This window comes from Mya arenaria, chromosome 7, assembly GCF_026914265.1.
Source record: "Mya arenaria isolate MELC-2E11 chromosome 7, ASM2691426v1".
Taxonomy (NCBI): Eukaryota; Metazoa; Mollusca; class Bivalvia; order Myida; family Myidae; genus Mya; species Mya arenaria.
In genome coordinates, this window is record NC_069128.1 from 44,269,212 (window position 1) to 44,413,390 (window position 144,179).

General features: G+C 33.6%; 3 protein-coding genes across 3 annotated transcripts; all 3 read right to left on the reverse strand.

The window, feature by feature from the left end:
• Nucleotides 1-2,819: 2,819 nt before the first annotated feature.
• On the reverse strand, nt 2,820-3,698 carry LOC128241168 (uncharacterized). The gene has a single exon (XM_052958133.1). It carries the CDS (start codon nt 3,696-3,698, stop codon nt 2,820-2,822), a length of 879 nt encoding a protein of 292 aa, XP_052814093.1.
• An 8,667-nt stretch (nt 3,699-12,365) lies between these two features.
• LOC128240549 (uncharacterized) lies at nt 12,366-92,158 on the reverse strand. Its single transcript, XM_052957221.1, has 7 exons — nt 92,149-92,158; nt 35,508-35,543; nt 24,619-24,675; nt 19,935-19,970; nt 18,734-19,416; nt 18,407-18,561; nt 12,366-15,525 (listed from the first exon to the last, which is right to left on the reverse strand). Exons 5-7 carry the CDS (start codon nt 19,407-19,409, stop codon nt 14,527-14,529), a joined length of 1,830 nt encoding a protein of 609 aa, XP_052813181.1. The 5' UTR covers nt 19,410-19,416; nt 19,935-19,970; nt 24,619-24,675; nt 35,508-35,543; nt 92,149-92,158; the 3' UTR covers nt 12,366-14,526.
• Nucleotides 44,508-46,409, reverse strand: LOC128241169 (uncharacterized protein K02A2.6-like). Its single transcript, XM_052958134.1, has one exon. The coding sequence runs from the start codon at nt 46,407-46,409 to the stop codon at nt 44,508-44,510; it is 1,902 nt and encodes a 633-aa protein (XP_052814094.1).
• Nucleotides 92,159-144,179: the final 52,021 nt, after the last annotated feature.

A 144,179-nucleotide genomic window follows, 5' to 3' on the forward strand; every position in this document is an offset into this window, starting at 1 on the left:
CCCATCGCGTTACTCAATATTGTTTCCTTTGCCGGTACAATGTATATCCCATATCGGGTCACCTACTAACCCCGTAGCTTATAATGTTTTAAGATACTAAATGAATGATTGTTCTGTTCTTGTTTGTTTCACAATTGTTTTAGCAAAAGTATGCGCTGTCAATAAAAGTTTGAATAATTGTCGTGTATTAATTTTTTATAATTCCATGTTAACAAGGCAGTAATGCTGGGAAATTAGTGAATGGTCAGATCTGCATCAGTCATCAACTCGCTGATAAAATAAAAATACGATATTTTGGAAAAAGAAAACTATTTTCAAAGTATGAAAGACTATATTGCCAGTAATGATACTTCCAATGCCCTCTTCACCACCTTAAGCAGTACTGTGCAGAGCAAGAAAAGACAATAAGTAACTACACTATGAACGAAGTACACCGCGACATGTCATGGCCATCACATAGCATGACATTAGCTGTAGATCACTGATCAGAAAAAGAACAACATACATACACCATAAGTTTATTGCAGTCTCGGTTTTATTGAGACATTATTGGAAGTTATGATATAATATACAACGCTACCAATGCAATATAGAATCTGATGAAGAAGTGCTCTATTTTCAGAGCAAAAGCCATATTCTATAATCCAGAAAAATACCTTGATTCGAAGATCACTATTAAAGGGACTTGTTCATGGTTTTGCACCAAATATAATTTTGCCCTGAAAATCTGAACCCGAAAACACCTATATATAACTCTTTGATACCGAAATTGCAGAAAACCAGCAACACAGTATTAAAAAAAAAACCCAGTTTAGTTGGTATTGAACCCACGCCGGTACAGTTAAGAACAAATAGAAATCCGAGGCATTAACAAGGAACTCGTGCTAAACTCAAGGAAATCAAAACCCTTTAAAATGTATTGAAAACAGTGCTAGTATCACGTGATTATGTCAAACAACCAAGCACGCTACAGCATAATGTTGAATAGCGTTAGTCACGCATTTCTAAATTGTGGACTTCAAAGCCAATACTTGAGCATATATCAACATTTGTTGAGGGGTTCCAGCCGTCAGTATTTGTTACATTTTATTTTATTTCGAAATAAAAAAATCCGTAAAAGTGCATTTAACAAACCATGAACGAGTCCCTTTTAAGTGTGCAAGTTTGAACTTGTGGATGCTCTGACAACACAGAACATGTGTGCCCTTCTAAATAGAAGGGCAATCACTAGCGGATTAAGGGGTGGGGCACACCCATCGCGCTTCCCCCCCCCCCTCAAATCGTCCAAATTTACTTTTTATGTTCATATCGGAGTATAAAAAGTAATTAAATACGCCCAAAATACACCATTTCGGACTAGAATTGATAATATGTTCTTTGGGGGAGGGGGGGGGGGCATTTAAACCATTTACATTTTTGGTCTCAGCTGAGGAAAGTGCGGATCACAAAATATTGTTACCATAAGTTACGCCCCTCTAACATCAATTCCCGGATCCGCCCTGGCGATGATATTGATTAAACATGTTGATTCAAATACTGATGAAACACGACACCGACTTACAACAGGAAAATGGGTTGCCGGTATGATCACTCTCATCCTACTTTTGAAAGGAATATTCCAAATTTTTCTCGGAATTTAAAGTTTCAAAAATAAGGATTGCGGAAGAAAGAGCATTCAACACCAAGTGGTTCCTGTCGTCAACATGTCGGTTTTAAAGAACCACTTTTGTAAAAGTAACACAGTAAAATGATATTAGAATCCCTTCATAATGTATCCTTTGTTCTGTATTGTTACAAAATAAATAGCTTTTAAACAACATTTTTCTTTCGGAATAAGTCTAACAATGTCCTCATATATGTGCTGGCATTTGAATGTACAAGACACGATTTTGAAAAGAAATCTATCAATTGAAAGCACAGCAGTCGTGCGTTTTAGATAAACTGTTCGCAGTAGCTGTACGGAATTCACAGAGAACAATAAATACATGAAATTTACAATAAAGAAAAACATAATTCTAGCAATCTAACGGTTGAATTTATATACCCCCAGTAGTGGAATTAATAAAATACTAAGCAATAAATAACTATATAGTTGTGCGTACTGTCCACAGTTGTTGGTGTGCAAGGTCCCCAGTGTTCCTGTGCGTGGAGTTTTCAATCCCCAAAGACTGGTAGGGCGCTCAGTGCGAATGTGTGTGTAAACTGTAGCTATCTCCAGATGAAAGTTCACGGTTCGAGATGAGTTCAACAAACATAAGTATAAGGACATTGCCATAGAAAATCTACTTCATAGCTCTAGCAAAATTGTCAGTGCAACCAGGCCGGAAAGTGATATTAATAATACTTTCAGTAAGAACGTCCCAAGGTCAAAATGTCCTATGGTCAAAAGTCCCATTTAGTTCAAAACGTCCCCAAGAACGTCCCCACAATTTAATGTTGCATTTAGTACTAATTTTAATAAATAATTGTATATGGAATGGATTATGCATTGAATAACACAGCCTCTAACAACGAGGAGCATTTTATATTTATATCTTAAATTTATCACATAAATATGTTGGGGACGTGTTGACTATGTATATATGTTGATTTTTTTTAAAAAGGAGTAATAATATCCTTACATTTATTTTATAGCATGCATAATAAAAGCAATAAGGAGAAGAGTGTGAGTAAAAGTGACAATAAATGTAATAATGATAATGACACTACTAGAACGTACAAACAGTTCACTATTTCTCCTCCTGCTCCTCACTTCTAAGTATTCTGTCGCCATATTACCGAATCCTTCCACGTGATGATGTTTGCGGCCGTTTAGGCGTCTAACGCACTGAATAACCGTGGTGGTCTTGGTGGATTGAACGGTTGGGATGGTGGCGCTTCCAGTGAAGTGGAAGGCGGTGTCGATGGCACCCAAAGTGAAGTGGAAGGCAGTGTCGGTGGCGCCTCCAGTGGAGTGGAAGGCAGTGTCGGTGGCGTCTCCAGTGGAGTGGAAGGCAGTGTCGGTGGCGTAACTTCAGTGGAGTGGAAGGCAGTGTTGGTAGCGCCTCCAGTGGAGTGGAAGGCAGTGTTGGTGGCGCTTTCAGTGGAGTGGGAGGCAGTGTTGGTGGCGCATCCGGAAGAGTGGAAGGCAGTGTCGGTGGCGCCTCCAGTGGAGTGGAAGGCAGTGTCGGTAGCACCTCCAGTGGAGTGGAAGGCAGTGTTGGTAGCGCCTCCAGTGAAATGGAAGGCAGTGTTGGTAGGGCCTCCATTGAAGTGGAAGGCGGTGTCGGTGGTACCCCCAGTGGAGTCGAAGGCAGTGTTGGTAGCGCCTTCAGTGGAGTGGAAGGCAGTGTCGGTGGCACCTCCAGTGGAGTGGAAGGCAGTGTCGGTGGCGCCTCTAGTGGAGTGGAAGGCAGTGTTGGTAGCGCCTCCAGTGGAGTGGAAGGCAGTGTTGGTAGCGCCTCCAGCGAAGTGGAAGGCAGTGTTGGTAGGGCCTCCATTGAAGTGGAAGGCGGTTTCGGTGGCACCCCACTGGAGTGGAAGGCAGTGTTGGTAGCGCCTCCAGTGGAGTGGAAGGCAGTGTCGGTGGCGCCTCTAGTGGAGTGAAAGGCAGTGATGGTGGCGCTAGTGGAATGGAAGGCAATGATGATGGCGCCTCCAGTGGAGTGGAAGGCGGTGATGTTGGCTCCTCCTTCCGGGGTAGCATTGTAACGAGGCATAACAGCAGCGCCGCATAAACGAAATCGACCACGTTTATGCGGTGATTTTCAACGCATAACAGGACTTTCTTATGTCGCAAAAAGGCACACTTTCGCCGCATAAATATACATTGGCCAAGTATATTGTATATAATAAAATATATGAATATTGCCAGTAATGATACTTCCAATGCCCTCTTCACCAACTTAAGCAGTGCTGTGCAGAGCAAGAAAAGACAATAAGTAACTACACTATGAACGAAGTACACCACGACATGTCATGGCCATCACATAACATTACATTAGCTGTAGATCAGAAAACAACAACAACATACTTGTACATGTATGCCCTTATAAATAGAAGGGACAATGATATTTTTGTGGAAGACAATCAGGTACGGACTATTTTGTAAAAAAGTACTGTTCTTTAAAGAATATTCAATACACCAGAACCCAGTTAGCAGTTCACGATCTTAAAACATCTGTAATAATCGATCTGCGGTATTTCTTTCTGACTGTTTTTATGAGCTGTACTAGCCAAAGGCCTGAAGAGCTGATGCGACGGCGCGGTGTACGCCCGTCCGTCCATCCGCTTGTCCGTAAACAATTGCTAGTGAACGCAGTAAAGTCTTTAGGACAGCAAGTATGCTACCTCAAACATTGAGCCGCTTCTTCGTAAAAAAACAGTAGAAATGATATAGACAGAGCGAGTATATTGACCCTTACTAAACATTGTTTACAGGCACACATTTTTTTGAATGACACTGTGGATGCTATGAAGAGCCTTTGTTGCATCTCGAGCATAACATATCACTCCTTAAGGTTTTGATGCTTTTTACTCTTTGAAAATACCATTTTTGACAATCTAGTGTAGTCCTGGATATGGACCTACCATGTACAATGCCTATTCCAAGCTTGTAATGCATGTATTTAAATATATTAAATACTAGTGCGTAATGTCCTCAGTTGTAGGTGTGCGTCGTCCCCAATGTGCGTGTGTGTGTGGAGTCCCCAGTTGAAGTCCTCAATGACTGGTTGGGTCCTCAGTGCGAAATAGTGTGTGGATTGTACCCATTGTCAGGTGAAATGTCAAGTTCCGAAATAAGCGGAATTTCAACTAAAAAAGTATCAATACATACTAATGTAACCACAAAGATACTCCAGAAGAAGTTTCACGCTTGTAGAACAACGGTAAAGTCATGTCCTCAGTTGGAGGTCTACATCATGCGTCCTCAATGTACGCCTCTTGCAAGTATGGGTGTGTGTGTGCGCGCGTGTGTGTGAGTGTGTGTTTACGTGCGTGCGTGTGCATGTGCGTGCGTGCGTTCGTACGTGCGTGCGTGCGTGTGAGTTAGAAATTATTTTTCATTACAACATAGAGATGTTTTAACATATATATATGTTTTGATATATTATGTAAATATGATTTATGTTGAAAATAAATGAGAAAAAAAAAAAAATCTTGATAAACATACCTATTTTTATATATATATATATAGTATGTATTCACTATGCTGTTTGTGGAGTTTGTGGAGTTTTGTGCTGTTCTTTGTTTGTGATTTTGTGTTCTATGACTTTGGCGTTTGCCCAGTGCCACTAAACCGGGTTTATGTTTAAACTTTTTTCTACTGAGCTTGTTTCTGTAGCTTTTTCCATAAATATATTTAAAGAAACTTAACGTGATAGGCATGTGTCAGGTAGTCTATACCTCAACTATGACCTTGTTCATAGACACAATAATTAAGGCCTAACGGATACTCAGGTACACGTCATGTTTTTTTATAGGGAGGGCTCAGCAAGAACGAGGCTTCATCACACATGGTAAGTGAATGCAAGTGTTCGTTAACCAATGGAACTCGATTTTCATTTACATGTTTCTGCGACACAGCACAATTCAATGACGTACGAAGTACATTTAGGCAAACAGTTCAAAAGCGGTTGATATAATACTCGATAGTTTAATCAGTTACTGGATTACTTTTCACAAGGGAGAGGACTAAACTCACTCCGATTTGTTTTCAATTTAATTGAATATATAAACTTTTATAAAATTACAACTTATTCGGTCAATTCGTTCTATAGAATATAACCAAGACCAATAGTTGTATGGATACTATGCATCTTAAAATAGTCCTATAATGGTACTTATTCATATCATGTAATCCGATCAGCGACAACAATCATATTAAAATCAAAATTTAATACCACTCCTGAACAATATGATTTAATCTAATTGATATTTTAATTTCACCCTTTCTGCAAGAATATGTACAATCAAACACATGAAATGGTATCCTAATGTTGCTAATGTCAAGACAAAAACATATTTTCCATGTTCAGCATAACTGCGCATTGTCAGTGCTTAGAGGAGTGGCATGGGAATAACTGAAGATGTGTTCAGATACGGCCGGATATGTAGGTTTAGCTTGTCACAGAAGCTATGCTAATACCTATGAAAACAATATAATGGCCAGACTTGAGTACGATGAGTAACATGTGGATTTATTTTACCTTGTTCAGTTACGACAATATATATGCATTTTGAGTTGCTTGTAAATTTCTTATGCAATTTTTAGTTATGGCCATATAGGCAGTATAATGAGTTGCATGTGAATTTCTTATGCAGTTTTCAGTTATGGTCATATAAGCGGTATGATGAGTTGCATGTGGCATTTCAAGTTATGCCATGCAGTAAAATGGATTTCGTGGGAATGTCAGATATTTAAGTTCTGCCAATGACAAAGATGTTATCGCAGAAGCTATGATAATAAAATTCTTGATATAATTGCCAGATATCACTATTATAACTATTAAATTGTTTTGAGTAGTGGTCGGATATGTGTATGTACATACCGACAGCAACTCTAGTACGATATTAGCTATGACAGTAATTCGAAATATAAACGTAATCCTAACAGCTTAAATTTGAGCAACGCTTTATTATTCTTGCAAAAATCAACGACAAAGGCTATATCTATTAACACTATTAGCTATAAAAGTATGGATATGTTTTGATATCATATTACCAATTGAGAACCTTGAGCGTTCCTACACGTCAGAGCGGTTTTGTGAGGTCCAATACATTAAATTGATAATGAGGCTGACATGTTTACACTGCTGATATTGTACTGTTTTTGCGAGGTTTTTCTTTATTTTGTGTTAGCGTTAATTATCGTATTAGAATGGTAACCATTGGTGTTTCCACACGACCTTTACTGGGTTCTTAGTACCGTGTGGATAAAACACGAGCGTATGCAAACAGCCATTGAATAAATTATGCGCGACGTAGACACAACAGTTAAACAGATCTGATTCAAATCTATTGACATATGCATCTTCATAAGAAGTATGAGTTACAGAGCAAGACCAATCTTGATTTCAACGACTTTTAATATACTTGGTAGTTGTTGGTAACATTTGCGTCCTCATCTGAAATTTCAGTCACTTGGCAGGGCTAATATTGAGTTCAATAGTTTATTATAGGACCTTAAGTTGTTGATACATATTAGATGGTTATTGATCAAAGGAAATGTCAGGTATGAGATTAAATGCCATGATAAAACCCCCAAAGTACATATGACATCATACTGTTTAATTACACAGTAAACCCAAAAATCATATGATATTTAACTGTTTACTTACATATTACCTAACGGTATTGATCTGCTTGCATAGATAATACCTTCCGAAGGCATATTAAATTGAACCTATTGCTAAAATGATAACTCCCACGTCAATTAGGTATTGAACAGCTTTATAATATAGTACCTGGCTAATATAGTACCTCACATGTGTACTTGCTATTGAAGTGCTTGAAAATATATTCCTCCGAAATTCACTGTTAGGCTACACTAGCCCCCAAGTTCATGAATAACACAACTAGGAGAGTTCCTCCTTTAAATCATTTGATTATGAAATTCTTGCTTGAACTGTATATTCCATATCAAATGATATTAATTTGAATTTGAACTGCTTTCTAAATCCTTAAAAGTTGCACAGCTTACCGCACAATTAGTGGCGATTCTCCAAAACGGATAAGTGAGTTTTGTCCGAGTATTTCGATTTCCTCCGCAACACACGACTCACACAATTGCGCAATTTAGGTTAAAACAAAAACATATTATCTATGAAACATATTTATTAATTTGCTATGTTCTGCACAAATAGTTATTGTTCTTGATATATCGGGTTTTGTTACATAAGCCAAATTCATATGTTTTCTGATGATATGCTCGTTATTGAAAGTGTATTCGACATCCATATTCATACACATTGTAATGACTACCAGTATTTTAATGTCAGATTGGCTACATCGACACTATTTTTTTTGTTCTGGCAAATATATGTGTTCAATGGCCCAGCAAAATTAATTGCTTGAATCCGTATTGGCTAATTTACTTTTGTGATTGTTGAAACTTGACTTCTAGTTCAACACTGTTATTATGTCAATTATCGTTATTAAAGTTAAGTTATAAGATTATTACCTTCAATTCACATTTTATTTATATTGTTCCCTTTTCATTCAGGCCTATGTAAAACAAACGAGGAAAACTGTATGAAACAATTCGTATATGAACTCAATGTCACACCCGGCGAATATAAAACTCCTTGGCTGATTATATTCAATAGCAATATTTATTCTCTGTAAAAGTGAAATTTATGATTATTTGAGTCAAAATATTGAACAATCCAAATGTATTAATCTGCAATGTTTTGTCTGACAGATATACCTTTATTTGTAATATAAGCATTAAAGGTATCGCCAAAGGCTTTGGTGCACGTTGCTGAACCTGTTTTAATCGTGTATAAGACATGTGATGAACTAGTTGATGTTGAATAATAGTATTGCCTATTCTGATTCACATTGGAATATTTCCACACGTACACACATGAAATACGATTATGTCTATTTATTGTTGGCTTTTGAATACTTTACTTACGAACAATATTTAGATTGTATGACAAAGGTAAACGCAGGAAGGAGTTATCCAACTTAAATTATCTTTTTACAGTAGTGTTATGTGCGTGATTAATTCACGGTGATCCAACTGCGCTCTTTTTACAACGCCGAGCGACGGCGTTTATTTTGGGCATGCTGAAAGTGCACGCCGTCGCTTGGCGTTCAATGCGATCCACCGTGTTCACTGGCGATTCCACTGCGTTACCAAGGTGATGCTTGCGATTTCACTGCGCGCAAATTGGCATTCCGGATGTTTTGAATGGGAATGTGTGACTGGTTTTTAACAGATTGACAATCATATATGTCTTGACAGTAAAATGTGACCAGTATTTAATGGTCGTATACTTACATTCTGCATCACTTATATTAATAAATGTTGACAGAACATTGCTCGGCTATTCTGTCTTTCTTCCAATGACATTGGAACGTGTTTATGTGAGGTGAAAATAAATGTATGGATACAGCTTCCAGTTCTTATTGAATTGTTTTAAATTGAACACCTGGAGATGTAACAAATCATCGTTCAAGTACCCATCTTGATGAACAAATTGTATGCTTACTGTGACCAAAAGAAAGCATGCCATATAGGTTAGATTTCGCTTTTGATTAACTAAATATCTTTTTTGAAATATGTTGTAATTGAACTTGTGGTAGGAAATAAGGTTGACAAAAATGTAAAAGAACGGTACACTCTGACACTGCCAGCAGCGTTTTATCATAATTGGTCATTATCATTTGGTATATTCTGTGTGTGCGTATGAATAAGTATCCGAATACGCGAAATAAATACTAATTTCGTGTAGGTTAGTCCAACGATCAGGAGATAAAAATCGGGAAAACAATCTTAAACAATTGACAAACGGTAAACGCAATATTCACGAAAATATATGTTTCCGTTGACTATACAGTGTCATCGGCTTTATTAAAAATGTCACTATACATGATGCATGTCAAATTCAGCAAATATTTGTCTAGTAAAGCGAAATCCATTAATTAAAACGCGAAATAAGCTGAAATAATATGGATAGGTTAGGTATAAGAATGTTATTTATTCCAAATGTCATAACAGACGTAAATATTATTTGATATTCTACTCGTTAATTAGGTGATTTCATATTGGCCGAATCGTTTGTCCTCGGTCAGCTGTATTGGTCCTGACTCCGGCCAATACAACTAATCTCGGACAAATAACTGGGCCAATATGAAAACACCTAGTCAATACCATTACATTCTTATTTGTACTGTCAATTCTTTCATCAACGTATTATAATAATTTTGGTAGACTTTTTAGCTCAAATTAGCCGTAGGCTGAGGGTGAGCTATTAGGATCGATGTATATCCGGCGTCAGTCGTCTGTCGTCCGTCGTCCGTCCACACCTAGTTTGTTAACACTCTAGTGGTCACATCTTTGCCTCAATTGTCACGAAACTTTATCATGATGTTTGTCCTATTAATTACTCAGACGAGTAAGAATATGGGTCATCTGGGGTAAAAAACTAGGTCATATGACCCCAAAAAAAAAAAATATCTTGTTAAAGTGACACCCTTATTCGAAATCAATACATACACATGTAAATCAAACATAGATTTTGAGTGATTCACCCTCAACTTCTTACTAAACAATGAAAAATATTAATTACTTTTAACAATAGTATACCTGTGTATTGAATAGCTGAAAACGCAAAAATATTAAATTATTGGTGAATGCTAAAAGATTTACTGCGATTTACAGTGGTCTCATAACGTAGCAATACCGTGTTTTCTGCACATTTCTTTTAAATGAAACCCTGTATCCTTCACTGTCTTTCACCTCTTTACATCATTTTTCGTATATTAAACCAATTGTATTAAATGTGTTAAATCTTATTTGGGAGTAATAGTGCATCTTTAACACTCTAGAGGTAACATTTTCAGCCCTAATATCCTGGAAATTTGTCAGAAAGGTCGTTTCGATGATTTCTAGCTCAAGTTCGAGTATGGGTCATCTGGGGTCAAAAACAAGGTCACAGAGCTTAAATATGGAGACCAAATGTTAACACTCTAGACGTAACATTTTCAGGCCAAATATTCTGAAAATTTGTCAGAAAGATTGATTAGTTGATTTCTAGCTCAAGCTCGAATATGGGTCATCTGGGGTCAAAAACTAGGCCACAGAGCCCAAATATGGAAAAAAACTTGTTAACACTCTAGAGGTAACATTTTCAGCCAAACTATCTTGGAAATGTGTCAAAAAAGGTTGTAACGCTCATTTTTATCTCAAGTTAGAATACGGGTTGTATGGGGTCAAAAACTAGGTCACAGAGCCCAGATGTGGAAAAACCTTGTTAACACTGTAGAGGTATCATTCTCAGCCTAAATATCCTGGAAAATTGTCAGAAAGGTTAATTTGCTGATTTCTATCTCAAGTTCGAATATGAGTCAAATGGGGTCAAAAACCTAGGTCACAGATCCCATATATGGAAAAACCTTGTTTTCACTATAGAGGTAACAATTTTAGCCCAAATATCCTGGAAATTTGTCAGAAAGGATATTTCTAGCTCAAGTTCGAATATGGATCATCTGGGGTCAAGAACTAGGTCTCAGAGCCTAAATAAAGAAAAACCTTTTTAACACTCTAGATGTCACATTTTCAGCCCAAATATCTTGGATATTAGTCAGAAATGTTGTTTTGATATTTTTTAAGTCAGGTTCGAAATGGTCATATTTTTTTTATTCTTGTTATTATATGATTTTAAAATCATTGAAGGAAACAACTTCAAACTTATACACAGTAAATTGTGATGTTTTGTGATGAGTGATATAAATCCAACCTAAAATATTGCGAGAGTTATTGCTCTTTTTATCTTTTTAAACAAATACATATCTTTCATGTTTTACACGCTTGATTAAAATAAACTGGACATATAATAGTTGAAAAACCTTGTTAACACTCTAGACGTCACATTTTCAGTCCAAATATCATGGATATTTGACAGAAAGGTTGTTTTGATATTTTTTAAGTCAGGTTCGAAATGGTCATATTTTTTTTATACTTGTTATTATATAATTTTAAAATCATTGAAGGAACCAACTTCAAACGTATACACAGTAAACTGTGATGATTTGTGATGAGTGATATAAATCCAACCTAAAATATTGCGAGAGTTATTGCTCTTTTCATCTTTTTAAACAAATAAATATCTTTCATGTTTTTACACGCTTGTATAAAATAAACTGGACATATAGTAGTTCCATATGGTGTATGGAAGGGCAGACAGACACCATCCAGTATGTAGTCCAATCAGCTACTTTTGGACCCTTGTCCAAACATGACCAAACTTGGTCCGATTTTGTATATACGTGTTTAATAATTAGCAAAATTGCTGTAGTTACGCGAGAGTTATTGCGCTTTGATTATAGAAATTACCTAAAATTGTTTTTGTCCTTTCGATAACTTTTAAAGATTTGTCCAATCATCACAAAATTTGGTGTGAATATGAATGTGCAAACAAATCAGAGAAGCCAAATCCCTGTTATTGCCTTTTAGTTATCAACAAGTCTATAACACAAAGTTTCACTCAGGTGAGCGATATAGGGCCATTTTTTCCCTCTTGTTAAAATCAATTTCAAAACACCGAAATTTTAGGCCAATAAACAAACATGAAAGAATTGCGTGTACTAATTTTATTGAAAACCTTTAAATTCTACACTCTAACAAGATACAAAACAATAGTTTCAAAGTGCTATAAAATAGAAGTAAACACTACTACATCATAAGTTCGTCTTATCTTATAAATCTTAAAATAATTTAGCCTTTTGAATGGAAATCACTAACGATAGTTGGTTTACATAACATAACATAACATAAAACACAAGGATATATGATATATTTAAATACGGGCTCAATAAGCCAAATGGCCCGTGCGAAAAACAAAATACAATTATAAACATTAACACGTAACATAGCAAGTAGAACATGTGAGAAATATTTTGATACGAGCATTTGGATATTTTAAAGGTAAGACAACGTAAAAGTTGAAAGGTGAAAGGTCACGTCATAGACGCTTCATAGACGGGATGGGGTTTAATATACCTACACATACTAAAAGTGCCAACATACCGCAACCTAGCAATCTGAATTAATAGAACATTTACACATTATACATTTCACAGTTAAAAGACAACATATCAGCATTCAATACATACAAAATAATGACGATTGTTTCAAATACGTAAAATGTGAAGGTAAAGCAATATAATGTCACAACAAAGCAAACGAATAAAAGGGTTTTCTTTCATGCTTTTCGATTGAATATAAAGTTTTATCAGTAAATTAACAACAGTGAAAATATCACGCCTCATAAATTGTCGACAACCTAGCTTGGTTTTTACTCATTACTTGGACAACGAACTTCCTTCAAGCGGCACAGTGAGATGACTGAATATCCATGATTAATAAAATACACTCTTATATTTTGAAAAAAAAATGTTTTAAATCCAACTATCATACGCAATTCTCCACAATTGTTTTGCTCCTTTTAAATGTTCATTGAATACAGCTGCGTAGTAATTAGGTTATGTATTCATGTCCAGTTTAATATAACAGTGCCTTTTTAAAATTAATTTACTGATAAAATTGTATTTAAGTATGTTCAAAAAAATATTGCACTAAAAAAACGAGCGAATAATAAACTATTAAAAAGAATATCAGAGAATTCTTTCTCGGCAAACCGGAATTAAAACATTGACAGCTACGACATCAGCTATAATTTTAAGTCCTCCGGGTAGCGGCGTAAGTAACACCATTTCAAAATAGATTATTAGAGAAAATAAATGAAAATAGTAAGAAGACTCAGAAAATAAGCATAAAGGAAACAGAAAATATGTTTATTTTTGAGTGAGATCCAATTATTCAATTTCACTCCTGATCATAGAAAAACTAGTGGTGAAAATATGTGTTTCTATGACACTCGTGGAATAAAATGCGATTTTTCACTGAAAAATATAGTATTTTATTTTATACTGTATTTATCATTGTAAATTAGATCTTTATATACATATGTACTTATGTTTTGAGTTCATAAATATAAGTACTTTCAATGAGTTGTTTCAGTTTATACATACTTGAAGTGGATCACAGCTATATATAAAAATGTATCTTTTACGGTATACCTCGCAATTAAATTGAAGACACGCAATCAATGACAATCAGTTTTGGGCAGAGCAAAACACTGGAATATAATGAAATAAACTTAATTTAAGCCATAATGTACTATTGCATGAGGTATATGGACCGGTTACGAGCCTCTTATAACTGTAAGGATTTTATAGCAAAAACACAAACAAACTTACAGGCGTACGTTGACCTTGACGTTAAGGTAATGGATCCGGAGTTATATTTACAAATGTTCTAACTAAACCTTTCACACACTGAGGAAAAATAAACCGAAAATAAGGCATCCAGTCTATACCGGCGCTGCATTGATTAAACAATTTCAGATCGCAAGTGTGTTTCTTGCATTATATCCGTCAGCAATAGAATGAAACAACAGACACTAAAAGCAAATACAGAGTGAAAGTACATTCAAATCAGGTATTGATTCTATGGAAAACGACAAAGAGGGTATATTGTAAAACAATCGGTTAATAGTAAAAGTGAATGGCAATAACCTAATTTTAAAATTCGGATGCGAAAAACAAACTTTTCACTAATTTACACATTTAAAACCGATCAATATATCAACGTCAATGCAACGATTGCATAATAATTAAATAGTAATTCCTTTACACGTGTAGATTACTCATTGCTTTGTATATGATCATTTCGAATAAAATGTTCTTATTTTTTATATTTTGTTTCAAACATTCTAATTTTAAAGGCAATATTTACATTTGTGCTGTGAGAACATGTCAATTGACAACAGCAAAAGCTCCGTCACATGTGTTACTTCCCTCGCAAGAATACGTGTTATTGTTTTCGCCCAATAAGCGGAACCGTTTGCCATGAATCTTGCTCAGTTCATTCAAGCCATCCTTCAGATAGAACGCTGAATATGTTTCATCTGCAGCGTATGTTGCCCTATGCTTCTTTCTGTTTGATGGAAATGGATTTGCAAACGCATCCGTCTCATCGTCATTGTTGTTTTGGAAAGAACCAATCAACATCCCAATAGCTACAAGTTTGTCATCATCTGGTAAATAAGACAGGATCATAGCGCCGCTGTCACCGGGTTCACAAAATACATGTGTATTGCTTACCCTATTTTCTATCAAAAATGTGTTCATTCCCTGTGTCTGCTCTGAGAAATACTTTGTAACAGTTATCTTGCCAAGTCCTATTTCTTCAGATGCAGCGCCAACAAGATGAACTAAAGTTCCCGGTAAAGAGTTGTCTTTTGCGTACGGATCAAAAGTAACACTTGTCTTCTCTGTGTTTTCTTCAGTTACAAACTTATTGCCACATGATTTCACAAGGTGAGAGTAAATCTTAGCGGCTGCGATATCAATACAACCACCATCAGATGGCAATACCTCACCGACTGTCTTATCTTGAACCTTCAGCTTCGAGTTTGTGCAGCATACTGCTACATGTCGAGAAAACAGGGCAAATACGTTGCCTTGTCCGTTCGAACCATCTTCGTCTTGAATTGCAAAGCCAGCAAGGGTTCCATAGGATTTGTCATTGTTAACAAAAATAGTTTCACCTGATTTGAGAAAATACCTTAGTCCTTTTGGCACGTATTTAAATTCGAAGTCACCTTTTCCTAATTCGAAGACCCTCAATTCAGTTATCATTTGTTCTTCAATTGTTTCTCTGTTTTGTAATTCTTCGTCGATCAATATCAGAAGTGTTCCGAATCTGTCGCCACATCCAATGACACAATCAGATTTCGAAATTTGTTTGAGCAGCTGTAAAAACATTTATAATGTCTTTTTATTGCAATATTATGATCAGTATTCGTTCACATGTCTATGAAGTAACGATTAAAACATGCAGTTAAAAAGAACGCGTTGTAACGGCTTTTTTATCATGAACACTAATACTAATTTCGTTAATAACAAGGGTAATAGAGGGGCAATAAAACTTCAATTTTGCACAATTTGTTTAAAAAAAATACAATTTTGCATCGTATTCCGCTGGAAGCCTAGCGATTGGATGTCTATACGTAACTTTAAATAGCAGGACAAATATTAGCTCCTTCTTAATTCAATGTAACTTTGAGTGACCAACAAAACCCTAAAAAGGACCAAATGTTGAAATACAACATCAATTAAAACAAAACTAGCATCTTAAAGGGAACTATTTTCGTAACGTATATGAAAGGAAGTACGTTGATATGTTGGTGGACTAATTCGGTAAAAATTTTAACCGATATGTTTCCTATATAAATATATAGACACTTTTGATACACTAGATTACTTTAAAATTGTCAATGTGAAGTTATTTGCTTGAAATATCACTACTTATTTACAATATCATAATATTACAACCAAACTGTGATGTGCATAGGGTAATACAATGGTTTATTACTTGTCATATAGATATATATATATATACAAATATCATAACAAGAGCTGTCACAGAGACAGCGCGCTCGACTATTCCGCCGCTTTTCAATGTAAGGATTGAAATGTTTTGGCGAAACATGCATGGATCACTGTTAGATTAGATTTCAATGCAATACATGGTGTGCTGAGACATAAACATAAATGTGGTTCCATGCAAAATATCAACGAGAATTTCTAAGTCTAATAATAAAGGGCCATTATTTGCAAATTACAATTATCTAACTTGGTTATTCAATTAAGTTGGGTTGTTGAATACCAATGTATAAAGTCTCATTGCAATACATCAAATAGTTGCAGAGATATTATCCTATGTGTGCTAACATGCAAGACCTTAACCAGAATTTCTAAGTCGTATAATAAAGGGCAAAAATTATATATTTTAAAAGATAAAGTTATCTTACTTGATGAAATAAGAAGGTTAAATAGATGGGAGCCTGTGTGTAAATTTTCAATGCAATACATGACGTATTCGCTGATGTATTGACTTAAAAGTGGTTACATGCAAAACCTTAAACAGAATTTCTATGTCGAATAAAAAAGGGGCCATTATCTTAATTTATTGCAATCTGGAGTTATCTTACTTGGTTATTTAAGTAGATGGTTTAGTACCATTGTATAAAGTATCAATGTAATCCATCAAGTAATTGCTGAGATATTAACCTATGTGTGCTTACATGCAAAACCTTAACCAGAATTTCGAAGTCAAATAATAAAGGCCCATAATTTGCATTATATTCAAAAAAGTGTTATCTGGGAATACATATCTAATGTTTCAATGCAATACATGATATATTTGCTGAGATATTGACTTAAATGTGGTAACATGCAAAACCGTAACCAGAATTTCTAAGTCGAATAATAAAGGGCAATTATTTTGCATTAAATGCAAACTAGAGTTATCTTACTTGGGTAATTAAGTAGGTTGGATGGTTGACTACCATTGTATAAAGTCTCAATGCAATACCTCAAGTTGTTGCTGAGATATTAACCTATGTGTGCTTACACGCAAAACCTTAACCAGAATTTCTAAGTCGAATAATAAAGGGCAATTATTTGCATTAAATGCAGACCAGAGTTATCTATCTTGGTTAATTTAGTAGGTTGGATGGTTGACTACCATTGTATCAAGTCTCAATGCAATACCCCTAGTAGTTGCTGAGATATTAACCTATGTGTGCTTACACGCAAAACCTTAACCAGAATTTCTAAGTCGAATAAAATAGGGCAATTTTTGCATTAAATGCAAACTAGAGTTATCTTACTTGGTTAATTTAGTAGGTTGGATGGTTGAGTACCATTGTTTCAAGTATCAATGCAATACCTCAAGTAGTTGCTGAGATATTAACCTATGTGTGCTTGCACGCAAAACCTTAACCAGAATTTCTAAGTCGAATAATAAAGGGCAATTATTTGCATTAAAAGCAAACAAGAGTTATCTTGCTTGGTTCATTTAGTAGGTTGGATGGTTGAGTACCATTGTATCAAGTATCAATGCAATCCATCAAGTAGTTGCTGAGATATTAACCTATGTCTGCTTACACGCAAAACCTTAACCAAACTTTCTAAGTCAAATAACAAAGGCCTATTATTTGCATTATATTCAAATAATTGTTATCTTCATTAATTTAGTATGTAAGATAGTTGGGAATACATATCCAAAGTTTCAATGCAATAACTGATATATTTACTGAGATAATGACTTAAAGATGCTTACATGCAAAACCTTAACCAAGGTGTGACGCCAACGCCGACGCCGACGCAGACGACAGTGTGAGTAGTATAGCTCTCCTTATTCTTCGAATAGTCGAGCTAAAAATGCATTGTTTACCTTTGTTTTCAATAGCAACAGCAGAATTATATTTAAAAAAAATATCCAAAAATAGTACATATGTGATTTCAAATGATAAATGTTGTGACAATTAAACCATTATGTCCAGCAATGATATGTAAAAACGTAATAAACATTGTTTTATATATAAAGAAAAACGGCTGATCGTCCTGAGAACATTTTGAAATGTGTTTGTATTCACATTCACCTACAATGTCTAATTACAAAGTTTGCCCATATTTTACGATGTGTAATTATGGAAGCATTATATACACATAATTTAACCTTCTTTGCCTATCTGAATAAGCCTGAATTTGTGTCCTTCGAACCAGTTTTGTTGGTCTTAGGTCACTTAATCTTTAATGAATACGTATTCAAAGCCGAAGTGTTTACCTTTTCACTTGGTCTTCGCAAATTCGGAGCAAATTTTTGGAAATCCGTAGGAGGTACATGGTTTCTCGAATATAACGCTCGACTCTCTTCTAAGAGTTCCTTCAGTTTTCGTACAGAACATATTCGGTCATCGATGTGTTGCATAGCTCCATCTCCTAAAACATGACATACAACTGCCCAATTTAAATATGCTCCCACATAACATCTAATTAAGGTAATCGACGTGCTTAACGATGATTTTCACACGAACAAAAGTGTTTGTGTCAGTGTACTGTAAACTACGATGATAATTGATACAAATATGGTAAAAATGATCAAGAAATATACCCTTCTCAATTCCATGGACACATAATTGCTGAATACATTCAGGAGAAGGCAATTGACAATCGTTCATGGAATCTAAAAGTATCTTCATTGCATTTATTCTTTGAGCTAGTATCCGGTACGTCCATCGTTTTAGCAGTATCGAAATCTCCTTCTGTGTCATCGTCACATTCCACTCACAAGTATAAGCGATTAATCTGTTCAAATCGCTTTTGTTATGACTGCATTGCTTGTTTTCACAAACAACAACAACAACACAATCCCGTTCGGGTTTGCTTGCGTTTCTGTATTTTTCTGCATAAAGAAATGCAGATTTATCCGCATCAACATGGGATATGATAACCAGCGGTGCAATCTGATTTTGAGAGCAAATGTTCTTAAAATCTTCGGATCTGCTTTCAGCTTGGTAGAAAATTGGTGCAAGGTTTGCATCATTCGAAATCATTTTTGAAATCGACGAACTTTCACTTGGTGTCAATCCGAAAAATGCAAAATTGACAAATTCGTTGTTAAAATTTGACAGAAATTCCTTCTCGATGCGTAATGTATCCTCATTCAATCGAAGGCCAAACTGAGGTAAAAGTTGGTGATACTGAACCCAAATTTCCTTAGCTTGTGTACAATGATGTACAAAACTAGGCCATCTCCCTCTTATTTCTGCTCTAATGAAGGGCGTCATGTTTGCACTGCATAAATCAAGCGATGGACTTTCAAAACATTTCAAGAATAACGAAATATCTAATTCATAATGTTCATTTATTAGTAATAACATTTGTTTTGGTTTTAAGAAACGTTACTACAGCATTAAAAGCTGTGTTGATTTATTTCCACAGCAATTTGACACAAAGAGCCTTTTACTGATACGGTCACTATAAAACTATATAATAGACACGTTACTGAAAGTTATTATGTCATGTTCTCATCTGTGTAGTTCCTTTTCTGATTTGTGATGTTCAATATTATAATGGCATTTATTGTTTGTTTTTTAATTATTTGTAAAAATAAATTCAGACATTAATATTTGCGTGGTATGGTATAGTTATAGGCTGATTTTCATCAAAATGAAAATAATATAATTTGCTTCAAATGCAAACATACTACTAACTTTCAGCAATGGAAGGTCGGCCGGCCCTCTTAGTGAGTATCCTCTTTTCTTTCACAAACCGAAATCAAGTTTTTGCATCATTAAAATTTATTAACATACCTTAAATCTGAAATCTGTTCGTCACTCGAATCATAACTGCAATTAAGAAATGTATTATTAATTTACATCAGTACACACAGATAATTATTTTGAAACCCTATTTGATTTATGTTCAAAAGGGTATTTTTTTCAAGATTATTTTGTGGATAATGCTTACCATTTGGGCATGGTTTTTTAATGTGATAGTTGTTATGCTACTTCTTTTTTGTAACTAAGTGGATTTTATGTGAAAAACAATATAATTTGAAAACAACAAACAACATAATTGTTGTGCTATTTTAAGTTTATTAAACTAATTTAGATGTGCATTTGATTTCTGAAAAAAAATCCTATTCAACTAAAAAATCTTTGTTGTTCAGGGAAATATTTTAAATGCTGGTACAGGAAATTTAAAAAACCGTCTGCCTTCATAAATATCATGCTCATCGTTTCAGTATTTTAGAACGCTATTGTAAAATGAATAATTGGGTAGGTTTTTATGCAACAAATGTATGAAAATCTTCACTTCGTTGACATTTATAAAAAATCGGTTGAACAAGGTAGAAGTTTGTATAAAATGATGGTCAAATCACGTTTTAGTCATCTATCAGCATATTTTATAGATAATGTTTGGACAAAAAAGTATATCAAAACAATTGTTTCATGTGAAAAGAACGGGACACAATGAGATTCGTTTTTGATATATTTTAACAATATGAAATACCCTAGATGAAAAACATAAAATTTTCTATGTGTTACAGATGGAAAATAAATTATTTATTATTAAGTAAAATATATGCGTTTACGTCATACTTCAAATATAAACATATTCATGACGTTTTTATACCAGTTTTATGATGACTTAGGGAATTTTATCTTTATGTTTTTTGAATGTACACTGAAATGTATTTAGATTGTAACTTGATAGTCCAAAACAACACTGTGTTCTATACTTCACGTGCATGATACAGTCATCAACCTTTATGATACAACGGAAAAAAAGATAAGTAGAAGTATTTATGGACTGATGGTCATAGCATGTTTTTCTCACCCATCAATATATTTTGGTATGTAATATATTGCCTCCTAATAGTTACGCAAACTAGAAAGATGAATACGGTTAAAAAACTGGATTCACCTTGTCGCTTTCTTAAGCTGATATTAAATAGTTTTCATGGATTAGCTGATGACAAGTGGATAAACTTTCCTTAACATAAATAAAAGGTTAAAATGGATAATTATACATTATACAATTTTATCTAGTGTAGTAAAAACTTTCCATAGTTAGTTAATAGTTACATTAGAATAAGCTAAGGAACTGGCCATAAGACGACGAAATGATTTTAATTAGTATGATATGACTAGGAATATATGCAAAGTATTTTTTGCGATGGCTCCTGCGTACCGGCAAATTATTGGCAATAACAAATTAGTCGCGTAACTACGAGTTTTTCTCCATTTTAGAATACCACGTTTTGTGCAAGAGAAGGTAAATTTGCACGGTTATTTCTGGCAGCAGTAGCCAATTCGATAGATATGGTCGAACTTGTGATGTATTTTTTAAAGAAAACATATATTTCCGAAATGTTAAGATACACTTTGCATATATGACGTTTGTGTTGTGCTATATTCGCTTTAAAACTTACCGGAAACATTATCAAATTAAATATTTTTTCTAATATTTGAGAGAGAAAAACACTGGACACATTCTCTTTTTATCACAAATTTTTGGTAATATATATTTGGCAAAATAATTGCTTAATATAAATTTCTGTAGGTTTTATTGTGAATTTGTTTAAAAGAAAAATCGAGGCTTTTCGTTTTCTGTCAGTATAATAAACTTAAACAATTCAACAATGAATAATTAAATAAATGTTCATTGAAGGAAACAATTTCCTTTAATTAGGAATTCGCCATCATAGTTGCAAATGATCGTCTTATTAGAGTAAAGCAATGTTTTAGTATTAAGCGTTGTACATCATCAAATCATTTTTATCACTTTAAAATAATATTATATTATGGCCATTCAACAAATTATTTATTAAACGCGTTTTCTAAAATTTGTCAAACTCGCTATGGGACGTATTCGTTTTTAAAAAGCTTCGTTACATTCGACCCTGAATGAACACTTAATACGTATTAACCTGTAGGTCTATTTTATGGAATGAGCATTTAACAGTGAATAGAATTTTCAAGATAGCTTTTGAAAAATGTGTTGTGAATATGATGATAAACCAAATTTCAAATTATGGGTATAATGTTCAGTCTTTAAATTCTATCAATGTGCAGATATATAGAGGCATCAGATGCATTGGTGTATCTTTATATTTTAGTTAAAAAACGAATAACTGATGTTATTGTGCCAAAGCATGTTTTATATATTATGAAGTAAGTTAAACAAAAAAAACAATTGTGTTAACTACCATGGATCGTTATGTCAACGACTCAAAATAATGACAATTATTCTTAATTTTTCTTGGATAATATTCCAAATAAAAAAGGCTATATGTAGAGCCTACAAGCAGGTAACTGTTAATGGACGGAATACATTGGATAATAGCTAAATAACAGCTAAAACTTGCAGATGATATATTCAAAAGTACTTAAATGGAAGAGATTGGATAACATCTTATTTCCAACACGAAAGGCAACGTAGACATTATATACATTGGAGTCGTAGAGGAGCGTGTAATCCGGTCATTTTCCAATATATTCCGGCGAAGATAATGACCTAGAGGTTATTGGTGAGCGTGCGAAATATAGTCTAAGACAATATCCGTGTATTCATGAAGGGGTCATATGATATTGATATACATTTCAAAGACATAGTTGAAAAGACGCGTTATTTTACTACGCTCCCGTACAGCTGAACAGGTTGGTTTGTTGTAAAAATGTCAAGTGATTCGTTATTCGCTGGTTTAAAGGATACTATCAATTGTTCAGCCAATTTGAACAATCTCATTGTTCAGTTTCTTTGCAGCAGGAACGGATCGTACATGACTGTATAAGGCCGTGACATGTAAAGGAATCTAAAAGAGGCCTGGTTTTCTCACCAAAGATCGTAATTGCAAGGTGAAATGCAGGGGACCGAGCATAGACAGTACACCAGCAGATACTGAAACGCAGTCGTCGACATTTTATAAGTCACACATTTCGTATCATCGTTGCCAAGCAGACGAAAGGAATGACGCAAAGATACAGGCTAGTTTAAGGTGAGTTTGTTAGGATAAAACAAGGCTGAAATAAGGTTAGGATATCAGACGCATGTACCATTCGTTTCATTCCTTGCTTACAACGATCAATATAAAAATTGGCGGTAACTTCCAACATCCTGGAAATCAGATTTCTTGTTCATGGCTTACACATTAATCACTAGATTCCCGAACGTGGAGATAGAAACGTATTGACAAGTGGAGTTTCCGTATTTAAGACCTTAATAGAGTCAATAATATCATGACGAAAATTGCCAAAATCCTGGAGTGTCTTTTTCTGTAAATGAGGTATGAGGTTTTCTGACTGACAGAAAGTCTTGGGCTCATCGGGAGCTTATCTAAAATCGTTGCAAACGTAGAATAAACAATTTGCCGGAATTGAAATGAAAAACACAAACTGAAATCTTAGATATTATATTCTTACTAAAAGTTAAAATACCAAGAAATTAAAACGAAAAACCAGTAGATTTATTTAATGCAGTTTTACAGGTGCGAAACAGTGGCTATAGCATCTTTAGAAGCTGTGTACACAAAGAGCCAAATGCATTTCCGAGCAAAAGAGCAGACATCATTTTAAAAGGCAATGTTTACAAAAGAAAGCAAAGCATTTTCATTTGCAGCTTAATTTTACAAAAGAAGCTTACATTTAAAATTCTTATATTATCGAGTGTATTTATTTTGTCGGGAATGTAAAGCTTGTTAACCGGAATAAGCTTGTTTATATATTTTTAGTAGGTTGACCTCGAGCCAAAATTTAGGTAGCTTGAGCCAAAAATTGGTAGCTGAGCCAACAAGCTTGTACCATTAAAATAAAGAAGGGCCTTTTACATACTTGACACTGAAGTCATGTATTACTTGCATAAGATATTTAATATGGAGAACGTAGGTCAGAACTAAGTATTTAAGGGTATATTTGCCGATTATCTGTTTATTCGTAAATTAAGGTCATCAATAAATTACTTTAAGTTGCTGTTCTGTGTCAATCACTGGCTTTATTTTTTTACATTTTTTGTTCAATCATGATACGCAAAGTGTTGAAATGTCATACTATGTTATTACAAATAAAAAGGGCCTTAATAACACTTACTGGAATGTTGTTTCAATTAATTGAAAGTTTTTTTAGTTGCATAATATTTTCCCGATGGCGACATTGTGGCAGACATTGGTGAAAATATTACACATGTTTGTAATGTGCTCGCCCATTCATTTGCCGTCCAAATGTTGGGTTTCACTTCTGAGTTAAAATTTATGCATAGCATAATGATGATAAATGTGTAGCTAGGAAAAGGACTGAGCTTGTCGTAAACACTTTCAATAAGTGTTATTACTTGCTGTAAAAGTATGATTTTAAAGGGTAAAAAAACATATTAACGATAATATATATGAAATATGTGCACAAGTTCTGCATTGAAGTAGTTGTGTTATACATTCAATGACCTATTGAAACCCAAGCCTGATAATTTTAACATCAGTCGTAATACAAATCGGTTTACCTTGACAAAGGAGAAGATGCTCCGCGGTTGGCCGGACATTCAAGTTCTAGAATACTACTGAAAAAGGTACAAAACATTCGTAACTGTGTATAAGGGGATGGACAAAAGCAAGTTTTTGATAATGCAACTACATTTATCAATTAAAAACAGGAACTTATTTGTTTGAAATAAAGAAAGATTGGTTTCAATGTAAAGCAGTCATATACATTTTTGCACATAGATGCATTAACATTGATACCTTAACCTCAATATTATATCAAACAGCATAAGGCTATTTTGACATTTTTCGATGCTTTTTATTAAATTATACATGATTAACAAACAGAAACTTTCATGTGTTCCAAATACAAACGTTATATGTTTAACATTTCTTTTAATATCGAACTTTTTTTTGAACACATCGTTGAAATTCACAATACATTATATTCTCATGATTTGTTAATTAGTATGTTTCTCGGTAAAAGCCTGTTAGCAGAGTGTCCATGAGTTCTTTATCAATGGCCTACATATCCTAATTTTGCCGCCCCGATTCGTTCTATTATTCCTTTCTAAATGTAAGGTATTTGCACAACAGTTTCAGTGATTTTTAAAAATAGGAACTAGTTTTGTTGTTTTCCATAAACAAGTAGTCGTCATCTTTTGTTTGTAAACTACAAGGTAAAATAAACTTAAACTATTTTTACACAAATGTTTTATAGAATTCCAAATTTTAATCGCATACTTTTACTTTGCATTGCCAAATTTATTTGTATTGATATTTATTTGAAAGTATAGGCACATGTCTTTGATTGAAACATACAAAGAAAAGGACCTTGGTGCTTATCTGATGTATCAACATACCTATATTAAGTTTTAGTTTCACACGTTTGTCAGTAATGTTGTTCACACACTATTCATGGAGTAATTAGAAGGATTCCCCTATCAAAAACATGCACGTTTTCGAACGAAAGCAGAACAAGTTAATCAATCTTCATCTAAAATTCACTTAAAAAGCTTTTTACATTTAAAAAACCCAAGTCAGTGCTTTTATTTTGTCGGGAATGGATTAGATAGATTGTTTCCTCTATTGGTAGGTTTCGCTCGAGCCAAAATTTAGGGAGCTTGAGCCCAAAAGTTGAGACTGAGCCAAATAGTTTGTACCTTCAAAAATAAATAAGGGCCTCTTACATCCTTGTCACTTAGATTATGTATTATGTAGTATGTATTGCATAGAGTATTCCAGATAGAATACATGGTATGAATTCAAAACGGTATCTTAAATATGAAAGTACATATATATTAAATGTGTGCACAAGTTCTACAGCGAAGTTGTAGTGTTACACATTCAATAGCCTATTGTTTCACGGGCTTGATAATACACAAATCAGTCGTTATCAAAATCGATTTGACTTGACAGAGAACGTGGTGTTGTGGAATGGCCGACGTTTGTGGTTTTATACAACCACTGAAAAAACAAGATTTGTCACAGTATGTGACCAATGCCTTCGAATGTTACATTGTACTTTAAACAATGTCAGTTTATAAAAAGGGACGAAAATAGCAAAGAAATGTCCATTATGTCTAACCAATATGGCTGGTGCATTCTCAAGACCACAGTCATGGAATTATGTCTTAACAACACGGCTGGTGCATTTGCAAGACACATTGCATTATGTCTAACAAATATGGCTGGTGCATTTGAAAGACTACATGACATTATTTTCTAACCAATATTGAATGTACATTTGTAAGAACACAGTCATGTCGTTAAGTCTAACCAATATGGCTGGAACATTTGCTATACAATATGGCATTATGTCTTACCAATATGGCTTGTGGCCTTGCAAGACAACATGACATTCAGTTTAACCAATATAGCTTGTGCATTTGCAAGACCCAGTTGCAATTTGTCAAACCAACATGGTAGGGCAAATTTGCAAAACCCATTGAAATTATGTATGTGCCAAAGGATTGAACCTTTTCTATGCTTGACAACAATACAGCGTGGAACTTGCAAATGCGACGTTGCCTTTACCTGTCAAAAAACGATAAAGCAAAATATTTTGAATTGCTTCTGAACATAAAAGATACAACCCATTTTTGACAACCTACACTCTCGTGTCCTTATATACAGCATCCAATAGTAAACAAACTCTTATTGAGACATTGACCTTAGAGGTAGGGACACGGGTCTTGAATACGGCACGTCGTCTTGGTATGTGCAACACATTTGACAAGTTATTTTAAGATATGTCCATAAAAACAGCCCGTCTAAATATGTCAAACACAAGTGACAAGTTCTTTTTAAATTTGTTCATACATAAAAACGTTCAAGGCCGGACGCGACCACATAAACACTAAGTCACATTTGGAGCATTTGGAGCATTCCATAGTATTCAAACACTAAGTATGACCTAAATGTTAGAGGTATTGACACGGGTCTTGTACGTCGTCTTTGTATGACAATGAATGTGACATGTTAATTTGAAATATGTGCATACATTGACAGTTACAGCCCGGACACGACCACCTATACTCTATGTCCTTTTAAGCAGCATTCTATAGTCTGAAAACACTACATTTGACCTTGACCTTAAATGTCTTATAGGCGACACATCGTCTTTATATGCCGAACACATTTGTTAAGGTATTTAATCAAAACAAAATAAAGTTTATGCCCGTATGCGAGAAGTGGAGCCAGATTCACGGACTAACGGACGTACGTTATAAGCTTGTTTTTTTCAAACAGTTGAACTATTTTTGAACACGACTTCTTCTATGTTTCTTGTTTGTGATTTTATGTTCTATGTCTTTGGCGTTTACCCAGTGCCACTAAACCGGGTGTTTAATTGCTTTTTCTACTGAGCTTGTTTCTGTAGCTTTTTGCATAAATTTTCAAATGATAATGAACTGCTTAATGTTTATTTCAGTTAACAATTCAAGTATGCATACTTTTCATACCTTCAAAACTACCTTGATTAAACAAATCAGCCATGATTTTGTAAGCAAAACCATGTGTGTATGCTTTCACTGAATAATATAGGTAGTTTTACATACATACTTACATCTCAATGGTGTCCACCATCCACCATCACAATACTGCTAACAACATGTTAACTTAAGGGAGATAATTGTAACGCAATTTGGCAACGCAATACCATTTTCGACCTTTTTTAATGAGTGGGTTGTCTGTATATGGTGTTTAAATGGGTGTATTTGGTGTATTAGGTGTTTATACATGTGTGTCTCAAGTCAAATGCCGTTTGGTTCCTTGCGTTGTGCATCTTAACAGGGTTTTTATACCATTTAATGACTACTGGGCTTGTCTCCGTAGTTTGCGTAAAACATGTTTAGTCAACGTATGTAAGTCTCGCCGTTGGCAAATTAATAGCAATATTAATGTTTTATGTTAAAGAGGACAAGGCGTGGCCGTGCCGTTTCATTGCAATTTTCCCTTGTTTCTATAATTTTCTTTGAAAAATAAGTTAATTATATTCAAATTATCGAGGTCACTTATCATGCAACAAAGCGCTTCCGCAATATTTAATAATTAATATATATATAAATTGCACTGCATGTGAACACAAACATCAAATGATCATGACATTCTTAATGCTATTTGACAGAATAAATAAAGTATGCATAACTTTCAGACTTTCATTATAACAAACATAAAACGTATCAACCGTGATTTTTTTTGCGTTGTTAAATATTGTGTGTATGCTTATACCAAATAACTTCAATCATAGGTATAAATACTCGTATCGCCATGGTGTCTCAACCATCACCATCCTGCTGAAAACATGTATGCTTACTTTATCTATAAAACATTTAAAACACAATTCGATTACTTTTCTTAATAAAACTTATTTAAAAAAAATCAAACTATTAAAAATATGTTAAAATATATGTATTTAATGAGCTTTCTTTCAATATGTGCACAGTACTATGAGGAGCTTACGTGTATTTGATGATAGAACAATATACATCAAGTCCTATAGGAATATTAAATGAAGTATTGTATAAATGACGCACTTTCCTAAAATGACATTTCCGACTATGCGTTGCAACCAGTTAGTCGGATATATTGTCATAGTATACAAAAACGTACATGAATTTCAGTATGTAAGTACTGAATACAATTCCTCTGACTGTGTTATCATGACAATGTAAACATTGTTGAAATGCTTTGTGGTTTCAAAGTTAATATTTTTTGTGATATTATTAAACAAGCCAGTTAAATCATAATTGTGTTTTCGTAAAAAATATACTGTACTTTCATGGTTATATCATTGTTGAAAATAATAGGCGTTGATAAGTATTTAAGTTCAAGTTTCTTTATAGTAAGTTAGATGAAAGGCCTAGTTTTCGTCCTCTGTAAGTGACCCCCATACATCCGTGTTTAATTATGTGCATTGATCTTAATCTTAATTTGCCCTTTGTGCAGTACTGGATATTTTATAAGAATAATGATTAAAGCATATTTTATTATACTTCTATTTAGTTAAATTACTTCAAATGATAAAAACTAATACAACAATGTTTTAGAATAAGAAAAAGTGAAATAGGAGAGTCATATATATTAGCCAATTAGCATGATTCATAGTAAAACATATTAACGAAATGAAACACCCTTTACTCTTATTTCTTATTCATTGATTGCCTTCTGTCAAATTAATAAAAGTAAATTGAAAATGAGTTGGCCATAACAATTGTTTTTTTATACACTTATTAGATATATACTATTTGATCAATGAGCCAATCTACTGGAAAAGTCAACTCTCAATAGCCCTGAGCCAATTAACAAGTACATATAACTTTGACCCCTGCTATGACATCAGTGCAATAATCAAGCGATCTAAAGAAGGGAATTCACATTTTTTAAACTCTGCCTTTAAACATAGAATATAGTACAAATTCGCTTGTTGATTACGCTCTTACAGAGTTTGGGCACGGGGAGCAAATCACTACTCTTCATGTGGACAATTGAGGTGCAAATACACTTTATTTAGAGAGAATATGCATTCAATATAAATATGCGTATACGAAGTACGAAATTTAGGACAAAACAAAAACCACTACATGCCAGCATATGTCTGCTAAAGGACCATGATTTTCCTTACCAAGGAGATAGATTACCTGATGCAAGTTTCATGTCATTGCAGGTGAATCATTTGGCGCAATATTCATCATTTTCACATTTGATAAAGTTTTAAGGGGGGTGGGGGTTTATTGTGAAAAATATATAAACATATCGATTACCACTGTGTCAGATAGAGAGTTTCAATTCTCTTCAAAGTACACATTGGCAAAAAGACAAAAACACAACACCAACACAAACGCAAATATTTTTTTTTCTAATTTTGTACTCTGTACATCAATATCAGCAGTACGAGATATTAGATTATTTCGGAACAGAAAGCTTTTCGGCTTTCGACAGACTCATTTTTTAAAATCAAGACATTACTCGACATAGACTTGTTGATTATTTGCTCTTTCAGTAAAACTATGATTCCCCAGAGGGAGAATTGTTGGGCAATTTGGCAGCACAATGTTATTTTCCACCTTTTCTATTGGTGTGCGGTGTGTTTGTCGTGTTTTTATTTGTGTATGTGGTATTTAGGTCCTTACCTTGTGCCTCTAAACAGGGTTTATGTTTGAATTGTTGACTTCTGGGCTTGTCCCTGTAATTGTCATTGCATTATTGGCAAACTCCCTAAATCTTTTGTTAAAGTTTGGGTAAGTTTATCATTTGTATCATCATACTCTTCTTTCGTTTTATGAGAATGAAATGTTGATTTGGAAATAACATTTTGAAAAAAATAATGGTTAATCTACTGTCTCCAACTTTTAAATATCTCAGTAGTTCCATAATTGATATTTAACATGTTGCGATTCTAGCCAACCATATTTGTTTTCTTATTTTTTGTTTGTTTTACTTTAATTATCATAAAATTGTAATTCTTCTTCTATAGGATTTTTGTCATCAAAAACCTCTGATCTGTTTGCAGTTGTTGAATATATACACTTTAAAAAAGAGTATACAGCCAAGAAAAATATTAACAGTTTGCATTTCAAGAATGTACATACATGTACTTTGTAATGCTAAAATCAAATTAATTCATGTGGGTGTTCAACAAAAATGACTAAAACCATTTCAAAGATATTGGTGTCATATTGATTATTCATTGTGTTGAATTCCACGAGACGATTACATGCTCAAAAATAGTTAATACTTATATCCATATACATATTGAACTTGAACTTGACATGAGTTAAAATAGGGAACCAAATGTCAGATGAGTTAAGGAAAAGTTATTAAGCTAGCTATTGGCGAGCTTTAATATTTTTTTTTCCCAAATGAGCTTCAACGAATGTAGGATTCCTATTTATCATATGCGAAATATGTCCGCAAAATGAAGGTATATTCATTTTCGGTACAATTTGTGAGGCTAAAACATGTTAACTTTTTATAATCATGTTTATAATTGCTTTAACTACTCCATCTGACGGACAACATACATGTAATGTTTTATGCATTATTGAACAAAACAACCAACTGATATTTTTTGTATCACTTATTGTGGTTATTATATATTTCAAAAAGCAATGCAAGGTTTACGTATGCTGTTTTTAAGTAGTATTTGCTAAATACAAACATTGAGACCTTACATTCCAAACTGTGTAATACTAATCCCTACGTTACTAGTGTAATAAACACCATAAAACCTGAGTGCAATACAGATCCTAACGGTAATACACGAAAGGAAATTAAACACAGGAAATTAGTTGTATTTTGAAGGAACGAATCTGTTTTAACATGAAAGGCAGTCATATAAATTACATGCATAAAGATGCATTTTAGATAAAACCTTAAACTTTGCATTCAGGTAACCAACAAAGCGCCTGAAGGACCCTAGTCCAATGTTGTCAATAAAAAAATATCATGTATATCAAGTGTGTTTCCAAAAAGGTTTTATTTTTATAAAAAAAATGTTTATGTTGTAATGTAATGTTTAAACACAAGGTTGAACTTCACAAAGCCTTTTTGCATGTGTCTGTGTGATTTAGTACGTCTTTCGATCATAAAATGGTAGCTGATTATACGTGTGTTCTTTAGGAATGTCATTAACTTTACTTAAGGCTGCTGTTAGTTTTATCCAAAATTAATTGTAATGTTCTTTGCCTAACATTCAGTTATTTTTAACAGTAAATTGAATATCACTGTGCCTCAAAACCGGATCTTCTTGAAAATGTTGACTACTGGGATTGTCCTATATGTTTCTATTGTGCGAACATTTCTTATGAGTCATATGGATACCAAACTCAGATGCACCACTTTAAGTGCAGCTAAAAGCTTTCTTTTAAGCAGATACCCTAAATAAATTCAATTTGACTAGTATAACATTTTTGTAGAAATAATTAACTTTACAGTACAAAGTTGCATTTTGTCGACACGCGCCGTTTTTTGTTTATAATTTTACTGCCTGTCTGTAGAATGTTCTTACAGGGATTCGGTTTTTGGTTTGAAACGAAAATGTTCAGGTGAAGTCATGAACTCGATTATGTATTACATAATCTGTTTAATCATGATACCTTTTGAAATCTTTAAACGAGGTTATTAAAACAGAGTTTAGGAAAGTATGTTATTGATTGATAAACATCTTTTAAATTCACACAATTACAACGCAGCGTAAACTATTGTTATTTCCCTCTTTAGTGCAAAAACAAAACAAAACCAAAAACAAACATGTTTAAACAATATCTGAGACACCACATGTGCAAGTAATATAAGCCGTGCAGAAATATTGTGAAAATCTTCAAACCTTATCTAATATATGTTCGAAAATGTATTTTTCAATATCATTTCAATAATGCTTACCATTTGGGCTTGGTATTTAATGTCATAGTTGTTATACTATGCTTTTATAGAAGCTGAGGGGAGTTTTTGTAATGAATATTATATTTGAAAAAAACAACAACATAATTTGTGTTCTGTTAAATACGGATTAAAACTAATAAAAATGTTACTTGATTCTCCGAAACAACACTCTTGACTTGTTGCTCAAAGTTATCTTCATAATATTGCAGCAAACTTTGAACACGTCTGACTTTTGAAATATGTTGCATTTTTAGTAACAAAGGGTATTTTATGTGAATAACAGTGTACTTTGAAAACAAAAAGAACATAATTCTTGATTAACACTAATGTAGATGCTCATTTGATTCTCAAAAAACCTCTTCAACAAGATAATGTTTGTTGTTCACGGTAATATTTTACAACAAATCTTAAAATTGTCTGACTTCATAAATATCATGCTCATCGTTACAAAGAACGCATTTGGAAAATGAAATATTGGGAAGGTTTTATGCAACGACTGTATGGAAAGCTTCATTGACATTTATAAAAAAGCTGTTGAAATAGGTAGAAGTATGTATAGCTTTTTGTTCAATTAGGTTTTACTCACATGTCAACATATTTATGAATTATGTATTGACAAAAAAGGATATATCACATGTTTTATACGTACAAAAACGGACACAATGAGATTCGTTTTTTTTATTTTTTTTTCAACAATATGCAATTCTCAAGCTAAGATTTGGCAACCATAAATATTTTCCATGAAACAGATAGAAAAAGAGTATTACTTATTATACACTAAACGTTTTGCATTTACGTCACACTTCAAATGAAAAAAAAAACTCTTAAAGTTTTAATAGTATTTTTTTTATGATAACTAGGTGGATTTTATCTAAAAACAACGCAATTTATGTGATTTAAAATGTGCATTGAAATTTATTTAGATTGTAACTTGATAGTCCATAACAACGCCGTGTGCTATAATACTCGTACATGATACAATTATTAACATTCACAATAAAAGGAAAATAACAAAACAAGTAAAATATGTATCAAATGACGGTATAATCATGTTTACTCAACTGTCAATTTATGTTGGTATCTAATATAATGCATTTTAATAGTTACGCAAACTAGAAAAATGAGAACGGAATTAAACTAGATGTCACCATGTCAATTTTGTAAGCTGATATCAAATAGTTCTTCACTGATTGGCTAATGACCGTAGGTAAACTTTCAAACATAAATCAGGGATTAAAAAGGATAATTACACCTATGGTAATTTTATCTACTGAAGTAAAACCGTAGATTTGTTAAGAATAAGCTGATACACCAGCAGATACTGAAACGATGTCACCTAAATTTTATAAGTCAATCATTTCTTACCATCGTTGTCAAGGACACAGAAGGAATGCCAAAAAATACAGGATGGTTGAAGGTGAATTTGTTATGAAAAAACAAGGCTGAAATAAGGTTAGGATATTAGTCGCATGTACCATTCGTTTTATTCCTTGCGTACAACGATCAATATAAACATTTGTTGGTAACTTCCAACATCCTGGAAATCAGATTTCTAGTTCATGGCATAAACATTTAAGACCTTAATAAAATCGATAATATCATGACAAAAATTGCCACAATCCTGGAAGAGCACGAGAGTCTTTCTCTGTAAGATTAGATATGAGGCTTTCTGACTGAAAGAAATTTGGGCTCATCGGTAGCTTATTTAAAATCGTTGCAATCGTTACTAATTCAAACGAGATTGTGACAATAATTTGAGAGGCATATGTTGGACGAAATACCTGGAAATATGGTGACGTTCAAACGTTTACATTCATGATTTATTCGGGATTGGCGGGATAAGAGTGAGGTTGTGCACACAAACTGGTTTAAACCTCCAGTACATTTACATTTTATTGACCGTTCCAAGGCAGTACCTAACAATTCCTGATAAACATACCTAATTTTTTAGATATAGTATGTTTGCACTGTGCTGTTTGTGGAGTTTTGTGCTGTTATTCCATGTTTTTATTTGTGATTTTATGTTATATGTCTTTGGCGTGTACCTAGTGCAATAAAACCGGGTTTATGTTTAAATGTTTTGCTACTGAGCTTGTTTTTGTAGCTTTTCGCATAAATATTCATAGAGATAAAAAAGTGCATTTATTTATTTCCTATGTGAAATAACTTTCAAGGTTTTGGAGTATGCTTTAAATGACCGGGACCGACAATGTTAATTTTAAACCTGTTGAGCATTCGAATGTTCAAAACTCATCTTAAAATACATATATTGCCTAAAAGGTCGGGTCCGGAACGTTTTAAAGTCTACTAAATAAAGGATTTATATGTTTAAAAGTTTTTGTAAATCAACAGCAACTTTGTATTTCCTTACACCTTTCACGATATAGATATGTAAATGTGAATCAAATAATGTTGAACATTGAAACGTTTCACCGGCTCTTCGACTTTTGGATATTATCGTGTTGATGATAAATAATTGATGAAATTATGTTTATTTGTTCTAGTAAACGGTAACTAATTGTTTCTGCTTTTTTCAGAAAGATTTTAAATCAAACATGAGCAGCCTTTATAACATCAAATTAATATTCGTTTGCAAAATTAACTGGTTTAAAAGCAGGGTGTTAAGTTTTGGTCAAGGGGAAGTATCTATAACCAATTTAAAATTAGTTTTCAATAATTTCATTTCGATAATGCTTGCCATTTGGGGTTGTTATCCAATATTTGAGTTGTTACATTAGGCCATTATAGAAAATAAGGTGTGTGTTCATGTTATAACACTTTATGTGCTATTGAATTTAAATTGAAATATATTTATATTGTAATTTGATTCCTTGTAACGACACTTATAATAAAATTAATAATACTACATATACTTATATAATGTAGTAGATGAAAGAATTGGTATTTATCATACTCTGTGATATTTGCATGTTACAGGTTTAAATGCATACCTACTCATTACTTTAAGCAATGAAAGGTCTTTTAGACCTGAAGCGTATACTTGAATTATAAGCATACATTTGCTTACCTAGGCCTTTCAGCTGGCTGGGATGTTTTTTCAAGGCTGCAAATAAAGAAAATAATAATTATCATTTCGATAATCCTTACCATTTTGGCTTGATAATAAACATAGGAGTTGTTATACTATAATACTTTCAATATTATCATTTCGATAATCCTTACCATTTGGGCTTGCTATTAAACATAGGAGTCGTAATACTATAATACTTTCACTATTATCATTTCGATAATCCTTACCATTTGGGCTTGCTATTAAACAAAGGAGTCGTTAAACTAAAATACTTTTAATATTATCATATCGATAATCCTTACCTTTTGGGCTTTCTATTAAACAAAGAAGTCGTTATTTTATATAGGATTTTATGTGATAGCACTATATTTCGAAAAAAAACAAACAACTTGATGTTTTAGCTATTGAATGCAGATCAGTGTTCATTAATTTAATAGGGTGTTTCTTACTTCTGCGACAATACATTCTCGAACAAAAAGAGCTAATCCAGATTGGTAACACCTTTGACTTTTGAAATATTATGCTGACTGTTTGAATCTGTTAGAACGCTCTTTGAAAATGGCGGGGTGGGGGGTGTTATGCTGCAAAAGTATGGAAACACCTCATTGGCTTTTACAAAAAATATGGTGAAACATTATAGAAGTATGTACAAGATGATGATCCTATCATGTTTTAATCACCTATCAGTATATTGTGTATGTAATTTATAGCCTTTCACTAGCTAGGCTAACTAGGAATATAGATACAGAAATTAACCGGAACTCATTTTATGGCTTATCATAAAGGGCTTCTGCACGAATAAGTAGTGTCAATATTTGTATAAATAAATCTCGACTTGACTCAATAGGCAGACGAGACACATATATAGATAAGGATTTGGCAGACACGAAATTCTGGCAGACCAAATCGGGTCTGCCTTATGTTGGGCCTTATTTTATTCTGAACATGCTGAAAAGATAATTCATTTTCATAACTGATTCATATCTTTGATTGAGTTGCTTTGTAAACATAGTCATTGACATTTTCTTAAAACAAATGTACTTGCCTTTTGAAAACCAGTAAGTGTATATCGATGACATAATGGAACACAATTTTAAAAAAGTGTTATCTTCAAACATGACATTCCTTTTACATGCATAGCAAATATAATCGAATAATGTTTGTAGGCTACATATGCATGCGTATACGTTTAATAGAGAACAAGTTGAAGTTGCCTACAAATTTGCTAAACAGTTACACATTTGAGCGACAAACAGTTCCCGATGCAACTATTTGGCACTAAGAATATTTTCCTAGTATATCTTTTGTTTTGTTAAACATTGTGTCAAACAGCTAAGTCGCCTTATAAACCCAATGACGTCAAAGAACAAGAGCAAACAGTGTTTTTCATTAATTCTCGTGAAATGTACAACTCGTTTAAAGTATTATATTCCATAGCAATGCTGGAATTTACTCAAGTATAGGTACAAGTTCTTTTTCATAATACACAAAAAAAGGGCCTGGGTATTTTCTCAACGTATAATCCTATATGTCGTCAGATTTGTAATTATTCGGAAATAAATGCGCTTTGAGCTGTTTGAAGCTGCACATGTTTTACATAAATAGTGAGATAAATTTACTAATTTAATAATGAAACCGTGAATGCAAAAGGGGTACATACTACAGGTCAGAATATTAGCCAGTCTTTCTCAAATATTTGAAATATTGTAGTTGCGAAGATTATACATCCTTGCAGTTGTAGTCTAAAATAATGTATCTTCAGAAAAATCACTTTGCCCTTTAAAAGGGGTTTTATGCATATACATTTGAATCATACATTGCTGATAGATCACAAGTCAACATTGAAAAGACGCAAATTCACCAAACATTAAATATGTTTGCACTTTCTGCTATTAAATACACGGTTACAATCTTGTTATCAGTAAATAATATTTTCCATAAATGCATTTTTAAGAAAGAAGTCAAAGGTTTCTCAGTCAAAAATGATGCTTTTTATATATGGCTAGTATTGATTTGGAATAAGAGTGTCACTTTAAATGTTGATGCCTTATTCGATGTTCAACTGAAACTATCATTTTGATAATAACCATAAATTATTGATTATTTTGTGCTAGTTTGGTTCAGTTAGTAACTTGGCTAAATACTACAAGATAGTACAAGATACTTAAAAGTGAGACCTTAAACGTAATGGTAGGAACAAAGGTCATGCAAGCGACACGTCGTCTATATATGTCAAATACAAGTGGCAAGTTATTTTTTTTAATTTGTTAAAAAAAACGTTCAAGACCGGAAGCGACCACATAAACACTAAGTCACATTTTGAGCATTCCATAGTATTCAAACACTAAGTGTGACCTTGACGTTAGAGGTATTGACACGGGTCTTGTCGTCGTTGTATGTCAATTACATGTGACATTCTATTTCCAGACACGACCACCTATACTCTATGTCCTCATATGCAGCATTCGATAGTCTTAAAACTTTACATGAGACCTTGACCTTAAAGGTCTTATACGCGACACATCGTCTTTATATGCCGAAAACATTTGTTAAGGTATTTTAAAAAATCTAACAAAATAAAGTTAAAGCCTGGACGCGATAAGTGAAGCCAGACACACGGACTGACGGACTTACGTTATTAGCTTGTTTTTTTCAAACAGTTGAAATATTTTTGAACACGACTTCAAATGAAAATAAACTGCTTAATGTTTATTTCAGCCATGATTTTTTTGTGTAAGCAAAACAATGTGTGTATGCTTTCACTGAATAACAGGTAGTTTTACTTACATTCTTTTATCCCAATGGTGTCCACCATCCACCATCACAATCCTGCTAACAACATATCAACTCAAGGGAGATAATCGTTACGCAATTTGGCAACGCAATACCATTGTTCGACCTTTTTTAATGAGTGGGTTGTCTGTATATGGTGTTTAAATAGGTTTATTTGGTGTATTAGGTGTTTATGCGTGTGTGTCTCAAGTCAAATGCCGTTTGGTTCCTTGCGTTGTGCATCTTAACAGAGTTTTTATTTCATTTAATGACTACTGGGCTCGTCTCCGTAGTTTGCGCGAAACATAATTTGTCAACGTATGTAAGTCTAGCCGTTGGCAAATAAATAGCAATATTTCTGTTTTATGTTATAGAGGACAAGGCGGAACCGTGCCGTTTCATTGAAGTTTTCCCTTGTGTTTATATTTTTTTTTGAAAAATAATTTAATTATATTCAAATTATTGAGGTCACTTATCTTGCAACAGAGCGCTTCCTCAATATTTAATAATTAAAAAAATATATAAATTGCACTGCATGTGAACACAAACATCAACTAAATATGACATTCTTAATGCTATATGACAGAATACATAAAGTATGCATACCTTTCAGACATTCATAATAACAAACATAGAACGTATCAACCGTGATTTTTTGCGTTGTTAAATATTGTGTGTATGCTTATACCAAATAACTTTAATCATAGGTATAAATACTCGTATCGCAAAAGTGTCTCAACCATCACCATCCTGCTGAAAACATGTATACTTACTTTACCTTAAATACATTTAAAACACTTTTTAAAAAAAAAAATCAAATAATTAAAATTATGTTAAAATATATGTATTTAATGAGCTTTCTTTCAATATGTGCACAGTTCTACAACGAGCTTACGTGTATTTGATGATAGAACGTTATACATCGGATCCGGTAGGGATATTAAATGAAGTATTGTTTGAATGGCGCACTTTCCTGAAATGACATTTCCGACTATGCACTGCAACCAGTTAGTCAGATGTGTCATAGTATACAAAAACGTACATGAATTTCAGCATGTATGTACTGAAGACAATACCACTGATATAATGACAAAGAAAACATTGTTGAAATGCTTTATGGTTTCAAAGGTAATGTTTTTTTTGTGATATAATTAAACAAGCCAGGTATATCATAGTTGTGTTTTCATAAACAAATTACTGTACTTCCATGGTTATATCTTTGTTGAAAATAATGCGTTGATTATTACTTAAGTTCAAGTTTCTTTATAGTAAGTTAGAAGTTTAAGTCTTCTGTAAGTGACCCCCATACATCCGTGTTTACTTATGTGCATTGATCTTATTCTTCATTTGCCCTTTGTGCACTACTAAATATTTTATAAGAAGAATGAACAAAACTTATTATATTATGCTTCCATTTAATTTACTTCAAATAATATCAAAATTAGTACAACAATGTTTTAGAATAAGAATAAATGAAATATGAGAGTCATATATATTAGCCAATTAGCATGATTTATAGTAAAACATATTAACGAAATGAAACACCCTTTACTCTTATTTTTTTATTCCTTGATTACCTTCTGTCAAATTAATAATAGTAAATTGAAAATGAGTTGGCCATGAAAATTGGTTGTTTATACACTTATTAGATATATACTAGTAGATCAATGTGGATATCTACTGGAAAAGTCAACACTACACAGTACATAGAACTTTGACCCCTGCTATGACATCAGTGCAATAAACAAGCGATCTAAAGAAGGGAATTCACATTCTTTAAACTCTGCCTTTAAACGTACAAATTCGCTTGTGGATTACGCTCTTACAGAGTTTGGGCACGGGGAGCAAATCACTACTCTTAATGTGGACAATTGAGGAGCTAACACACTATATTTATATAGAATATGCATTCAATATAAATATGTGTATACGAAGTACGAAATTTAGGACAAAACAAAAATCACTGCATACCAGCATTCGTCTGCTAAAGGACCATGATTGGCCTGACCAAGGAGATAGGCAAAAAGACAAAAACACAACACCAACACAAACGCAAATATATTTTTTTTCTAATATTGTACTATGTACATCAACATCAGCAGTATGAGATATTAGAATATTTCGGAACATAGAGCTTTTCGGCTTTCGACAGATTCTTTTTTTTAAATCAAGACATTACTCGCCATAGACTTGTTGATTATTTGCTCTTTCAGTAAAACTGTGATTCCCCAGAGGAAGAATTGTTGGGCAATTTGGCAGCACAATGTTATTTTCCGCCTTTTTATTGTTGTGCGGTGTGTTTGTCGTGTTTTTATTTGTGTATGTGGTTCTTAGTTCATTGCCGTTTGGATCCCTGCCTTGTGCCTCTAAACAGGGTTTATGTTTATATTGTTGACTACTGGGTTGTCAAATGAGTTAAGGAAAAGTTATTAAGCTAGCTATTGGCGAGCTTTAATATTTTTTTCCCAAATGAGCTTCAACGAATGTGGGATTCCTATTTATCATATGCGAAATATGTCCATTCATTTTCGGTAAAAGTTGTAACGCTAAAACATGGTAACTTTTTATAATCATGTTTATAATTGCTTTTACTTCACCATTAGACGGACAACATACATGTTATGTTTTATGCATTATTGAACCAAACAACCAACTGATATTTTTTGTATCACTTATTGTGGTTATTATATATTTCGAAAAGCAATGCAAGTTTTACGTATGCTGCTTTTAAGTAGTATTTGCTAAATACAAACATTGAGACCTTACATTACAAACTGTTCTATACTAGTCCATACGTTACTAGTGTAATAAACACCATAAAACCTGAGTGCAATACAGATCCTAACGGTAATAAACGAAAGGAAATTAAACACAGGAAATTAGTTGTGTTTTGAAGGAACGAATCTGTTTTAACATGAAAGGCAGTGATATAAAAAACATGCATAAACATGCATTTTAGATAAAACCTTAAACTTTGCATTCAGGTGATTTAGTACGTCTTTCGATCATAAAATGGTAGCTGTTTATACGTGTGTTCTTTAAGAATGTCATTTACTTTACTTTAGGCTGTTGCTGTTAGTTTTAACATTATCCAAAATTAATTGTAATGTCCTTTGCCTAACATTCAGTTATTTTTAACAGTAAATTGAATATCAGTCATATGGATATCAAACTCAGATGCACCACTTTAAGTGCAGCTAAAAGCTTTCTTTTAAGCAGCTTCCCTAAATAAATTCAATTTGACTAGTATAACATTTTTGTATAAATAATTAACTTTACAGTACACAGTTGCATTTTTGTCGACCCGCGCCGATTTTTTGTTATAAATTTACTGCCTGTCTGTATAATGTTCTTACGGGGATTCGGTGTTTGGTTTGAAACCAAAATGTTACGTTGAAGTCATGAACTCGATTATGTATTACATAATCTGTTGAATCATGACACTTTTTTAAAATCTTTAAACAAGGCAATTAAAACACAGTTTAGGAAAGTATGTTATTGATTGAAATACGTCTTTTAAATTCACTTGATCATAATTTGGAATTATATGACAAAAATGTGTCTTTTAAATAGTTTTTTTACATCGTTGTTTATTAAAAAAGATGACGACCACTTATGTATGAAAATCAGCAAAGGTTGCTTTTTTTAAAAAACCCAAACACTATAGAGCAAAGGATGTAACATTTAGAATGGAATAAAACTAGAACGAAGAGGGGCGGCAAATCAAGGATATTTAGGGCCTTGATAAAGAACACATGATTTATTAGCTAACAGGCTTCTACCGAGAAACATACTAATTAACAATAATAAAATTATGAATTTTAACGTGGTGTTTAATACAAGTTTCGATAGTTCAAAAAAAATTGTTAAAAAGAAAACGTTTGATCTTATGTATTTGGAACACGTAATAATTTCTGTTTGTTAATCATATATAATTTAATAAAAAGCATCAACGAATGTCAAAATTGTGTTATGTTGTTTTAAATCATATTGAGGTTCATGTTTTGGTATTTATGCATTTATATGCATACAATTTATATGACTGCCTTACATTAAAATCAATCTAAAGTCACTCGACCCGCTATCGAACAATGTTTTTTTCACACAATTACAACGCAGCGTAAACCATTGTTATTTCCCTCCTTGGTGCAAAAAAACAAAACCAAAAACAAACATGTTTAAACAATATCTGGGACTCCACATGTGCAAGTAATATAAGCTGTGCAGAAATATTGTGAAAATCTGTGATACAGCTGCGTATTGCCTGTGGAACCTATATATCATTTGGGCTATATAAACTAAAATATCATATTTGATACATAATTAACTTACCATACAATAGATTTATAAGATCAAAACTAAAATGAAATAGTTTCAACGGTTCGTACAAAACGTAATCGCAAAATACTAGTGAATTGTCTATTTTCCATAAACTAATTGAATTACAGGCAGGAAAATTGTTACACAATTGAGCAAAACAATGCTGCTGTTCGACTTGTATTTTCATGATTGTGTGGTAGATTAATAATGTTTTATGTTCGTGTATGTGGTGTTTATTTGAGTGGGTCTCTAGATCATTGTTCACTGTAGATATTCAGTACACGTTAAAATGCAAAATTTAATGGCAATGTTTGAATGAATAACTGTGATATAAAATAAATCTCAAACCCAAAATATTCTTATTACAAAATTATGCTGACACACAAGCGTTTATCTAACTGAATAGCGGTTGAAAGAAAGATTGAACAATAATTAAAATTGGGTTCACCATGGAAAATGAATATTGCTAAGTATGTACATCGTCAAGGTTTCATTTAAGACAATGACTTATTTAGTAAAATATATTAACATCAACATAGTATTATACTAATAAAGAAGTATATTTTTCGAATTAACGATCAAAATAATTAAACGGTATGGATTTTAATTGATCAATTTAAATAATGTTACTTCAATCTACATTTAGTTACATCACTACGTCCGTTGTGTTGTGTTTACAACAAGAAATAACAACAGTTTAACGGTTTATTACTATTACTTGAGAACAGTCATTGAGAACTAAACTACTGTGATAGCATGCAGCATGTAGTAGTACAGAGGCGTGGCTTATCAGCAAGAGGTGTCGCTACTGGCTGAAGTTAAATACACAACAGTTCTCCCCTTTCAAATATGAAGTCATAACATCATATATATCAATAAAATATTCCCATAATATTTTAAACTGTTGATGTTTTTCATCTTAAAAATATTGTTTCAACAGTGCGATCATTGATAAACAATACACATATTGTAAAGATATTAAATTAATTGATCTTTATCTGATAAAATTAATCACAAATAGCAACTATTAATTAGCAACACTTCTCCAGCGTCATTTAATTAAGCACATTAATTTACAATGCCTCTTGACGGGTACTATCTAATTATACGCTAATATTTCCGGCGGGTGCCTATCGCGTTGTGGATAACGACGTTCTTCGACCTGGGGCGGTTCAATAGTATTACTAACATCTGGGGCTAATTGCTCTGAATGTTGTGAATCGGGTAGTGTATTGAAATACGCCTGACCGCGAGTTAATGGCATTGATCCTGTTAACTCTGGTATCTCAGTTTGAGCCTGATTTCGGTGGGCCGTAAGTGATCAATGTGTCGTTTCACTGTGGCATTTCCAACAAGTACTTTATACATCAAGGGGCCATCCCTTGATACCACAGTCCCTGTAACCCATTTCTCTTTCACGCTTGGCCTATAACCGCGCGCAAGTACGCTTTGACCTAACTCAAGCTCCCTAAATGTTTGTTTTCCTGTTAATGACAATTTCATTTGTTTGTCTTGAACACATTGCTTTGTGTCCGGCTTGAGCAAATCGAGCCTAGTCCTAATTTTTAGACTGAAAAATAGTTTTGACGGTGTTTCGTTGGTTGTGGAATGCACAGCTGTGCGGTATGATAATAGAAAATTACTGAGTTTCAAGCCGAAATCGTCAGTTTCGCCATTCATAGCTCGCATTGCAGATTTAAATGTAGCATTGAACCTTTCAGCGAGACCATTTGTTGATGGTTTTGCCGCGGCTGTTTTGATATGCATTATGCCATTACTTTGCATGAATTTTGCAAAACTATCAGAAATGAATTGAGGTCCATTGTCTGTAACGCATTGTTTCGGAAGACCGTATCTTGAGAATATAATTCGCAATTCATTTATCGTGCGTTCAACAGTAGTCGATTACATTTCTATAACTTCTGGCCATTTGCTATGTGCATCGACAATTACCATAAACATTCGTCCTAAAAATGGGCCAGCAAAATCGACGTGTATTCGTTCCCAGCTGGAACTCGGCCATTCCCACGGATGTGGGTAAACATGTGCTGGCTGTCTTTGTTCCATCTGACACCCATTACATCTTTTGACCAGAGATTCAATGTCACTATCAATACCGGGCCACCATATGTAACTTCTAGGATGCCCTGAATGAACTGTGTCTAATACCTTAGACCGTAATTTGATTGGAATTACTACCCGGTTTCCCCACATCAAACAACCATGATGAATTGCGAATTCATTCCTACGCGAGAAATAGCTTTTCAACAGAGGGTCATTAATCTTTTCGTCCCAGCCGTTTTCTACATAACTGAAAACACGCGATAACAAACGCTCGCGCTGAGCTTCTCTGCGAATCTGAGAACTTGTGACCGGTAACTGATCAATTTGAGAGGTGTAAAACACTTCTTCAATATCATTATCATAATTTTCGGCGGTGTGCGGCGCCGGCAATCTAGACAAGCCATCTACGTTCGTTTGTCGCTTAGTATTCTTGTACTCAACATCGTAATGAAATCCCGACAAGTATAACGCATATCTTTGAACACGTGCCGCGGTGGTAACCGGTATGCTTTTACCAGGGTTAAAAATCGAAGTGAGCGGCTGGCAATCTGTCACTAGAGTGAAATGTCTGCCATACAAATACGTGTAAAAACGTTTTACTGCCCAGTGAATCCCTAACGCTTCTTTGTCTATTTGCGCATACTTACGTTCCGTCTTTGTCAAGGAACGCGACGCGAATGCTATCGGCCTTTCGGAGCCGTCCGGCATAACATGTGACAATATACCGGAAATACCGACAGGGGATGCGTCCGTTGCGAGCCGTACCGGAAGTTCCGGATTGTAATGTGTTAGCACGGGCTCTGATGTGATCAAGCGCTTCGAATCATTAAACGCCCTGTCACATTCATCTGACCATTTATACTTTTGATTTTTCTGGAGAAGTGCGTTTAACGGACTTACAACGGTTGCAAGATTTGGCAGAAATTTGTGATAGTAGTTTAAAACCCCAAGATAAGCCCTCAATGAAGTTACATCATGTGGTACAGGTGTGTCGAGCACCAACTGAATCTTGTCATTACATTTCCACAATCCTATTTTATCAATGTCATGACCACAATATGTAACCTTGTCCTGAAAGAATTGACACTTATCTTTGTTAACTTTTAATCCATAATCACTCAAGCGTGATAACACTTTTTCAAGGTTTTCGTAGTGCGATTGATCACTGTCCCCTGTGACAATCATGTCATCCAGTATACACTGTACTCTCGGAATTCCCTGAAGTATTGTGTCCATTGTGCGCTGCCATATCGCTGGAAGTGAGGAAATTCCATACACAGACCGGTTATAGCGGTATAGTCCCCGATGTGTATTGATTGTCAGTAACTCCTTGCTGTCGTCGTCGAGCTCCAAGTGTAGGTACGCCTGGCGTAAATCCAGTTTCGTGAATTTTTGTCCCTGTGACAGATTAGCGAAAATGTCATCAACACGTGGAAGTGGATACTTGTCAACCTTCAGCGCCTGCTTGACCGTGCCCTTGAAATCTCCGCAAATCCTGACATCTCCCGTTGATTTCAAAACAGGTACGATTGGTGTAGCCCATTCGCTGGTATTTACTTTCGTTATTATCCTTTGTCTTTCAAGGTTGTCAAGTTCTTTCTCGATTTTTGGTTTCATTGAAAACGGAACCGACCTTGCCTTCATGAACTTGGGTGTGGCATCGTCTTTCAGCGTTAATTTCGCACTGAAGCCTTTAGCGTGACCAATACCGTCGCTGAATACAGACTCATATCTATTCATCATATTCGCTAAACGATTTTTTTTGTGATTCAATGTTATTGACGCGCATAACGCTAGTCCAGTCAACATTAATCTCACTCAACCAGTCTCTCCCAAATAAGGATGGTTTGTTGCCTTTCACTACACAAAGCCTTAAATCCTTCGTTTGGTTGTTGTAGTCAACACGCACTACTGCAGATCCTACTTGCTGTATTGTTTCCCCAGAATATGAGTGTAGCTTACAGTAGGATTTGTCCAGTTTGATATTTCCAAACAATTGTTTTATGTTTTGTTCTGAAATAATGGTAACTGCAGACACAGTGTCTAGTTCCATTTCAACCTGTTTTTCATTGATGACTGGATATAGAAAGGTTCTCGATGTTCTTTCGCTGGTCACTTTGTTTATGACATACACACAGTCATTTTTCGTTTCGTCAATTACGTTCACATTTCTGGGGTTTGGACAGACAGTCTTAATGTCTCCCTTTTCACTGCAACTATGGCAAATTGCATTCTTTAGTCTACACTTGCCAGACTGGTGGTTTGATTTACCACAATGTATGCACCGTGTATTGGAATATTTCCCTTTTTGTTGTGGCTTCAATGTCACGTCTTTACGGTATTGTCGTTTACTCGGTGGCTTCTTTCCTATTTCGTTTACATTTGAACTTCCTGATGCCGTATAATGTAATTCAGCTGCGTCTTTGCAAGCTGTTTCCATCGCAGTGGCGATTTCAATTGCTTTTTTCAAGCTTAAGTCAGCCGTTGACAATAGCTTACGTTGTGTCGCTTCATCCTTCAACCCACAAACAAACCTATCACGTAATGTGTTTTCGAGATTATCATTGAATTCACAATGTTCTGCTAATCTCCTTATAGCGGCTGTGAAATCACAAATAGATTCACCTGTCGCCTGATTACGTTTATGAAAACGGAACCGTTCCGCAATCACCAGAGGTTTGGGACATAACTGTGTCTTCAATAATTGACAAAGTTCCTACTACGTCTTTTTTGCTGGCTTTTGGGGTGACGTTAAGTTTCTCAACAATGCATACGTCTTCTCCCCCAACAGAGTTAATAAAGCGGCAACTTTTTTCTCGTCCCCAATACTATTTACTACAAAGTACATCTCTAAACGCTCCTCATATGAAATCCATGATTCACTGTCACTGTTGAATGCGTTTAAAGTTCCAATTAAACCTGAGTTCGCCATCTTAATTATTATCCAGAATTTCACGCACAAATGGATAAAATTCCCGAAATAATAGTACGTTTTAGTTAAACATCCTCGTCGCCAATATGTTGTGTTTACAACAAGAAATAACAACAGTTTTACGGTTTATTACTAGTACTTGAAAACAGTCATTGAGAACTAAACTACTGTGATAACATGCAGCATGTAGTAGTACAGAGGCGTGGCTTATCAGCAAGTGTCGCTATTGGCTGAATTTAAATACACAACACGTTGCATGAGAGGTATATCAATACACAGGAAAGTGTACAGTACTGACATGAGTCTAAGAAAGTTCTGATATTCAGGTAAACAGTATTCATGTTGTTTTTTTGCTTTGAAACAGATTAAACGCATAACATTCAAATTAAAATGCCGTGCTGACTATCACAATCTTAATATGAATTCCTTTTTTAAACGGTGTCAAAAATACAATGAAGCCAAGTTGAAAAAACTTCAAAAACAGACCCTGTTACGAGACAGAGGGTTATGGTCTAAGCGATGTGATAAAAAAACACGCATCATAATGCGGGAAATTGGAAAATACTTATTGAATGGTTTTATATATGAGCCAAAACAAGGGGATAATCGTTATTATGAAAACAATCAAATCTTTAAATTTGGAACGAAAAATGATATTTATATTAATGTTTTCAGCACCAGGCAATTAAAGATATTAAAAAAATCTATGATATATGTTAAACACACGAAAACTTGTGTGAGTTCAAAAAACTTAAGAACAAACAATAATAATTCGAAAAAGCACAACTCAGTTTGTGTGCTATTGAATGTAGATTAGCGTTCATTCACTTAATGGTTTGTACTCAATTATCCGACAAAACTGTCTCGAACAAAATATGTTTGTTGTAAAAGGAATCTCAAAAATAAAAACCAGCAGGGTAAAACCTTTGACTGTTGAAATATTATGCTGACCGTTTGAACCTATTTGGACTCTCTTTGACAATGATTCGGAAATACTTCATTGGCATTTACGAAAAACCGTGAAACTTTATAGAAGTACGTATAAGATGATTGTCCTATGCTGTTTTAAAACTAGATACTCAGAAACTGTATGGCATGTCAAATATTAAACAATGATTTGGATGTGATACTGAAATTCCAATTGTTAATATATTTCTTTTAAATATATATATCTTAAACTTGACGCAGTGAACATCTTTCAATGTTTTTATATTGCAGACAATCTTCCTTGGATCGTATTCCCAAACGTCCTAAGTCTGAATTTGAGTTTTCTGAGTCTAATACTCATACTCAAGACGTTAGTCAATATTGACCTTGCATATATTCTTTGCTCTATCTATTTAAGTTTCTGTTTATCTATGTCCATAATTTATTTTATATTACTAGTATGCCTATTCATAGCCATGATTTGTTAAGATATAAACTTCGAATCTATACCACATGTGCGAAAGTTTCTTGCCGTTTCGAAGTTAAAACGGCAACGAATGAATGGGGAGTTGCTTATCATCTCTCAGCTATGTAGCTGTCTGTTATACTCAGTTTTCTATAATTAGCATGCTGTGATAAAATGTAAGCAAACAGCTGATCAGAGCAGACGACGTATTTTTGTCATGGGCATGTATGTTTACTGGACAATCATTTTCGTCTAAGAAGTTGTAAATTCGTTTAACTCCTATCAACTAGTGACACTGAGAGCATACGTAATCATCCTTTGTAACTGTTTCAAATTGTAAGCATTTATTTGTCTATCGAGCTAAGCAAACAACATCACTATATTTGATATTTGTAAGCCGCAGCGTCATGCATCTGTTAAAATATTAATTCCTATTAGTGGTTCATCAACAAGCAAGGCTGCTATCATAGCAATTTCATCTTGAAGAGCTTTGCCTTTGGATTTCTTTGCTCCATTCTCCACAATGGGTTTAACACATAAGCTCTTTAGTGAAATCTACGCAAAAATATGCAATAGTTGACTTTTGGAATTGATTTTGAAGTATACCGCTTGAAAAATACCCCAAGCACAGCCTGACACTCGCTATTCAACATTCTTTATGTGGGGAGAGGATGTTCAGTTCATAACATGTGATTCCTAGCACTGTATGTCTAGTGATGTTACCCCATGAATGTTTTTGTGAGTTGATATTTACGTACAGATGACAAACAGCCGATGAACAGCTGCTCTGATTTTTCATCCTTCAATGTACAGTATTGATACGTAGGATGAAAGTCACTTTCATTTTCATTGGCTGCTTGCATGGTATCTCTGCTAGGCAAATTCAAATTTGTGAAAAACCACGTGAATTACTTCTATTGTCTTTATTAATTTGGTTTCTTTCCTTTTGTTTCTCGCCTAAATTTGATGGAAACTTTTTCCGACTTCCAATTGTATTCTTTTTACTCCATTATCACTTGATTATTACTATTTTCCATTTTGAGAACAGTAACTGATAAAACTAAATAGACAAGTTAAGGTTCACAAAACTATAAATTTACCAAATGTTGAACAGGTCCTGCCTAGGTTTGGTATGTTCTACCAACATATAATATAGATAGGCATGTCATATTTTATTGATAGTTAAACGTCACAGGATGGAATGGAATAGCTGGTCTGGTTTGTGTATTGATAACTGTATTGATAACTGGAAAACAATGCCACCCTAGTTGAGCAAACTCAAACTCAGGTAGACATGAACATCTGCAAATCATGGAACTAAATACGTACTATTTTAAGAAATTTAAATGGTACAACAGTAATAAGACAAAAAGAAATGTAAAGTTTACATTACTGAAGAACAGAATAATATTTTCCTAGTATTGCTTACAATTTAAATGATTTTGCTAATAAGTGTGTCAAACGTCGCCTTATAAACGCAATGACGTGAAAAAACACAATCAAACAGTTTTGTTAATTTATTCTTGCAGCATCTACATCACGTTTAAAGAATTAAATTTCATAGCAATGCTGGAATTTCCTGAAGTATGTGTACACGTTCTTGTTTCCATAATACACAGAAAAGGGCCTAGGTGCTTTCCCAAGGTATAACCCTACCCTTCGTCAGATTCGTAGTTATGCGGAAAGAAAATCGCTTTGAGCTCTTCGAAGCTGCACATAATTTAAAAAAAAAATAATAGTAAGTATTAAAATTACTTATTGATTAATTAAACCGCGAATGCTAAAACGAAATTAGTCGGCGCAAAATGACTTAAGAATTACTCCAACTTAGGGACCAGTTCATAACTTGCAGAACAATGCTTTTGATATTTTCCACGATGCATGATAAAATATGAAGTTTAGCGTGTTTTTATAAAACTTTAGACTTTAATTGATAATGAAACCTTAAATCATATTAGTGCTGCTTATTATATTGAAAATTTTGATTTTCAATCATAACAACTCAGTAATCTCCGGCAATCCTCGAGATAGATTCTGGCCGAATCTACGCAGTAATCTCCCTTGGCGTAGCAAAAAGGCTAGTTTTTTAAAAATTAACATTGAGCTTATTTGTTTGTTTTGAAAATGCCATTCGAAAGAATGAACTACAGATAATTCCCTCATACAAAATATATTTAGCCCCGGTATTCATATAACTGGGCTTTCCCATGCCGGTTCAAAAAGGTTGATTTCATGCTATTGAAATTCATGTATTAGGCCAATGCCTCTTATTTCTTTCGAAGTAGCGTGTGTATATTTTTGGTATAATTTAGTTTGTACCGTGGTATTAGCTTGGAAAAAAACAGAAAATCTATTATGTTTAATATTCTAAAACTACTATAACAATATTATCAACTATAATGTCCTTCGAACATATGTATAGCCAACATATTATCATAGCAAAAGTAACCATTTTTTGTTTATCTACATGAACGTTTTTCTTCTAATTTGATTGCGCCGACTTGATGCTATGCATCAATTCTTTTTCGTTTTTAAGGATTTCATTTTTGTCGCGAACGATAATTACATGATGCTCAAGAATAACAGTTGTGGTATAAGTGCACCGATTTCGCTAGTTGTACAAGTTGAGTAATCGTTTAATTTTGATGCCTTATTTGATAATCAACAGAAATTATCAATTTGATAATGATCATAAACTATTGCTTATTTTGTGCTACTTGGGATAAATTAGTAACGTGGCTAAATACTACCAGACAATACAAGATGCTGAAGCTTGCTGTTGATAAATTGAGTCCTGATTAACAACAAAAGGTAATTAAGGTTGTTCTCATAATTTTGTACCTCGAACTGTTTATACTCACATGAAAATAGTGTAATACGCGCATGTCATCCTCGTTTTCCCGGGTCACATATAACGCAGGACTATTAATTGAGAGAACAAAATTGATATAGAGCTGCTGTGTATTTTGCAGTCCCCAGTGGAACGGTATCAGGCGAATTTATAGTTTCAAATCGAAATTTATGATAATATTTGAGAAAGTTTTTAGGGGAACGAGCTGCAGCGAACACACTGTGAATAAATATATAAACATATCGATTAACACGCTATGAAATAGAGTGTTACACTTCTCTTCAAAGTTGACATTTACAGAAAGACCAACAAAACACAAACACAGACGCAAAGAAATTTACTTGTAAACTCTATACATCAACATCAGCAGTACGAGATATAAGATTATTTCGGAACAGAGAGCTTTTCGGCTTCCTACACAGTCCTAAAGTTCTTGTCTTATCAATTGAATTTAAACAAAATCAGGACATAAATTGCCATAGACTTGTTGACTACTGGCAGTACAGTGTCAGTTTTTTTCCGACATTTTTATTGGTGTGCGGACTGTTTGTCGTGTTTGAATTTAGTATTTACCCGTTTGTGTATTTAGTTCATTGCCGTTTAGGTCCTTGCCTTTCGCCTCTAAACAGGGTTTATGTTTGAATTGGTGACTACTGGGCTTGTCCCTGTAATTTCCTTTACATGATTGAAAAACTCCCAAATTACATTGTAAACGTTAGGGTAAGTTTATCTCATTTTTGCTAAGTCAATAACATATTCACTTTCAAGTGAGTAATGCTTTGTTGTGCAATGTTTCATGCTCTACTTTCGTTTTATGAGAATGAAGTGTCGATATGGAATACACATTTTAAAAGAAATAATGGCAAATCAACTCCCACCAACTCTTGAATATCTCAGTAGTTCGATAATTGATATGTTTTTTTGTTGCGATTTGAGCCAACCATATTTCTTTTCGTATTGTTTGTTTGTTTTAAAATGATGATTCTTCTTCTATATGATTGTTTTCATCAGAAATATATTCACTTTCAATAAGAGTATACAGCCAAGAAAAATATAAACAGTTTGCCTTTCAAGAATTGTACATACATGTATTACGTGATGCTAAAGTCAGTTTACGTCATTTTGGGTTTTCACCAATATATATGCAAAAAGCTACAGAAACATGCTCAGTAGCAAAAAGTTTAAACATAAACCCGGTTTAATGGCAATGGGCAAACGCCAAAGACATAGAACACAAAATCACAAACAAGAAACATAGAACAGCACAAAACTCTACAAACAGCACAGTGCATAAATACTATATATATATATATATATATATAATTGGTATGTTTATCAAGAATTGTTAGGTACCGCCTTGGAACGGTCAGTAAACTGTAAATTTACTGGGGGTTTAAACCAGTTTACGTGCACAAACCTCACTCTTATCCCAACAATTCTTAATAAAGATAAAACGCAAAAGGTAAACCTTATCAAAGTATGCATTAACTTGAGGAAACTTATCAATAAAACAAATAATAATAAAAAACGAAAAGGTAAACCCCAAGTACTTCAATGATTAGAGATCCCAACTCTATCTGCAGACGGAGGGAAACAATTCAGACCACCTAATGCAAATACTTTTCAAAGATACGATGCAGTCATCGTTAGAAACCAAAAACATCACACAGAGTCTGCCTTATAAAATAAAAGGTTTAAAAATGTTTGATCATAGAGTTTCATAATAAAAAGCATCATTGTACTAAAACTGGGAACAAATAAAGAAAAACATTATTAAAAAGAAAAGCGACTTGTTTATGCTATTCGCTCCTAACAAATGATTTGAAAACGTAAAATATTTGAAGAAAATTAAGTCACAGCCAAAACACTCTGAGTCAGTTAACACGTGTCCGCCAAAAATGTTTTAAAGATAACATGAATTAGCAAATTCTTCATAAAAATCTAAGCACTGAAAATTTAGTTATAAAAGGATGCTATATTCAACCCAATATTTTGTTTCAGGAATTCAGCCTTAAAAAACAAGAAGGCAAGTGCTCTTCAAAATATTTCCTTTATATCCACGGTTTAAATAAACTCCAAGTAATTCCTTAAGTCTATCTGCCCAATTATTTGCTGGAAACATTTTAATTCTACGATTTTTCTTTAAAACATCACCATAAAAATCTGGATGAGCAATACTATCAGCAATGAGCGATTTAAGAGTACTATTGTACTTTGATATGAGATTATAATGACCATTAACAAATTTTGAGCAAGTTTTCCTTAATTTAAAATATCGGAAACCCTGCTTTAGAAGTTGTTGCGTCTTAAGTTTACTGCGAGAGCTGAATTTTTTTACATCTGTACATTTTCCAGCAAATCGTATCAACTGTGCAATAAAAACACCATATGATGGTGAAATAGGAACATCACCATCTAAAGAAGGGTAATTAATTATTTTAAGATTTAAATCATCACGTTTATCATAAAGATTGATGCTCAATACATCTTCCCTTACTTCTAGTTTCAAATCTACATAGGATGCTTTTAAAACGGATGTATTAGATTTATTAAGTTGCAATTGTGAATGGTATATCGAATGAATGTTATCTGCAAACACAGGATTATCTAAACTTAGAATATCATCAATATATCTAAACGTGCTATTGAATTTATCAACAAGAGCTAGATCTCCAGACTTAAATAATTTTAACATATATTCACTTTCATAGCAGTATAAAAAGAGGTCTGCAAGTAAAGGTGCATAATTGGCAACCATTGGAATTCCAATAGTTTGCTTATATAAACATTTACCACATTTAAGAAAAGAATTATTGAGTACAAAATTTAAAACTTCAATGACATTTGTGCATGTCCAATAGATATCTGAGCGATAATTAGTAAAAAAAAAGCCTTTTTAACATTAACTGCCATGTAAGTAGTCTTCTCCCTCGCAAATAATTTTTCGATAAGAGGTGTCAATTTGTTTGTACATAAAGATTACGGAATAGATGTATAGAGCGTTGACAAGTCATAAGTATTAAGTACTGAGACTTTATACCGTCTATTTTCAAAATTCTAATTGAAACAATTTCAAAGATACTGGTGTCCTATTGATTATACATGCTCTTATAAAGTTATAACTAATATCCGTTATGTTGTATAGGTTATTACATGAGTAAGACATAGGAAACAAAATGTAAAAGGAAAATACATTAAGCGAGCTATTGGCAAGGTCGTTTTTTTCTAGTGACCTTCATTAAAACGAATGTAATACTCACATTTAAAAGTGCCTGAACGATTGCATAAGAAGGTCTGCATAAATAAAATGTGTTTTGCATTATTGAACAAAACATCCGACCGATATTTATTCTATCATTTATTGTGCTAATCTTATATTTCGATAAGCAATGCCTCAATATTATATATGTGGGTTTGAGGTTATATTTGCTAAAATGTTGACACCTATAATTTTATTCTGTTTTAATCTAGAACATACCTTTAAACAACACTCCAAGAGGATGTTTATTGAAACAAACACATAATTTTGGCATATCATACATAACGTCGACATCATGAATTAACGTCAATGTAATATAGCTTTCATATAAACCTGTGTATTAAACACAATAACCCCTGACTGGAATTCGTATCATAACGGTTATAAACTAAACGGAAATTGAAAGCAAGAAATTAATTGTTCTTTGAAGGATCGTGTCAGTTTTTAAATGAAAGGCAGTCATATAAATTACATGCATCAAAACGCATTTTAGCTAAGACCTTAATTTTTGCGTTCAGGTAAACAACATAGCGCCTTTATGACCCTATTCCAATCGTGTTAACAAAGATAGTCATCATGGATATCAAGTTTGTTTACATAAAGGTTGTATTTTTATAAATAATGTTTGTTTAAACGTTGAATTTTAAAGCACAGGATTGAATTTTACAAACCTGTTTGCATATGTCTGTGTGATTGAGTACCTCTCCCATTTAAATGCGTTTGTTCTTAAAGAACGTCATTTACTTTAATTTAGACATTTCTTAAGAGTCATTTTGATATCGAACTTTGATACGCCACTCTAATTGTAGCTAAACGATTTCTTTTAGCAGATACCCTAAATAAATTAATTTTGACTAGTATACAAATTGTGTATAAATAATTATCTTCACAGTACACAGATGCATTTTGTCGACCCGCGCCGTTTTTTGGTTATAATTTTCCTGCCTCTCTAAACAATGTTCTTACGTTGATTCGGTTTTTGGTTTGAAACCAAAATGCTACGGTGAAGTAATGAACTCGATTATCTATAACATTATCTGTTGAATCATGATACTTTTTAAAATATTTAAACGGGGGAAATACATACACAGTGTAGGAAAGTGTGTTGTTGATTGATAAACATCTTACGAGGCGGGGGTCAAAAAGAGCGGAGAGACGCATATGTACCTTAGCGATGGTATATACATCCGGAAAAAGGTGAATGGTGTTCCAGTTACGTTCACTGCAGACACCGGGGTGATGAGAACAATCATATCCAAACGGTTGTTTAGCCAGATCAATTACCAAGAACGACCGGTGTTGAGGGCGTCTACTCTTATTCGCGGAGACGGCTGGGCTCCTATTCGGGAGTGTGGTTAAGGTGTGTTTAGGATTACCTTGGGAACACTTGTTATGAAGATGCTCGATGTGGCAGAAATAGAAGATGAGGCGCTTCTTGGTTATAAGTTTTCGGTTGGTGGTGACGTCCTCCTGACCTTCTTTCAGCAAAGAACTCATTTTGCTTGTGTGCGATACCGTGTTAACAGAAAGCTTATCTACAAAAGGTGAGAAAAGTGGTAGTGGCAGAAGACATTTGCTGGCCGGCACAGTCAGAAGCCGTGGTTGATGTTTTTTGTTGAAAGAACAGAGTAGGATGACCTAGACGATGGGGCAAACTAAATTGTGGAAGCCACATACCCGTTCAAAGCGAGATACTCACTATAGATTGCATCAACCCTCGTTGACATCAACGACTCTACAACATGCAAGTATAGAATACTCAACCCGTTCCTTACTGCGACAACACTTAAACAAGATGCATAGATAGGGGTAGCTGAGCGGGTGGAGCGTGTTGTAAGCGTATTGACTCCTAAAGAAAATGCAGAAGATAAAATTAATGCGGACCGTGTTCGATGTGCAGCCAGCATGAGGGAATATGCGGGATGAAGTAGCAAAGGTTCCTGAGTACTTCAAATCTCTGTTTGAGCGGTCGGCGACAGGTAGGAGCCAGCGCGAACAAGATATATTGTCGGGTATTTTGGTGAAGGACGAGATCACGTTTTCCAGACAGGAATGAGTCCGGGGACTCGTTGATCTAGCAGACCACCAAATAAATACCGATGGGGCCCCGCCAGTAAAACAGTGGCTCAGACGGGTTCCATGCGCGCATGCGGAGAAAAGGGCTGTTGAGGACTTACTTCAGAAGGGTATAATACGAAGAGCCCTACCCCTTGGGCCACTCCAATAGTATTATCAAGATACCAGTAAAAAAAGAAGGACATCCCTTAAACAGTATTTTACTGTTAATACGGACACTATGAGATTGTCCGTATGCCAGTCGTACTTTACAATGCGATTGGGATTTCCAGCGTGTTATGGAGCTCACGCTCCAACGACTCCAGTGGTTCTTGTATACATAGATGCCATCATCGTCTTTGTCCGTAATTTTGTTAAAAATATGACCAGAGCAGGAGTGGTTAAGACCGTACTATAACAGCTTGTCGGAAAATAGCTTATTGAGCTAATGTTTCTTGTTAACACATATCCGACTTTAAATAAAGATACTTGCATCTTGTATCTTGAAGTTGATTTGAAGTTAAAGCCGGAGAAGTGCCAGCTATTGCAGACAGAATAAACGTGTCTCTGACATGTGGTCTCTACTGAGGGTTTGCATCCCAACCAGACCAATGTGGCCAAACTTATAGGTTGGCCGCGGCTAATCAACGCAAAACAAGTAAACAATTTGTAGTCACTGGGTCTTATTACCACCGTTTTGTGAAAGATCGCCCATCCATTGACCGTACTGACAAAAATCGACAAGCCATTTTAGAGTGATGAATGTTAAAAGGCTTTTGACAAATTGAAGCAGATTGAGCCTGACAAGTCCTAATATTATGAGTTACCCTCGAAATGATGCTGGGCAGTTTATAATAGATGTTGACACTTCTGGTATCGGCATAGATGGGGTCTTGGCTCAACTGGAAGATGGTCGAGAAGGAGTCCTAGCTTATGCAGGTCGTGGTTAAAACAGGGCTGAGCGCAATTGTTGTGTTATAGAGCGGGAATTATTAGCAGTCATCTTTTTCTTGCAGTATGTTTTCGCCAATACCTGTTAGGCTGGAAGTTCCTAGTTCGAACAGATCACCAGGCCTTCGTTGGGTTATTTAGGCTGTATTAGCCTAACGGTGAAGTGGCTAGATGGCTAGAAATCCTGGCCTCCTATCAATTCGAGATTGAGTACAGGTCTGGTCTTCTTCAAGGTCAGTGTGCGGTTTGTCAAGATTGCCGGTGCCCAGCGATTGCAAGTGCGACGCAGTCGACACCGACGAGTCACTTTAATGCGATCCATGCTCAATATGCAAAAGACGAACGGAGCTTATACGTTCAGAAGCACCGTCCCCAGTCAGAGGTGAAAAGGAAAACTTTAGACCGATGAAGATACAGGTCAGCAGAACAAAGTAAATGCTGCAGAAGCATCGCCTATATTAGGAAAGGTGTGAGACAATGTTGTACCCTGATCTTTGGTAACAACAGGAATTAATTTAAGTTAAAATTGTTCTTGTTATGTACATTAGCGTGTGATACATACTATAATATGATAAATGTAACATATAATATGAGAACTGATCTAGTTCAACACTTAAAGGATTCAATTGAAAACATGTTGGCATTTGGCGGTGTAAAACATCATGAAATGTCTCTGGATTTGCATATGTCAAAAGTGCACTTCAGATAAACTGTACCGTACCCGGTAATTGCAAACATTTAGTGAATTTTAGACATGCTTTTAGCCTTAAAACGTTCAATAGTAGCTTTCTTCTTTATGTGGGTGTTAAAATGCATTTGTTTTCCTTACCGCTGCAGCGACGTTGAATCCATATTTCTCGCATTATTGATCGTATTTTTTTACTGGCACAATGTCAGCCATTTTCTTATTCTGCGCTGTTTTAGGGCAAGAGCAGTAATGTATATAACGTGATTCATCATTTTGATTTGCTTATGTTTAATTTCCAAAACTCAGGGCTATGCTCAGAGCCTTTTTTATATCAGCTGAATATTTGTTCAAGATGGCTGCCAATAATTTCTTTAAACATTATGTTTTGTGGCGGTCACATGCCAGTCATTCAATTTGTAAAGTCTAGCCTTTGTTCCGAGAAGAACCACGTTACTATCGATAAAGTAAAAACGATAGTGACATGATATATAACTGCTTGATATAACTATTACTCAGTAAGAATAAAACGTATGTGGCCTGTTATATATAAGACATTTATAGGTACTTTACAAACGTTCAATTTTGATAAAATTGATAAAAGCGTACAGCATGAACAAAGCATACATGTATTGAAGATATCGAGGACAGACAACTGTATTGAACAAGTAGGGTGATGTTTGTGTGTTATCTCGCTAAGATTGTCATTACCAGAACAATATTAAAATCGAGTTGTTCTGCAGAAATAACATTGCTAGATTCATGGTTAATATAACAAATATATTATAATATATATATATATATACGTGAGGCTAGGGTAAGCCCCATATTATATTGAAAGACTTAAAGACTAAACTATCAAAATTACATTTGAATTACATTATTTGTCAAAAGGTACAAACAAGCTCCAAAGATGTAGCAAGGTATAGTAAAGTCATCCCCCCCTCCCCCCTGCTACGAGTAGCACATCTTTCATATTTTACAATATCTTGATATTTACAGAACAAAAAAATTGCCCTTTTGATTGCCAAAGAACATTTTTATCCAATTAAATGTGAGTTTGGTTCAATTAGATTCAATCTCAATTATTTTGCCATGTTTAATAGATCATAACACACTTATTTTTGTTTGCAATAGTTTTATAAAAAAAAAACTACCAAAAAAGTTCAGTAGTCGAAAGATTAAACATAAACCCTCTTTATTGGCACAGTGTGTACTAATGACATAGATCGTAAAACAAACAAAATCACAAACCAGGAACATGGAACAACAACAAATAGCTCCCAAAACAACACACTTCATCAAAAATATATACACTTAAGGCTTGATTCTATAATACGAAAACATATCCATTAATCCATTGCGTAAAAAGATGTGTCAATAAAATGAGTACAATTATTATTCCACAAACCTGAAACCTGATGACAAACTAATAATAGTTAAGTGTGTAGAAATTTATTACGAACAGAGGAACGATAATAGTTTGATGTTCTGGTTAAATCGGAGGTGCTCCTGCAAATATATAGAAAGTGTTGCGAAAAAAGCGGTGTAATTAAGCGGTGAATTCATTTGTGACCTTGTTATTTTATTTATTTAAAACACATGAGTAACTTGCGACAAGTCACTAGTTCATTCTCACGTTGTTTCGGAAACAAAATATATTGAATTCTGATATACGGAGAATCTAGAACATGCAATAATCGAATATTATGTTTCGAAAGAAATTCCAAATTGAAATAAGAAAACATGTCTGTTAGGTGCTCGCCCATTCAATAGATTATCAAATGAGTTAAAATTAATAAATATCACCATGATGTTATATTTTAAAATGGTGTAGCCGGTGTACTAACTGAACTTGTCAAAAACTCTTTCAACAAATGTTGTTTTTCTGCTGGAAGGGTAGGCATTCAAAACGGTATCATTCACATTAAATTTCTTATTTACGAAATATGTGCACAAGTTCTGCAGTGAAATAGAAGTGTTGTTCGTAACTTAACCTATGTTACACGGGCTTGATAATATCCACATCAGTCGTTCTAAAAAGCAGTTTACCTTGACAGAAATGACGTTTTACTATTTATTAAGGTTTATGGCATTGTTTAAAGCATGTTAATTCTCTACTTTACAACGCTTGTTTATTTGAAAAATACTAGTTGATCACTGAGCATATCTACTGGAAAAGTCAACTCTCAATTGCCATGAGCCAATTAACAGGTACATATAACTTTGATTCCTGCCATGACATCAGTGCAATAAACAAGCGATCTAAAGAAGGGAATTCACATTCTTTAAACTCTGCCTTTAAACATAGAAAATAGTACAAATTCGCTTGTGGATTACGTTCTTACAGAGTTTGGGCACGGGGGAGCAAATCACTACTCTTCATGTGGACAATTGGGGTGCTAACACACTATATCTAGAGAGAATATGCATTCAATATAAATATGTGTATACGAAGTACGAAAACAAAAACCACTACATGCCAGCATTCGTCTGCTAAAGGACCATGATTGGCCTTAACAAGGAGATAGATAACCTGATGCAAGTTTCAGGTCATTGCAGGTGAATCATTTGGCGCAATATTCATCATTTTCACATTTGATAAAGTTATAAGGGGGGTGGGGGTACACTGTGAAAAAATATATAAACATATCTATTACCACTGTGTCAGGTAGAGAGTGTCAATTCTCTTCAAAGTAGACATTGGCATAAAGACAAAAACACAACACCAACACAAACGCAAATATTTTTTTTTCTAATTTGTACTCTGAACATTAACATCAGCAGTACGAGATATTAGATTATTTCGGAACGTAGAGCTTTTCGGTTTTCGACAGATTCATTTTTTTAAATCAAGACCTTACTCGCCATAGACTTGTCGATTATTTGATTTTTCAGTGAAACTGTGATTCCCGAGAGGGAGAATTGTTGGGCAATTTGGCAGCACAATATTATTTTTCGCCTTTTTTATTGGTGTGCGGTGTGTTTGTCGTGTTTTATTTGTGTATGTGGTGTTTAGTTCATTGCCTTGTGCCTCTAAACAGGGTTTATGTTTGAATTGTTGACTTCTGGTCTTGTCCCTGTAATTGTCATTGCATTATTGGCAAACTCCCTAAATATTTTGTTAACGTAGGGGTAAGTTTATCATTTGTATCATCATACTCATCTTTCGTTTTATGAGAATGAAATGTTGATGTGGAAATAACATTTTGAAAAAAGTAATGGTTAATCTTCTGTCTCCAACTCTTGAATATCTCAGTAGTTCCATAATTGATATTTATTCATGTTGCGATTCTAGCCAACCATATTTCAACTATATTCTTATTTTTTGTTTGTTTTACTTTCATTGTCAAAAAATTGTAATTCTTCTTCTATAGGATTTTTGTCATCAAAAACCTCTGATCTGTTTGCAGTTGTTGAATATATACACTTTAAAAAAAAGTATACAGCCAAGAAAAATATTAACAGTTTGCATTTCAAGAATGTACATACATGTAATGCTAAAATCAAATTATTTCATGTACGTGTTCAACAAATATGACTTAAACCATTTCAAAGATATTGGTGTCCTATTGATTATTCATTGTGTTGAATTCCCCGAGACGAGATCATGCTTAAATAAAGTTACTACTTATATCCATATACATATTGAACCTGAACTTGACATTAGTTAAAATAGGAAACCAAATGTCAAATGAGTTACGGCAAAGTTATTAAGCTAGCTATTGGCGAGCTTTAATATGTTTACCCAAATGAGCTTCAACGAATGTAGGATTCCTATTTATCATACGCAGAATATGTCCGCAAAATGAAGGTATATTCAATTTCTGTAAAATTTGTAACGTTAAAACATGTTAACTTTTTATAATCATGTTTATAATTGCTTTAACTACTCCATCAGACGGAAAACATAAATGTAATGTTTTATGCATTATTGAACGAAAAATCCAACTGATATTTTTGTATCACTTATTTTGGTTATTATACATTTTGACGAAAAGCAATGCAAGTTTTACATATGCTGCTTTTAAGTAGTATTTGCTAAATACAAACATTGAGACCTAACATTCAAAACTGTTTAATACTAGTCAATACGTTACAAGTGTAATAAACACCATAAAACCTGCGTGCAATACAGATCCTAGCGGTAATAAACGAAAGAAATTAAACACAGGAAATAAGTTTGTTTTGAAGGAACGAATCTGTTTTAACATGAAAGGCAGTGATATAAAAAACATGCATAAACATGCATTTTAGATAAAACCTTAAACTTTGCATTCAGGTAAACAACAAAGCGCCTGTAGGACCCTAGTCCAATGTTGACAATAACGATAAAGATCATGTATATCAAGTATTTTTCCAAAAAGGTTGTATTTTTATAAATAATGTTTATGTTGTAAAGTAATGTTTAAACAAAAGGTTGAACTTCACAAAGCCTTTTTTGTATGTGTCTGTGTGATTTAGTACGTCTCTCGATCATAGAATGGTAGCTGATTATACGTGTGCTCTTTAAGAATGTCATTTACTTTACTTTAGGCTGCTGTTAGTTTTAACATTATCCAAAATTAATTGTAATGTTCTTTGCCTAGCATTCAGTTATTTTTAACAGTAAATTGAATATCACAGTGCCTCAAAACCGGATCTTCTTGAAAATGTTGACTACTGGGTTTGTCCTATATGTTTTTATTGTGCGAACATTTCTTATGAGTCATATGGATATCAAACTCAGATGCACCACTTTAAGTGCAGCTAAAAGCTTTCTTTTAAGCAGATACCCTAAATAAATTCAATTTGACTAGTATAACATTCTTGTATAATTAATTAACTTACACAGTTGCATTTTGTCGACCCGCGCCGAATGTTCTTACGGGGATTCGGTTTTTGGTTTGAAACGAAAATGTTAAGGTGAAGTCATGAACTCGATTATGTATTACATAATCTGTTGAATCATGATACTTTTTGAAACTAATTTTATGTGATAACACTATATTTCGAAAAAAACACAACTCATTTTGCTATTGAATGGAGATTAACGTTCATTTACTTATGCTTCTCAGTTCTCCGTCAAAACATTTTCGAACTAAATATGTTTGTTGTAAAAGGAATCTCCAAAATGCTATAACACTTGTTGCCTTTTTTAAATAGCCGGCCCTTTTAGTTTTTATCTTTTTTAAAAACAAAGCTGAATCAAGTACTTGCATCATTGGTATTTATAAACTTACTCAAATTCTTCTTGGTCCTGGTCGTATCCAAGTGATTCATAACTGCAAAAAAAGAAAATAATAATTATTTTCCATTTGTACACAGATATGATGTGGAATCGTAATTAATTATCGGTCCATTTTTTTTTCAATATTATCATTCCGATAATTCTTACCATTTTGGCGTGTTGTTAAACGTGGGAGTCTTGATACTATGCTCCTTAAGTAACTAAGATCATTTTATGTGATAACACTATATTTCGAAAAATCACAACTCGTTTTGCTATTGAATGGAGATTAACGTTCATTTACTTATGCTACTCAATTCTCCATCAAAACATTTTCGAACTAAATAAGTTTGTTGTAAAAGGAATCTCCAAAAAGCTATAACACTTGTTGCCTTTTTTAAATATTATGCTGACTGTTTGAACCTATTAGAACGCTCTTTTAAAATGTATAACGTGTGGATGATTTAATCTACAAATGTATAGAAACCTCATTCACATTTTCAAAAAAAACGGTGAAACTTAATGGAAGTATGAATTAGATGACGGTCCTATCATGATTTACTCACCTATCAATATTTTTTTTTATATAATGTACTTCATTTTACATGCAAGGTTAACTTGAAATATAGAAACAGAAATAAACCGAAAGACATCCTTCTGGGCTACTAGACGAAAAAATGGCATCATTATAATTTTTACACGTGAAGCAAACCGGAAACAACAATTTTTTCTTTTTAACAATAGGCAATACCCTAGTTTATAATTTGCAAGCATGGGTATGTACATACTATTTGCATTGACGTTCCACTTCAAATGCATAATCATAAATTAAAGAAGTCGTTGGTTGGCCGGCCCTTTTAGTTAATATATTTTTTTAATCAAAGCTGAATCAAGTACTTGCATCATTGTCATTCATAAACTTACGAAAGTCCACCTTGTTCCTCTTGGGTATGACGCTGCAGCAAACTGCATGGAAACACCTTATTGGCTTTTACAAAAAATATGTTGAAACATTATAGAATTATGTACAAGATGATGGTCCTATCATGTTTCAATCACCTATCAGTATATTGTGTATGTAATTTATAGCCTTTCACTAGTTAGGCTTACTAGGAATATAGATACATAAATAAACCGGAACTCATTTTATCGCTTATCATAAAGGGCTTCTGCACGAATAAGTATTGTCAATATTTGTATAAATAAATCTCGACTTGACTCAATAGGCAGACGAGACACATATATAGATAAGCATTTGGTAGGCACGAAATTCTGGCAGACCAAATCGGGTCTGCCTTATGATTGGCCTTATTTTATTCTGAACATGCGGAAATGATAACCCATTTGCATAACTGATTCATATCTTTGATTGAGTTGCTTTGTAAACATAATCATTGTATTGATATTTTCTTAAAACAAATGTACTTTTGCCTTTTGAAAACCAGGAAGTGTATATCGATGACATTATGGAACACAATTTTAAAAAAGTGTTATTTTCAAACATGATATTCCTTTTACATGCATAGCAAAGATAATCGAATAATGAATGTAGGCTACTTATACATGCGTATATGTTTAATAAAGAACGAGTTGAAGTTAATATGCCTAAACATTTGCTAAACAGTTACACATTTGAGCGACAAACAGTTCCCGATGCAACTATTTGGCACTAAGAATATTTTCCTAGTATATGTTTTGTTTTGTTAAACATTGTGTCAAACAGCTAAGTCGCCTTATGAACCCAATGACGTCAAAGAACACGAGCAAACAGTCTTGTTTATTAATTCTCGTTAAATGTACAACTCGTTTAAAGTATTATTATATAGCAATGCTGGAATTTACTCAAGTATAGGTACACGTTCTTGTTTACATAATACACAAAAAAGGGCCTGGGTGCTTTCTCAACGTATAACCCTATCCGTCGTCAGATTTGTAGTTATGCGGAAATAAATGCGCTTTGAGCTGTTCCAAGCTGCACATGGTTCACATAAATAGTAAGTATAACAATTACTAATTTAATAATAAAACCGCGAATGCGAAAGGGGTACATACTTCAGGTCGGAATATTAGCCAGTCTTTCTCAAATATTTTAAATATTGTAATTGCAAAGATTATACATCCTTGCAGTTGCAGTCTAAAATAATGTATCTTCAGAAAAATCACTTTGCCCTTTAAAAGGGGTTCTATGTATATAAATTTGAATCATACATTGCTGATAGATCACAAGTCAACATTAAAAAGACGCAAATTGTCAATTAAAACAAAATAAGAGATTAATAAACATAAATAAGTTATTCACGAAACAAATCGTCCATTGATTAAGGATTGCATTTTTGTCGCATGATTCCCGATAAAAACAGTTGCACTATTAGTCCCTCATAACAGGATCAATTTATGATCGCATGTTTTAATAAAGTACAATTGAGTTATCGTTAAAGATGCACTCTTACTTCCAGATAAGATTTACCACAATTCATAATATTTATTGAATATTTCAAGAATGGTGAATAAATGTCGAAACAATGGTTCTTTTGAAGGACACCGAGTTTAATTTGAAAGAAATGAGCATAAAGCACGGTAGCACAGTTGATATTTTAGCATTCACCAAACATTAAATATGTTTGCGCTTTCTGCTATTAAATACACGGTTACAATCTTGTTATCAGTAAATAATATTTTCCATAAATGCATTATTTAAAAAGTAGTCAAAGGTTTCTCAGTCAAAATTGATGCTTGTTATATATGGGTAGTATTGATTTTGAATAAGAGTGTCACTTTAAATTTTGATGCCTTATTCGACGTTCAACTGAAACTATCATTTTGATAATAACCATAAATTATTGATTATTTTGTGCTATTTTGGTTCAGTTAGTAACTTGGCTAAATACTACAAGATAGTACAAGATACTTAAATTGCTGTTGATAAATTGATGCCTGATTAACAACAAAAGGTCGCCTCATAATTGTGAACCAGGCACTGATTCTACACACATAAACATACTCTAATACGCGTATGTCATCCAGGTTTGCCCAGGTCACATCAAACGCAGGCCTATTCATTGAGAGCATATTTTTGATATAGATCTGCTGTGTATTTTGCGTGTCGCCAGTGGAACGTCAACAGGTGAATATATACTTCGTTTCAAACTGAAAATAACTACGTGGGAAATCATTTAGTGCAAAATTAACCATATAATCATATTTGGGAAAGTTTTCAGGGGAAGAGGAGCATACAAACTGTGAAAGATATATACATGTATAAACATATCGATTACCACACTGTCAGAAAAAGTGTTACAATTCTCCTCAAATTTGACATTGACAAAAAGACAAAATAACTACACCAAAACAGACGCAAAAGATATTTATTATTATGAACTCTGTACATCATCTTCAGCCGAACGAGATAGTATATTATTTCGGAACAGATAGCTTTACGGCTTCCTACACGTTTAAACAAGTCCATTGCTTAGAAAACAAAATCAGGACAAAAATCCCCAGCAGGGTCTTTTAATTGTTGAATACGTGGCTTATCACTGTAATTTCTATTGCTAACATTGGGGTAAGCCTTTCTCTTTGTTACCAAGTCAAAAACAATATTCGCTTTCAAGTGTCTTGACAATTATTCGGTTAAATGATTTTCATCAGGCTTATTTCTCATTTTTTTGTATTGTTTGAGGACCGCAGACCGCATTCCCTAATGATACAGGGAAGGGAAAGAAGACGTTTGCTTCAAACAGATAAGAAAAAAATGCATTCATCTATTTCTATTTAAAATAACAAACAGAGATTGTCCGGTATGTTTAGTTCTTCTTAATAAATGATTGATATTTTCAAATGTTTTATACTTCAAAAGCGACATCGTATCATCGATGCTTTTCTTATGTTTTAGGTATAGTTATTTTGATGTGAAACATATAATATGAACATCTAATATTGTATATTGAAAAAGTTTGTGGTGATAATATAAAATTGATATATTTAGTTTTATATGTTCTTGTAAATGGTTAATAATTGTTTTTGTTTTTAAATATTTTTATTCAAACGTAAGCAATCTTTGTAACATCAAATTAGTAGGTTTTTTTTGCAAAGTTAACTGGTTTATGAAGGGGAAGGAATTACAACCGATTTTAAATAAAGTTCTCAATATCCCTGCAGATCGCAAAAAAACTGTTGCACTACTGCACCATGATAATTTTTGTTATGGCATTTGACAACTGGGATGCCAATTGTAAAAATATTTAACCAATTAATTTCTACTTTTTTAGTTTTGTAGTTGTCAAAATTTTGCGGTTAACAGTGTTAATATAAAACTTGCTGAAGTATATTAAGTAAGAGGAAATACTTATTTTTAGGGGGAATGATCATTATCAGCGTTAAATTTTTGAAGCATGGGAACCTACCGTTGCAATAAATCGGTCGTGTAATTTGCTATATTTACATTTAGTTGCTTCGATTTAGGTTCTTGTAAGATGACTTTGTTTCTAAATAAGTTTACATCTCTATTATGAGTACTGTTGGGTATTTTGCAATGATTTGTTTAGAAATATCAATTAAGATGAAAACGCAGCGGACGTATTTTGTCGTTTTGAAGTTAAGCAGAAAACTGATATGGTATCTGCACAAAAACTTTGAAACACTCAGAATCGTTTGGAAAATATTGGCACCGTTAACATAATTTAATTCAAACAACAAAATTCTGGAATATGCCATATAGAACAAATTAAAATAAGCGCATTACATCTGCAACAAAAGGACACAATTATACACATTTGATTTTTTTCCGAAGGTTAAATGCAGGATTCAGTGTATGCTGCTTATGAAATATTTAAAGGAAGTTTATTAAAAATTAGTAAGTTTTATTTCCACATGTGTGCCAGTTATTTTGTTAACACACTATTTCTTGATTATTTAGAAGGATTCCCCTATAAAATAAATGCATGTTTACGAACGAAAGCAGAATTTAACATCAATTTGCAGCTAAACTTCACTGAAGATGCTTACATTTAACATACAATAAGTATTTCGATAGCTTTAATTCTGTCTGGAATGAATAAGAGAACTTGTTAACCTTCGTAAGCTTGTTCATTCTTTTTTTGTAGGTTGAGCTCGAGCCAAAATTTACGGAGATTAAGCCAAAAAGTGGAGGTTAAGCCAACGAGTGGAGACCAAGCCAATTAGTCTATAACATTGAAAATAAAGAAGGGCCTATCACATATTTGACACTTAGTTTATGTTTTACATAAATAAGTCATTCCAGTTGGCGAACGTAGGTCAGAACTAGGCTTTTAACGGTGTATTTGCCGATTATCTGGCTATTCGTAAAACAAGGTCCTTAATAAATTACATTAGGTTGCTGTTTTGTGACAAGCACTGGTTTTAATAGCCTTTGTTTCAATTTATGTTTTATCATGAAACGCAAATGTTGCTGAGTAGTATTGTTAAGTGTTAAAATGTCATTCTATGTTATCACAAGTAAAAACGGCCTCATTACCATTTACTGAAATGCTATTTCAACTGAATGAAATATTATTATTGGCATTATCCCGATAATGACATTATGGCAAACATTGGTGAAATTATTACACATGTTTGTAATATGCTCTCCCGTTGAATGGCCGTTCAAATGGTGAGTTTAACTTCTGAGTTAAAATTTATCCATAATAGCATAATTATATTTGTTAGAAATGTGTAGCTAGTAAACGGAATGAATTGGTCGTAAAATATTTCAACAAATGGTATTTTCCTGCTGAAAGGGTGTGCATTCAAAACAGTATGATACTTATGAAAATACATATATGGCATATGTGCAGAAGAGTAGTGGTGTTACACATTCAATAGCATACTGTTAAACGAACCTTACAATTCCCACATCAGTCGTTATACAAATCGGTTTACCTTGACAACGTAGAAGGTTGGCTGGATTTGATACACTTATCTGGGGTGTCAGGTAAACTACTAAAAAGGTACAACACATACTTCACTGTGTATGAGGACATGTACAAATGCAAGATGATGCAAGTATATTTATCAAGTACATACTGGAAATGATTTCTTCAAAAGAACTTTAGATTGATTTCTTATATAATGCAGTCATATGAATTATATGCACATAGATGTATAAACAGTAAAACCCTGACCTCAATATTATATAAAACAACATTACGCTTTTGTGACATTCTTCGATGCTTGTGATTAAATAATATATGATAATCAAATAGAAATTTGTATGAGTTCCGAATTCAAAAGAACAAAAGTTTGTTTCTTTTAAATGATTTTTTCAATAAGGCATAAATCGTTTAAACAGCACGTTGCAATTCACAAAACATCATTCTAATTATTTTGTGAAAGAGTATGTTTCTCGGTAAGAGTGAGATAGTTGAGTATCCATGTGTTCGTTATCAAGGCCCTACATATCCTTAGTGTGACGCCCCTTCCGTTCTATTGTGATTGAGACCTATGAGACTGTATTAGGCCACTGTTGATCTTTTAGCATTCACCAATCATTAAATATAATTGCGATTTCTGCTATTAAATACACGGTTACAATCTTGTTAATCAATGCCTAAGTGTGATGTATGCTGCTTTTAAGTTGTATTTGCTAAACACAAATATTGAATACTTTCATTCCAATCTATTTTATACTAGTCCATACGTTTAAGCAATAGACACACAATTGAAGCAAATACATATCGAATTTATGTAGAGCTTTTTTTGCCGATTATTCGTATTAATAGTACATTTACCGGAGTTGATTCCCTTGGAACTGATATGCAACAAATACGATAACCGAACCAAATTTGAAGTAAAAACACCGGTGCAAATCGATTGATCGGTATATCGAGCCATCATTAGAAATCATTAACATTTGGAAAAATACTAATAATATAAGTAGATAGTTAAGTAGAGGTAAAATGATGGTCCTACAATTTGATATCACATTTCAATACACTTGGTATGTAAGGCACTGCTTATTATAAGATATGCAAACTAGAAAAAATGAATACGGAAATAAACCGGATGTCAGCTATTCGATGTTCGAAAAATGAAGGTCCTGTTTACCGATTATCCGCAATTACCTAAAACAAGGCCATACACCAAACACTGATTTTGAACTTTTACACCCTATCGTCAAGCATGCTAAGTGGACTAATCGAAATACGATGACGTATCATTCGTGTGGATATATAAAGCATAAACAATATGATTTGAATACGTGTCGTGCTCAATTGTCTGATAAAACTTAACAAAATCGGTAATAGATACGAACTCTCTTGAAGTGCAAAACAAGACTGTCTTTAGAAATCATTGTTTCCATACTTTTGACTATGTCTTATGAAACACATACAAGGAAGAACAAATCCTGTTTGTTGGGTAAAGGTACTAAACTTCATCCTCGTGCTTAAACATTATAGATAACTGTTTTGAATTACCCTCAAACACGTCCGTCGAAAAGATCTTTGCACATAAAAACGGGGTAAAAATCTGTTGATGGCATAAACCAGTTGTAAGTCTGTACCGCGATAGAAACTTAACGGTATGTAATAACTGGGATGCCAATTGTATAAAACGACACAGACCGGTACAAGGTGAGTCTTCTAGGGTAAAACAAGGCTGAAACAAGGTAAGGAAATTAGTCGCAAGTACCATTCGTTCAATGTCTTGCTAAAACACTCAATGTAGAAATGGGGCGGTAACTAAAACGAACTCATAAATATCTAGTTTTCAAATACAAGATACCGTTTCTTATAAAACAGTATTGACAAGTGAAACAAATGTTGCTGAGTAGTATTATTAAGTGTTGAAATGTCTTACTTTGTTATCACAATTATAAACGGCCTCAATAGCATTTATTGAAATGTTGTTTCAACTATATAAACGGTTATTAGTGATATATCCAGATGATGACATTATTGCAAACATTGGTGAAATTATTACACAAATTTGTTATGTGCTCGCCCATTCAATGGCCGTTCAAATGGTGAGTTTAACTTCTGAGTTAAAATTTATCCATAATAGCATGATGGTATTTGTTAGAAATGTGTAGCTAGTAAACGGAATGCATTGGTCGTAAAATATTTCAACAAATGGTATTTTCCTGCTGAAAGGGTGTGCATTCAAAACAATATCATACATATGAAAATACAATATGGCATATGTGCACAAGTTCTGCAGTAGAGTAGTAGTGTTATACATCCAAAAGCCTTAATTAAACGAGACTAATAATTCCCACATCAGTCGTTATACAAATCGGTTTACCTTGACAAAGTAGAATGTCGGCTGCATTCGGTCGTCGTAAGGTCAAGTAAATTGAAAAGAGTACAAACATACTTCACTGTATATGAGGACATGTACAAATGCAAGATGATGCAATAACATATATAAATTAAAAACTGGAAATGATTTCTTCAAAAGAACTTTAGATTGCTTTCTTATGTAATGTAGTGATATACATAAACAGTAAAACCTTAACCTCAATATTATATAAAACAACATTGCGCTAGTTTGACATTCTTCGATGCTTCTGATAAAATGATATATGGTTAACAAAAAGAAATTTGTATGAGTTCCAAGTTCAAACGTTCTAATCTAATATCAGATCCTTTGCACAATAGTGTCGGTACATTTTGATAAATTGAAACAAATTTGACTTCACTTGAAATATTAAACAAATTAAAAATGAAGTACTGGTAGATTAACTTTTGGCATTTTCACAAGTGCTCATTAGTGGCTCTTACCATTTAAGGAGCAATGTATTAAAATAGCATATCATAAAAGGTAAGAATGACTCATTATTATCAACTGTCTCGATTATAGAACTCTGGAATACATTGGCATATACTATATGATGTTGATAAATTTATTTTTCACACGTATGTCGGTTATGGTTATTTTGTTAACATCCTCTTTATAAAGATTAGAAGGTTTCTCCTATCAAACACATGCATTGTATGTTTACGAACGAAAGCAGATCATTTTCATCAATTTGGAGCTTTATGTCACTAAAGAAGCTAACATTTAAGATAAACCAAGTAAACCGAGTGCTTTTATTTTGACGGAATGATAAAGATAGCTTGTTTAACGGAATACGTTTGTTAAAACTTTTTAGTGGGTTGAGATCGAGCCAAAATTAAGGGAGCCATTTACTTCACTTTAGGTGCTGTATTATTTAAGACTAATTGTAATGTCCTTTGCCTAACATTAAGTTTATTTTTGAAGTAAAATGAATATCCCTGTGCCATAAAACCGGATATTTTGAAAATTATGACTACAGGGATTGTCCGATATATTTCTATTTTGCGAACATTTCTTCAGTCATATTGATAGTAAGCTTTGATGCTCCACTTTTATTGTGGCTTAACACTTTCCTTTTAACAGATACCCTAAATAAATTAAATTGTCTTTCACTTTGCTGTTTATTATTCTCATAGTACACAGTTACATTTTATGGGCCCGCACCTATTTTTGTTATAATTTTATTGCCAATTTGTGAAATGTTGTTTCGGGAATTAGATTTTCGGTTTAAAACCAAAATGTGATGGTGAAGTCATACAATTGATTATTTATTTCATAATCTGTTAAAACATGATAATTTTTAAAATCTTTAAACGAGGCAAATAAAATCACCGTTTAGGAAAGTATGTTATTAATTAATAAACATATTTCAAATTCATACAATTACAACGCAGCGTAAACCATTTGTAATTCCCTAATTAACGCAAAAAACAACAACATGATTATAAAAGATATGGGACACAAACCTTGCAAAAAATATAAGCTATGCCGAAATAATGTGTAAATCTAGCTGACCAGCGCATTTCTGCACGGTTAATTATAACATTCGCAGCAAAAACGTGTGAAAACGAGAAGCTTGATAAAACAGTGTACTGTTATATGAGGCCAATCTATTGGCTTTAAATTTTCCAAAATATTTGGTAGTGTTTGTGGTAGAACTTGAGCCACTCAATTTTTTAAATGTGATCATTCACACTCTTGTTGTAAATATCTTGTCCAAATAATAGATATACGTTATACAAATCAAAGACAGATCTGCCTAACCCAGCAACTCTTGTGCGTCCTGGTCTTGACTATCATCCGATAAAATAAAAAAAAAATATCAATACAGAAATACTTAAAACAAAATGGCCTATTAGGAATGGTAGGAACCTATATCTGAGATCATTGGTTTTTTTGTCATGATTTGTTTAGAAATAAACTTTGAATTTATACGACACGGGCAAAAGTATCTTGCCGTTTCAAAGTTAAACAGGAAATCTGCGCATCTGTACACACACTTTTAAAAACTGTAAAACCGATTGCTAACCACGTTCCAGTTTTCAAATGTTTAAAAGAGGTTTTAGTATTTGGTGCAAATTAAATATTAAGGGTATTTTACTCGTTGATAATAATAAGCATTATTTAATCTTTATGAATCGGTTACTCTAGATACGTTGTCGATTGGATGATTTATCTACACAACATGTAATTTGGCAACATATTTACAAGTACTTACTAAAAGAAGTACGTTAATAACGCATTTTCAACTTAAGAACAGGTATATGTCGTTACTCATCAACTTAAAATGAACACAACCACCTGGGGTTGTTTTTTCACAGATAATATTTCCAATAAGAATATAACTATGCTATCGAAAAGATCATTCAAGAAGATAATGCTGATGGAATAAATAACTTGAAAATAGCTGAGACTTGCAGGCTACGTTTCTTGAGATTAATTATAGTTGTATCGCCCCCACAATAATCCTATTCCGTACAGAGACATAATGATACAGACAGAATACAATTTTCATAATTATAATATTTAAAAATATCTTCAAAAATTACAGTCCTTACCCATGCAAAGCAAAGATAATCAAATCTTGTTTGTAGGCTACTAATGAATTCTAAAATGTTCAATACAGAAAATATTTGAAGTTAACATGCCTCGAAGGTTGCTAAACCGTTACACTTTTGAGCGACAAACCGTTCTCGGTGCAATTATTTTACTCTAAGAATATTTTCCTATTCTTTCTTACAATTAAAATGATTTCGTAAAGAAGTGTCAAACAACGTCGCGTTATAAACGCAATGACGTCAAAGAACACAACCAAACAGTGCTGTTAATTGATTAACGTTAATTGTACAACACGTTTAAAGTATTATATTCCAAAGCAATCCTGGAATTAACAAATGGGCATGGGTACAAGTTCTTGTTTTCATAATACACAAAAAGGGCCTGGGTGCTTTCCCAACGTTTAACCATATCCGTCGTCAGTTTTGTAGTTATGCGGAAAAAAAATCGCTTTGAGCTCTTCGAAGCTGCACATAATCAAAAAAAGTAAATAATAAAATTACTTATTGAATAATTAAACTACGAATGCTAAAAAGAAAAGTTCAGATTGATATCTGAATATTTTATTTATATTAAGTATTTGTAATTTTTGGGGGTCTGGTAATACAGTCAAGACAGAGACATGACCACTCGTTGTCATAAAATAATAAAATTAGAATCAACCTTAAAAAGACGCAATTTGTCCGATGGAAACAAAACAAGAAGTAAGAAATTATTTAACATAAATTAGTCATTCACGAAATCAAACGTCCACTAACCAAGGATTGCATTTTTGTCACAAACGATAATTACATGATGCTCAAGAATAACAGTTGTGGCATGAGGGCACCGATTTCATTAACAATCGGAAGCCCCATATAACAGGATCAAGTTATACACCAATGTTTTAATATTGTACAAATTGAGAAATCGTTACATTTTGATACCTTATTTGATGTTCAACATAATTATTTGAATTATTATTTGATAATGACCATAAACTATTGCTTATTTTGTGCTACTTTGGTTCAGTTAGTAACGTGGCTAAATAATACAAGACAATACAATATACTTAAGCTTGCTGTTGATAAATTGAGTCCTTATAAACAAAAAGGTCATTAAGGGTCGTCTCGTAATTTTGTACCACACATTGATACGACACACATGAACATACCCGAGTACGCGTATGTCATCCAAGTGTTTCCTGGTCACTTTAAACGTAGGCCTATTCATTGAGAGCACAATACTTATCTAAATTGATATAAATAATATATTTTTGCAGGTCCCTAGTGGAACGTTATCAGGTGAAGATATATATATTGTTTCAATTCGAAAATAATGATAATATTCAGGTTTTCAGGGGGAGGGGGCTGGAGCGAAGGCACAGTGAAAAAATAAATAAACTTATCGATTACCACGCTGTCAAATAGAGTGTAACACTTCCCTTCAAAGTTGACACTGACAAAAAGACAAAATAACAACACCAACACAGACGCACATTATTTTACTAATGTTGTATACTCTGAACATCAACATCAGCAGTACGAGATAATAGATTATTTCGGAACAGAAAGCTTTTCGGCTTCTTACACGTTCCTACATGCTCATTTCTTATAATTTGAATTTAAACAAAAATCAGGACATAAATCCCCAGTGTTCGCTGTTTCTGAGACGCGGTGATTCCTTGGAGGGTGAATCGTTTGGCAATTTGGCAGCACAGGGTTATTTTCCGACATTTTTATTGATGTGCGGTCTGTTTGTCGTGTTTGTATTTGTGTATTTGGTATTAACCCGTTTGTGTATTTAGTTCACTGCCGTTTAGGTCCTCGCCTTGTGCAACTGAATATGGTTTATTTTTGAATTGTTGACTATAGGACTTGTCCCTGTAATTTTCTTTGCATTGAGCACTCCCAAAAAATATTGTTAACGTAGGGGTAAGTTTATTTCATTGTTGACAAGTCAATAATAATATTAGCTTTCAAGTGATTAATAAATGCTAGTTGTGATATGTATTTGATTCAATTGAAATATTGTATTCTGATTTCTATATGCAGGCATATTTCCACAGCTTTGTGAATCATCATATTGATGATATAATATATCATATTATGTCCATATTGGTTCTTAATTTTTTGTATTGGGCCGGTGGCCTTTAGCAAATAAATACTGAACTTAAACTTGACATGAGTTAACGGTTAAAGAAAATTCAAAAAACACGATTTTGTTTTACTTAAATAAAAATATCTGTGATCTATTTTCTAAACGTAGCAGTTTGTATCATAGTGGCAATTTATTAACTGTTATTAATTTCTTTATGTTGATATAAGTCTGACAAAAAGAGGAGGGCCGATTTCTAACGTTGTAATAACTTGTGGCCTAACACTTTTGTATATGTATTTGATTATATGTGCTGAAATATTTGCATTCACATGTGCTATGTAAACTTGTTTATATGCATTAAAATATGATTAAACCAAAATAAAACATTTATGGACATGCGGTTAAATGATTGTGCTGTATTTTCATAGTTAAGTCCATCGGGCCTTTGTCTTGTGTCTATAATCAGGGTTTCTGTCCAATGTTTTACAACTGCGTTTGTCTTTGAAGTTTTATTATATAACTTTTAATTTCCCCAAATAGTTTTTTTTTTAAATAAGTCTCATCATGACAAGAAGCTCGTAATAAATTTGATTTGTGTAACACAGGTTAACACATGGCTCGACTGTTGCGAAATATTTGATGCCTTGTGTCAATTATTTCACTTAAACTCGTCTCGGGCCATTTTCTAATGTTTAAAACGCCACTCGTGAAAATATTTTTATATGACCATTGGTGAAGAAAAATACAATCTTACATTGAATTCGACAAATTTTCTTTTTATTTCATGCATCTATCATGTTTTTTTAAAAACATATTTCCCATCTGGAGCATTTTTTTTTAACGACAGTCCCTTTCTGTGGCTCCGTTTCAAAGGAAAGTAACTGCGACATAACCGCTTTGTCAATGTTATTCCTATTCGCGCGAGCCGTACGTCTACTAAAAATAATTCCCTACATTATGGAAATTGTTGTTGCAACTAAAATTAATTTTAGAAAAAAACCCTTATACCATCAACAAAGCCTTGATATTTGACATTTATTTAGAGACGAAACAAGTATTTAAGGATATAATAAAAAAAAACATCGCGAAGAAATACAAGTGAATTAAACTAGAACATTTGACATATTTTGTACATTCAAAAAATGTTGCAACATATTTCAACTAAGAAATATGTTCTTACAATAGTGTATGCGTAAACTTAACGGTAGTAAGTGTTCAGTGTTTTTCGCAGTGTGTATATATATGTATCGCGTCATGAGAAAACCTGCCTTAATGACATCGAGTGCGTCATGGGAAAACCTGGTTGAAATGACGTCAGAGTATTTACCTGATATCCGGTGTTGAAGGTTATGTGTCACACATTGTGTGTTTGTTGTTTACCAGTGTTAACAAAAGAAGAAAGAAGAACCGAGACAAAATGGAGGAGGAATTCGAGGTAAATCTTTTATCTTTCCGTATATATCTTTTTTTAAGTGATACTGCTTCAATCAGTTATATTTTTGGTGAAATTCCGGACAGGTTAAACTAATAACAAATATTAATCAGGCGGTTTTTGTTTAGATTTAAGGCAATTAAAAGCCTAATGATTTTACATCTGCAAGAAGATAAAACCGATTAATAAGTTTTAAGTGACATTCCGTAGTTATTATACAATATGTAAATATTATAAAATAAAAACAACGCTTTATAATTATTATTTGATTTTCTAAAAAGCTTTAATGTTTATCATAAACATAAAAGGATAAGAAACATGAAATGAAAAAAAAATAATGTGAAAAAAAACGATGTGACAAAAGGAGAAAATATTTGTATAATGTCTATTTTTTCCTGTATCACAAAGCCCTTCTAGCTTAATTAGGAGAGCGTTGGACTACTAATCCATACGCTGCGCGTTCGACCCCGGCAGTTTCTTATTTGATTTTTTTTCGCACAAAATTTTATAAAAATGGAAAGAGATACAAAAGCATAAGTAAATATTTTTTTCTACTAAAATACGTCATGATACAGAGACGCTTGACGAGCTGGCAGGAGTGGTTGACCGGTCGTCTGTGACCAACGTATCGATACGCTACCCGCAGTGGATCTGGAGAGATTGGAAATCGTTCCTATCCAGGCTTATCAAGTCATTTGTAGGAATACGGTAAATATTTGTGTGTTACGTTAATGTTGAGATTTAGGTTTACTGTATTGTACATTTATTTTTAATACATTAAAATATTTTTCTGCTTAGATCCATATTATATAACAGGAATTGCATTTTCGATGGAGACCCGTTTTACCTAATAACAGACCAAATTATTCAATTATTATTAAGTTAATTCTTTCTCAGGAAATACCAACATTTCAGGTTCACAGCCAGTCTGCCAGGCATCGTGATTGTAATGGTAAAAAGGGGTGGCAAAGAAACACATATCAACCTCCTTAAGGACCGCTCCTTCAGGTTTTTAGTGGACACCAGGCCGGAACCGGTTCAAGCGGCTGGTCTAAGCTTGAACATGAAAGAATATCTCCGTCGGAGTGTCAGCAAACACATGTCCGAAGAGAAGCGGGAACAGTTTTGCGCGGGGTTTGCATCTTAAAAGACGTTCATGTAATATGCAGTGGTCAGATTATATGAGACACTTGAATATTTATCAATTAAGTTATTCCATCTGTTTTATGATACAAAAATATTCTTGGTTTTTACACTGTTCCATATATACATGTGTTGTCGAATGATCCATAGTCGTTAAACAATGCTTTTGAAGACACACATTACATGAAAAATATTGATAGAAAATTAACTGCGAAATAATTGTAGGTACACCACATACATGCTTATTATATAACGTTCATGTTAAGATGTATGCTTGTACTTTGGTGTCAAATGTAATATTATATTGACAGTCACCGGTGATCTCAATCTTTTGTTGTAAATTAAAGAATATTGCTTGTGAATCTTGTTTGATTTATTTTAAAATTAAACACTTTAAAACTGCGCATGCTGTTGGAATACTACACTTTAGTAAAAAAGAACAACTACAGTTGCCTAGCAACCCAAGTGATGTCATACTGACATGTATCGAACTTCAACTGAATGTGCAATTCTTTTACGATAGTAATGGAATGAATGATCAACATTTTAATTTGTTTTTTTTCTGCCTGATTAAAAGAAAAGAATCCGAACATCTAACGCCGTAAACGTGACGTTGTAGAACAGAGAACGTTCAGAAAAATGCTATACGGTTGGCTCATTTGAATGCGTTTTTGTGTAAGAAAAAAATAGGCGCATATAAATAAAACTCATATGGTTAAGCTCATAAATAATTACTTGTTCCAAATATTTAAAAAAAAAAAAAACTCATAAAAAATGTCATTAAAGCAGGTTTTCTCCTGACGCGAATCATATATATTCACTGTCGCTCTCAGACTATGGATCTAACGGTGTTTATTCGATGTTGAATTCTTGCTGTGCACCCGCAGGGTGTTTTGTTCTTGAGATAGCAAATAAGTGTCATATCTATTAAAATTGAATGTCACGTTTTCGTTAAACGTTTGATTTAGGAAATACCTCGGAAGAAGTGTAGAGGATGAGCTCTAACTTGCCTTGATATAGGATGGAACGCAGTGAAGTGAATAATGATGAACTGATGAAGGTAAACAATTGAAGAAAATAAGTCATTTTCGAAATGATGGTGCCTACATGTATTCGGTTAGGTTTTGTAGGTGAAAATGATCTTCATCTCAATTACTAGCACTTGTGGACAAGTATATATTCAACCGAGCGGGTAAATTGTAACAAAAATATTTCATGAAATAGTTCATACGTACAATGTTCAGTTGATTCATTGTTATAATCAATCGCAAAAATGTTTGTTTTATAAAAATATTGCATAATTTGATAATGACAATTCGATACGATTTGTCTGTTGTATCATAGTTTTAAAAACCGTTAAACCGATTGCAAATCACAGTCCTCGTTAAAAAATCTTAGAATCAAGGAAACAGAAAACGTAATGACAATAAACAGAATTATTTAGATTCTTACATTGTTGTCTTTGGCCGGTGGCCTTTAGCAAATAAATATTGGACGTGAACTTGGCATGAGTTTGAATAGAAAACAAAATGTCAAATGAGTTAAGGGGAAGTTATTAAAAGTGCTATAGGTGAGCTTTGATATTTTGTCCCTAATTATCGTCATTAAACGAATGTAGGATTCCTATTTATCATATGAGATATATGTCCGCAAAATGAAGGTATATTCATGTTTGGTAAATTGTTCACGCTAAAACATGTTTAATTTCAATAATCATGTTAATAATTGCTTTAACGACTCAATCAGACGGACAACATAAATGTAATGTGTTATGCTTTTTTGAACAAAACATGCAACTGATATTGTTTGTATCGCTTATTGTGGTTATTATATATTTTAAAAAGCTAGGCAAGTTTTACGTATGCTGCTTTGAAGTAGTATTTGCTAAATACAAATTTTGAGACCTTTCATTCAAATATCCGTTTTAATACTAGTCCAAACGTATTGTGCGAACATTTCTTCAGAGTCGTATTGATATCAAATTTGGATGCTCTTTTAAAATGTAGCTAAACGCTTTCCTTTTGCATTCCTTTTTAGACTCTTAATATATTAAATTTGACTTTAACTTTTTTGTATATTATCTTCACAGTACACAGTAGATTTTTTTCGGCCCGCGCCGATTTTTTATTATAATTTTACGGCCAATCTGTGGAATATATTTACGGGAATTTTGATTTCGGTTGAAAACTAAACTGTGACGATTGAAATAATGAATCGATTATTCATTACATTATCAGTTGATACGTTTTACTTATTAAAATCTTCATACGAGGCAAAAAAGAACAACTTTAGAAAAGTATGTTATTGATTGATAAATTTCTTTTTAAATTCATACAAATACAATGCGGCGTAAACCATCTGTCTTTCCCTATTTAACGCCAATCAAAAACTCATGTTTAAACATTATCTGTGACACCATTCGTGCAAAGTATATCATGTATGCAGAAATATTTTGAAAATCTAGCTGACATACGCCTTCCTGAATGGTCGATTACTACATAAGCTTTTTAAACGCATGAAAAAATGAGTTTGATATATAGCATAATGTTACATGACGGCCAATCTATCAACTTTAAATTTTCCCAAAGATGTGTTAGCGTTTATGATAGAGCGTGAGCCGCTCAGATTTTTAATGTGATTATTCACACTCCTCCTGTTGCAAAAGTAATGTCCAAATATTAGATATACGTTATGCCAATCAAAGACAGATCTGCCTAATCCAGCAACTCGTGTGCGTCCTGGTCTTGACAATTATACGGTAAAATGAAAAAAATATATACCAAAACCGAAAAAAAAACTTGGCAAAATGGCATACTAGGAATGGTAGGAACCTAATTAAACACGAACATGTGCAAACGGGTAAAGCTCTTGATTCTTATGTTTATTATTCGATTGGGAAACATATATACATAAATGATACTAATTTTCGTCAGGCTTATTTCTTATTTTGTGTGTGGTTTGAGGACCGCAGACCCCATTCAACTCATGTTAAGGGGACGACGATGAAGACGTTGGCTTCATACAGATAAAAGTGCATTCATTTCCTTAGTAAAATTACTTTCAGAGTTTTGGAGGATGCTTTAAATGGCCCGGACCGACAATGTTAATTTTATACTTGTTGAACATTCGAACGTTCAAAACTCATCTTAAAATACAAACATTGCCTAAAAGCTCAGGCCCGTAACGTTTAAAAGTCTACTTTATTAATGCTTTATATGTTCAAATGTTTTTGTACATCAACAACAATTTTGTATTCCCTTACTTTTCACGATATTGTTATGTAGATGCGAAACAAATAATATTAAACATTGAAACGTTTCATCAGCTCTTCGACTTTTGAATATCATGGTCTTGATGATAAATAATTGTTGAATGTATGTTTATATTTCCAAGTAAACGATAAACAATTGTTTTTGTTGTTGTTTTTTTCCAGAAATATCTTAATTCAAACATAAGCTGCCATTATAACATCAAACTAATATTCTTTGGCAAAATTGAATGGTTTGAAAGCGATGTGTTAAGTTTTGGTTAAGGGGAAGTAACTTAAACCAATTTTAAAAGTAGTTCTAATTTTCAATAATTTCATTTCGAAAATGCTTGCCATTTTGGGCTGTTATCAAATATTGGAGTTGTTACATTATGTTATTATAAAAACTAAGGTGTTTTATTATGTTATAACAGTTTGAAAAGAAAACACTTTATGTGCTATTGAATTTAGATTAAAATATATTTATATTGTAATTTGATTCTCTGTAAGGACACTTATAAGAAGACAAATTATATTACACATAATTGTATTTATATAATGTAATAGATGGAAGGACTGGTATTTATTATACTCTCTGATAATCACATTTAGGTTGCAGGTTTAAATACATGCTTGCTAATGTTTATGATGCAAAGATAGGTCGTTAACACCTGAATCGTATACTTCCATAATAAGCATACATTTGCTTACCTTGGACTTGGTATTTCAATTGGGGACATTCTGCCAGGGCTGCAATGAAGAAAATAATTATTATTTTCCATTAGTACACAGATATTATGTGGAAACCTAATGAAATATATGTTCATTTTTCAATATTATCATTTCGACAGTCCTTACCATTTCAGGAGTCGTTATTCTATAATACTCTAGAAGCTAAGAGGACTTTATGTGATAAAACTATATTTCGGAAAAAAAAACTTGAAGTTTTGCTATTGAATGTAGATTAATGTTCATTTATTAATAGTGTGTTTCTTACTTCTGCGACAAGACTTCTCGAACAAAATATTTTTGTTGTAAACGGAATCGCCAGAATGCTAAACCAGATTGGTAACACCTTTGACGTTTTAAATAATATGCTGACTGTTAAACTTTACAGAAGTAGTGCATTTGTAGTGTTTTTTTTCAGATTCCGGCAAATGGGTTCGTCTATTATGGCAATGATTTTAAATAATTTCCCGATGAGCCCATTTTACTTTTCTTCAGTCAGATAACCTCATATCTAATCGTATAGAGCAAGACACTCGTGCTCCATCAGGATTTTGGCAAATTTCGTCATTATATTATCGATTCTATTAAGATATTAAATTCGGAAACTCAACTTGTCAATACGTTTCTATCTCCACGTTCGGGAAACTAGCTATTAATGTGTATGCCATTAACTAGAAATCTGATTTCCAGGATGTTGGAAGATACCGCTAATTTTTATATTGATCGTTGTAAGCAAGGAATAAAACGAATGGTACATGCGTCTAATATCCTAACCTTATTTCAGCCTTGTTTTATCCTAACAAACTCGCCTTAAACCAGCCTGTATCTTTGCGTCATTCCTTCCGTCTCCTTGAAAACGATGATAAAAAGGGGTGACTTTTAAAATGTAGGTGACATCGTTTCAATATATGCTGTTGTATTACTAGTATCTATCCTCTGTCCCCTGAATTTCAACCTAGATTTACGAAATATGGTGAGAATATCAGGCCCCTTTTAAATTCTTTTACATGTCACGGCCTCATACTGACATGTTCGATTTGTTTCTGCTGCAACTTAACAACGAGATTGTTGAAATTGACGAGTTCGCTGAACTATTGCTTGTATCCTTTAAACCAGTGAATACCGAAACTCTTTATAGTTTAATTACAACGAACAAATATGTACTACTACACGGCAGCGTAGTAAAATAATGCGTTCTTTCAGCCATGTCTTTGAAATGTATAAAGACCCCTACCTTGCAGAACTTGTGCACATTTTTCATATATATCAACTTTCATATGTATGATACCTTTTTGAATGCATATCCTTACAGCAAGAAAAAACAACATTTGTTTTTGACAAGCTCAGTCCGTTTCCTAACTACACATTTGTAACACATATCATCATGGTCTTAGGTGTTAATTTTTATTCAGAAGTAAAGCCCGACATTTGAACAACCATTGAATGAGCGAACACATTACAAACATAACATTACCGGTTCTTTATTTTTACTTTGTTTATTTATTTATTTAACGTGTAGTCAAATTTAATCCATTTTTTTCTAAAAATAAACCGACACTATTGTTCAAAGGACCTTACATTTAGAACTCAATACCAATAAACGATGAGGGGCGTCTTGATAAAAACACATGGATACTCAACTAACAGTCTCTTGCCGAGAAATATACTATTTAACAAACTAATAGAATGTATGTTTAAAAGAAGAATTCAATATTAAAAAAAAGTTCAATAACAAAACGTTTGTTCTGATAAATTTTGAACTCATAAGAGTTACTGTTTGTTTATAATATATTTTCTAATAAAACGCAAAGAACAATTTCAAATTTTCCAAATGTGGTTTATATAATTGAGGCTAAAGTTTAAGGGCCGAATTCAGAACAACCACTCTCACTCACACTCCTCTGTAATCACATAACAGTCGATATATTTTCTTGTGAAAGGTCTATCCGTATTTACAGGTGTGAGTGAGACTCAAGTGTTTTGCGCAAGTGGGATATTTGTGAGTGCTCGGCTAGGCCACTTGAACCACCCTCGAGGATTGGTTGTGAATACGAATGAGTGTAAGTGGTAAAAGTACATGACAAGTAGAAAATATTAATTATGCCAGAATTTGAAACAAATAAGGGCCATCCTCGTTCCCAGGACATCTTTAAGAGACCGAGATAATCCGTTGAAGTACGTGTGCTTCAAAAACGTTGCCTTATTTTAAAATTAAATATTCAAAACCATGTGCCAATCATCTATTTGTATTGTTGCGTAATGGTCTTGAACGCCCACCAAACTTGATGGTTGCGTTTCATCGATGGCTGCAAGAACATACAGCTGAATTTACACGAAACCAGCAACCTAGCGGCATGAAGTTAGCGGCCTAGCGGCATGAAGTAAGCGGCCTGATTTTTTTCTCTATATCAAAGTAATTGGCAGAAATACTGGCAGATCTTGAACGTGTTTAAAAATATGAAAAAACGTACATTTAATTTTTCAATACAATTTGTTTACAATACGTTTTAACGTTGTGCAACAATTCAATGTCACATGTTTCATGTCAACTAATTTCAATTGATCGAACATCGGTATTGGATAATAATACAAACTTTTATTTTGTATACTCTATTTAATATCGTCTTTTTTCACCGGAGGATGCAACATATACTATATTTGAAACAATCACAATTTTACAACCAGGGAATACACCAATGCAAAAAGTCATGTTAAGCTATGTACAAAACTATATAAATGCAATTCATGTGTAATAAATATAGTTATATATGGTGGCCTAAGCCAGAACATGGACACATTATGATAAGTAATTCGATGTACAATTTAACCAGGAAGAAGAGAGATGATATCACTAGCGTTACTTTTTTCCCGGACTATGATGCGATCTGCTTATTTGACCACTACCAAGAATCTGGTGTTTTGTCAAGACTTGTTTATAACACATGGTCGACTTTTACAGCAAATCCAGCTCTTCAGTTTCTCTAAGACTGTGATCATGCTCAAGCTAAACAGTCAATTATCAACTAAATTTGTTCAATCGCCAATGTCTTGCCAACAATTTTGTTTTCCATATTGATGATGATGTATATATTTGCTTTACTTATATTGCTCCGGAGTCATCGCCGGTCCACAATATGTATAGTGTTGATGTTTTCACACAGCTAGAACAAGATATTATATTGTTTAGTCAGCGTGGAAAAATATTTTTGTCAGGTGACTTTAATAGCCGTACTGGTAGTAAAGGCGATTTCATTCAATTTGATCGTAGTATTGATGTCAATGACGTAATTACTATAGATACTCCCACGCCTCGCACCTCGCGAGATATAACTTCTAATCGTTTTGGTGATTTTTACTTGACCTTTGTAAGGCAACCAATCTGCGAATAGTTAACGGTCGATGGCCGGGAGACCGTGGGAATTTTACCTGTATGACCCATAACGGGGCTAGTGTCGTTGATTATTTATTGACACATCATGATAATTTCAATCTGCTTGACAATTTCTCAGTGGGTGATTTTAATACGTTTCGAATCATGCACCATTGGCGTTTTCATTCAAGGTAAATACAGTACACAGGGATCCGAGTAGCAGCAATACTAAAAATAAATATTATAAATTTGATATAAAGTATAAAGACGCTTTTGTGAGTGATATTTCAAATAATATAGACAATTTGATATTTGATTTAAATTCTGAAATTAGCGGGCAGGGGAATAAAGATAGATTTACTTCGATTTTTACTAAATATATATGTGATAAAGGAAATAAGTATTTTCAAATTTTTTCTCAAACGTCAGTCTTTTATTTCCAAGACGGAAAAGTTAAACAGGATTGGTTTGATGCTGAAAGTAAACGCAAATATGACGTGTATAAAAACGCTGTATGCCAATTTAACCTTACATTTTCGGATACTGATCTAATTTCGCTGTATGTGGCAAAAAAAGATTCTAAGTATCAGTGTCGGAGGTCAAAAAATTCATTCAACTTTACACGTAGTCGTAAAATGAACGATTTAAGAAGGAAGTCTCCGAGGGAGTTTTGGAAAATATTTAAAAACGGGAAAAAAGCAAATAATGGTGATACTATTTCTAATGAGGAATTTCAAACTTTCTTCAGTAATCTTATGTCAGGTAGTGATTTCAGAGGCGAGGAAGAATATAATGGTTTTATTGGGGAATTTGATTCTGGTTTAGACCATAACTCTACTTTCGAGTCATTAGATGTGCCTATTTCAGATGATGAAATTTTGAAAGCTATCAAGAAGTTAGGTTCGAATAAGGCAACCTCTATTGAAAACGTTTTATATGAGTATTTTAAGGTATCAGTACCACACATTATTAGACCATTGAATTCCTTTTTTAATCATATATTGAACACGAAATCGTTCCCTCGATCATGGGCAACTGGTGTTGTTATTCCAATCTACAAAAAGGTAAGGTATTTGCACAACAGTTTCAGTGTTTTTAAAAATTAGACCTAGTTTTGCTGTTTTCCATAAACAAGTAGTTGTCATCTTTTGTTTGTAAACTACAATGTAAAATAAACTTAAACTATTTTTACACAAATATTTTATAGAATTCCGAATTTTGATCACATACTTTTACTTTGCATTGCCTATTGAATTTGTATTGATATCTGAAAGTATAGTCACATGTCTTTGATTGAAAGATACAAAGAAAAGGACATTTGGTGCTTATCTGATGTATCAACATACCTAAATTAAGTTTTATTTTCACACGTTTGTCAGTAATGTTGTTCACACACTATTTATGCAGTAATTAGAAGGCATCCCCTTATCGGGAATGGACTAGATAGATTGTTTACTCTATTGGTAGGTTTCGCTCGCGCCAAAATTTAGAGAGCTTGAGCCCAAAAGTTGAGACTGAGCCAAATAGTTTGTACCTTCAAAAATAAAAAGGGCCTCTTACATACTTGTCACTTAGATTATGTATTATGTAGTATGTATTGCATAGAGTATTCCAGATAGAATACATGGTATGAATTCAAAACGGTATCTTAAATATGGAAGTACATATATATTAAATGTTTGCACAAGTTCTACAGCGAAGTTGTAGTGTTAAACATTCAATAGCCTATTGTTACACGGGCTTGATAATACCCACATCAGTCGTTATCAAATTCGATTTGAATTGACAGAGAACGTGGTGTTGTGGGTTTGGCCGGCGTTTGTGGTTTTAGACAACCACTGAAAAAACAAGATTAGTCACAGTATGTGACGAATGCCTTTGAATGTTACATTGTACTTTAAACATTGTCAATATATAAAAATTGACGAAAATAGCAAAGAAATGTTCATTATGTCTTACCAATATGGCTGGTGTATTCTCAAGACCAAAGTCATGGCATTATGTCTTACCAACACGGCTGGTGCATTTGCAAGACACATTACATTATGTCTAACAAATATGGCTGGTGCATTTGAAAGACTTCATGGTATTATGTCTAACCAATAATGCTGGTACATTTGTAAGACCACAGTCATGGCGTTAAGTCTAACCAATATGGCTGGTACAATTGCTATACAATATGGCATTATGTCTTACCAATACGGCTTGTGGCCTTGCAAGACCACTTGACATTCAGTTTAACCAATATAGCTGGTATATTTGCAAGCCCCAGTTGCAATTTGTCTAACCAACATGGTAGGGAAAATTTGCAAAACCCAATGAAATTATGTCTGTGCCAAAGGATTGCTTGAGAACAATACAGCGTGGAACTTGCAATGCGACATTGCCTTTATCTGTCAAAAACGATAGGGCAAAATATTTTGAATTGCTTCTGAACATAAAAAATACAACCCATTTTTGACAACCTTCGCTCTCGTGTCCTTATATACAGCATCCAATAGTAAACAAACTTTTATTGAGACATTGACCTTAGAGGTAGGGACACGGGTCTTGCATACGGCACGTTGTCTTGGTATGTGGAACACATGTGACAAGTTATTATAAAATATGTCCTTAAAAAAGAAAGCTACAGCCCGTCTAAATATGTCAAACACAAGTGGCAAGTTCTTTTTAAATGTTTTCATACATAAAAACCTTCAGGACCGGACGCGACCACATAAACACAAAGTCACATTTGGAGCATTTGGAGCATTCCATAGTATTCAAACACTAAGTGTGACCTTGACGTTAGAGGTATTGACACGGGTCTTGTAGGTCGTCTTTGTATGTAAATTACATGTGACATGTTATTTTAAAATATGTGCATATATCAAAAGTTACAGCCCGGACACGACCACCTATACTCTATGTCCTTATATTCGGCATTCTATTGTCTGAAAACACTACATTTGAGCTTGACCTTAAATACCTTATACGCGACACATCGTCTTTATATGCCGAACACATTTGTTAAGGTATTTAATCAAACAAAATAAAGTTTAAGCCCGGACGCGAGAAGTGGAGCCAGATACACGGACAATCGAACGTACGTTATAAGCTTGTTTTTTCAAACATTTGAAATATTTTTGAACACGACTATTTCTTGTTTGTGATTTTATGTTCTATGTCTTTGGCGTTTACCCGGTGCCACAAAACCTGGTCTATGTTTAAATTTTTGCTACTGAGCTTGTTTCTTTAGCTTTTTGCATAAATATCCAAATGATAATGAACTGCTTAATGTTTATAACAGTTAATAATTAAAGTATGCATACTTTTCAGACCTTTAAAACTACCGTGATTAAACAAATTAGCCATGATTGTGCGTGTGTAAGCAAAACCATGTGTGTATGCTTTCACTTAAAAATATAGGTAGTTTTACATACATACTTACATCTCAATGGTGTCCACTATCTATCATCACAATCCTGCTAACAACATGTTAACTTATGGGATATAATTGTTACGCAATTTAGCAACGCAATACCATTTTCAGGTATAGGTAAATCCAGTGTTGTTCAACAACGACTTTACATAATTTAGCCAAGTGAAATTTGAGCCACTTTGAGCAATTGTTCTATACACCAGTGCTGCATATGAATCCTTTTCAATGACTAGTTTGTTCCAGAAATTAATAATACGTTTATTGATAGTCATTTTATTAGGATACCGGCCTAATTCTCCGTAAAGCATATACGCTGGAGTACATTTTCTAGAATTTGTAATTTAACGTAAGAAATCAAAGTGAATTTTTTTAATATCCATCAGTATTTTTAAAGCCGATTACTTCACAGCCATATGTAAGGATTGGTAAAGTTGTGTGGTCAAATAGCTTAAGTTGTAAATCTATTGGCAGATCGAGATTATATATTCTTCTATATACTAAGTGGAGTGCTTTTTTACGTGTTGAATTAAATGGTCTTTTGCTTTATTGAACTTTCTTGTTGGGCTAAATACAATACCGAGATATTTATAATTATCGACTTAATAATTCATCGTTAATCTTAAATGAGTAGTTTCTCCATTTTCTTCTGTTGGTGCCGAATATCATAACCTTTGTTTTATTTATATTGATGTAGAGTTTCCATGTTTTACAATATTCTTCGAAGTCATTCAAGCATTTCTGAAATTCATTCGCTGACCTAGCAACCAAGATGGTGTCGTCTGTGAATAACAAAACCAGGATATCTAAGTAGTGGATAAAGTCGTCTACAAAACATGCATACTATCATGATGATATTTGTTAGAAATGTGTAGCTAGTAAACAGAATGAATTGGTCGTAAAATATTTCAACAAATGGTATTTTCCTGATGTAAGGGTATGCATTTAAAACGGTATCATACATATGAAAATACATATATGACCAATGTGCACAAGTTCTGCAGTAGGGAAGTAGTGTTATACATTCAATGGCGTATTGTTAAACGAGACTGATAATTCCCACATTAGTCTTTATACAAATCGGTTTACCTTGACGAAGGAGAAGGTAGGCTGGATTCGCTACACTTAACTGAGTGTTCAGTTAAACCACTGAAAAAGTGCAAAACATACTTCACTGTTTAAGAGGACATGTAGAAATGCAAGTACAAAATAATACACTTACATTTATTAATTAAAGAATGAAAATGATTTGATTAAAATAACTTTTGACTGATTTTATTGTAAGGCAGTCATACATAATATATGCACATAGATGCATAACCTTAACCTCAATATTATTTAAAACAACAAAATGTTATTTCGACATTCTTTGATGCTTTTTATTAAATTATACATAATAAACAAACATAAATAATTACGTGATACAAATACATAAGAACAAACGTTTTCTTTTTAACAAATGTTGTTTTTTTGAAATATCAAAAATTGTTTTAAGCACAACGTTGAAATTCATACAACATTGTAACTTCATTATTTTGTTAATTATAATGTTTCTCGGTAAAAGCCTGCTGATTATCCATGTGTTCTTTATCAAGGCCCTAAACATCCTTAACTTTCAGCCATTCCGCCCCTCTCCGTTCTATTATTATTCTATTATAAATGTTGGGTCCTTTGCCCTATAGTGTTGGTGATTTTGAAAAAATGGAGCAAATTTGGCTGTTCGCCATTCATCAATGGTCGTCATCTTACGTTTATAAACTACGATGTAAAATAAAAATAATCGTTTGTACTAATATTTATTTGAAAGTATAAGCAAATATTTATTATTCAAACATACAAAGAAAAGGACTTTGGTGCTTATCCGATGTATAAACTTACCTTGCGCGCTTTTTGGAAAAGTCCCATGGCCTTCCATGGGAGCTGCAAATGATTAAACATTGTATGAAAAACAAGAATTTAATTTTGAATGCTCGGACTGTACATGTTTTAGAATCATCAGCCGTTTATTTCAAACTGTTCATATTTTGTTTTTGCTAGGATTTAAACCGTGTTAATAGTAGTCTTAAATAACTTAAAACATCTAGTAGATTGTATACAATTTAAAAAGAAAGAATATAGTTCCTGGTTGTTTCGACTTTGTCGCTAACGATGTTCATATAATGGTGCAAGTTTGCAGAAAAAACAAACACAAACGCTTGCGTCATAGTCCTTATCAAGAGAACAGAGGAATTCAAAGAAAAGATAATAATATTATATGTAACAGTGATTTTCAGGCCTCGATTTGTTAAACAATCTGAAGACCGATATAAAAGGATCAAGCTCAGCTGCGATTTTTTGCAATTGTATAATTTGAGTTATTATTTTTTATGAGATGTTTAACAGAAGCTATCGTAATGATAATCACGATACACATTTTTAGCTTGTTGTTGAGAAATTGTAGCATGATGAAAGGCCATTAAAGTCAGTCTCATAATGTGTACCATATATTCAAACCTAACGTGTGTACTAACGCAAAGACATGCATTTTATTAATGTCTGAGTCTATTTCATGTGCATGTAAACGAGTCCTATAAAGGAAAATAACAATATTGATATACCTGATGTGCATTTTTGAGTGTCGCTTGTGGAACATTTAAATCGTTTGGTGACAAAAACTAAACTGTCATTATTGATACATTTGTTCAAAAACTGTATCCTACAGTAAAAAGGGGTAGGGGGACGCGATTACGGTGGAAACAAAGTGTTATAGATGCCGATAACCATGCAGTCAGATAGGGTGTCGAAATTGTGCTGAAAGTTATCATTAACAAAAACGACACGAAACAACAGCACAGCCTTACACAGCTGCCCTGCTTGCTTCACTCTTATTGATAATAATAGAATAAACTTTTAAGATCAAGACGGAACGGAATGAGGTTCAAAAGTTCGTACAAAACAAATTCGCAAAAGACAAGTGGATTGTCTATTATTGTAACTTATTGATTCACAAGCGAGGAAATTGTTACGCAATTGAGCAATACAGTGTTCGACTTATTATATTTTTTATGATTGTGTGGTTGTTTTATGGTGTTTGAGTTCGTGCATGTAGTGTTCATTAAAGTTTTGTGAATTGACGTTTTTGTACAGATGACAAACAGCCGATGAACAGCTCCTCTGATTTTGCATCCTCCAATGTACAATACTGATAAATAGGTTGAAAGTCAGTTTCATTTTATTTTGCTGCTTGCATGGTATCTCTGCTAGGCAAATTCAAATTTATGAACAAATCAAATAGCCTATGGAGAAGTGAAAATGTTAAAAGAGTATTAAACTTTCTTTCACCAAGGAACAAACTTTAATTATTAAAATAATTATTTCTATTTTCCATTTTGAGAACAGTAATTAACAAAACTAAAGAGACAAATTTAGGTTCACAACACTTGTATAAATTTACCAAATTTTGAATGGGTCCTGTCTAGGTATGGTATGGTCTGCCAACATATACTATAGATAGTGTTGACATATTTCATTGATAATTAAATGTCAAAGGCTGGAATGGAATAGCTGGTCTGGTTTGTGTATTTATAACTGGAAAACAATGCCACCCTAGTTGAGCAAAAAAGGAAAGAACACAAACCCAGTTCGACATGATCATTTGCAAATCATGGAACTAAATACTTACTATATTTAGAAGTAATTATTTTGAGCATTTTAAATGGCACAAATGAAATAAGAGAAAAGAAATATATAGTTTACATGACTGAAAAACAAAAGATGAATACTTCCGGGATATTCACTTTTCATGCCTGGGATATAGAAAGTTTTGAAAGAGATGTAAAAGAAAATGAAAATAAATCTGAGGTTTATAAAAATATTAAAAAGTCAAATATGAAAACAGTGTTACAGATCTAAACCTTGGAAAAGATTCGACAGAATTATTAGAAGACACATTTAAAGGATAAATTGACATTGTAGAAAACAAATAGAGCGTATGAACATATGTAGCAAATGAAGCTAATGATCTCTACCCCCATTGCTTTAGTTCACCTTGTGTCACAACAAATCCGCAGGCTTGGCTTGCGAATGGAAGACCACCGCTTCCTGGCAATAGTTTAATACGAAAAAGGCTCTACAAAAAAACTGGGTCATGATAGACAGACAAGGACTGTGGATACATAACACATATTTGTAAAGGAAAGAAAGACTTATGCATGACGCACGTGTGAAATAACAGTACGAAAAATTATACCGGGGTGTGTACCGAAAAAAGTGAGGGGTTTATATCAAATCCCTAAGGATTGCACCAACAATATTACGGAGACACACTGTTCAGGAATTCTTTTTTTTATTCAAACATTGATTGGATACACTATGTGTATCTTCATATTTTTAACAAGTTTTACCTGATTGTTAATACATAAATAATATTAAATTATCTTTATTTAAAGGATTCAATAATGTTTTATTAAATATTTATTTCTATATGTGCTAAGAATAAGAATTAATCTTCATCAAGGTTTGGTATAAACTTTTGTTACTGTACTATCTAATAGAGTGTGGCATGCTGTCTGCTACAAGCCAGCTGTTAGGAATGTAAATACCAGCACGTGGTAATGTTTACAATAGAGAGTATATTATAACCCCTAGTACACCAATTAACCACTCCTCCGGCAAATTCAAATGTTTAATATGACAGTTGATTTTGTTTTGTGTATGAAGTATCTTCAAAAATTACATTCCTTACCCATGCAAAGCAAGGAAAATCAAATTCTGTTTGCAAGCTACTTATGAATGCTTAAATGTTAAATAGAGAACGATTTAAAGGTAGTATGCCTCGAAAGTTGCTAAACCGTTACACATTTGAGCGACAAACAGTTCTTGATGCAACTATTTTGCACTTAGAATATTTTCCTATTATTGTTCACAATTTAAATGCTTTTGTTAATAAGTGTGTCAAACGACGTCGCCTTATAAACGCAATGACGTCAAAGAACACAATCAAACAGTTGTGTTCATTAATTGACGTAAAATGTACAACTCGTTTAAAGTATTAAATTCCATAGCAATGCTGGAATTTACTGAAGTAGGTGTACAAGTTCTTGTTTCCATAATACACAGAAAAGGGCCTAGGTGCTTTCCCAAGGTATAACCATATCCTTCGTCAGATTCGTAGTTATGCGGAAAGAAATTCGCTTTGAGCTCTTCGAATAATTTAATAAAATTTAAAACAATAGTAAGTATTAAAATTACTTATTAAATAATTAAACTGCGAATGCTAAAACGAAAAGGTCAGATTCATATCTGTGTACTTTATACATATTAAGTATTATTGGGATTGTTGTGTCTGGTGACACAGACATTAAACATACATGAACACCCGTTGATATACAAAGCTAAAACGAAAAGGTCAGATTCATATCTGGGGATTTTATATATATTAAGTATTTTTGAGATTGTTGTGTCTGGTGACACAGACATTAAACAGACATGACCACCCGTTGTCATACAAAAATAAAATTAAAGTCAACCTTAAACAGATACAATTCGTCCGATTGAAACAAAATGGGAAATAAGAAATTTTTAACTTAAATTAGTTATTCACTAGTTGAATTGTCCATTCATTAAGTCGGCGTCCAGAAGGGCGCCGACTTTATTTGATATTACTTAAGAATTATTCCAAGTTAGGGACCAGTTCATAAGTTGCAGAATAATGCTTTCAATATTTTCCAAGATGCATGATAAAATGTGAAGTTTGGTTTGTTTTATAAAACCTTAAACTTTAATTGTTAATGAAAACTTAAATTATAAAAGCCCTTCTTATCATTTTGAAAATTTCGATTTTAAATACCAACTCAATCATAACACTTCCAGCAATCTTCGAGATAGATACTGGCCGAGGTGTTCCGATTGATACCTACCCCCAATAGATGAAGGTAACATGGTACATTACAATATCCGTTATGTTTCTAAACGTCCTACGCAGTAATCTCCCTTGGCAAGAGCAAAAAGGCGAGTTAACATTGAGCTTAATTGTTGTTTTTTTGAAAATGTCATGCGAAATAATGAACTACAGATAATTCCCTCTGAATGCATAGTAATTTTATCCCCGTTCTATTCACTCAAGAGTAAAATGTGTTCACCAAAAACAAAAATATAAAATATATTTAGCACGGAGTTCACATAACTGGGTTTTCCCATGCTGGTACAAATAAAAGGTTAATTTCATGCTATTGAAATTCATGTATTAGGCCAATGCCTCTTATGTCTTCCGAAGTAACGTGTGTATATTTTTGGTATATTTTAGTTTAATATAGAAAATATATAATTCCGTGCTTAAACTATTTTAACAATATTATCAACTATAATGTCCTTCGAACATATGTATACCCAGCATATTATCATTGAAACAGTCACCATATTTTGGTTATCTACATGCACGTTTTTCTTCTTATTTGATTGCGCCGACTTGATAGTATGCATCAATTTTTTTTTCGCAAACGATAATTACATGATGCTCAAGAATAACAGTTGTGGTATAAGTGCGCCGATTTCGTTAACAATCGGATGTCCCTTATGACAGGAACAAGTTATGCACCAATGTTTTAATATTGTACAAGTTGAGTGATCGTTAAATGTTGATGCCTTATTTGATGTTCAACATAAACATCAGCAAAACGAGATATAAGATTATTTCGGAACAGAGAGCTTTTTGGCTTCCTACACGTTCCTAAAAGTTTATGTCATACAATTTGAATTTAAACAAAATCAGGACATAAATCGCAATAGACTTGTTGATTGTTCGCCGTTTCAGAAACGCGGTGATACCATAGAGGGAGAATCGTTGGGCAATTTGGTAGCACAGTGTTATTTTTCGACATTTTTATTGGTGTGCGGTCTGTTTGTCGTGTTTGCATTTGTGTATTTGGTTCATTGCCGGTTAGGTCATTGCATTGTGTCTCTAAACACAGTTTATTTTTAAATTGTTGGCTACTGGGCTTGTCACTATAATATTCTTAACATTATCTAAATACTCACAAAATATATATTGTTAACATTGTGGTAAGTTTATCTCATTGTTGCCAAGTCAATAACAATATTCAATTTCAAGTGATTAATGCTTTGTTGTGCAATGGTTCATTCTCTACTTTTGTTTTATCAGAATGAAGTGTCGATGTGGAATCCAAATTTTAAAAGAAATAAAGGCTTATCAACTCCCACCAACTCTTGAACATCTCAGTAGTTCGATAATTGATATGTTTCTTATTGTTACTCTAGCCAACCGTTTTTTTCTTTTCTTATTTTTTGTTTGTTTTTCTTTCATTGTCATAAAATGATGATGATTCTTCTATATGATTGTTTTCATCAGAAACCTTTGATCTGTGTGGTGTTGTTGACCCGCGCCGTTTTTTGTTATAATTTTCTGTCTGTACAATATTCTTAAGGTTTGAAACAAAATGCTACGGTGAAGTAATGAACTCGATTATTTATTACATTATCTGTTGAAACATAATACTGTTTAAAATCTTTAAACGAGGCAAATACATACACAAAATAGGAAGGTGTGTTGTTGATTGATAATCTTTTAAATTCATACAATTACGAGGCGGGGGTCAACAAGAGCGTCCGGGGAGAGGTGAATGGTGTTCCAGTTACGTTCACTGCAGACACCGGGGTGATGAGAACAATCATATCTCAACGTTTTTTTGCCAGATAAATTACCAAGAACGACCGGTGTTGAGGGAGTCTACTCCTCTTTGCGGAGCGGGCTGGGCTCCTAATCGGGAGTGTGGTTAAGGTGTGCTTAGGATTACCTTGGGAACACTACTTATGGAAATGCTCGCAGTGGCAGAAATAGAAGACAAGGGGCTTCTTGGTTATGACTTTTCGGTTGGTGGTGACGTTGGCCCGCCTGACCTACTTTTCATTAAAGACCTCTTTTTGCTTATGGTGTGAGATACCGTGTTTGCGGAAAGCTAATCTACGAAAGGTGAGAAAAGTGGTAATGGCAGAAGACATTTGCTGGCCGACGCAGTCAGAAGCCGTGGTTGATGTTTTTGTTGAGAGAACAGAGGAGGATGACCTGGAAGATGGGGCAAACTATATTGTGGAAGCCACAGACTCGTTCAAAGCGAGATTCCCACTATAGATGGCATCAATTCATGTTGACAAATGCTTTACGACATGCAAGTTGAGAATACCCAACCCGTTACTTACTGCGAAAGCCCTTAAACAAAATGCATAGATAGGGGTAGCTGAGTGAGTGGAGCGTGTTTAAAGCGCATTGACTCCTAAAGAAAATGCAGAAGAGGAAATTAATGCGGACCGGGTTCGATGTGTAGCAAGCATGAAGGAATATGCGGGATGAAGTAGCAAAGGTTCCTGAGTACTTCAAATATCTGTTTGAGCGGTCGGCGACAGGTAGAAGCCAGCGCGAACATGATATATTGTCGGGTATTTTGGTGAAGTACGAGGGCGCATTTTCCAAACAGGAATAGGACCTGGGACTCGTTGATCTAGCAGACCACCAAATTAACACTGATATGGCCCAGCCAGTAAAACACTGGCCCTGACGGATTCCATTTGCGCATGCGGAGGAAAGGGCGGTTGAGGACTTACTTCAAAAGGGTGTAATACGAAAAGCACTTGCCCTTGCGCCACTCCAATATAATTGTCAAGAATTGTACCAGTAAAAAAAGAAGAACATCCCTTAAACAGTATTTTGCTGTAAATACAGACACTATGAGATGGTCCGTATGCCAGTCGTACTTAATAATGCGAGTGGGATTTCAAGCTCAAGAACTTATGGAGTTCGCGCTGCAAGGACTCCGGTGGTTCACCTGTTTTGTATGCCATCATCGTCTTTGGCCTCAATTTCGATGAACATATGACCAGAGCTGGAGAGGTTAAGATCGTACTTTAGCAGTTGTTTTGAAGCCGGAAAAGTGCCAGCTATTGCAGACAGAATAAACGTGTCTCGGACATGTGGTCTCTGCTGAGGGTTTGCGTCCCGACCCGACCAATGTTGCCAAAATTCTAGGTTGGACGCGGCTTATCAACGCTAAACAAGTAAAACAATTTGTAGTCACTGGGACTGATTACCACCGTTTTGTGAAAGATCGCCCATCCATTTACCAAACTGACAAAAATCGACAAGCCATTTTTTGGAGTGATTAATGTAAATAAGCTTTTGTCAAATTGAAGCAGATTGAGTCTGACAAGTCCTAATATTATGTGTTACCCTCGAAATGATGCTGGGCAGTTTATAAAAGATGTTGACACTTTTTGTACCGGCATAGATGGGGTCTTGGCTCAACTGGAATATGGTCGAGAAGGAGACCTAGCTTTTGCAGGGCGTGGTTTAAAAAGGGCGAAGCGCAATTGTCGTGTTATAGAGCGGGAATTATTAGCAGTCATCTTTTTCTTGCAGTATATTCGCCAATACCTGTAAGGCCGGAAGCTCCTAGTTCGAACATATCACCAGGCCCTCGTTGGGTTATTTAGGCTGTAGAAGCCTAACAGTAAAGTGGCTAGGTGGCTAGAAATCCTGGCCTCCTATCAATTCGAGATTGAGTACAGGTCTGGTCTTCTTCAAGGTCATTGTGACGCTTTGTCAAGATTGCCGGTGCCCAGCGATTGCAAGTGCGACGCAGTTGACACCGACGAGCCAGTAAAATGCGGTCCATGCTCAAGATGCAAAAGACGGACGGAGCTTATACGTTCAGAAGAACCGTCCCCAGTCAGAGATGAGAAGCTGAGAAGGAAAACTCTAGACCGATGAAGATATAGGTCAGCAGAACAAAGTAAAGGCTGCAGAAGCATCGCCTTTATTAGGGAAGGTGGGGGGGGGGACAATGTTGTGCCATGATCTTTGGACACAAGAGGAATTAATTTGAGCTAAAATTGTTCTTGTTATGTACATTAGCGTGTAATACATACCAGAATATGATAAATGTAACATATTATATGATAATTGATCTAGTGTAACACTTAAAAGATTCCATTGAGAATATTTTGACATTTTGTGGTGTAAAACATCATGAACGGTCTCTGGATTTGCATATGTCAAAAGTGCTCTACAGATAAACTGTACCGCACCCGGTAATTGCAAACATTGAGTGAAATTTGGGCATGCTTAAAAAAACTAAAATATGTGTGTTTGAAAGCAGGAAAAGCCAGTGTAATTTTAGATGGACAATTAATGACGAAATTGTTGAAGTGGTGGATAACTTTTGTTACTTAGGTATTAACTTTTCTTATACTGGGAATATGAATAATGCTGTAAAAATGCTGAATGAACAGGCTTTAAAGGCATACAACCATCTACTATCTGTCTTTAGTAGATTAACACTAGATATTAAAACTAAACTATCGTTGTTTGATGCTCTAATTGTACCAATTATTTTATATGGATCGGAGATTTGGGGAGCATACGATCATAGCGAGCTAGATAAACTCCATTTAAAGTTCTGCAAACATATTCTTGGTGTTAAACAACAGACATCTAATGTCGCCGTTTTAGGCGAGCTAGGACGGTTTCCATTGTCAGTTATATGTAAAGAAAGGGCATTAAAATATTGGATAAAAATTAATATGAATCCGAATTCATTATTGCACCATGTGTTAACAAATCCAATATTTATCATTATAATAGCATACGTCCTGCTAGTAAAAAATATGGAACTCAGCTATGTCTGATTTGTTAAACAGAATGGGTTATGGTAACGTGTTAGTTGATTTTAATACAGATTACAATTATTCTCCTTTGTTAACCCAAAGAGTACGGGATCAATATATTCAAACGTGGTATGATAACTGAACATCCCAACCAAAAATGGAATACTATTGTAGATTTAAAAAATAATTTTTATTTGAAGAATATTTAACGTGTGTCAAAAATGATAAACACCGAAAAGAATTATCAAGATTTAGACTGTCATCTCATTCACTGGAAATAGAGACTGGTCGATATACGAATATTAACAGAGACAACAGAAAATGTAAACTCTGTTCACATGACACTGTGGAGTCTGAATACCATTTTCTACTTTGTTGTACAGCCTATTCAGATCTTAGAAAAAAATATCATATTAAGGTTAATTGGCCAAATATGGCTAAATTTAAATATTTGATGTCAGTAAAGAGGGACTTATTTTTACAAAACTTAGCTAAGTTTATATATAGTGCTATGAAATTAAGACAAGAAAAGCTAGAAGTTTAGTTGCTTCTAATGGTTATATTTTCGTATATATTATTAGGATATTGCTTTTGTGAATGTATATGTAATGTTATCACATAATTGCTTTATAAATCAATATACTTTTGTGTCTTGGCCATAATTAGACAGTTTGTAAATGGCCAAAGGCAAACATGCCGATTCGCCAATAAACTCTTGAAACTCTTGAAACTATATTTCGAAAAAAACACAACTCATTTTGCTATTGAATGGAGATTAACGTTCATTTACTCATGCTTCTCAGTTCTCCGTCAAAACATTTTCGAACTAAATATGTTTGTTGTAAAAGGAATCTCCAAAATGCTATAACACTTGTTGCCTTTTTTAAATAGCCGGCCCTTTTAGTTTTTATCTTTTTTAAAAACAAAGCTGAATCAAGTACTTGCATCATTGGTATTCATAAACTTACGCAAATAAGTCTTGGTCCTGGGTGTATCCAAGTGATTCATAACTACAAAAAAAGAAAATAATAATTATTTTCCATTTGTACACAGATATGATGTGGAATCGTAATTAATTATCGGTCCATTTTTCAATATTATCATTTCGATAATGCTTACCATTTTGGCGTGTTGTTAAACGTGGGAGTCTTGATACTATGCTCCTTAAGTAACTAAGATCATTTTATGTGATAACACTATATTTCGAAAAATCACAACTCGTTTTGCTATTGAATGGAGATTAACGTTCATTTACTTATGCTACTCAATTCTCCATCAAAACATTTTCGAACTAAATAAGTTTGTTGTAAAAGGAATCTCCAAAAAGCTATAACACTTGTTGCCTTTTTTAAATATTTTGCTGACTGTTTGAACCTATTAGAACGCTCTTTTAAAATGTATAACGTGTGGATGATTTAATCTACAAATGTATAGAAACCTCATTCACATTTTCAAAAAAATCGGTGAAACTTAATAGAAGTATGAATTAGATGACGGTCCTATCATGATTTACTCACCTATCAATATTTTTTTTATATAATGTACTTCATTTTACAAGCAAGGTTAACTTGAAATATAGAAACAGAAATAAACCGAAAGACATTTTTTAATTTTTAATTTGTTAATTAAAACAAAATAAGAGATTATTAAACATAAATAAGTTATTCACGAAATAAATCGTCCATTGATTAAGGATTGCATTTTTGTCGCATGATTCCCGATAAAAACAGTTGCACTATTAGTCCCTCATAACAGGATCAATTTATGATCCCATGTTTAAATAAAGTACAATTGAGTAATCGTTAAAGATGCGCTCTTACTTCCAGATAAGATTGACCACAATTAATAATATTGATTGAATATTTCAAGAATGGTGAATTAATGTCGAAAACAATGGTTCTTTTGAAGGTCACCGAGTTTAATTTGAAAAAATGAGCATAAAGCACGGTAGGTCTACCTTATGAGACTGTAGTAGGGCACAGTTGATCTTTTAGCATTCACCAAACATTAAATATGTTTGCGCTTTCTACTATTAAATACACGGTTACAATCTTGTTATCAGTAAATAATATTTTCCATAAATGCATTATTTAGAAAGTAGTCAAAGGTTTCTCAGTCAAAATTGATGCTTGTTATGTATGGGTAGTATTGATTTCGAATAAGAGTGTCACTTTAAATGTTCATGCCTTATTCGATGTTCAACTGAAACTATCATTATGATAATAACCATAAGTTATTGATTATTTTGTGCTATTTTGGTTCAGTAAGTAACTTGGCTAAATACTACAAGATTGTACAAGATACTTAAATTGCTGTTGATCAATTGATGCCTGATTAACAACAAAAGGTCTTTAATGTTCGCCTTATAAATGTGAACCAGGCACTGATTCTACACACATAAACATACTCTAATACGCGTATGTCATCCAGGTTTGCCCAGGTCACATCAAACGCAGGCCTATTCATTGAGAGCATATTTTTGATATAGATCTGCTGTGTATTTTGCGTGTCGCCAGTGGAACGTCAACAGGTGAATATATACTTCGTTTCAAACTGAAAATAACTACGTGGGAAATCATTTAGTGCAAAATTAACCATATAATCATATTTGAGAAAGTTTTCAGGGGAAGAGGAGCATACAAACTGTGAAAGATATATACATGTATAAACATATCGAGGTGTAAAGATATATACATGTATAAACATATCGATTACCACACTGTCAGAAAAAGTGTTACAATTCTCCTCAAATTTGACATTGACAAAAAGACAAAATAACTACACCAAAACAGACGCAAAAGATATTTATTATTATGAACTCTGTACATCATCTTCAGCCGAACGAGATAGTATATTATTTCGGAACAGATAGCTTTACGGCTTCCTACACGTTTAAACAAGTCCATTGCTTAGAAAACAAAATCAGGACAAAAATCCCCAGCAGGGTCTTTTAATTGTTGAATACGTGGCTTATCACTGTAATTTCTATTGCTAACATTGGGGTAAGCCTATCTCTTTGTTACCAAGTCAAAAACAATATTCGCTTTCAAGTGTCTTGACAATTATTCGGTTAAATGATTTTCATCAGGCTTATTTCTCATTTCTTTGTATTGTTTGAGGACCGCAGACCGCATTCCCTAATGATACAGGGAAGGGAAAGAAGACGTTTGCTTCAAACAGATAAGAAAAAAATGCATTCTTCTATTTCTATTTAAAATAACAAACAGAGATTGTCCGGTATGTTTAGTTCTTCTTAATAAATGATTGATATTTTCAAATGTTTTATACTTCAAAAGCGACATCGTATCATCGATGCTTTTCTTATGTTTTAGGTATAGTTATTTTGATGTGAAACATATAATATGAACATCTAATATTGTATATTGAAAAAGTTTGTGGTGATAATATAAAATTGATATATTTAGTTTTATATGTTCTTGTAAATGGTTAATAATTGTTTTTGTTTTTAAATATTTTTATTCAAACGTAAGCAATCTTTGTAAAATCAAATTAGTAGGTTTTTTTTGCAAAGTTAACTGGTTTATGAAGGGGAAGGAATTACAACCGATTTTAAATAAAGTTCTCAATATCCCTGCAGATCGCAAAAAACTGTTGCACTACTGCACCATGATACTTTTTGTTATGGCATTTGACAACTGGGATGCCAATTGTATAAATATTTAACCAATTAATTTTTACTTTTTTAGTTTTGTAGTTGTCAAAATTTTGCGGTTAACAGTGTTAATATAAAACTTGCTGAAGTATATTAAGTAAGAGAAAATACTTATTTTTAGGGGGAATTATCATTATCAGCGTTAAATTTTTGAAGCATGGGAACCTACCGTTGCAATAAATCGGTCGTGTAATTTGCTATATTTACATTTAGTTGCTTCGATTTAGGTTCTTGTAAGATGACTTTGTTTCTAAATAAGTTTACATCTCTATTATGAGTACTGTTGGGTATTTTGCAATGATTTGTTTAGAAATATCAATTAAGATGAAAACACAGCGGACGTATTTTGTCGTTTTGAAGTTAAGCAGAAAACTGATATGGTATCTGCACAAAAACTTTGAAACACTCAGAATCGTTTGGAAAATATTGGCACCGTTAACATAATTTAATTCAAACAACAAAATTCTGGAATATGCCATATAGAACAAATTAAAATAAGCGCATTACATCTGCAACAAAAGGACACAATTATACACATTTGATTTTTTTCCGAAGGTTAAATGCAGGATTCAGTGTATGCTGCTTATGAAATATTTAAAGAAAATTTATTAAAAATTAGTAAGTTTAATTTCCACATGTGTGCCAGTTATTTTGTTTACACACTATTTCTTGATTATTTAGAAGGATTCCCCTATAAAATAAATGCATGTTTACGAACGAAAGCAGAATTTAACATCAATTTGCAGCTAAACTTCACTGAAGATGCTTACATTTAACATACAATAAGTATTTCGATAGCTTTAATTCTGTCTGGAATGAATAAGATAACTTGTTAACCTTCGTAAGCTTGTTCATTCTTTTTTAGTAGGTTGAGCTCGAGCCAAAATTTACGGAGATTAAGCCAAAAAGTGGAGGTTAAGCCAACGAGTGGAGACCAAGCCAATTAGTCTATAACATTGAAAATAAAGAAGGGCCTATCACATATTTGACACTTAGTTTATGTTTTACATAAATAAGTCATTCCAGTTGGCGAACGTAGGTCAGAACTAAGCTTTTAACGGTGTATTTGCCGATTATCTGGCTATTCGTAAAACAAGGTCCTTAATAAATTACATTAGGTTGCTGTTTTGTGACAATCACTGGTTTTAATAGCCTTTGTTTCAATTTATGTTTTATCATGAAACGCAAATGTTTCTGAGTAGTATTGTTAAGTGTTAAAATGTCATTCTATGTTATCACAAGTAAAAACGGCCTCATTACCATTTACTGAAATGCTATTTCAACTGAATGAAATATTATTCTTGGCATTATCCCGATAATGACATTATGGCAAACATTGGTGAAATTATTACACATGTTTGTAATATGTTCTCTCATTGAATGGCCGTTCAAATGGTGAGTTTAACTTCTGAGTTAAAATTTATCCATAATAGCATAATTATATTTGTTAGAAATGTGTAGCTAGTAAACGGAATGAATTGGTCGTAAAATATTTCAACAAATGGTATTTTCCTGCTGAAAGGGTGTGCATTCAAAACAGTATGATACTTATGAAAATACATATATGGCATATGTGCAGAAGAGTAGTGGTGTTACACATTCAATAGCATACTGTTAAACGAACCTTACAATTCCCACATCAGTCGTTATACAAATCGGTTTACCTTGACAACGTAGAAGGTTGGCTGGATTTGATACACTTATCTGGGGTGTCAGGTAAACTACTAAAAAGGTACAACACATACTTCACTGTGTATGAGGACATGTACAAATGCAAGATGATGCAAGTATATTTATCAATTACATACTGGAAATGATTTCTCCAAAAGAACTTTAGATTGATTTCTTATTTAATGCAGTCATATGAATTATATGCACATAGATGTATAAACAGTAAAACCCTGACCTCAATATTATATAAAACAACATTACGCTTTTTTGACATTCTTCGATGCTTGTGATTAAATAATATATGATAATGAAATAGAAATTTGTATGAGTTCCGAACTCAAAAGAACAAAAGTTGTTGTTTTTTAAATGATTTTTTCAATAAGGCATAAATCGTTTAAACAGCACGTTGCAATTCACAAAACATCATTCTAATTATTTTGTGAAAGAGTATGTTTCTCGGTAAGAGTGAGATAGTTGAGTATCCATGTGTTCGTTATCAAGGCCCTACATATCCTTAGTGTGACGCCCCTTCCGTTCTATTGTGATTGAGACCTATGAGACTGTATTAGGCCACTGTTGATCTTTTAGCATTCACCAATCATTAAATATAATTGCGATTTCTGCTATTAAATACACGGTTACAATCTTGTTAATCAATGCCTAAGTGTGATGTATGCTGCTTTTAAGTTGTATTTGCTAAACACAAATATTGAATACTTTCATTCCAATCTATTTTACACTAGTCAATACGTTTAAGCAATAGACACACAATTGAAGCAAATACATATCGAATTTATGTAGAGCTTTTTTTGCCGATTATTCGTATTAATAGTACATTTACCGGAGTTGATTCCCTTGGAACTGATATGCAACAAAAACGATAACCGAACCAAATTTGAAGTAAAAACACCGGTGTAAATCGATTGATCGGTATATCGAGCCATCATTAGAAATCATTAACATTTGGAAAAATACTAATAATATAAGTAGATAGTTAAGTAGAGGTAAAATGATGGTCCTACAATTTGTTATCACATTTCAATACACTTGGTATGTAAGGCATTGCTTATTATAAGATATGCAAACTAGAAAAAATGAATACGGAAATAAACCGGATGTCAACTATTCGATGTTCGAAAAATGAAGGTCCTGTTTACCGATTATCCGCAAATACCTAAAACAAGGCCATACACCAAACACTGATTTTGAACTTTTACACCCTATCGTCAAGCATGCTAAGTGGACTAATCGAAATACGATGACGTATCATTCGTGTGGATATATAAAACAGTGTGTTCTTATATCAAGCAGCCTAAACATCCTTAACTTTCAGCCATTTCCGCCCCTCTCCGTTCTATTATTATTCTATTATAAAGTTGGGTCCCTTTGCCCTATAGTGTTGGTGATTTGAAAAAATGGAGCAAATTTGGCTGTTCGCCATTCATCAATGGTCGTCATCTTACGTTTATAACTACGATGTAAAATAAAATAATCGTTTGTACTAATATTTATTTGAAAGTATACAAATATTTATTATTCAAACATACAAAGAAAAGGACTTTGTGCTTATCCGATGTTATAAACTTACCTTGCGCGCTTTTTGGAAAAGTCCCATGGCCTTTCATGGGAGCTGCAAATGATTAAACATTGTATGAAAACAAGAATTTAATTTTGAATGCTCGGACTGTACATGTTTTAGAATCATCAGCCGTTTATTTCAAACTGTTTCATATTTTGTTTTTGCTAGGATTTAAACCGTGTTTAATAGTAGTCTTAAATAACTTAAAACACTAGTAGATTGTATACAATTTAAAAAAGAAGAATATAGTTCCTGGTTGTTTCACTTTGTCGCTAACGATGTTCATATAATGGTGCAAAGTTTGCAGAAAAAACAAACACAAACCTTGCGTCATAGTCCTTATCAAGAGAACAAGAGAATTCAAAGAAAAGATAATAATATTATATGTAACAGTGATTTTCAGGCCTCGATTTGTTAAACAATCTGAAGACCGAATAAAAAGGATCAAGCTCAGCTGCGATTTTTTGCAATTGTATAATTTGAGTTATTATTTTTTATGAGATGTTTAACAGAAGCTATCGTAATGATAATCACGATACACATTTTTAGCTTGTTGTTGAGAAATTGTAGCATGATGAAAGGCCATTAAAGTCAGTCTCATAATGTGTACCATATATTCAAACCTAACGTGTGTACTAACGCAAAGACATGCATTTTATTAATGTCTGAGTCTATTTCATGTGCATGTAAACGAGTCCTATAAAGGAAAATAACAATATTGTATACCTGATGTGCATTTTTTGAGTGTCGCTTGTGGAACATTTAAATCGTTTGGTGACAAAAACTAAACTGTCATTATTGTACATTTGTTCAAAAACTGTATCCTACAGTAAAAAGGGGTAGGGGGACGCGATTACGGTGGAAACAAAGTGTTATAGATGCCGATAACCATGCAGTCAGATAGGGTGTCGAAATTGTGCTGAAAGTTATCATTAACAAAACGACACAGAACAACAGCACAGCCTTACACACGCTGCCCTGCTTGCTTCACTCTTATTGATAATAATAGAATAAACTTTTAAGATCAAGACGGAACGGAATGAGGTTCAAATTTCGTACAAAACAAATTCGCAAAAGACAAGTGGATTGTCTATTATTGTACCTTATTGATTCACAAGCGAGGAAATTGTTACGCAATTGAGCAATACAGTGTTCGACTTATTATATTTTTTATGATTGTGTGGTTGTTTTATGGTGTTTGAGTTCGTGCATGTAGTGTTCATTAAAGTTTTGTGAATTGACGTTTTTGTACAGATAGACAAACAGCCGATGAACAGCTCCTCTGTTTTGCATCCTCCAATGTACAATACTGATAAATAGTTTGAAAGTCAGTTTCATTTTATTTTGCTGCTTGCATGGTATCTCTGCTAGGCAAATTCAAATTTATGAACAAATCAAATAGCCTATGGAGAAGTGAAAATGTTAAAAGAGTATTAAACTTTCTTTCACCAAGGAACAAACTTTAATTATTAAAATAATTATTTCTATTTTCCATTTTGAGAACAGTAATTAACAAAACTAAAGAGACAAATTTAGGTTCACAACACTTGTATAAATTTACCAAATTTTGAATGGGTCCTGTCTAGGTATGGTATGGTCTGCCAACATATACTATAGATAGTGTTGACATATTTCATTGATAATTAAATGTCAAAGGCTGGAATGGAATAGCTGGTCTGGTTTGTGTATTTATAACTGGAAACAATGCCACCCTAGTTGAGCAAAAAAGGAAGAAACACAACCCAGTTCGACATGATCATTTGCAAATCATGGAACTAAATACTTACTATATTTAGAAGTAATTATTTTGAGCATTTTAAATGGCACAAATGAAATAAGAGAAAAAAGAAATATATAGTTTACATGACTGAAAAACAAAAGATGAAACTTCCGGATATTCCACTTTTCATGCCTGGATATAGAAAGTTTTGAAAGAGATGTAAAAGAAAATGAAAATAAATCTGAGGTTTATAAAAATATTAAAAAGTCAAATATAAAACATGTTACAGATCTAAACCTTGGAAAAGATTCGACAAATTATTAGAAACACCATTTAAAGGATAAATTGACATTGTAGAAAACAAATAAGCGTATGAAATATGTAGCAAATGAAGCTAATGATCTCTACCCCCATTGCTTTAGTTCACCTTGTGTCACAACAATCCGCAGGCTTGGCTTGCGAATGGAAGACCACCGCTTCCTGGCAATAGTTTAATACGAAAAAGGCTCTACAAAAAACTGGGTCATGATAGACAGACAAGGACTGTGGATACATAACACATATTTGTAAAGGAAAGAAAACTATGCATGACGCACGTGTGAAATAACAGTACGAAAAATTATACCGGGGTGTGTACCGAAAAAATGAGGGGTTTATATCAATCCCTAAGGATTGCACAACAATATTACGGAGACACACTGTTCAGGAATTCTTTTTTTTATTCAAACATTGATTATACACTATGTGTATCTTCATATTTTTAACAAGTTTTACCTGATTGTTAATACATAAAATAATATTAAATTATCTTTATTTAAAGGATTCAATAATGTTTTATTAAATATTTATTTCTATATGTGCTAAGAATAAGAATTAATCTTCATCAAGTTTGGTAAAACTTTTGTTACTGTACTATCTAATAGAGTGTGGCATGCTGTCTGCTACAAGCCAGCTGTTAGGAATGTAAATACCAGCACGTGGTAATGTTTACAATAGAGAGTTAATAACCCCTATTACACCAATTAACCACTCCTCCGCAAATTCAAATGTTTAATATGGACAGTTGATTTTGTTTTGTGTATGAAGTATCTTCAAAAATTACATTCCTACCCATGCAAAGCAAGGAAAATCAAATTCTGTTTGCAAGCTACTTATAATGCTTAAATGTTAAATAGAGAACGTTTAAAGGTAGTATGCCTCGAAAGTTGCTAAACCGTTACACATTTGAGCGACAAACAGTTTCTTGATGCAACTATTTTGCACTTAGAATATTTTCCTATTATTGTTCACAATTTAAATGCTTTTGTTAATAGTGTGTCAAACGACGTCGCCTTATAAACGCAATGACGTCAAAGACACCATCAACAGTTGTGTTCATTAATTGACGTAAAATGTACAACTCGTTTAAATATTAAATTCCATAGCAATGCTGGAATTTACTGAAGTAGGTGTACAAGTTCTTGTTTCCATAATACACAGAAAAAGGGCCTAGGTGCTTTTCCAAGGTATACCATATCCTTCGTCAATTCGTATTATGCGGAAAGAATTCGCTTTGAGCTCTTCGAATAATTTAATAAAATTTAAAACAATAGTAGGTATTAAAATTACTTATTAAATAATTAAACTGCGAATGCTAAAACGAAAGGTCAGATTCAAATCTGTGTACTTTATACATATTAAGTATTATTGGGATTGTTGTGTCTGGTGACACAGACATTAAACATACATGAACACCGTTGATAAACAAAGCTAAAACGAAAAGGTCAGATTCATATCTGGGGATTTTATATATATTAAGTATTTGAGATTGTGGTGTCTGGTGACACAGACATTAAACGACATGACCACCCGTTGTCATACAAAAAATAAAATTAAAGTCAACCTTAAACAGATACAATTCGTCCGATTGAAACAAAATGGGAAATAAGAAATTTTTAACTTAAATTAGTTATTCACTAGTTGAATTGTCCATTCATAGTCGGCGTCCAGAGGGCGCCGACTTTATTTGATATTACTTAAGAATTATTCCAAGTTAGGGACCAGTTCATAAGTTGCAGAATAATGCTTTCAATATTTTCCAAGATGCATGATAAAATGTGAAGTTTGGTTTGTTTTATAAAACCTTAAACTTTAATTGTTAATGAAAACTTAATTATAAAAGCCCTTCTTATCATTTTGAATTTCGATTTTAAATACCAACTCAATCATAACACTTCCAGCAATCTTCGAGATAATACTGGCCGAGGTGTTCCGATTGATACCTACCCCCAATAGATGAAGGTAACATGGTACATTACAATATCCGTTATGTTTCTAAACGTCCTACGCAGTAATCTCCCTTGGCAAGAGCAAAAGGCGAGTTAACATTGAGCTTAATTGTTGTTTTTTTGAAAAGTCATGCGAAATAATGAACTACAGATAATTCCCTCTGAATGCATAGTAATTTTATCCCCGTTCTATTCACTCAGAGTAAAATGGTGTTCACCAAAAACAAAAAATATAAAATAATTTAGCACGGAGTTCACATAACTGGGTTTTCCCATGCTGGTACAAATAAAGGGTTAATTTCATGCTATTGAAATTCATGTATTGGCCAATGCCTCTTATGTCTTCCGAAGTAACGTGTGTATATTTTTGGTATATTTTAGTTTAATATAGAAAAAATATAATTCCGTGCTTAAACTATTTTAACAATATTATCAACTATAATGTCCTTCGAACATATGTATACCCAGCATATTATCATTGAAACAGTCACCATATTTTGGTTCTACATGACGTTTTTCTTCTTATTTGATTGCGCCGACTTGATAGTATGCATCAATTTTTTTTTCGCAAACGATAATTACATGATGCTCAAGAATAACAGTTGTGGTATAAGTGCGCCGATTTCGTTACAATCGGATGTCCCTTATGACAGGAACAAGTTATCACCAATGTTTTAATATTGTACAAGTTGAGTGATCGTTAAATGTTGATGCCTTATTTGATGTTCAACATAAACATCAGCAAAACGAATATAAATTTTTCGGAACAGAGAGCTTTTTGGCTTCCTACACGTTCCTAAAATTTATGTCATACATTTGAATTTAAACAAAATCAGGACATAAATCGCAATAGACTTGTTGATTGTTCGCCTTTCAGAAACGCGGTGATACCATAGAGGGAGAATCGTTGGGCAATTTGGTAGCACAGTGTTATTTTTCGACATTTTTATTGGTGTGCGGTCTGTTTGTCGTGTTTGCATTTGTGTATTTGGTTCATTGCCGGTTAGGTCATTGCATTGTGTCTCTAAACACAGTTTATTTTTAAATTGTTGGCTACTGGGCTTGTCACTATAATATTCTTAACATTATCTAAATACTCACAAATAATATATTGTTAACATTGTGGTAAGTTTATCTCATTGTTGCCAAGTCAATAACAATATTCAATTCCAAGTGATTAATGCTTTGTTGTGCAATGGTTCATTCTCTACTTTTGTTTTATCAGAATGAAGTGTCGATGTGGAATCCAAATTTTAAAAGAAATAAAGGCTTATCAACTCCCACCACTCTTGAACATCTCCAAGTTGATAATTGATATGTTTCTTATTGTTACTCTAGCCACCCGTTTTTTTCTTTTCTTATTTTTTGTTTGTTTTTCTTTCATTGTCATAAAATGATGATGATTCTTCTATATGATTGTTTTCATCAGAAACCTTTGATCTGTGTGGTGTTGTTGACCCGCGCCGTTTTTTGTTATAATTTTCTGTCTGTACAATATTCTTAGTTTGAAACAAATGCTACGGTGAAGTAATGAACTCGATTATTTATTACATTATCTGTTGAAACATAATCTGTTTAAAATCTTTAAACGAGGCAAATACATACACAAAATAGGAAGGTGTGTTGTTGATTGATAATCTTTTAAATTCATACAATTACGAGGCGGGGGTCAACAAGAGCGTCCGGGAGAGGTGAATGGTGTTCCAGTTACGTTCACTGCAGACACCGGGGTGATGAGAACAATCTATTCTCAACGTTTTTTTGCCAGATAATTACCAGAACGACCGGTGTTGAGGGAGTCTACTCCTCTTTGCGGAGCGGGCTGGGCTCCTAATCGGGAGTGTGGTTAAGGTGTGCTTAGGATTACCTTGGGAACACTACTTATGGAAATGCTCGCAGTGGCAGAAATAGAAGACAAGGGCTTCTTGGTTATGACTTTTCGGTTGGTGGTGACGTTGGCCCGCTAACCTACTTTTCATAAAGACCTCTTTTTGCTTATGGTTTGAGATACGTGTTTGCGGAAAGCTAATCTACGAAGGTGAAAAAGTGTAAGGCAGAAGACATTTGCTGGCCGACGCAGTCAAGAGCCGTGGTTGATGTTTTTGTTGAGAGAACAGAGGAGGATGACCTGGAAGATGGGGCAAACTATATTGTGGAAGCCACAGACTCGTTCAAAGCGAGATTCCCACTATAGATGGCATCAATTCATGTTGACAAATGCTTTACGACATGCAAGTTGAGAATACCCAACCCTTACTTACTGCGAAAGCCCTTAAACAAATGCATAGATAGGGGTAGCTGAGTGAGTGGAGCGTGTTTAAAGCGCATTGACTCCTAAGAAAATGCAGAAGAGGAAATTAATGCGGACCGGTTTCGATGTGTAGCAAGCATGAAGGAATATGCGGATGAAGTAGCAAAGGTTCCTGAGTACTTCAAATATCTGTTTGAGCGGTTCGGCGACAGGTAGAACCAGCCGAGACATGATATATTGTCGGGTATTTTTGGTGAAGTACAGGGCGCATTTTCCAAACAGGAATAGGACCTGGGACTCGTTGATCTAGCAGACCACCAAATAAACCTGATATGGCCCAGCCAGTAAAACACTGGCCCTGACGGATTCATTTTGCGCATGCGGAGGAAAGGGCGGTTGAGGACTTACTTCAAAAGGGTGTAATACGAAAAGCACTTGCCCTTGCGCCACTCCAATAAATTGTCAGAAATTGTACCAGTAAAAAAGAAGAACATCCCTTAAACAGTATTTTGCTGTAAATACAGACACTATGAGATGGTCCGTATATCCAGTCGTACTTATAATGCGAGTGGGATTTCAAGCTCAAGAACTTATGGAGTTCGCGCTGCAAGGACTCCGGTGGTTCACCTGTTTTGTATGCCATCATCGTCTTTGGCCTCAATTTCGATGAACATATGACCAGAGCTGGAGAGGTTAAGATCGTACTTTAGCAGTTGTTTTGAAGCCGGAAAAGTGCCAGCTTTTGCAGACAGAATAAACGTGTCTCGGACATGGGGTCTCTGCTGAGGGTTTGCGTCCCGACCCGACCAATGTTGCCAAATTCTAGGTTGGACGCGGCTTATCAACGCTAAACAAGTAAAACAATTTGTAGTCACTGGGACTGATTACCACTCGTTTTGTGAAAGATCGCCCATCCATTTACCAAACTGACAAAATCGACAAGCCATTTTTTGGAGTGATTAATGTAAATAAGCTTTTGTCAAATTGAAGCAGATTGAGTCTGACAAGTCCTAATATTATGTGTTACCCCGAAATGATGCTGGGCAGTTTATAAAAGATGTTGACATTTTTGTACCGGCATAGATGGGGTCTTGGCTCAACTGGAATATGGTCGAGAAGGAGACCTAGCTTTTGCAGGGCGTGTTTAAAAAGGGGCAAGCGCAATTGTCGTGTTATAGAGCGGGAATTATTAGCAGTCATCTTTTTCTTGCAGTATATTCGCCAATACCTGTAAGGCCGGAAGCTCCTAGTTCGAACATATCACCAGGCCCTCGTTGGGTTATTTAGGCTGTAGAAGCCTAACAGTAAAGTGGCTAGGTGGCTAGAAATCCTGGCCTCCTATCAATTCGAGATTGAGTACAGGTCTGGTCTTCTTCAAGGTCATTGTGACGCTTTGTCAAGATTGCCGGTGCCCAGCGATTGCAAGTGCGACGCAGTTGACACCGACGAGCCAGTAAAATGCGGTCCATGCTCAAGATGCAAAAGACGGACGGAGCTTATACGTTCGAGGAACCGTCCCCAGTCAGAGATGAGAAGCTGAGAAGGAAACTCTAGACCGATGAAGATATAGGTCAGCAGAACAAAGTAAAGGCTGCAGAAGCATCGCCTTTATTAGGGAAGGTGGGGGGACAATGTTGTGCCATGATCTTTGGACACAAGAGGATTAATTTGAGCTAAAATTGTTCTTGTTATGTACATTAGCGTGTAATACATACCAGAATATGATAAATGTAACATATTATATGATAATTGATCTAGTGTAACACTTAAAAGATTCCATTGAGAATATTTTGACATTTTGTGGTGTAAAAACATCATGAACGGTCCTGGATTTGCATATGTCAAAAGTGCTCTACAGATAAACTTGTACCGCACCCGGTAATTGCAAACATTGAGTGAAATTTGGGCATGCTTAAAAAACATAAAATATGTGTGTTTGAAAGCAGGAAAAGCCAGTGTATTTTAGATGGACAATTAATGACGAAATTGTTGAAGTGGTGGATAACTTTTGTTACTTAGTATTAACTTTTCTTATACTGGGATAATGAATAATGCTGTAAAAATGCTGAATGAACAGGCTTTAAGGCATACAACCATCTACTATCTGTCTTTATTAGATAACACTAGATATTAAACTAAACTATCGTTGTTTGATGCTCTATTGTACCAATTATTTTATATGGATCGGAGATTTTGGGGAGCATACGATCATAGCGAGCTAGATAAACTCCATTTAAAGTTCTGCAAACATATTCTTGGTGTTAAACAACAGACATCTAATGTCGCCGTTTTAGGCGAGCTAGGACGGTTTCCATTGTCAGTTATATGTAAAGAAAGGGCATTAAAATATTGGATAAAATTATATGAATCCGAATTCATTAATGCACCATGTGTTAACAAAACAATCAAATATTTATCATTATATAACATACGTCCTGCAGTAAAAAATATGGCACTCAGCTATGTCTGATTTGTTAACAGAATGGGTTATGGTAACTTGTTAGTTGATTTTAATACAGATTACAATTTTCTCCTTTTGTTAACCCAAAGAGTACGGGATCAATATATTCAAACGTGGTATGATAACTGACATCCCAACCAAAAATGGAATACTATTGTAGATTTAAAAAATAATTTTTATTTGAAGAATATTTAACGTGTGTCAAAAATGATAAACACCGAAAAGATTATCAAGATTTAGACTGTCATCTCATTCACTGGAAATAGAGACTGGTCGATATACGAATATTAACAGAGACAACAGAAAATGTAAACTCTGTTCACATGACACTGTGGAGTCTGAATACCATTTTCTACTTTGTTGTACAGCCTATTCAGATCTTAGAAAAAAATATCATATTAAGGTTAATTGGCCAAATATGGCTAAATTTAAATATTTGATGTCAGTAAAGAGGGACTTATTTTAATAAAACTTAGCTAGGTTTATATATAGTGCTATGAAATTAGACAAGAAAAGCTAGAATTTTTAGTTGCTTCTAATGGTTATATTTTCGTATATATTATTAGGATATTGCTTTTGTGAATGTATATGTAATGTTATCACATAATTGCTTTATAAATCAATATACTTTTGTGTCTTGGCCATAATTAGACAGTTTGTAATGGCCAAAGGCAAACATGCCGATTCGCCATAAACTCTTGAAACTCTTGAAACTATATTTCGAAAAAAACACAACTCATTTTGCTATTGAATGGAGATTAACGTTCATTTACTCATGCTTCTCAGTTCTCCTCAAAACATTTTCGAACTAAATATGTTTGTTGTAAAAGGAATCTCCAAAATGCTATAACACTTGTTGCCTTTTTTAAATAGCCGGCCCTTTTAGTTTTTATCTTTTTTTAAAAACAAAGCTGAATCAAGTACTTGCATCATTGGTATTCATAAACTTACGCAAATAAGTCTTGGTCCTGGGTGTATCCAAGTGATTCATAACTACAAAAAAGAAAATAATAATTTATTTTCCATTTGTACACAGATATGATGTGAATCGTAATTAATTATCGGTCCATTTTTCAATATTATCATTTCGATAATGCTTACCATTTTGGCGTGTTGTTAAACGTGGGAGTCTTGATACTATGCTCCTTAAGTAACTAAGATCATTTTATGTGATAACACTATATTTCGAAAAATCACAACTCGTTTTGCTATTGAATGGAGATTAACGTTCATTTACTTATGCTACTCAATTCTCCATCAAAACATTTTCGAACTAAATAAGTTTGTTGTAAAAGGAATCTCCAAAAAGCTATACCACTTGTTGCCTTTTTTAAATATTTTGCTGACTGTTTTGAACCTATTAGAACGCTCTTTTAAAATGTATAACGTGTGGATGATTTAATCTACAAATGTATAGAAACCTCATTCACATTTCAAAAAATCGGTGAAACTTAATAGAAGTATGAATTGAATGACGGTCCTATCATGATTTACTCACCTATCAATATTTTTTTATATAATGTACTTCATTTACAAGCAAGGTTAACTTGAAATATAGAAACAGAAATAAACCGAAAGACTTTTTTTAATTTTTAATTTGTTAATTAAACAAAATAAGAGATTATTAAACATAAATAAGTTATTCACGAAATAAATCGTCCATTGATTAAGGATTGCATTTTTGTCGCATGATTCCCGATAAAAACAGTTGCACTATTAGTCCCTCATAACAGGATCAATTTATGATCCCATGTTTAAATAAAGTACAATTGAGTAATCGTTAAAGATGCGCTCTTACTTCCAGATAAGATTGACCACATTAATAATATTGATTGAATATTTCAAGAATGGTGATTATGTCGAAAACATGGTTCTTTTGAAGGTCACCGAGTTAAATTTGAAAAAATGAGCATAAAGCACGGTAGGTCTACCTTATGAGACTGTATTAGGGCACAGTTGATCTTTTAGCATTCACCAAACATTAAATATGTTTGCGCTTTCTACTATTAAATACACGGTTACAATCTTGTTATCAGTAAATATATTTTCCATAAATCATTATTTAGAAAGTAGTCAAGGTTTCTCAGTCAAAATTGATGCTTGTTATGTATGGGTAGTATTGATTTGATAAGAGTGTCACTTTAAATTCATGCCTTATTCGTATTTCAACTGAAACTATCATTATGATAATAACCATAAGTTATTGATTATTTTGTGCTATTTTGGTTCAGTAAGTAACTTGGCTAAATACTACAAGATTGTCAAGATACTTAAATTGCTGTTGATCAATTGATGCCTGATAACACAAAAGGTCTTTAATGTTCGCCTTATAAATGTGAACCAGGCACTGATTCTACACACATAAACATACTCTAATACGCGTATGTCATCCAGGTTTGCCCAGGTCACATCAAACGCAGGCCTATTCATTGAGAGCATATTTTTGATATAGATCTGCGGTGTATTTTGCGTGTCGCCAGTGGAACGTCAACAGGTGAATATATACTTCGTTTCAAACTGAAAATAACTACGTGGGAAATCATTTAGTGCAAAATTAACCATATAATCATATTTGAGAAAGTTTTCAGGGGAAAGGAGCATACAAACTGTGAAAGATATATACATGTATAACATATCGAGGTGTAAAGATATATACATGTATAAACATACGATTACCACACTGTCAGAAAAAGTGTTACAATTCTCCTCAAATTTGACATTGACAAAAGACAAAATAACTACACCAAAACAGACGCAAAGATATTTATTATTATGAACTCTGTACATCATCTTCAGCCGAACGAGATTAGTATATTATTTCGGAACAGATAGCTTTACGGCTTCCTACACGTTTAAACAAGTCCATTGCTTAGAAAACAAAATCAGGACAAAAATCCCCACAGGGTCTTTTAATTGTTGAATACGTGGCTTATCACTGTAATTTCTATTGCTAACATTGGGGTAAGCCTATCTCTTTGTTACCAAGTCAAAAACAATATTCGCTTTCAAGTGTCTTGACATTATTCGGTTAAATGATTTTCATCAGGCTTATTTCTCATTTCTTTGTATTGTTTGAGGACCGCAGCCGCATTCCCTAATGATACAGGGAAGGGAAAAAGACGTTTGCTTCAAACAGATAAGAAAAAAATGCATTCTTCTATTTCTATTTAAAATACAAACAGAGATTGTCCGGTATGTTTAGTTCTTCTTATAAATGATTGATATTTTCAAATGTTTTATACTTCAAAAGCGACATCGTATCATCGATGCTTTTCTTATGTTTTAGGTATAGTTATTTTGATGTGAAACATATAATATAACATCTAATATTGTATATTGAAAAAGTTTGTGGTGATATATAAAATTGATATATTTAGTTTTATATGTTCTTGTAAATGGTTATAATTGTTTTTGTTTTTAAATATTTTTATTCAAACGTAAGCAATCTTGTAAAATCAAATTAGTAGGTTTTTTTTGCAAAGTTAACTGGTTTTATGAAGGGGAAGGAATTACAACCGATTTTAAATAAAGTTCTCAATATCCCTGCAGATCGCAAAAAACTGTTGCACTACTGCACCATGATACTTTTTGTTATGGCATTTGACAACTGGGATGCCAATTGTATAAATTTTAACCAATTAATTTTTACTTTTTTAGTTTTGTAGTTGTCAAAATTTTGCGGTTAACAGTGTTAATATAAAACTTGCTGAAGTATATTAGTAAGAGAAAAATACTTATTTTTAGGGGGAATTATCATTATCAGCGTTAAATTTTTGAAGCATGGGAACCTACCGTTGCAATAAATCGGTCGTTAATTTGCTATATTTACATTTAGTTGCTTCGATTTAGGTTCTTGTAAGATGACTTTGTTTCTAAATAAAGTTTACATCTCTATTATGAGTACTGTTGGGTATTTTTGCAATGATTTGTTTAGAAATATAATTAAATGAAAACACAGCGGACGTATTTTGTCGTTTTGAAGTTAGCAGAAAACTGATATGGTATCTGCACAAAAACTTTGAAACACTCAGAATCGTTTGGAAAATATTGGCACCGTTAACATAATTTAATTCAAACAACAAAATTCTGAATATGCCATATAGAACAATTAACATAAACAAACTTTTATTGAGACATTGACCTTAGAGGTAGGGACACGGGTCTTGCATACGGCACGTTGTCTTGGTATGTGGAACACATGTGACAAGTTATTATAAAATATGTCCTTAAAAAAGAAAGCTACAGCCCGTCTAAATATGTCAAACACAAGTGGCAAGTTCTTTTTAAATGTTTTCATACATAAAAACCTTCAGGACCGGACGCGACCACATAAACACAAAGTCACATTTGGAGCATTTGGAGCATTCCATAGTATTCAAACACTAAGTGTGACCTTGACGTTAGAGGTATTGACACGGGTCTTGTAGGTCGTCTTTGTATGTAAATTACATGTGACATGTTATTTTAAAATATGTGCATATATCAAAAGTTACAGCCCGGACACGACCACCTATACTCTATGTCCTTATATTCGGCATTCTATTGTCTGAAAACACTACATTTGAGCTTGACCTTAAATACCTTATACGCGACACATCGTCTTTATATGCCGAACACATTTGTTAAGGTATTTAATCAAACAAAATAAAGTTTAAGCCCGGACGCGAGAAGTGGAGCCAGATACACGGACAATCGAACGTACGTTATAAGCTTGTTTTTTCAAACATTTGAAATATTTTTGAACACGACTATTTCTTGTTTGTGATTTTATGTTCTATGTCTTTGGCGTTTACCCGGTGCCACAAAACCTGGTCTATGTTTAAATTTTTGCTACTGAGCTTGTTTCTTTAGCTTTTTGCATAAATATCCAAATGATAATGAACTGCTTAATGTTTATAACAGTTAATAATTAAAGTATGCATACTTTTCAGACCTTTAAAACTACCGTGATTAAACAAATTAGCCATGATTGTGCGTGTGTAAGCAAAACCATGTGTGTATGCTTTCACTTAAAAATATAGGTAGTTTTACATACATACTTACATCTCAATGGTGTCCACTATCTATCATCACAATCCTGCTAACAACATGTTAACTTATGGGATATAATTGTTACGCAATTTAGCAACGCAATACCATTTTCAGGTATAGGTAAATCCAGTGTTGTTCAACAACGACTTTACATAATTTAGCCAAGTGAAATTTGAGCCACTTTGAGCAATTGTTCTATACACCAGTGCTGCATATGAATCCTTTTCAATGACTAGTTTGTTCCAGAAATTAATAATACGTTTATTGATAGTCATTTTATTAGGATACCGGCCTAATTCTCCGTAAAGCATATACGCTGGAGTACATTTTCTAGAATTTGTAATTTAACGTAAGAAATCAAAGTGAATTTTTTTAATATCCATCAGTATTTTTAAAGCCGATTACTTCACAGCCATATGTAAGGATTGGTAAAGTTGTGTGGTCAAATAGCTTAAGTTGTAAATCTATTGGCAGATCGAGATTATATATTCTTATATATACTAAGTGGAGTGCTTTTTTACGTGTTGAATTAAATGGTCTTTTGCTTTATTGAACTTTCTTGTTGGGCTAAATACAATACCGAGATATTTATAATTATCGACTAATAATTCATCGTTAATCTTAAATGAGTAGTTTCTCCATTTTCTTCTGTTGGTGCCGAATATCATAACCTTTGTTTTATTTATATTGATGTAGAGTTTCCATGTTTTACAATATTCTTCGAAGTCATTCAAGCATTTCTGAAATTCATTCGCTGACCTAGCAACCAAGATGGTGTCGTCTGTGAATAACAAAACCAGGATATCTAAGTAGTGGATAAAGTCGTCTACAAAACATGCATACTATCATGATGATATTTGTTAGAAATGTGTAGCTAGTAAACAGAATGAATTGGTCGTAAAATATTTCAACAAATGGTATTTTCCTGATGTAAGGGTATGCATTTAAAACGGTATCATACATATGAAAATACATATATGACCAATGTGCACAAGTTCTGCAGTAGGGAAGTAGTGTTATACATTCAATGGCGTATTGTTAAACGAGACTGATAATTCCCACATTAGTCTTTATACAAATCGGTTTACCTTGACGAAGGAGAAGGTAGGCTGGATTCGCTACACTTAACTGAGTGTTCAGTTAAACCACTGAAAAAGTGCAAAACATACTTCACTGTTTAAGAGGACATGTAGAAATGCAAGTACAAAATAATACACTTACATTTATTAATTAAAGAATGAAAATGATTTGATTAAAATAACTTTTGATTGATTTTATTGTAAGGCAGTCATACATAATATATGCACATAGATGCATAACCTTAACCTCAATATTATTTAAAACAACAAAATGTTATTTCGACATTCTTTGATGCTTTTTATTAAATTATACATAATAAACAAACATAAATAATTACGTGATACAAATACATAAGAACAAACGTTTTCTTTTTAACAAATGTTGTTTTTTTGAAATATCAAAAATTGTTTTAAGCACAACGTTGAAATTCATACAACATTGTAACTTCATTATTTTGTTAATTATAATGTTTCTCGGTAAAAGCCTGCTGATTATCCATGTGTTCTTTATCAAGGCCCTAAACATCCTTAACTTTCAGCCATTCCGCCCCTCTCCGTTCTATTATTATTCTATTATAAATGTTGGGTCCTTTGCCCTATAGTGTTGGTGATTTTGAAAAAATGGAGCAAATTTGGCTGTTCGCCATTCATCAATGGTCGTCATCTTACGTTTATAAACTACGATGTAAAATAAAAATAATCGTTTGTACTAATATTTATTTGAAAGTATAAACAAATATTTATTATTCAAACATACAAAGAAAAGGACTTTGGTGCTTATCCGATGTATAAACTTACCTTGCGCGCTTTTTGGAACAGTCCCATGGCCTTTCATGGGAGCTGCAAATGATTAAACATTGTATGAAAAACAAGAATTTAATTTTGAATGCTCGGACTGTACATGTTTTAGAATCATCAGCCGTTTATTTCAAACTGTTCATATTTTGTTTTTGCTAGGATTTAAACCGTGTTATTAGTAGTCTTAAATAACTTAAAACATCTAGTAGATTGTATACAATTTAAAAAGAAAGAATATAGTTCCTGGTTGTTTCGACTTTGTCGCTAACGATGTTCATATAATGGTGCAAGTTTGCAGAAAAAACAAACACAAACACTTGCGTCATAGTCCTTATCAAGAGAACAGAGGAATTCAAAGAAAAGATAATAATATTATATGTAACAGTGATTTTCAGGCCTCGATTTGTTAAACAATCTGAAGACCGATATAAAAGGATCAAGCTCAGCTGCGATTTTTTGCAATTGTATAATTTGAGTTATTATTTTTTATGAGATGTTTAACAGAAGCTATCGTAATGATAATCACGATACACATTTTTAGCTTGTTGTTGAGAAATTGTAGCATGATGAAAGGCCATTAAAGTCAGTCTCATAATGTGTACCATATATTCAAACCTAACGTGTGTACTAACGCAAAGACATGCATTTTATTAATGTCTGAGTCTATTTCATGTGCATGTAAACGAGTCCTATAAAGGAAAATAACAATATTGATATACCTGATGTGCATTTTTGAGTGTCGCTTGTGGAACATTTAAATCGTTTGGTGACAAAAACTAAACTGTCATTATTGATACATTTGTTCAAAAACTGTATCCTACAGTAAAAAGGGGTAGGGGGACGCGATTACGGTGGAAACAAAGTGTTATAGATGCCGATAACCATGCAGTCAGATAGGGTGTCGAAATTGTGCTGAAAGTTATCATTAACAAAAACGACACGAAACAACAGCACAGCCTTACACAGCTGCCCTGCTTGCTTCACTCTTATTGATAATAATAGAATAAACTTTTAAGATCAAGACGGAACGGAATGAGGTTCAAAATTTCGTACAAAACAAATTCGCAAAAGACAAGTGGATTGTCTATTATTGTAACTTATTGATTCACAAGCGAGGAAATTGTTACGCAATTGAGCAATACAGTGTTCGACTTATTATATTTTTATGATTGTGTGGTTGTTTTATGGTGTTTGAGTTCGTGCATGTAGTGTTCATTAAAGTTTTGTGAATTGACGTTTTTGTACAGATGACAAACAGCCGATGAACAGCTCCTCTGATTTTGCATCCTCCAATGTACAATACTGATAAATAGGTTGAAAGTCAGTTTCATTTTATTTTGCTGCTTGCATGGTATCTCTGCTAGGCAAATTCAAATTTATGAACAAATCAAATAGCCTATGGAGAAGTGAAAATGTTAAAAGAGTATTAAACTTTCTTTCACCAAGGAACAAACTTTAATTATTAAAATAATTATTTCTATTTTCCATTTTGAGAACAGTAATTAACAAAACTAAAGAGACAAATTTAGGTTCACAACACTTGTATAAATTTACCAAATTTTGAATGGGTCCTGTCTAGGTATGGTATGGTCTGCCAACATATACTATAGATAGTGTTGACATATTTCATTGATAATTAAATGTCACAGGCTGGAATGGAATAGCTGGTCTGGTTTGTGTATCTATAACTGGAAAACAATGCCACCCTAGTTGAGCAAAAAAGGAAAGAACACAAACCCAGTTCGACATGATCATTTGCAAATCATGGAACTAAATACTTACTATATTTAGAAGTAATTATTTTGAGCATTTTAAATGGCACAAATGAAATAAGAGAAAAGAAATATATAGTTTACATGACTGAAAAACAAAAGATGAATACTTCCGGGATATTCACTTTTCATGCCTGGGATATAGAAAGTTTTGAAAGAGATGTAAAAGAAAATGAAAATAAATCTGAGGTTTATAAAAATATTAAAAAGTCAAATATGAAAACAGTGTTACAGATCTAAACCTTGGAAAAGATTCGACAGAATTATTAGAAGACACATTTAAAGGATAAATTGACATTGTAGAAAACAAATAGAGCGTATGAAAATATGTAGCAAATGAAGCTAATGATCTCTACCCCCATTGCTTTAGTTCACCTTGTGTCACAACAAATCCGCAGGCTTGGCTTGCGAATGGAAGACCACCGCTTCCTGGCAATAGTTTAATACGAAAAAGGCTCTACAAAAAAACTGGGTCATGATAGACAGACAAGGACTGTGGATACATAACACATATTTGTAAAGGAAAGAAAGACTTATGCATGACGCACGTGTGAACTAACAGTACGAAAAATTATACCGGGGTGTGTACCGAAAAAAGTGAGGGGTTTATATCAAATCCCTAAGGATTGCACTAACAATATTACGGAGACACACTGTTCAGGAATTCTTTTTTTTATTCAAACATTGATTGGATACACTATGTGTATCTTCATATTTTTAACAAGTTTTACCTGATTGTTAATACATAAATAATATTAAATTATCTTTATTTAAAGGATTCAATAATGTTTTATTAAATATTTATTTCTATATGTGCTAAGAATAAGAATTAATCTTCATCAAGGTTTGGTATAAACTTTTGTTACTGTACTATCTAATAGAGTGTGGCATGCTGTCTGCTACAAGCCAGCTGTTAGGAATGTAAATACCAGCACGTGGTAATGTTTACAATAGAGAGTATAATTATAACCCCTAGTACACCAATTAACCACTCCTCCGGCAAATTCAAATGTTTAATATGACAGTTGATTTTGTTTTGTGTATGAAGTATCTTCAAAAATTACATTCCTTACCCATGCAAAGCAAGGAAAATCAAATTCTGTTTGCAAGCTACTTATGAATGCTTAAATGTTAAATAGAGAACGATTTAAAGGTAGTATGCCTCGAAAGTTGCTAAACCGTTACACATTTGAGCGACAAACAGTTCTTGATGCAACTATTTTGCACTTAGAATATTTTCCTATTATTGTTCACAATTTAAATGCTTTTGTTAATAAGTGTGTCAAACGACGTCGCCTTATAAACGCAATGACGTCAAAGAACACAATCAAACAGTTGTGTTCATTAATTGACGTAAAATGTACAACTCGTTTAAAGTATTAAATTCCATAGCAATGCTGGAATTTACTGAAGTAGGTGTACAAGTTCTTGTTTCCATAATACACAGAAAAGGGCCTAGGTGCTTTCCCAAGGTATAACCATATCCTTCGTCAGATTCGTAGTTATGCGGAAAGAAATTCGCTTTGAGCTCTTCGAATAATTTAATAAAATTTAAAACAATAGTAAGTATTAAAATTACTTATTAAATAATTAAACTGCGAATGCTAAAACGAAAAGGTCAGATTCATATCTGTGTACTTTATACATATTAAGTATTATTGGGATTGTTGTGTCTGGTGACACAGACATTAAACATACATGAACACCCGTTGATATACAAAGCTAAAACGAAAAGGTCAGATTCATATCTGGGGATTTTATATATATTAAGTATTTTTGAGATTGTTGTGTCTGGTGACACAGACATTAAACAGACATGACCACCCGTTGTCATACAAAAATAAAATTAAAGTCAACCTTAAACAGATACAATTCGTCCGATTGAAACAAAATGGGAAATAAGAAATTTTTAACTTAAATTAGTTATTCACTAGTTGAATTGTCCATTCATTAAGTCGGCGTCCAGAAGGGCGCCGACTTTATTTGATATTACTTAAGAATTATTCCAAGTTAGGGACCAGTTCATAAGTTGCAGAATAATGCTTTCAATATTTTCCAAGATGCATGATAAAATGTGAAGTTTGGTTTGTTTTATAAAACCTTAAACTTTAATTGTTAATGAAAACTTAAATTATAAAAGCCCTTCTTATCATTTTGAAAATTTCGATTTTAAATACCAACTCAATCATAACACTTCCAGCAATCTTCGAGATATATACTGGCCGAGGTGTTCCGATTGATACCTACCCCCAATAGATGAAGGTAACATGGTACATTACAATATCCGTTATGTTTCTAAACGTCCTACGCAGTAATCTCCCTTGGCAAGAGCAAAAAGGCGAGTTAACATTGAGCTTAATTGTTGTTTTTTTGAAAATGTCATGCGAAATAATGAACTACAGATAATTCCCTCTGAATGCATAGTAATTTTATCCCCGTTCTATTCACTCAAGAGTAAAATGTGTTCACCAAAAACAAAAATATAAAATATATTTAGCACGGAGTTCACATAACTGGGTTTTCCCATGCTGGTACAAATAAAAGGTTAATTTCATGCTATTGAAATTCATGTATTAGGCCAATGCCTCTTATGTCTTCCGAAGTAACGTGTGTATATTTTTGGTATATTTTAGTTTAATATAGAAAATATATAATTCCGTGCTTAAACTATTTTAACAATATTATCAACTATAATGTCCTTCGAACATATGTATACCCAGCATATTATCATTGAAACAGTCACCATATTTTGGTTATCTACATGCACGTTTTTCTTCTTATTTGATTGCGCCGACTTGATAGTATGCATCAATTTTTTTTTCGCAAACGATAATTACATGATGCTCAAGAATAACAGTTGTGGTATAAGTGCGCCGATTTCGTTAACAATCGGATGTCCCTTATGACAGGAACAAGTTATGCACCAATGTTTTAATATTGTACAAGTTGAGTGATCGTTAAATGTTGATGCCTTATTTGATGTTCAACATAAACATCAGCAAAACGAGATATAAGATTATTTCGGAACAGAGAGCTTTTTGGCTTCCTACACGTTCCTAAAAGTTTATGTCATACAATTTGAATTTAAACAAAATCAGGACATAAATCGCAATAGACTTGTTGATTGTTCGCCGTTTCAGAAACGCGGTGATACCATAGAGGGAGAATCGTTGGGCAATTTGGTAGCACAGTGTTATTTTTCGACATTTTTATTGGTGTGCGGTCTGTTTGTCGTGTTTGCATTTGTGTATTTGGTTCATTGCCGGTTAGGTCATTGCATTGTGTCTCTAAACACAGTTTATTTTTAAATTGTTGGCTACTGGGCTTGTCACTATAATATTCTTAACATTATCTAAATACTCACAAAATATATATTGTTAACATTGTGGTAAGTTTATCTCATTGTTGCCAAGTCAATAACAATATTCAATTTCAAGTGATTAATGCTTTGTTGTGCAATGGTTCATTCTCTACTTTTGTTTTATCAGAATGAAGTGTCGATGTGGAATCCAAATTTTAAAAGAAATAAAGGCTTATCAACTCCCACCAACTCTTGAACATCTCAGTAGTTCGATAATTGATATGTTTCTTATTGTTACTCTAGCCAACCGTTTTTTTCTTTTCTTATTTTTTGTTTGTTTTTCTTTCATTGTCATAAAATGATGATGATTCTTCTATATGATTGTTTTCATCAGAAACCTTTGATCTGTGTGGTGTTGTTGACCCGCGCCGTTTTTTGTTATAATTTTCTGTCTGTACAATATTCTTAAAAGTTTGAAACAAAATGCTACGGTGAAGTAATGAACTCGATTATTTATTACATTATCTGTTGAAACATAATATCTGTTTAAAATCTTTAAACGAGGCAAATACATACACAAAATAGGAAGGTGTGTTGTTGATTGATAATCTTTTAAATTCATACAATTACGAGGCGGGGGTCAACAAGAGCGTCCGGGGAGAGGTGAATGGTGTTCCAGTTACGTTCACTGCAGACACCGGGGTGATGAGAACAATCATATCTCAACGTTTTTTTGCCAGATAAATTACCAAGAACGACCGGTGTTGAGGGAGTCTACTCCTCTTTGCGGAGCGGGCTGGGCTCCTAATCGGGAGTGTGGTTAAGGTGTGCTTAGGATTACCTTGGGAACACTACTTATGGAAATGCTCGCAGTGGCAGAAATAGAAGACAAGGGGCTTCTTGGTTATGACTTTTCGGTTGGTGGTGACGTTGGCCCGCCTGACCTACTTTTCATTAAAGACCTCATTTTGCTTATGGTGTGAGATACCGTGTTTGCGGAAAGCTAATCTACGAAAGGTGAGAAAAGTGGTAATGGCAGAAGACATTTGCTGGCCGACGCAGTCAGAAGCCGAGGTTGATGTTTTTGTTGAGAGAACAGAGGAGGATGACCTGGAAGATGGGGCAAACTATATTGTGGAAGCCACAGACTCGTTCAAAGCGAGATTCCCACTATAGATGGCATCAATTCATGTTGACAAATGCTTTACGACATGCAAGTTGAGAATACCCAACCCATTACTTACTGCGAAAGCCCTTAAACAAAATGCATAGATAGGGGTAGCTGAGTGAGTGGAGCGTGTTTAAAGCGCATTGACTCCTAAAGAAAATGCAGAAGAGGAAATTAATGCGGACCGGGTTCGATGTGTAGCAAGCATGAAGGAATATGCGGGATGAAGTAGCAAAGGTTCCTGAGTACTTCAAATATCTGTTTGAGCGGTCGGCGACAGGTAGAAGCCAGCGCGAACATGATGTATTGTCGGGTATTTTGGTGAAGTACGAGGGCGCATTTTCCAAACAGGAATAGGACCTGGGACTCGTTGATCTAGCAGACCACCAAATTAACACTGATATGGCCCAGCCAGTAAAACACTGGCCCTGACGGATTCTATTTGCGCATGCGGAGGAAAGGGCGGTTGAGGACTTACTTCAAAAGGGTGTAATACGAAAAGCACTTGCCCTTGCGCCACTCCAATACAATTGTCAAGAATTGTACCAGTAAAAAAAGAAGAACATCCCTTAAACAGTATTTTGCTGTAAATACAGACACTATGAGATGGTCCGTATGCCAGTCGTACTTAATAATGCGAGTGGGATTTCAAGCTCAAGAACTTATGGAGTTCGCGCTGCAAGGACTCCGGTGGTTCACCTGTTTTGTATGCCATCATCGTCTTTGGCCTCAATTTCGATGAACATATGACCAGAGCTGGAGAGGTTAAGATCGTACTTTAGCAGTTGTTTTGAAGCCGGAAAAGTGCCAGCTATTGCAGACAGAATAAACGTGTCTCGGACATGTGGTCTCTGCTGAGGGTTTGCGTCCCGACCCGACCAATGTTGCCAAAATTCTAGGTTGGACGCGGCTTATCAACGCTAAACAAGTAAAACAATTTGTAGTCACTGGGACTGATTACCACCGTTTTGTGAAAGATCGCCCATCCATTTACCAAACTGACAAAAATCGACAAGCCATTTTTTGGAGTGATTAATGTAAATAAGCTTTTGTCAAATTGAAGCAGATTGAGTCTGACAAGTCCTAATATTATGTGTTACCCTCGAAATGATGCTGGGCAGTTTATAAAAGATGTTGACACTTTTTGTACCGGCATAGATGGGGTCTTGGCTCAACTGGAATATGGTCGAGAAGGAGACCTAGCTTTTGCAGGGCGTGGTTTAAAAAGGGCGAAGCGCAATTGTCGTGTTATAGAGCGGGAATTATTAGCAGTCATCTTTTTCTTGCAGTATATTCGCCAATACCTGTAAGGCCGGAAGCTCCTAGTTCGAACATATCACCAGGCCCTCGTTGGGTTATTTAGGCTGTAGAAGCCTAACAGTAAAGTGGCTAGGTGGCTAGAAATCCTGGCCTCCTATCAATTCGAGATTGAGTACAGGTCTGGTCTTCTTCAAGGTCATTGTGACGCTTTGTCAAGATTGCCGGTGCCCAGCGATTGCAAGTGCGACGCAGTTGACACCGACGAGCCAGTAAAATGCGGTCCATGCTCAAGATGCAAAAGACGGACGGAGCTTATACGTTCAGAAGAACCGTCCCCAGTCAGAGATGAGAAGCTGAGAAGGAAAACTCTAGACCGATGAAGATATAGGTCAGCAGAACAAAGTAAAGGCTGCAGAAGCATCGCCTTTATTAGGGAAGGTGGGGGGGGGGGGACAATGTTGTGCCATGATCTTTGGACACAAGAGGAATTAATTTGAGCTAAAATTGTTCTTGTTATGTACATTAGCGTGTAATACATACCAGAATATGATAAATGTAACATATTATATGATAATTGATCTAGTGTAACACTTAAAAGATTCCATTGAGAATATTTTGACATTTTGTGGTGTAAAACATCATGAACGGTCTCTGGATTTGCATATGTCAAAAGTGCTCTACAGATAAACTGTACCGCACCCGGTAATTGCAAACATTGAGTGAAATTTGGGCATGCTTAAAAAAACTAAAATATGTGTGTTTGAAAGCAGGAAAAGCCAGTGTAATTTTAGATGGACAATTAATGACGAAATTGTTGAAGTGGTGGATAACTTTTGTTACTTAGGTATTAACTTTTCTTATACTGGGAATATGAATAATGCTGTAAAAATGCTGAATGAACAGGCTTTAAAGGCATACAACCATCTACTATCTGTCTTTAGTAGATTAACACTAGATATTAAAACTAAACTATCGTTGTTTGATGCTCTAATTGTACCAATTATTTTATATGGATCGGAGATTTGGGGAGCATACGATCATAGCGAGCTAGATAAACTCCATTTAAAGTTCTGCAAACATATTCTTGGTGTTAAACAACAGACATCTAATGTCGCCGTTTTAGGCGAGCTAGGACGGTTTCCATTGTCAGTTATATGTAAAGAAAGGGCATTAAAATATTGGATAAAAATTAATATGAATCCGAATTCATTAATGCACCATGTGTTAACAAAACAATCCAATATTTATCATTATAATAACATACGTCCTGCTAGTAAAAAATATGGCACTCAGCTATGTCTGATTTGTTAAACAGAATGGGTTATGGTAACTTGTTAGTTGATTTTAATACAGATTACAATTATTCTCCTTTGTTAACCCAAAGAGTACGGGATCAATATATTCAAACGTGGTATGATAACTTAACATCCCAACCAAAAATGGAATACTATTGTAGATTTAAAAAATAATTTTTATTTGAAGAATATTTAACGTGTGTCAAAAATGATAAACACCGAAAAGAATTATCAAGATTTAGACTGTCATCTCATTCACTGGAAATAGAGACTGGTCGATATACGAATATTAACAGAGACAACAGAAAATGTAAACTCTGTTCACATGACACTGTGGAGTCTGAATACCATTTTCTACTTTGTTGTACAGCCTATTCAGATCTTAGAAAAAAATATCATATTAAGGTTAATTGGCCAAATATGGCTAAATTTAAATATTTGATGTCAGTAAAGAGGGACTTATTTTTACAAAACTTAGCTAAGTTTATATATAGTGCTATGAAATTAAGACAAGAAAAGCTAGAAGTTTAGTTGCTTCTAATGGTTATATTTTCGTATATATTATTAGGATATTGCTTTTGTGAATGTATATGTAATGTTATCACATAATTGCTTTATAAATCAATATACTTTTGTGTCTTGGCCATAATTAGACAGTTTGTAAATGGCCAAAGGCAAACATGCCGATTCGCCAATAAACTCTTGAAACTCTTGAAACTATATTTCGAAAAAAACACAACTCATTTTGCTATTGAATGGAGATTAACGTTCATTTACTCATGCTTCTCAGTTCTCCGTCAAAACATTTTCGAACTAAATATGTTTGTTGTAAAAGGAATCTCCAAAATGCTATAACACTTGTTACCTTTTTTAAATAGCCGGCCCTTTTAGTTTTTATCTTTTTTAAAAACAAAGCTGAATCAAGTACTTGCATCATTGGTATTCATAAACTTACGCAAATAAGTCTTGGTCCTGGGTGTATCCAAGTGATTCATAACTACAAAAAAAGAAAATAATAATTATTTTCCATTTGTACACAGATATGATGTGGAATCGTAATTAATTATCGGTCCATTTTTCAATATTATCATTTCGATAATGCTTACCATTTTGGCGTGTTGTTAAACGTGGGAGTCTTGATACTATGCTCCTTAAGTAACTAAGATCATTTTATGTGATAACACTATATTTCGAAAAATCACAACTCGTTTTGCTATTGAATGGAGATTAACGTTCATTTACTTATGCTACTCAATTCTCCATCAAAACATTTTCGAACTAAATAAGTTTGTTGTAAAAGGAATCTCCAAAAAGCTATAACACTTGTTGCCTTTTTTAAATATTTTGCTGACTGTTTGAACCTATTAGAACGCTCTTTTAAAATGTATAACGTGTGGATGATTTAATCTACAAATGTATAGAAACCTCATTCACATTTTCAAAAAAATCGGTGAAACTTAATAGAAGTATGAATTAGATGACGGTCCTATCATGATTTACTCACCTATCAATATTTTTTTTATATAATGTACTTCATTTTACAAGCAAGGTTAACTTGAAATATAGAAACAGAAATAAACCGAAAGACATTTTTTAATTTTTAATTTGTTAATTAAAACAAAATAAGAGATTATTAAACATAAATAAGTTATTCACGAAATAAATCGTCCATTGATTAAGGATTGCATTTTTGTCGCATGATTCCCGATAAAAACAGTTGCACTATTAGTCCCTCATAACAGGATCAATTTATGATCCCATGTTTAAATAAAGTACAATTGAGTAATCGTTAAAGATGCGCTCTTACTTCCAGATAAGATTGACCACAATTAATAATATTGATTGAATATTTCAAGAATGGTGAATTAATGTCGAAAACAATGGTTCTTTTGAAGGTCACCGAGTTTAATTTGAAAAAATGAGCATAAAGCACGGTAGGTCTACCTTATGAGACTGTAGTAGGGCACAGTTGATCTTTTAGCATTCACCAAACATTAAATATGTTTGCGCTTTCTACTATTAAATACACGGTTACAATCTTGTTATCAGTAAATAATATTTTCCATAAATGCATTATTTAGAAAGTAGTCAAAGGTTTCTCAGTCAAAATTGATGCTTGTTATGTATGGGTAGTATTGATTTTGAATAAGAGTGTCACTTTAAATGTTCATGCCTTATTCGATGTTCAACTGAAACTATCATTATGATAATAACCATAAGTTATTGATTATTTTGTGCTATTTTGGTTCAGTAAGTAACTTGGCTAAATACTACAAGATTGTACAAGATACTTAAATTGCTGTTGATCAATTGATGCCTGATGAACAACAAAAGGTCTTCAATGTTCGCCTTATAAATGTGAACCAGGCACTGATTCTACACACATAAACATACTCTAATACGCGTATGTCATCCAGGTTTGCCCAGGTCACATCAAACGCAGGCCTATTCATTGAGAGCATATTTTTGATATAGATCTGCTGTGTATTTTGCGTGTCGCCAGTGGAACGTCAACAGGTGAATATATACTTCGTTTCAAACTGAAAATAACTACGTGGGAAATCATTTAGTGCAAAATTAACCATATAATCATATTTGAGAAAGTTTTCAGGGGAAGAGGAGCATACAAACTGTGAAAGATATATACATGTATAAACATATCGAGGTGTAAAGATATATACATGTATAAACATATCGATTACCACACTGTCAGAAAAAGTGTTACAATTCTCCTCAAATTTGACATTGACAAAAAGACAAAATAACTACACCAAAACAGACGCAAAAGATATTTATTATTATGAACTCTGTACATCATCTTCAGCCGAACGAGATAGTATATTATTTCGGAACAGATAGCTTTACGGCTTCCTACACGTTTAAACAAGTCCATTGCTTAGAAAACAAAATCAGGACAAAAATCCCCAGCAGGGTCTTTAATTGTTGAATACGTGGCTTATCACTGTAATTTCTATTGCTAACATTGGGGTAAGCCTATCTCTTTGTTACCAAGTCAAAAACAATATTCGCTTTCAAGTGTCTTGACAATTATTCGGTTAAATGATTTTCATCAGGCTTATTTCTCATTTCTTTGTATTGTTTGAGGACCGCAGACCGCATTCCCTAATGATACAGGGAAGGGAAAGAAGACGTTTGCTTCAAACAGATAAGAAAAAAATGCATTCATCTATTTCTATTTAAAATAACAAACAGAGATTGTCCGGTATGTTTAGTTCTTCTTAATAAATGATTGATATTTTCAAATGTTTTATACTTCAAAAGCGACATCGTATCATCGATGCTTTTCTTATGTTTTAGGTATAGTTATTTTGATGTGAAACATATAATATGAACATCTAATATTGTATATTGAAAAAGTTTGTGGTGATAATATAAAATTGATATATTTAGTTTTATATGTTCTTGTAAATGGTTAATAATTGTTTTTGTTTTTAAATATTTTTATTCAAACGTAAGCAATCTTTGTAAAATCAAATTAGTAGGTTTTTTTTGCAAAGTTAACTGGTTTATGAAGGGGAAGGAATTACAACCGATTTTAAATAAAGTTCTCAATATCCCTGCAGATCGCAAAAAACTGTTGCACTACTGCACCATGATACTTTTTGTTATGGCATTTGACAACTGGGATGCCAATTGTATAAATATTTAACCAATTAATTTTTACTTTTTTAGTTTTGTAGTTGTCAAAATTTTGCGGTTAACAGTGTTAATATAAAACTTGCTGAAGTATATTAAGTAAGAGAAAATACTTATTTTTAGGGGGAATTATCATTATCAGCGTTAAATTTTTGAAGCATGGGAACCTACCGTTGCAATAAATCGGTCGTGTAATTTGCTATATTTACATTTAGTTGCTTCGATTTAGGTTCTTGTAAGATGACTTTGTTTCTAAATAAGTTTACATCTCTATTATGAGTACTGTTGGGTATTTTGCAATGATTTGTTTAGAAATATAAATTAAGATGAAAACACAGCGGACGTATTTTGTCGTTTTGAAGTTAAGCAGAAAACTGATATGGTATCTGCACAAAAACTTTGAAACACTCAGAATCGTTTGGAAAATATTGGCACCGTTAACATAATTTAATTCAAACAACAAAATTCTGGAATATGCCATATAGAACAAATTAAAATAAGCGCATTACATCTGCAACAAAAGGACACAATTATACACATTTGATTTTTTTCCGAAGGTTAAATGCAGGATTCAGTGTATGCTGCTTATGAAATATTTAAAGGAAATTTATTAAAAATTAGTAAGTTTAATTTCCACATGTGTGCCAGTTATTTTGTTTACACACTATTTCTTGATTATTTAGAAGGATTCCCCTATAAAATAAATGCATGTTTACGAACGAAAGCAGAATTTAACATCAATTTGCAGCTAAACTTCACTGAAGATGCTTACATTTAACATACAATAAGTATTTCGATAGCTTTAATTCTGTCTGGAATGAATAAGATAACTTGTTAACCTTCGTAAGCTTGTTCATTCTTTTTTAGTAGGTTGAGCTCGAGCCAAAATTTACGGAGATTAAGCCAAAAAGTGGAGGTTAAGCCAACGAGTGGAGACCAAGCCAATTAGTCTATAACATTGAAAATAAAGAAGGGCCTATCACATATTTGACACTTAGTTTATGTTTTACATAAATAAGTCATTCCAGTTGGCGAACGTAGGTCAGAACTAAGCTTTTAACGGTGTATTTGCCGATTATCTGGCTATTCGTAAAACAAGGTCCTTAATAAATTACATTAGGTTGCTGTTTTGTGACAAGCACTGGTTTTAATAGCCTTTGTTTCAATTTATGTTTTATCATGAAACGCAAATGTTTCTGAGTAGTATTGTTAAGTGTTAAAATGTCATTCTATGTTATCACAAGTAAAAACGGCCTCATTACCATTTACTGAAATGCTATTTCAACTGAATGAAATATTATTCTTGGCATTATCCCGATAATGACATTATGGCAAACATTGGTGAAATTATTACACATGTTTGTAATATGTTCTCTCATTGAATGGCCGTTCAAATGGTGAGTTTAACTTCTGAGCTAAAATTTATCCATAATAGCATAATTATATTTGTTAGAAATGTGTAGCTAGTAAACGGAATGAATTGGTCGTAAAATATTTCAACAAATGGTATTTTCCTGCTGAAAGGGTGTGCATTCAAAACAGTATGATACTTATGAAAATACATATATGGCATATGTGCAGAAGAGTAGTGGTGTTACACATTCAATAGCATACTGTTAAACGAACCTTACAATTCCCACATCAGTCGTTATACAAATCGGTTTACCTTGACAACGTAGAAGGTTGGCTGGATTTGATACACTTATCTGGGGTGTCAGGTAAACTACTAAAAAGGTACAACACATACTTCACTGTGTATGAGGACATGTACAAATGCAAGATGATGCAAGTATATTTATCAATTACATACTGGAAATGATTTCTCCAAAAGAACTTTAGATTGATTTCTTATTTAATGCAGTCATATGAATTATATGCACATAGATGTATAAACAGTAAAACCCTGACCTCAATATTATATAAAACAACATTATGCTTTTTTGACATTCTTCGATGCTTGTGATTAAATAATATATGATAATGAAATAGAAATTTGTATGAGTTCCGAACTCAAAAGAACAAAAGTTGTTGTTTTTTAAATGATTTTTTCAATAAGGCATAAATCGTTTAAACAGCACGTTGCAATTCACAAAACATCATTCTAATTATTTTGTGAAAGAGTATGTTTCTCGGTAAGAGTGAGATAGTTGAGTATCCATGTGTTCGTTATCAAGGCCCTACATATCCTTAGTGTGACGCCCCTTCCGTTCTATTGTGATTGAGACCCATGAGACTGTATTAGGCCACTGTTGATCTTTTAGCATTCACCAATCATTAAATATAATTGCGATTTCTGCTATTAAATACACGGTTACAATCTTGTTAATCAATGCCTAAGTGTGATGTATGCTGCTTTTAAGTTGTATTTGCTAAACACAAATATTGAATACTTTCATTCCAATCTATTTTACACTAGTCAATACGTTTAAGCAATAGACACACAATTGAAGCAAATACATATCGAATTTATGTAGAGCTTTTTTTGCCGATTATTCGTATTAATAGTACATTTACCGGAGTTGATTCCCTTGGAACTGATATGCAACAAAAACGATAACCGAACCAAATTTGAAGTAAAAACACCGGTGTAAATCGATTGATCGGTATATCGAGCCATCATTAGAAATCATTAACATTTGGAAAAATACTAATAATATAAGTAGATAGTTAAGTAGAGGTAAAATGATGGTCCTACAATTTGTTATCACATTTCAATACACTTGGTATGTAAGGCATTGCTTATTATAAGATATGCAAACTAGAAAAAATGAATACGGAAATAAACCGGATGTCAACTATTCGATGTTCGAAAAATGAAGGTCCTGTTTACCGATTATCCGCAAATACCTAAAACAAGGCCATACACCAAACACTGATTTTGAACTTTTACACCCTATCGTCAAGCATGCTAAGTGGACTAATCGAAATACGATGACGTATCATTCGTGTGGATATATAAAACATAAACAATATGATTTGAATACGTGTTGTGCTCAATTGTCTGATAAAACTTAACAAAATCGGTAATAGATACGAACTCTCTTGAAGTGCAAAACAAGACTGTCTTTAGAAATCATTGTTTCCATACTTTTGACTATGTCTTATGAAACACATACAAGGAAGAACAAATCCTATTTGTTGGGTAAAGGTACTAAACTTCATCCTCGTGCTTAAACATTATAGATAACTGTTTTGAACTACCCTCAAACACGTCCGTCGAAAGAATCTTTGCACATAAAAACGGGGTAAAAATCTGTTGATGGCATAAACCAGTTGTAAGTCTGTACCGCGATAGAAACTTAACGGTATGTAATAACTGGGATGCCAATTGTATAAAACGACACAGACCGGTACAAGGTGAGTCTTCTAGGGTAAAACAAGGCTTAAACAAGGTAAGGAAATTAGTCGCAAGTACCATTCGTTCAATGTCTTGCTAAAACACTCAATGTAGAAATGGGGCGGTAACTAAAACGAACTCATAAATATCTAGTTTTCAAATACAAGATACCGTTTCTTATAAAACAGTATTGACAAGTGGAACAAATGTTGCTGAGTAGTATTATTAAGTGTTGAAATGTCTTACTTTGTTATCACAATTATAAACGGCCTCAATAGCATTTATTGAAATGTTGTTTCAACTATATAAACGGTTATTAGTGATATATCCAGATGATGACATTATTGCAAACATTGGTGAAATTATTACACAAATTTGTTATGTGCTCGCCCATTCAATGGCCGTTCAAATGGTGAGTTTAACTTCTGAGTTAAAATTTATCCATAATAGCATGATGGTATTTGTTAGAAATGTGTAGCTAGTAAACGGAATGCATTGGTCGTAAAATATTTCAACAAATGGTATTTTCCTGCTGAAAGGGTGTGCATTCAAAACAATATCATACATATGAAAATACAATATGGCATATGTGCACAAGTTCTGCAGTAGAGTAGTAGTGTTATACATCCAAAAGCCTTAATTAAACGAGACTAATAATTCCCACATCAGTCGTTATACAAATCGGTTTACCTTGACAAAGTAGAATGTCGGCTGCATTCGGTCGTCGTAAGGTCAAGTAAATTGAAAAGAGTACAAACATACTTCACTGTATATGAGGACATGTACAAATGCAAGATGATGCAATAACATATATAAATTAAAAACTGGAAATGATTTCTTCAAAAGAACTTTAGATTGCTTTCTTATGTAATGTAGTGATATACATAAACAGTAAAACCTTAACCTCAATATTATATAAAACAACATTGCGCTAGTTTGACATTCTTCGATGCTTCTGATAAAATGATATATGGTTAACAAAAAGAAATTTGTATGAGTTCCAAGTTCAAACGTTCTAATCTAATATCAGATCCTTTGCACAATAGTGTCGGTACATTTTGATAAATTGAAACAAATTTGACTTCACTTGAAATATTAAACAAATTAAAAATGAAGTACTGGTAGATTAACTTTTGGCATTTTCACAAGTGCTCATTAGTGGCTCTTACCATTTAAGGAGCAATGTATTAAAATAGCATATCATAAAAGGTAAGAATGACTCATTATTATCAACTGTCTCGATTATAGAACTCTGGAATACATTGGCATATACTATATGATGTTGATAAATTTATTTTCACACGTATGTCGGTTATGGTTATTTTGTTAACATCCTCTTTATAAAGATTAGAAGGTTTCTCCTATCAAACACATGCATTGTATGTTTACGAACGAAAGCAGATCATTTTCATCAATTTGGAGCATTATGTCACTAAAGAAGCTAACATTTAAGATAAACCAAGTAAACCGAGTGCTTTTATTTTGACGGAATGATAAAGATAGCTTGTTTAACGGAATACGTTTGTTAAAACTTTTTAGGGTTGAGATCGAGCCAAAATTAAGGGAGCCATTTACTTCACTTTAGGTGCTGTTTAAGTTAAGACTAATTGTAATGTCCTTTGCCTAACATTAAGTTTATTTTTGAAGTAAAATGAATATCCCTGTGCCATAAAACCGGATATTTTGAAAATTATGACTACAGGGATTGTCCGATATATTTCTATTTTGCGAACATTTCTTCAGTCATATTGATAGTAAGCTTTGATGCTCCACTTTTATTGTGGCTTAACACTTTCCTTTTAACAGATACCCTAAATAAATTAAATTGTCTTTCACCTTGCTGTTTATTATTCTCATAGTACACAGTTACATTTTATGGGCCCGCACCTATTTTTGTTATAATTTTATTGCCAATTTGTGAAATGTTGTTTCGGGAATTAGGTTTTCGGTTTAAAACCAAAATGTGATGGTGAAGTCATACAATTGATTATTTATTTCATAATCTGTTAAAACATGATAATTTTTAAAATCTTTAAACGAGGCAAATAAAATCACCGTTTAGGAAAGTATGTTATTAATTAATAAACATATTTCAAATTCATACAATTACAACGCAGCGTAAACCATTTGTAATTCCCTAATTAACGCAAAAAACAACAACATGATTATAAAAGATATGGGACACAAACCTTGCAAAAAATATAAGCTATGCCGAAATAATGTGTAAATCTAGCTGACCAGCGCATTTCTGCACGGTTAATTATAACATTCGCAGCAAAAACGTGTGAAAACGAGAAGCTTGATAAAACAGTGTACTGTTATATGAGGCCAATCTATTGGCTTTAAATTTTCCAAAATATTTGGTAGTGTTTGTGGTAGAACTTGAGCCACTCAATTTTTTAAATGTGATCATTCACACTCTTGTTGTAAATATCTTGTCCAAATAATAGATATACATTATACAAATCAAAGACAGATCTGCCTAACCCAGCAACTCTTGTGCGTCCTGGTCTTGACTATAATCCGATAAAATGAAAAAAAAATATCAATACAGAAATACTTAAAACAAAATGGCCTATTAGGAATGGTAGGAACCTATATCTGAGATCATTGGCTTTTTGTCATGATTTGTTTAGAAATAAACTTTGAATTTATACGACACGGGCAAAAGTATCTTGCCGTTTCAAAGTTAAACAGGAAATCTGCGCATCTGTACACACACTTTTAAAAACTGTAAAACCGATTGCTAACCACGTTCCAGTTTTCAAATGTTTAAAAGAGGTTTTAGTCTTTGGTGCAAATTAAATATTAAGGGTATTTTACTCGTTGATAATAATAAGCATTATTTAATCTTTATGAATCGGTTACTCTAGATACGTTGTCGATTGGATGATTTATCTACACAACATGTAATTTGGCAACATATTTACAAGTACTTACTAAAAGAAGTACGTTAATAACGCATTTTCAACTTAAGAACAGGTATATGTCGTTACTCATCAACTTAAAATGAACACAACCACCTGGGGTTGTTTTTTCACAGATAATATTTCCAATAAGAATATAACTATGCTATCGAAAAGATCATTCAAGAAGATAATGCTGATGGAATAAATAACTTGAAAATAGCTGAGACTTGCAGGCTACGTTTCTTGAGATTAATTATAGTTGTATCGCCCCCACAATAATCCTATTCCGTACAGAGACATAATGATACAGACAGAATACAATTTTCATAATTATAATATTTAAACATATCTTCAAAAATTACAGTCCTTACCCATGCAAAGCAAAGATAATCAAATCTTGTTTGTAGGCTACTAATGAATTCTAAAATGTTCAATACAGAAAATATTTGAAGTTAACATGCCTCGAAGGTTGCTAAACCGTTACACTTTTGAGCGACAAACCGTTCTCGGTGCAATTATTTTACTCTAAGAATATTTTCCTAGTCTTTCTTACAATTAAAATGATTTCGTAAAGAAGTGTCAAACAACGTCGCGTTATAAACGCAATGACGTCAAAGAACACAACCAAACAGTGCTGTTAATTGATTAACGTTAATTGTACAACACGTTTAAAGTATTATATTCCAAAGCAATCCTGGAATTAACAAATGGGCATGGGTACAAGTTCTTGTTTTCATAATACACAAAAAGGGCCTGGGTGCTTTCCCAACGTTTTACCATATCCGTCGTCAGTTTTGTAGTTATGCGGAAAAAAAATCGCTTTGAGCTCTTCGAAGCTGCACATAATCAAAAAAAGTAAATAATAAAATTACTTATTGAATAATTAAACTACGAATGCTAAAAAGAAAAGTTCAGATTGATATCTGAATATTTTATTTATATTAAGTATTTGTAATTTTTGGGGGTCTGGTAATACAGTCAAGACAGAGACATGACCACTCGTTGTCATAAAATAATAAAATTAGAATCAACCTTAAAAAGACGCAATTTGTCCGATGGAAACAAAACAAGAAGTAAGAAATTATTTAACATAAATAAGTCATTCACGAAATCAAACGTCCACTAACCAAGGATTGCATTTTTGTCACAAACGATAATTACATGATGCTCAAGAATAACAGTTGTGGCATGAGGGCACCGATTTCATTAACAATCGGAAGCCCCATATAACAGGATCAAGTTATACACCAATGTTTTAATATTGTACAAATTGAGAAATCGTTACATTTTGATACCTTATTTGATGTTCAACATAATTATTTGAATTATTATTTGATAATGACCATAAACTATTGCTTATTTTGTGCTACTTTGGTTCAGTTAGTAACGTGGCTAAATAATACAAGACAATACAATATACTTAAGCTTGCTGTTGATAAATTGAGTCCTTATAAACAAAAAGGTCATTAAGGGTCGTCTCGTAATTTTGTACCACACATTGATACGACACACATGAACATACCCGAGTACGCGTATGTCATCCAAGTGTTTCCTGGTCACTTTAAACGTAGGCCTATTCATTGAGAGCACAATACTTATCTAAATTGATATAAATAATATATTTTTGCAGGTCCCTAGTGGAACGTTATCAGGTGAAGATATATATATTGTTTCAATTCGAAAATAATGATAATATTCAGGTTTTCAGGGGGAGGGGGCTGGAGCGAAGGCACAGTGAAAAAAAAAAATAAACTTATCGATTACCACGCTGTCAAATAGAGTGTAACACTTCCCTTCAAAGTTGACACTGACAAAAAGACAAAATAACAACACCAACACAGACGCACATTATTTTACTAATGTTGTATACTCTGAACATCAACATCAGCAGTACGAGATAATAGATTATTTCGGAACAGAAAGCTTTTCGGCTTCTTACACGTTCCTACATGCTCATTTCTTATAATTTGAATTTAAACAAATATCAGGACATAAATCCCCAGTGTTCGCTGTTTCTGAGACGCGGT

Excerpts from the sequence above, each read along its gene's own strand:
- LOC128240549 (XM_052957221.1), bottom strand. The coding sequence starts at position 19,409 with ATGACGCCCTTCATTAGAGCAGAAATAAGAGGGAGATGGCCTAGTTTT. Across the intron at positions 18,562-18,733 it reads TGTCCATGGAATTGAGAAGG|GAGATGGAGCTATGCAACAC; the intron begins GTATATTTCTTG and ends GTCATGTTTTAG. Across the intron at positions 15,526-18,406 it reads TGCGAAGACCAAGTGAAAAG|CTGCTCAAACAAATTTCGAA; the intron begins GTAAACACTTCG and ends ATGTTTTTACAG.
- LOC128241168 (XM_052958133.1), bottom strand. The coding sequence starts at position 3,698 with ATGCCTCGTTACAATGCTACCCCGGAAGGAGGAGCCAACATCACCGCC.
- LOC128241169 (XM_052958134.1), bottom strand. The coding sequence starts at position 46,409 with ATGATGAATAGATATGAGTCTGTATTCAGCGACGGTATTGGTCACGCT.